The 144179-nt window shown below is 37.7% G+C and overlaps 8 protein-coding genes across 8 annotated transcripts; 2 read left to right on the plus strand and 6 right to left on the minus strand.

Moving 5' to 3' along the window:
- Nucleotides 1-6380: 6380 nt before the first annotated feature.
- LOC110168868 (focal adhesion kinase 1-like) lies at nucleotides 6381-67581 on the plus strand. Its single transcript, XM_055157201.1, is given in 31 exon segments — nucleotides 6381-6581; nucleotides 7844-8100; nucleotides 13350-13519; nucleotides 17345-17432; nucleotides 17698-17777; nucleotides 18094-18156; nucleotides 21777-21831; nucleotides 29290-29430; nucleotides 29571-29648; nucleotides 30169-30276; nucleotides 31741-31858; nucleotides 32786-32816; nucleotides 33300-33364; nucleotides 45236-45292; nucleotides 47458-47555; nucleotides 48665-48931; nucleotides 51483-51598; nucleotides 51693-51793; nucleotides 52065-52154; nucleotides 52351-52555; nucleotides 53688-53799; nucleotides 53880-53954; nucleotides 56396-56488; nucleotides 57274-57378; nucleotides 61360-61425; nucleotides 62394-62433; nucleotides 63324-63427; nucleotides 65204-65359; nucleotides 65903-65983; nucleotides 66939-67024; nucleotides 67104-67581. Coding segments are annotated over 31 exon segments (3357 nt in total). The 5' UTR covers nucleotides 6381-6457; the 3' UTR covers nucleotides 67231-67581.
- A 5702-nt stretch (nucleotides 67582-73283) lies between these two features.
- LOC129410104 (uncharacterized) lies at nucleotides 73284-74573 on the minus strand. The gene is made up of 2 exons (XM_055157463.1): nucleotides 74420-74573; nucleotides 73284-74324 (listed from the first exon to the last, which is right to left on the minus strand). The coding sequence occupies exon 2, from the start codon at nucleotides 74317-74319 to the stop codon at nucleotides 73435-73437; it is 885 nt and encodes a 294-aa protein (XP_055013438.1). The 5' UTR covers nucleotides 74320-74324; nucleotides 74420-74573; the 3' UTR covers nucleotides 73284-73434.
- A 3213-nt stretch (nucleotides 74574-77786) lies between these two features.
- Nucleotides 77787-78876, minus strand: LOC129410026 (uncharacterized). Its single transcript, XM_055157094.1, has 2 exons — nucleotides 78772-78876; nucleotides 77787-78676 (listed from the first exon to the last, which is right to left on the minus strand). The coding sequence occupies exon 2, from the start codon at nucleotides 78669-78671 to the stop codon at nucleotides 77787-77789; it is 885 nt and encodes a 294-aa protein (XP_055013069.1). The 5' UTR covers nucleotides 78672-78676; nucleotides 78772-78876.
- A 2058-nt stretch (nucleotides 78877-80934) lies between these two features.
- LOC129410096 (focal adhesion kinase 1-like) lies at nucleotides 80935-82979 on the plus strand. Its single transcript, XM_055157397.1, has 3 exons — nucleotides 80935-81002; nucleotides 81923-82008; nucleotides 82088-82979. The coding sequence occupies exons 1-3, from the start codon at nucleotides 80958-80960 to the stop codon at nucleotides 82212-82214; spliced, it is 258 nt and encodes an 85-aa protein (XP_055013372.1). The 5' UTR covers nucleotides 80935-80957; the 3' UTR covers nucleotides 82215-82979.
- Nucleotides 82980-83176: 197 nt separating this feature from the next.
- Nucleotides 83177-84425, minus strand: LOC129410095 (uncharacterized). The gene is made up of 2 exons (XM_055157396.1): nucleotides 84313-84425; nucleotides 83177-84217 (listed from the first exon to the last, which is right to left on the minus strand). Exon 2 carries the CDS (start codon nucleotides 84210-84212, stop codon nucleotides 83328-83330), a length of 885 nt encoding a protein of 294 aa, XP_055013371.1. The 5' UTR covers nucleotides 84213-84217; nucleotides 84313-84425; the 3' UTR covers nucleotides 83177-83327.
- Nucleotides 84426-90076: 5651 nt separating this feature from the next.
- LOC129410027 (WD repeat-containing protein 88-like) lies at nucleotides 90077-95532 on the minus strand. The gene is made up of 6 exons (XM_055157095.1): nucleotides 94879-95532; nucleotides 94609-94719; nucleotides 94424-94512; nucleotides 94189-94252; nucleotides 93169-93219; nucleotides 90077-90274 (listed from the first exon to the last, which is right to left on the minus strand). The coding sequence occupies exons 1-6, from the start codon at nucleotides 94888-94890 to the stop codon at nucleotides 90077-90079; spliced, it is 525 nt and encodes a 174-aa protein (XP_055013070.1). The 5' UTR covers nucleotides 94891-95532.
- Nucleotides 95533-95680: 148 nt separating this feature from the next.
- Nucleotides 95681-97334, minus strand: rplp1 (ribosomal protein, large, P1). Its single transcript, XM_020934411.2, has 4 exons — nucleotides 97118-97334; nucleotides 96462-96536; nucleotides 95983-96094; nucleotides 95681-95807 (listed from the first exon to the last, which is right to left on the minus strand). The coding sequence occupies exons 1-4, from the start codon at nucleotides 97187-97189 to the stop codon at nucleotides 95725-95727; spliced, it is 342 nt and encodes a 113-aa protein (XP_020790070.1). The 5' UTR covers nucleotides 97190-97334; the 3' UTR covers nucleotides 95681-95724.
- Nucleotides 97335-97512: 178 nt separating this feature from the next.
- clptm1l (CLPTM1 like) lies at nucleotides 97513-104490 on the minus strand. Its single transcript, XM_020934401.2, has 18 exons — nucleotides 104236-104490; nucleotides 103506-103726; nucleotides 103328-103422; nucleotides 102945-103134; nucleotides 102674-102861; nucleotides 102512-102590; nucleotides 102287-102404; nucleotides 102110-102204; nucleotides 101812-101896; nucleotides 101529-101632; nucleotides 101391-101456; nucleotides 101158-101208; nucleotides 101006-101088; nucleotides 100893-100927; nucleotides 100756-100811; nucleotides 100620-100664; nucleotides 100401-100516; nucleotides 97513-98341 (listed from the first exon to the last, which is right to left on the minus strand). The coding sequence occupies exons 2-18, from the start codon at nucleotides 103668-103670 to the stop codon at nucleotides 98257-98259; spliced, it is 1656 nt and encodes a 551-aa protein (XP_020790060.1). The 5' UTR covers nucleotides 103671-103726; nucleotides 104236-104490; the 3' UTR covers nucleotides 97513-98256.
- Between the last annotated feature and the right edge of the window lie 39689 nt (nucleotides 104491-144179).

Raw genomic sequence — 144179 nt, forward strand, 5'->3', positions numbered from 1 at the left:
ATAGAAACCAGAAGGTGATGGACTCCCAACCACAAAGTTACAGAGTGCACCTTTAAGAAAACCACGCATGTATTTCCTTGCGATTGCCAGAACCACACATTTCAAATTATTCTTGAAAACATTGTCAAAATTCATTACACCTGGTGCGACTGTCAGTGCATGTACATAGGAAATGACTGCACTGTGATCCATAATGCAACGTTACGCCTGCTGTAATTGACCACAGATTTTATTAAGATATGGATTCATGAATTTCAAAAGCTCCACGCGCTACGAATTTCAAAAGATCCGCGCTTCACGTTTTCGCATCCCTCATCACCAGCCTGGTTCTCTGCACTGCCCGTAATAAATGAGCCCTTTAAACAGCACAGATGTGTAATGTGCTGAAAGAAAGCTATTGACCTTTGAATCAATACTCTGTCATTCTTGTAGATATTGATCTGTTTTGAAATGAGTTAATTAATCACACGCTGAGTCGACACTGGTACCCCTTAATGAGCTCACTATTAACACGCCGCTAATTTGTTTTTGATGAACTGCATGATCATTTGTTTCTATTAACGGTGCTTTCTCTGTTTGTCTTTCAGATATTTCCAGGATTGCGTACTACACGGGTGAGTCAGTGAACACTGTCTAAAACGTGCATGCTTCTTATTTACTTTCCCACACACAAAAACACACACAAAAGTTAAACATTTACAGAGGTTTGATCAATAGTTGTCGCAAATGTGAATGTGATAGCACATGGATAGATCCAAGGATACTTTAAAGGTGCTCGTTTAGGTTAGGTTGCTTTAGTCGTACCCGTAGGTAAATTTGTTTTGCAGATTTGAGAGGCTGGTCCCACATTTCACATTTCATTCATCCACATTTCATACAATTAACAAGTATGAAAACACAATTACAAATAAAGTGTTACAGTGCTCCAGTGCTGAATGACTTTGTGCCTTCAATAATTAAATTAAATTCATCCATCACGCTTGGCTAAGATCACAATAAATGTTAAATATATTAAAAAATACATGATTTTTCCAAGACAGGGTACTAAAATTGATAGATAAATAGATGACAATTTATTCATAAGTATGATAGAAGCTGGAACAAAGCTCCTCTTTAAACGATTCGTTCTAGATCTTGGGACTAAAAACCTCAAAGACCAGAGAGAAGCGGCTGAAACTCTGAATTTAAGAGGACAATTTAAAGGTGTACTGTGTAACTTGGGTGAGGGTTTTCTTGTTTCTATGGATATATCTCTGCTTGGCATGTTCCGCAGTTTGACATTAAACAGCTCTACCTTACGTTTATTCAATTACAGGTGGTTTTATGGCTCAAAAATACCTAGAAAAACAGACATTCTGACTGTGAGCAGGGTTGCCTCTCCACAGATCTGACCTGTAACTTGGTCTGATTTGGTCTCAGTGATAATAGAAAAGTTTATTACTGAACTGTCAAACATTCCAGACTAGGGGTTTGCAAAAATGTTGAGATACTGATATATATCATATTGTTTAATGTGATGATGCAGTCTTGATTTCGTGGGCTGCTGTATCGATATATTGCCAAGAGTATTTTTTGGTGTATTTTACAAAATTATTTTGTTTTTGTTGCTTGTTTTCGAGGAAGGAAACTCCACACATTTCATTTTGTTTTGATAAGTGAAATGTGTGTGTTTTATATGAATTTTGCACAAGAAGTGGTTTAACAAAGATTTTTAGTATCACAGCCATGATTTAGCCTTTATTTTTTATTGAACCGTATCGAATCAATTTGAAATATATCGAATCGAAAGTGCACTGTCTCGAGATGTGTATCGTATCGTGGCCTATGTATCGAGGTATCATCTGCAGCTATCTGTCTTAATAATACCCAGCCCTATTCCAGACAACGCTACAATATCTCCACAGAGAAAATCATTTGAAAAAAAAAAAAACAAAAAAACCCAACTACCCCGAGGCTGTGTAAATCTGACCTCAGGCTGTAGTTGCCCTCTGGTTTGGTTTAGCCTCGAGATGACACCTGTTCACAACATCTGTAGATTCTCGGTGGATCTCTATGACAACATTTGTATGCCCACTTGGCCGCCTCAAGACCACTACCACCTCATTACAAAGCTTTAGAGAAGGACTAGTTCATTTTGTTGATGAGTTTTTTTCTCTCTTGTAAACAGTTAAGTGCTCTCAGGAGCTTTGCGTACTCGTGATCAGCGTTTTCAGAAGGAGGAAGCTCTAATTGCCCTGTGTGGGTTGTATTGTGAGTGTGAAAGACAATTAAACTAACATGGTTTTGAATGAGTGGGCGCTGGGCTCATTAGACATTGGTGATTTGCTTGTCAAGATAATTACAATATCGACTTATTGTTCAATATATGAAAGCTGGAACATCGTATTTCGGGGCTCAATATTTATTGTAGGTACTCTTTCCTTGCAATAGTGGGGAGATTTGAGAATTTTTATATAATATCATAACATTTAAGCTGTAGAGGGTAGAATTAATAAATGTTGCAGCTTATTATTGATTCATTCTGTCATTTGTTTGTTGCAGCTCAGCTTTGTAATGACCCTGTCTCTTTAAAAATGGTCTTACTGGGATTATCCTGCTTCGCTCTATTGCTCTATTCCACCTTGTGATGTCATGTAGTGGTAGTTTTGAAATTAGACAGCTATCTTTTACCTTTTGGTCAGTAGAGATGGGCAATTCCAGGTCTGAAATGATCCCAAATGGTTCTAGTGAAGGTGTATGGTTAAAAACACAGTGGAGCACTTCCTGGTGGAACAGAGTGGCTTCTGATTGAGAGAACATCTAAGAAGCCTAAATATGCAGGATGTGTGTATTAAACGTGTGAATGAAGCTGAACTCAACTCCAGGTGAAGAGAACATTACAACACTGTAGGCGTCACCAAAACAACAGAACATCTGAAAGTTTCCTCAAAGAGTTGAGATAATTCACAATAGCTGAGTAATCAAATAAAGCATTTTGTTAAGTTTAAGATGTATGTCAAATATTCAGAGTGTTTTTCTTAGCTTCTGAAAGTGCCCTCATAGTGTGAACAGCACATTTTCAAAAATTCATTTTGCAAAAACAAGGCAGAACACCAACACAAATTTTGGATATTAAAATGTCGATGTTGATTTTATGTTGGTGGGTACTGTTATTTTTTTGGCAAAACCTGGTAAAGATGGCACCAAATAGATTTTTTTTTTCCATTTAATATCTTGTAGAGTGTTCATCACTGAGGGTCAGTTTTAAAAACAGTGTACACAGCGTGTGTGGGAAGATGTATTTTCAGTATCAAACCTCTGTCTTTGAAATTGCACTCTCCACAGTCCTTCAAAGATGCCCTCAGATTTGAAGAGTAGAATTTTCGAGCAAATTCAAGCCCCCAGAAATCTGTGATAAATCAAAAGCACATGTGTAAAAGTCCAGATTCTACAAGTACATTAGCCAAATTTTAACCCTTGAAAATTTGAAGGACCGAGCTTAAATAAGTTTTTAGATACAGCAATCTCAAAGTGGCTCCTTGGACAACTCTGCTCAAAACAGATCAGGGGGGTAGTTGACAAAATAATTTTTAATGACAAAACTATAAGGAGTTAGGAGCTAAAATTTGTGACTTTTTGTGTGAACCTCCTTGAATTTTTTTCAGTCAAATCTGAATTGGTTGAGCGGGAGCATTTAGAGATTTGACGTGGAATAACCCGTAGATCAGAAAATTTTCGTAATATGGGGAGGCCCTTTGACTGCGTTTCTCATTTTTCTCATACATTTTGCATTGTCATTGTAAACATATCCTTCAAGGTTACACTAGTTCTTGTCCCTGAGCCAAAAGGTAATAGGAGCCACATTGGAGCGGTCCCAAAAGATGTCCTCTCTTTCTCGACAGCATCCGGCCACAGACAAAAGCCTTTGAATAGTCCCCCCTACACACTCCCCCGTTTACCCCTGCCTACCCCCCGTTCACCCCTCCCCACCCCCCGTCCCGCCACATTTTCATAACAATGGCCGCCTCCTCAGATGGGACACAAATTATAGGAGCGTCGCACGTGCACGTCCCAAACACAAAGCACTGGGCAAGGTGACATCAAGGTTTGTGGGTTTTTGTGCAGAATAAGGAGACGGGGCCTCTTCAGTCTCTCAGAAAGGATATATTCAACCACATTTGATTTATTGCAGCTGATGTCTGGTTTGCGCTCGTACATACAGTAGTTGTCTCTGGGGGCTGGGGAAGGCTTCCTATCTGTGCCCCAGGGAGATGATGAAAATGCATAGAAGAAATAAGGAATAGGGGACTTAATGTTGGAGAAAATCAAATGCATTTTCAGTGTATAAAAATGGATCATCCAATCAAAAAAGATATTTAAGTGTTCAGTTCTGTCACACTGGATAAACCTTCTGATAAAATAATGTATACAAGTATTTCACAAAGGGTTCTGTACGAATCTGACTCAAACAAAAGCTCATAAGAAACACAAATACTGTAATGGGGTAATTTAAGAAGCTGTTTCTCAGTTTCAAGACAATTCAAGGACACATATTACAATATTTTCTGATCTATAATGTTGCTTCTTCATTACAAATACCTGAAAATGTGTTTTTTTTCATTCACACGTTTAAGGTATCCAGTAATATGAAAACTACTCCTTCATAACATCACAAAGACAGAGCGTTTTGAGCTTTGGAGATGTAGACAGACTAATAATAAAGGATTACTCAAACATGTGTGAATGAAACAAAACTCCAAGTATGTTTTTGATGTGGAAATAGGGCTTTTCAACTAAATCTTTTTATTACCTTTTTGCATTCTAATATTTAAAGTGATTTTTCAAATTTATTTCCCAGGTGGCATAATAAAAATGGAATCCGATATCAAAACATATCTTCGAATCTCTTGTATTGTTGTCTTATTGCATGTATGGATCTATGTCCATACATGTAACATATTTCCATACACACTTTATTTTTAAATGCCAGATTGATTGACATTTGAGTGTTTATCTCCTATGGTTTCCTACTTTGCTTATCTATGAAATAAGGCACAAAATGTAACGCACAACATTTTGATAAAAGTCAAGAATGTTATCATCTGTGGTGGAAGGAAACGAAATACTAGTAGTAAAAAGGACCGTATTTAAGTAGAATTTTTAGGTATCTGTACTTTACTTAAGTACTTTTTACAGTGATACTTTTTACTTTTACTTCACTACATTTGAAAGCAGGTATCTCTACTTTCTACTCCAATACATTTCTGAACAGGACTAAGAAGTAAAAAGTTTTCATATGATATTAGGAGGGATTATTTTACCATTTGTGGTACTATCCTGACAACATTTTTTAATTCAAGCTTCGGCTTTGAGCAAATAAAAATAAATACACAAAATATATTAATATATAATATAATATAAGAAATATGTTTTTTTTTTTTTTTTATGAGTATCACTGCATTGAAAAAATAAACACTTAACTTGTGTGAAAAACTTTAGCTTTTTACTCTTAAAGTACTTTTTTAAACGGGTACTTTAATACTTTTATGTAAGTACATTCTTTCATGTGATACTTCTTACCTTTGTATCTGTACTTTTACTTAAGAGTACTTCCTTCCCCCACTTATCAGATGACTTTTGAAGAATTAGCTTTGTTACACCTGTCTGGTTCGTGGCTGCATATTTATTCACATTACCCTGAGGTCCTGATAAACAGCAGAGGGTGGGAGGGGTGAGTGATTGAAACGCCTGGGACAGGATTAGCATATTAATAGGACCTGGCTCCTCCTCCTCCTCCAGCAGCCTCTCCACTACCCTCTTGTCCCTCACTCACTTTTTGTAGCGCTCCTCTGTCCTTTCACTTCCCTTCAAACTCAAACAATTGTTGCTTCTTTCTCTCTCCACTCTGTTACTTGTTTTTCACTTTAACTTCTTGCCGAGTTTGCTAAGATGACAGCTTCGTAGCAAGCTTTATATGTTTTGGAAATCAGTGTATTTTCTTTTATACACTGGCTGACTGACTCAACTCTGGAGCTTGTTGGCAAAGGGACTCTCCTCTCTGCCTCTTTGAAATAGCTTGAACTCTCACCTAAGCGACCATCGAGATTTACTTTAACTTCCAAGGCAACTGGGTAACTACGGGGCGCTGGCATGGGGCAAAAATCAGACGCTTAGCCAATAGAGGGACATCCCAGGCAAGAAGGAGCGAAGAATTCGACCAAAAAGTTGGCAAGAAGTTGGTTGAGTTTTCGTATTTTACTGGATCTACGTTGAGCTATGGACCACGGCAAAAACTGAAGAAACTCTCGCTGTCTTTTAAGCTTTGTGTTGGATAACTTTTGCAAGAGACGGACAAAGCTGTTGACAAAATCTGCAGACGACAATTTATGCTTTGGAGACAGCGGTAGTTATTTTGGTTATGGGACAATTGCGCGAGGATCCCAGCTTTTGTTTGTTGACTTAACCTTTTTGGACAGCGATGAGGGTCTGTGAAACCACCGGTTGCCTGTCCGTTTTGGAAAGTGACAGATCCAGAGGAGGGAGGATGTGCGTTTCCATGGCGTCGGGTGGTTGTGGACAGTTCCTCATGTGCTGGGACAGAGGTATGAATGAAATCTTTATGGAGAAAAATGCTGGTTAGCGCTGGAGACGGGGACACCTGACTCCATGGCAACAGGGTAGACGTGTCTGACTGGTAAAAGTATGTGGTCGCTAAAGATTTGCACCACGTGATACTGGACGTTTCTCTCTCACTGTTTTTTTATTTTATTTTTGTGTGCAAATTACCTGTTGAACATACCCATACCCAGACTTTTAGAATGCTTTTTCTGACCTTAATTGCATAGTTATTTGCGTAATAACTATAGTATATTGCTTTGTCAGCTCTTCATGTTACCTGATGTGACTATGAATGTCATTGCAATACACATTTTGGGCTCCTCTTTGTATGGATAATTTCAGTATTTTACCCCTTCTTGGTTTTAATGGGAAATTTAGAAGAAGCTTAGAAGAAATACATTCTAAAAAGGGCCAAATTTACAACTTTCAGATCAGTACATTTTTTACAGGGAATTATTTGTGTGAAAATAGTTTTTTGATGAAGTGGTTCTAGTGCATTTATTGAGGTCTGTGCTTCAAGTGGTTCATTTCATAGCTATTGTTTCTGTTATGATCTTGTTAAAACATGAAGTTATGAAAGCAGAAACCAGATTACTTTATAATAATTATTTAAACGGCTTTTTTTTTTAAGAATTCTGATTATTTTCCCCTGATAAGACTAAAGACTTTACAGTTTCGCTTTTTAGTAGCAGTGTTACAGTAAACCAGCCCTCTCCAAGCATAATAAAAACACAATGAACTCAGGAAATGTGTCAGTGTCCGTGTTGTTTCACAGGAGAGCCACTTGTGTGCGTCTCATTGTCTCTGAACACATCGTGCTCTGAGCCTTGACCTGTCACACACTTCGCGTTCACTATCACATTGTTTGCTCCATTTCATCTTTGCCGATTCACGTCATACGAGCTCAAGAGATCTTTCCTTTGAAACCGGCCGTCATTAAATTATATTGTTTTGGAAAAATGAAGAGGATCTGAGTAAAACCAATTTGACTGGATGCATTCTTGTCATACCAGTTTTGTGTTATTCATATTCAGCCATTTAACTTAGACCAGAAAGCCGAGGTCATGTTTTGATTTGGAACTAATATCTGAAGTGACTAGAGTGCATAACATTTAATTGATCCATTTTATTTTAAAGGCATTATGTATCTTTTCCGGTGGAGAGGTTCCACCTTCATGTCACAGGGACCTTTTTATTCTGCTGTTTATTTCTGTTGAGTTCATTTCTGTGTTCTGTGTGTTTTCAGAATATGACCGACACCTAGCAGCAGCAGTGGCAGCAGGGAAGACCATGGCCACAGCTTACATGGAGCCCAACCTGAACCACACTTTCCTGGGGGGAGCCAAGTCACGTCTGAGCACGGGCGCGTCAGACCGGACTGCAGCTGGGTCTGTGTCTGGATCTGTGGACCGGGTCCTCAAAGTCTTCCACTTCCACGAGACCAACACGGAGCACAGCTGCTGGTACTCCAACATCCGCTATGGAGACGCCACAGATGTCAGGGTGAGGAACCACATCGATCTAGTAGAGACAAAATACAAAAAAAACATGCTAGGGTTGTCAAAACTAAGATGTGATACTAATCAACAGGGATGGAACAACAGAATCAACAACAAAGTCACTCGATACAATATTCTCATGATACGCATCTCACAGTTTGATTACTTTTTCCTATTATTATTATTATATTGTTATAATACGAAGAATTTAGATTTAAAACTGCTTAATAACAGATATTTCGTCATGTAGTCTGCACTGACAACACCAAAGGATCATGGTCTATGTAGTTCACTCTGTTTTTTAGTTACTGCTGCATCATAGCAAGGCAAGGTAAGTTTATTTGTATTGCATAATTTATACACGAAGTAATTCAAAGTACTTTACAGAATAAGAAAAACATTAAAATCACAGAGTAAGACATTACAATTACCATAACTATTAACTTAAGCAAAGAGACTTGTAATTCGATAAATTGTCATGGCCTCTGATATTATTTTGAGACTTCTGACGATACGATATCATGATATTTCGGTTATTGTTACATCCCTACTAATCAAAAGTAAAACTAGTATCAGAACCATAAAACTCATAAGCCAATACTTAAGTTTGTTCACACAAAGATAAAACACCATTATAGTTTAAATCGTCAATACTTATTCAATTATCATGAATAGTCTGACCTTCTTAAAACCAAAATGGGCAAGGGCCGAGATGAAAAACCACTCCAACAAAATGCCCCAGACTCCAGAAGAATGGCCATCAGTCGCGACCATCTGGGGCTAGTCGACAGCAGAGACAAAAGAGAAATAAAAATTAAATTATGTCAAATAACCGATTCTCTGCTTTGACCTGCTTTGGAAGGCTCTCTCATCCTCTCTTTCCTCACAGCTGCCAGTTCTTACAAAGGAACTAAACAAAAGACATTCGGGACAATTGAATCATACAATTTCTCTACATTATTTTCTTTCCTGCTTATCCAAACCAGCAAGAAAATATTTGGCTTTCCGAGTAACATAATATATAAACTGAATCCAATAGTGGAAAGAGTGCTGAAAAGTAGTACAAAAATGTATTACACTACAAGTACAAGTACGGTCTTTAAAGGTGCATTGTGTAACTTTTCTGGTGGAGGGTCCATCAAATGCTTTTCTCCATGGAGATGTCATTCCACAATATGGCATTAAAATGTTCTACCTTACATTTATTCAATTACAGGTGGTTTTATAGCTCAAAAAGACGGGGAACAGGGTTGTTTCTCCACAAGTCTGACCTGTCACTTGGTCTGGTTTGGTCTCCATGGAGATAGAAAGGTTTAATACCATACTGTGAAATATTCCAGACAAGCAATAACATAATGAAGAAAAGCATTTGACTGACCCTCTGTCAGAAAAGTTACACAATGCACCTTTAAACGTCCACTGCAACAGAACTGGAAACACTGTCTCACCATTGTTTGCTTATTAGCTCTTCATATCGACATTCAAAATCCATACAACATTTCAGGAAGTCGAGGATGTTTATTATGCTGTATAATAGACATGGCTTTTCCTGTACAGTCTGTTAGGCAGCACTCAATGTTGAAAGGAGCTTTATCCCTTACACAAGATTATTATTATTATTATTAAATTATTATTATTACATTCCTATATTATTGTTATCAAATTATTCGTATATAAAATTGACTCTTGTGAGCTTTAAGCCATGTTATAAAGCTGTTACCTCCTCAAAAACATACTTGGAGCTGTCAGATGAAGAAAAGAGGTAGAGCACTTCACTGAGTCATAAAAGAGATTAAAAAATAGCAGTACAGGTGCACTACGAGGGTTAAAACAGTAGTTTTTAAACAGAAAGTTGCCCTTACTGGAAAATGTTAAAGTGGGCAAGGCATAAAACTGAGGCACTCCAACTGATTATATTAAAAGTACTTTATTGCATGAAGGGACACCAACCCGTTTTGACCAGCAAGATGGTCTTCATCAGGGCAAAGTGGTGATTATAATATACCTGGAGTTGTGTTTTGTTTCATTCACAAACATTTGAATAACCATTTATTATTAGTTTGTTTATTATGATGATGATGATGATTGTTATTATTATTATTATTATTATTTCTACAATGCTCTGTTCCTCCGTGTGATGTCACGATGTGGTACTTTTAACGTTAAGCATTGACCTTTTATCTTTTGTTCAGTAGATTGGCAAGTCCAGTGCTACTGATGGTGTATGGTGCTTAAAAACACAGTGGAGCACTGTATTACCACATGACATCACAAGGTGGAACAGAGTGTTTTCTGTTTGAGAGAAGAACTCAGCCTAAATATGCAGAGTTTCAGTGTTAAAACATGTGTGAATGAAACAAAACATGACTCATGAAAACAAGTTTGTGATGAGGAAACAACTTTCTAACTTTATAAGAATTTAAAAGGAACCTACATGTTTAAAAAAAAAACTGATTCAGAACCAAGGTTATGGAGCGAAGCATCGCTGTGAAAGGAGTTAATTTATGGAGTAGTGTTGACAAAGATATAAAAGAATCATGCACAATAATGGCACTTAAAAAAAACATAAAATCAAGTGCAATGTGTATGTACGAAAACAGAAATCAAGTTGTTGTGCATAAAAGTGAAGATTTCTGTTTGAAATTGATTAATAATGAACTGAAATGTACTGATTTGAAATATTTAGTAACTATCAGTGTTGATGTGTTGTCTGAAAAAGGGAAAAGGGGGCAGATAACATAACATTACTCTTCTTTCTGCTCCTTTTCAATCATTTCTTGTATGTTTGATGTTGTGACACGGTTCATATCTTTTTATACTATATGAAATAAATACATAAAGAATAATAATAGAAAATAGATAGGAAAATAATGTAATATGGGCCCTTTGATACCACTGAATAAAACTACATTACAGTATATCAGCTTTTAGTATTCAAATCCCTAACCACATCGCTTCAAAGCTGGACCTCTATAAGTAATTCAAAAGGTGTGTATGTTTTTCTGCATGTCCTTTACTCAAGGTCCTAATGCCTTCTCCCATAAAGGACACTGGGTAAATTGAAAATGTTTTTCTAGTAAATGCATATATCCTTGAGCCATTCTGTCTGCACTGGTTTACTTAGCAGCATGATGCTTTTAGATGAAGTCCCAAGACTCGGATCTGTTCAAACTTTCAAAGGTCAAAAAGGAGAAGCTTATGTGCATTTGGCTCATATTCCTCTCTCCCTCTGCATCCCCTCTTTTTCATCCTTCGCCCTCTCTCTCCCTTGCCTCTTTTCATCCTTCATCTTCTCTCTCTCATTTCTACCTCTCCATAGATCAGAAAGTAGCTGAATATGGGCGCTTTAATACCAGTGAATGACTAAAATCCTCATAATAAAACTGCATTATAACATTCTATCTGCTTTTAGTGTTCAAATCCCTAACCACATTTCTTCAAAGCACTCTCTCCCTCTTCCTCTTCCTTTCTTCTTCAACCTTCATCCTCTCTCTCTCTCTCTTTCTCTCTCACTCTCTTATTTATTTTTCTCCCACTCTCTCTTTCTCTCTCTCCCTCTCCTTTTTCATCCTTTGTCCTCTCCCGTTCTCTTCTGATTTCTTCCTCTCTCTTTCCCTCTCCTCTTTTTATCCTTCGTCCTCTCTCTCTCCCTCTCTTTCTCTCTCTCTCTGTCTCTTCTTTTCATCCTTCGCCCTCTCTCCTCTCTCTCTGATTTCTTCCTCTCCCTCTCTTTCTCTCTTTCCCCCTCCTCTTTTTATTCTTCATCCTCTTTCTCTCTCTCTTTCTCACTCTCTTATTTATTTTTCTCAAACTCTCTCTTTCTCTCTCTCCCTCTCCTTTTTTCATCCTTTGTCCTCTCCCGTTCTCTTCTGATTTCTTCCTCTTCCTCTCTCTTTCCCTCTCCTCTTTTTATCCTTCGTCCTCTCTCTCTCCCTCTCTTTCTCTCTCTCTCTCTCTCTCTTTTCTCTCTCTTCTTTTCATCCTTCACCCTCTCTCCTCTGATTTCTTCCTCTCCCTCTCTTTCTCTCTTTCCCCCTCCTCTTTTTATTCCTCATCCTCTATCTCTCCCTCGCTTTTTCTCTCTCTCTCTCTGATTTCTTCCTTTCCCTCTCTCTCTTTCCCTCTCCTCTTTTTGTCCTTCATCCTCGCTCCCTCTCCTTTTTTTTCCTTCGTCCTCTCTCTCTTTCTCTCGCTCTCTCACTCTCTCACTCACCGATTTCTTCCTCTCCCTCTCTATCTCTTTCCCTCTCTTCTTTTCATCCTTCGCCCTCTGTATATAGGTCAGAGCCTCCAGTGCTTCTACCAGGGCACTGGGCGTATGTGTGTTTGTGTGTGTTTGTGTGTGTGATTTGTGTGTTTTGTGTATTTGATGTGTGTCAGGTTGTTTGGGTTGAGCGTCATTCGCTGGAGGTCACACACATCGTTTCTTCTGACCAAATGCAAACCGTCACCACAGTTTGCTAAAACGATACACACAGTTTCTATGTGTCGATGGTTAAAATATAGAGAAACATTGATTTATGCATGAGTTTGTTTGGATGTCCTTCTTTCTGGTGTTCTTACAAAATACCAGCTATATTTGTTGAAATGGAGTAGTAGTAACTCCAACTCCAGTTTCTCAATTTTCACACAATATTGACATGCCAGGAATATATTTTGATAATAATAATTTTAAAAATCTTTAAAAAAAAAAGTAACTACTGCAGTTTTTCAAGTTGGAATAAATAACAAAATAATAGGGCTGTGCAAAATTATTGAAATATTATGATGCTAAATTTGGTGATACAGTACCGATTTCCTGGACTGCTTTATCGCTATATCACCAAGAGTATTTTTTGGAATTTTTTTAGTAAATTATTTTGTAACAGTGCTACAGTTTTGTTGTTTGTTTAGTGTTAGGAAACTTTTTTATGCAATACACTTGATATATTCACTGTTTTGATGATTAAATTACATGTATTTCATATTAACTTAACAGAGTATTATATGCAGTATATCGATTATCACTTGTATTGCCATATTCTAATAATATGGTATTGTGAGCCATGTATCAGGTATCGTATGGAATCAAGAGGGACCCTATGATTCCCAGCTCTTCTAAATAAATAAACATTTACTTTGGTGGGAAAAAATTCATCTCTCATTTTAACTCATCTTTTCTGAGTTGAATTTAGAATTAAACCAAAGATGTAGACGCAAGAATGAAATCATCAAATTAAATTAAACAAAATTGTGTGCACTTTGTGTCTTCAGGGAATCATCCAGAAGATCCTGGACATCTACAAAGTGCGGTGGACGGCGTGTTTCGGGCTGCGCCTCAGTAACTCCTCCTGCAGGGACCAGGTGCACTGGCTGCACCCGGACCTGGGCGTGTCCCATGTGAGGGAGAAGTACGAGCAGGCCCGCCAGAACGAGGAGTGGAGGTGCACAACCGATCCGCCATTATTATTATACATGTTTCCAATTTATGTTTAGCTATTTTTAGTGAATTGTGCAACTTTGGAGTCCACTACCTGCTTGTCTTCATGGAGATGTTATTGCTTTCCTTGAAATGTTCCATGGTATGACATTAAACATTTCCATCTAGAATATTATATCACTCAAAAATACAGTAATTTCTTCTTTGAATAGGCGCGATTCTCCACAGATCTGAATTGTAATGTAGCGTAATACTGTAACCTGCTCGTCTCCCTCGTGATAGATCAGTTTAATCTTGTGGTTCAATCTACCATGGAACATTCGAGACAAAGCAATAACATTTCCAAAAGTTGGACTTCATTCATGTTGGAACATAAGGCACCTGCTTATGTCTCCATAGAGATGTTATTGGCTTCCCTGCCTGGAATGGCCATTACAGTTTTCTATCTTGCATTTATTCATCTACAGCTGTTTTAACTGCTTAAAGAACGACATCCGGCCAGTGACTTTGTTGGAGCTGCTTCTTTTCTCCATGGACATAGAGAGAAGTAAAAGTTTAAAGTTCTTGTAAAATACAGTTTATTAGATTATTATACAAGATTAATATATTTAAGATTTTACACAAAACTTTACATTCTCCACCTAATTTGGCAATATTTTATTTGCAAAATTTGACTTCCTCGTTGTAAATCATGACATGGCACTAGGGAATTGCATAACTGTTACCTAGCAACCATAGTGTACACTGGGCCAGAAAACACAAAATACACAAAAATTATTATTTGACATATAAAATGATAAGAAAACATGTTTAGTTTGTTGAGATAATGTTTAAAGTATCAGTAAAATGTGTTTCTTGTGTAAACTGTGCTGAACTTTTGGATAGAATTAATAATGTAATATCATCAGTGTGGGAGTCTCTAAAACAGAACTCTCTACTTCCTGTAGATTTCAACATATTTTTTCTTTTACCTCACAAACTGCTTCTTGATTGGTGTAAAACTATAATTTATATTTACAACAGGTATTATCTCACCAAAGTAAGTAAGAAATTAGAGAATCGTCAAAACTGGTCCTACACACTTTAATGCCATATTGAGGAACAGGCAAAGCGATAATATATCTGTGGAGACAAGCAACTGATCCTACATCAGAAAAGTTATACTGCACTTTTTTTTAAGTTTTTCTTTCATTTTATTTTCTGTAACTTGTTCAGATGCAGAATTTTCAAACCATTGCTTGTGCTGTCCTATTCAGCAAGTGCTCATTACCCATGGTGGAAGGTAACAAAGTACAAAAGTAAAAGTACAATACTTAAATAGACATTTTAGGTATATGTATTTTACCCAAGTACATTTTACAGTGGATACTTTTTACTTTTACTTCACTACATTTGAGAGCAGGTATCTGTACTTTCTACACCACTACATTTTAGATCTGGACTGAAAAGTAAAAGTACTTTTTTATGGTTTGAGACCTGCTTATTTTTTTTATAGTACATTTGATTTGAATTTCCATGCCAACTTTGAGCAAGTGAAAGCGCAAAAACACAAAAACAGCTTGAAAAAATCAGATGAATCACTTAAAGTCAGCTAAATTCTTTATCAAAATCATTACATTTCTTTAATTGTTCTAAAAATCTCTGCAAAACACTTTTACTTTTTACCCTTTAAATACATTTTTAAAGTGGTACTTTAATATTTTTACTAAAGTAGATTTTTCATGACATACTTTTGCTTGTACTTGAGTAGCATTTTACCTTTGTATTTGTACTTCTACTTTAGTAACATAATTGAGTACTTCATCCACCGCTGCTCTTTACTTATTTGGTAACTTTTTTAGACACTGTCTCTCTTTCCCTCTCGTCTTTTTCATCCTTCATCCTCTTTCTCTCTCATTTCTTCTTGTCCTTGTGTCTGTACTGTTACTTAAGTAAGAAAAATTGAGCACTTCATCCACCACTGGTCATTACTTATTTGGTAAATTTTGGAGACACTTCTTTTACATCTTGTGCAGTCTGCCCGTTGTCTGTGTAAGTATCTGAAGTGTTCATCTGTTGAAGGCTTCATGAGAAACGTCCCCAGTGTTTATCATATGTAGATGGGCTCAGTGTGTGTGTGGCTGGTGAGCAGTGCAGTTAATATGCAAATTAAGTGTTGTATATTACATTTATTGTTTTGGTTTGGCACTAATGCTATTCAAGGGTCGAGATCTTTAGCTTTGTGAACATAACGGCAGAGACAACCAGATGCCTGCTTTGTCTGATAATGTCAACACCGCCTGTCCCTTTAGTCTAGAGCTTTTTGAGTTTTCCATCTGTGTTTGTATCACTGACAAGAAAAGACTAATATGCCATTCTAGGAAAAGACAGTAATAGCTATAGTAGGAGCAGTAGTAGTAGTAGTAGTTGTAGTAGTAGTAGTAACGATATCCAAATCTCTCAGCACAATATTTTCACGACATACATCTCACAGTACGATATTTATTAAGATATTTTGTGGAGGTAAACAAAACTGCAAATATGCTACTTTTTCCTTTTAAATGCCTTGACAAGACTTAATCCAAAGAACTAAGATTTAAAAGTTAAAACGGTTATTTCTTCATGTACTCTGCGTTGAATCAGAGCAAAGGATCATTGTCGATGTAGTTCCCTCTGTTTCTTTTAGCTATTGCTGCGTCATAACTCTTTAATTTAAGCAAAGAGACTTGTAATTCAATATATTGTGATGACCTACGATATTATTATGAGACTTTTTGACGTTATGATTTTAGTAGTAGCAGTAGTAGTTGTAGTAGTAGCAGTAGTTGCAGTTGTAGTGGTTGTTGTAGCAGGATTGCGCAATTAATAAAATGTTATTTTTAGAGATTGTGATTCCTTTATTTCTAACCTTCACTGACCTGATTGGTTCTTTATTACTGAAAGCTCTACTGCCAATTCTCGGTCATAAATCCATGTTGTTTTGAGCCATTTGAAAGGCATAGTCAGTAGGAATGCAGAAATGCGTTCAGTCAATGTCTGTTCAATCAATATCCTATTTTGGTCTATAAACTTGGAGATAAAATAAGGCGATTTACTGGACAGTGTTGGCATCTAGTAATATTTTTCAAAGTTGTTTGGTACTTGTACTGTTATTTAAAATGACAAATAACAGTTACAAAACACATTTGGATATTTTTTGTCATGTGTGCCGTGTGTTTAAAAGAAGTAAATTATAGTGTTACTTTATTTAGTCTCTGACCTACTACTGGCTTATATCAGGTATCAGCAGATATGTTAAATTTTTGGTTCAGGGTCTGTCACCTGTCTTTGGATATGTCCCCTCTCAAAAATATAGCTCAAAAATATCTTGAAAAACAGGCATTCTGACTGTGCGAGGGGGTCGCCTCTCCACAAATCTGAGCTGTAATGTGGTCCAGTTTGGTCTCCATGAAGATAGAAAGGTTTAATACTATACTGTGAAACATCCCAGACAAAGCAATAACATCTCCATGAAGAAAAGCATTTGACGAACCCTCCAAAAGCAGAGTTACACAAGGCACCTTTAACGCCCCAGTATCGTCATTAGTAGCGGGAAAAAAAAGTTGGATCAGTGCAACCATAATAGTCCGTCAAGTTTGTTTTGTTATAGTTGTCGTAGTTATTGTACTTAGGATTGGTTGGGTGACAATGATTGGTGATAAGGATCATGTGAATCAACGTGTACCAGAATTAAAACCTGTTTAAAATCCTTGTAGCCTTCTCAGACTGTCGCTTTTGCTCTGTGTCCCCACTCTGACTCGCTCTTACTATGCTAATAATTCTTCTTGTTTGATTTTTTTCTCCTTTCTAGGTATGAACTGAGGATCCGATATCTTCCAAAGGGTTTTATCCAGCAGTTTACAGAAGACAAACCCACACTGAACTACTTCTATCATCAGGTTTGTACACATACACACTCATACACACACAACACTTACTCACACTTGCACAAAGAGACCAGACGCTCGGACCACTTCTCCATATTTCATCTTGAGCCTGGAGCCAGTGCTAAACATATGTCATTGCTCAAAGACTGGGTTGTTTTCAAGGTATTCTGGGTCATAGAGGGTCTGTCTGTGTCTGTGTATTTACAGTGTATTTCTGACTCACAGGATTAACGATTGTTCAAGTCGATGTTTTATAATTATGTTCCTGTGTTTGTAGGTGAAATACGACTACATGACAGAGATCGGAGATAAAGTGGAGCAGGATGTAGCTCTCAAACTCGGCTGCTTAGAAATCAGGTGACGACTTTGATTCTAATTGATTATAATTATAACATTCATTTTGAAGTGAAGGGAGTAGTGCTTCTTCTTTTTCCTTAAAGTCCTTGATCAGTTTGATTTCGCAGTTACATTTTTGAGTGATATGACTAACCTGCACTGGAAGAAAACTTTTAATCTAGCTGTCAAAGACATATTTATAAAAGCTTACAAATTGTCTGTTTTGTAAATAAAATTAATCATATTTTTGTATCTATATATTGGAGGTAGATTCAAGTATAATTATTTAGTATGAAGTAGGCTGAACTAAATATGTTGTATGTATTGTGCATTTCAGGAGGTTCTACAAAGAAATGAGAGGCAACGCTTTGGACAAGAAATCCAACTATGAACTACTAGAGTAAGTACCACAGTATTTCCCAATTGTTGCCTGTTTACCATTAGTTTTTATTTATTTTGGACAAAACATTCATCTACAGATAGTCCCAAACAATCTTTGTGCACTCATAAACTTACATAAAAAGATGAAGAGGAAATAAAGAAGTGTATAAAGAAGTGGACTATAAAGGGAGTGTGACATCACTCACAACATTCAGCTCCAGTCAAATGAAGCTCATTGACACTTGCAGTTATGGGACAAATTTGGAGCCAAGTCCTGTATTTTTAATTCAGACTGCGAGTATTATAGCAACCAAAGAGCCAATCCGGGGCTAGGCTGTTGAAGATAATTCCTCTTCCCACCTGCACCGCTGGTTTAGCAGTCAGCAGGCATGGATCTATAATAAAAACTCGATAAGACCTCTGTCCCGGGTTGAGACAGACTAGTGACCGCTTCAGGTACTGCAGCTCCCATGAGCTTGGACCCACAAATAATTCTCTCATAGAAGCCCAATGCATTTTTTGGGAATTCAGACTGCCTGTGTTCGGCTGAGAGGGCACTGACAAATTTCACAAAGGTCGGATTTTGTAGGGATTCTTTTCTATTTTCACAACATAAACTTTAAAAAGTGTTTAAATCCTCAAAGCACCTAAAATTTAGCTTTGTAAGAGTTAGCCTAGCACCGCTCTGAGCTCACACTAGCTCTGCTCTGGCAGCTCTCGCTCTCATTGGTCCAAACGCTCCACGCCATGCATGTTACAGACGTCACACAGTTATTTTTTTGGGCCCATGCGCCACTGAGCACACGCCACTGAAAACAATACAGCACCATCTTGGATTCATTTTCCAGATTTTATTATAGTTCTATGTCAGCAGGTGGTTAGTAACGCTGTCAATCAAACCTGTTACTAATCCTAGCCACCTCTGGGAAAGCATGCACCTGATTGGTCTGTTATCAATGTTCATATCTAAATAAAAACATCTGGATCATGTGGAGCGGGTTTATATGAACACTTTAAGAGCAAAATGACGAGGCTCACTGCAGCAGTTACAGAGAGAGGGCGACAATTGTTCAATGTAAAGTCAATTGGAGCCAGAGTCGATGGAGCCGATAGCTGTGTCCATTTATAGCCAGTCAAAACTAATCTGAGAAAGAAACTGAAAAGAAGTATAATTTGTAAATATATAATTATTTTTTCTACAGAACAAGAATTTGAAAAAAGCACTTACCCCAACCAGGGCCAAAAAGAGCTGGTTGAGGCTCATGATTCACTTGGCGTTTGAAATCTGTTCTCACTCTGAAGATGTTTGGAAAGCGTTTACTCAGGTCACTCATGTATTGGCAGCTCAGCCTGGGTTATCTCCTCATTAGCTTTGATTTGATCCTCTATCGGCTTCCTGCTTGTCACGGCGCAAGTCTTAACAAGGCTTTTCTCTGACACTGTTGGTTTTTAATGAGTGTCCTGAATTTGAAGACCTGTATCCATCAGCCTAACGAGTTTTCCAATTAACTGAAAGTACACTCTGATGTCTCCATTGTTCCCCTTGTCCCAGTCCGTTTCTCCTGTTTTTTCCTGTCTTTGTCTCCCCGGCCTCTTTCCTCTGTTGATTGGAAACGCTGTTGTGTCATGCATATTTTACGCAGACAAGAGGACGGTTCGGAGAGAGCCTTTGGGAGTGTGAAATGCTGGGCCAACCGGAACAAATGGGACGTGTTGCTTTCATGGCAGAGATGTAGGCATGGGACGACAATAAAATTTGGTGTCAGGATTATCAACGATTAACGATAATATCACGATAATTATCAAAGTTGCTGACAGTTTAAAAACGTCATGGATATGAATAATTAGAATTTTAATGTTATGAATAAGTTCCATGTTTAAACAACTTATATAATTGTACTTATAAGTAGGGATGTAACGATATCCAAATCTCTCGGTACGATATTATCACGATATGCATCTCACGGTACGATATTTATTACGATATTTTGGAGAGGCTGATATGATTGTAGATAGGACACTTTTTTGCTTTTTTTTTTTGGTGTGAATTATTTCCATCGTAATCCCAAGAATTCAAGTAAAAACATATTTCTTCATATTTTCTGCACTGAAATGAATCATGGGATATGTAGTTCTTTATATTCACAAGCTGTTGCTACTATAAAACAATACGTTTAAGTAAAGGAACAATACATTTAAGCAAAGGAACTTTAATTCGATATACTGTGACAGCCCACGATATTATTGTGAGACTTTTGACGATACGATATCACGATATTTCGGTTACTGTTACATCCCTACTTTTAAGTGAAAACAACTACGATCTCGCAGAGGTCATGATGGAAAACGAGCTTTTCTCTACACATTTTCATGATACAATGGCAATTATATTTGTTGGAGATTATCACAATTATATAAAATGTTCCACAATTAATTATTGTCTGCCCTTTTTATCATGATACACGATATTATTGTTTATTGCCCCATCCCTACAGAGATGTCCAGTACCCTTTTACTCCTCGCCAAAAATGACAAAAGTGAAGAAGGCTGTTGACTTGTTAGCAAAATTATCTGAAATATAAAGTCTGTCTACGCCAAAGCTAAATTCTTTCTTCCTGTCCATCATGGTGTAATATAGAGATGCACCGTTCCAGCTTTTTCAATTCCTATGACGATATTTTGACTTTCAGTACCCGATATTAACCAATAAGAGTGTAGAGATGGAAACTGGCACTGATTTTCTTAAAACACAGTTAACTTATTAACATTTTACACATGAGATCAATCAGTTTATCCTTCAAATAATTACTGGACAACTCTGTAAGAATAAAAGTTCAAACATTATGAAACATTGTAGGCCAAAATGAGCCTGTAAATAGTCGTATTATTACATACAATTGAAGGCCCAACCAGGATCTGTGCTTAACCAATCGGTACTGGTGCATCCTTACTGTTAAAGATATTATTTTATTGACTTTATTCACTAGAACTTGTGCACTATAAACATTTGATACAAGTTGAAACATTAAACCTAACACTGTGCCAATGCAAATGCAAATGCCATGGACATTTTTAATACTGTATTTTAGACACCAAATGTATCTGAAATATATGCTGTGTTTTTATGTTTCTCTCACAAACCTTTGATAGAAACATTCGCTTTGGCAGTGGTGAGATGACGTAACTGCTTTCTTGTTACTATTTCTCGGGCTCCCTGAACTTTTCCTCTGAGGATTTTGAGTCATTAGAGCACTTCCTGTTTTAGCCTACTCCTCTCTGTGTCTGTGCTCTCCCTTTTGAACCCACCCCTCTGTCTCTGTCTCACTCTCTCCCTCTCTTTCTGTGTCTCTCTCACTCCCTCGCTCTCTTGCGCTCTTTTATTTAGCCTCTTCTCTTCAGCTGAGTCTTTGGGGAAAACATGACTTGCGCTTTACTCAGTATTAGGTCATAGCTTTTTCGTTATAACTCTTTCTCATAAACAGACTTTATATCTGCCTGACTGCACTGTCGAAATGCCCGTGCTTTGTACATGAAGAGGAAAATGAAATGAGATAAAACATAATTACTTGTGAATTAACATTCCTCTGTGTAATTACAGCAATAAACACACCGCCTTCTCTCCTCTGTTTCTCTTTGCAGAAAAGATGTGGGTTTGAGACGATTTTTCCCCAAAGAGCTTCTGGATTCAGTCAAGGTGAGGACAGTGCACTTCTGACGAAACTTGTGAAATATAAAAAGTTACTGTGGTCCAATAAAAGCTCTTTGTTGGAGACGTTATTAATTACAAATATATAGAAACTTCTGATGTTGGTTCATGAACATTCATTACATACAATACACGTTTCTACTGACAACAAGAGGCTTTTTACCCAGTGGTCGGCATAAGGTGTTTCCAACCTGATTTAGCTTGTTATTGATTAAGCAATATGGTGTGTTTGTTTGCAATTTAAAGGTGCACTATGTAACTTTTCAGGGTCCGATATGTCATTGCTCTGCCTGTAATGTTCCACAGTATGACATTAAACAGCTCTACCATGCATTTATTAAATTACAGATGGTTTTAAAGCTCAAAAATTGCTAGAAAAATAGGCATTCTGGCTGTGAGTGGGATTGCCTCTCCATAGATCTGACCTCTAACTTGGTCTGAATTGGTCTCCATGAAGATAGAAATGTTTAATACCATACAAAGCATAACATGTCACAACATTATATTCATCAAAATTATTTATTTGAAGTCTTTGTAGTGGATCTAACTAGGATTTTTATTGTCAGTGTCTTGCCATAAGCTTTGTGGTTAAAGTGACGCCACGTAACTTTCAGGTTTTATACCTTACTGTGGAATATTATTGTAAAAATAACAACATTTTCATGCAGGCAAGCGAGATGAGGCCCAAGTAAGAGTCAGCCTAATCAGAAAAAGTGTTTATATGTTTTTTTATATATTTTAAGTGGGATTTTAATTTGAACTACTTTTTAATTACACAAAGAGAGTTTAAGGTCCTGTTATACTGTTGTTCCCTAATCAAAAGCATACCCAGAGTTGTGTTTTGTTCCATTCACACATTTGAGTAATCCTGCATTATTAGTCTGTCTACATCTCCAAAGCTCAAAATGTTCTGTTCGTGAAGTGGTAGTTTTCAAGTTAACAGCTCCTTTTACCTTTTTTTAAGTGGAAATCGGCAGTATCCAGCTTGAAATCATCAAAATTATTCTAGTGAAGGTGTATGGAGTTTAAAAACACAGTCGAGCACTTCCTATATCATCACAGTTTGAGAGAAGAACTCAACCCCAGGTCTGTTTTTGATGAGGAAACAACATTATAACATGAATCAGAAATCTTTAATCTTTGGTATCTAAAATAGTTTGACTCCTAGTTTAGGACTATCATTAGCTGTTGGGGTCTGCTGCCTGGGGCCCTTGCATAATGAGCGGAGTGTGTGTCAGTGATAAATTTATGGCACGTGTTTCTGGGGCCGGTTTGTTTGGAGCAGGTTTGATGAAGAGAAAGACCCACTGACCCCCAGAGTTGTGCGTGTCAGCGGGCGGGCGACAGCTGCTCTGCACAGGGAGATGAGCGTGAATATGGGTGAAACCTCGGGGTCATGTCTAAACCCACTTTCTTTACCGGCACAATGAGGAGGGAGGGGGAGGATGGAGGAGGAGGAGGAGGTGCACACGAGCCCCTCTCTGTCTGTCATGTTCGACTGACGGGATATATGTCAACTGCCCATCGGTCTTATTGCGGTTGGTCCTTTGGCAAATATTCAGCTGTGTTTTTTTATTACATGAGGCTATATAATATAAAAGGGGGGACGACTGCAAATACTAGGAAGTGGTGGAAGAAGTACTCCATTTTGTTACTTGAGTAAAAGCCCAGATACCGGAGCAAAAAAATATTCAAGTTAAAGTATCACTTGAAAAAAACGACTAAAAGTATTAAAGTACCCATTTAAGAATTTACTTAAAGAGTAAAAAGTATTTTGCACAGATTCTGAGATCGAATAAAGCTTCAAATGTAGGGATTTTGATACAGATTTGTGTTGAATTTTGTTCAGCAGAAACAACTGAATCAAGTTTTTTCTAGCTGTTTTAAATTTTTTGTGTATTTTTGTTTGCTCAGACTACAAATGTGTTAAAAATAAAGCCCTCAGCCTTTTCATTAGCTCTCAAACGATAATAATAATACTTTTCTTTCAGTCTAGTTAAAAAAATATAGTGGACTAGAAAGTACCATCTCTCAAATGTAGAAAAGCAAGTATGTACTTTACTACTTTTAGTACAGTACTTTACTACATAAGCGCTTTGTGTTGCATTTTTGTATGAAAAGCGCTCTATAAATTAAGTTTGGTTAGATTTTTTTGATTTGATACTTCATTACGTTCACCACTGTTAATATGTTGTAGCCTATGTGATAAATGACAAAAAAGATTCAGCGTATTATATACCAAATTGATATTATTCATAATACACTTGTATAACACTATAAAATAATATAATATTGTGTGTAAGATGACTGAAAATAAAAGAGAAAAGAAAAGATCCTCCATCCAGCTGTAGTATTCCTGACCAAACCTGGCTCAAGATCTGCTCATCTGTTTAAATAATTTAAGAAGTCAAGTTTCTAGTGTCTATATTTATTAAAAAGTTAATAAATTTCTAGTAATAGATGTTTTTTTTGACCTCCTTTTGTTACGATTAAGTCCTAACACAGACGAGGTTCTGTTACTGTTCAGGGTCGTGTCCTGAGTGAACATAATATTGGTTTAAAGCTGTTCGGTGTCCAGCGCTGAGAGGAGCACATCTGGTGTTTCTGTGGCACTGAAGCGATGGAGGGAGGAATAGAGAGGGAGGAGGAGAGAGACATAGGGTGAATGACAAAAAGAGAAAGGCGAGATTGAGAAAGAAAGAGAGGAAATCAGAGGGGGTGGGGAGAGAGACGGAGTAGATGGGGAGGGAAAAAAAGAGAGAAGAAAGACTGTAGGAATAGTGTAGGTGGAGAGAGAAATAAGGACAGAAAAAGATGTAAGAGGAGAGTGAGAGAGAGAACCAGAAGGGAGCAAAGAGAAAGAGAGGAAAGGAGCGGGGACGGTGAGAAAGACAGAGTAGGTCTAGAGAGAAAAAGAGAGAAGGAAAGACTAAGAAAAGGAGGAGAGGGAGAGAGATAGGAAGGACCAAAAAGATGTGAGAGAGGAGAGTGAGGGAGAAAAAAGCGAGAGAGGAGAAGGGAGCAAAGAGAAAGAGAGGAAAGGAGAGGGGATGAGGAGAGAGACAGTAGGTTGAGAGAGAAAAAGAGAAGAATGACTGAAAAAAGGAGGTGAGGGAGAGAAAAAAGAGAGAGAATGAGAGAGTACGGGGGGGCAAAGAGGAAAGGAGAGGGGATGGGATTGGGAGAGACAGTAGGTTGAGAGAGAAAGAGAAAGAAGGACTGAAAAAAAGGTGAGGAAGAGAGATAGGAAGGACAGAAAAGATGCAAGAGGCAAGAGTGAGGGAGAGAAAAAAAGAACAAGAGCATACGAGGCGGCAAAGAGAAAGAGAGGAAAGGAGAGAGGATGGGAGAGAGACAGTAGGTCGAGAGGGGAAAACAGAGAGAGATAATGATAAAGGAGGCGAGGGATAGGAAGGACTGAAAAGATATGAGAGAGGAGAGTGAGGGAAAGAAAAGAAAGAGAGAGCGAGAGAGGAAGAAGGGGCAAAGAGAAAGAGAGGAAAGGAGAGGGGATGAGGAGAAAGACAGTAGGTTGAGAGAGAAAAAGAAAGACTGAAAAAGGAGGTGAGGAAGAGGAGAGTAAGAGAGTGTAAAAAGAGAAGAAGCAAGAGAGGAAGGATGGGGCAAAGTGAAAGAGAGGAAAGGAGAGGGGATTGGGAAAGGCAGAGTAGGTCAAGGGAGGGAAAAAAAGAGTAAAAAGGAGGTGAGGGAGAGAAAAAAGAGAAGAAGCAAGAGAGGAGAAGGGGGCAAAGTGAACGAGAGGAAAGGAGAGGGGATGAGGAGAGAGACAGACTGAAAAAGACTGTAATGGAGTGGGATAGAAAGGACAGAAAAGAGAGAGAGTGAGAGTAAGAGAGGAGTGAGGGAGAGAAAAAAGAGAGCGAGAGAGGAAGAAGGGGGTAAAGAGAAAGAAAGGAAAGGAGAGGGAATGAGGAGAGAGACACTGAAAAAAGAAAGCGGTTGAAAGGGATAGGAAGGACGGAAAAGATGTGAGAGAGGAAAATGAGAGAGAGAAAAGAGAGAAAGAGAGAGAGGAGGAGGGGGCAAAGAGAAAAAGAGAAATAGAGAGAGAGAGAGAGAGAGGGAGAGATGGAGGGCACAGCTGTCATCTACGTGGTGTGGCCCGGGCTGTTTTAAGTGAGGGGTAGTCCTTTAATGGGATTATTCTCTCTCAATGGACTGACACATGTGCTCACAGTGGACACAGGGACCCAGGAGCAGATGGCTGGGGTAGTAAACTGTGACTGATGTTAGAGCGAGGCCAGTTTAATAAAGAAAACCAGAATATGTTCGTTTATATTGACGAGCTGGTCCCCAGGTTTGGGTTAATCGACCTTTGACCTCTCAGTAATCATAGTTTGATCAATCATATGTCCTGCCACAGTGTTTTCCGTTAATAGAAGAGACGACAGTGGCCCCCACATATTCTAAAACCTTCCCCCATAGTGTAAAAAGAATGAACTAAACACTGGCATCTTTAAATCCAGGGTTCCCACAGTCATGGAAATCCTGGAAAAGTCATGGAAATTGAAAATGTCAGTGTAAATTCAATGAAAGTTCTGGAAAAGTCATGGAATTTTAGTATCTCTTCCACACAACTACAGCGTTCTGTAGTGCAATACGTAACTTCTAAGCTTGCTTGTCTCCATGGAGATGTTATTTCTTTGCATGGAATGTTCCACATTAAGGCATTAACCAAATCTCCCCTGCATTTGTTCAATTACAGGTGTTTTATAGCTTAAAAACACCTTAAAAAGTATACATTTTTGCTTCTCCATAGATCTGACCATTCACCTGTCTCCACTGTGATTATCAAGTTTATTTCCATACTGTGGAAGGTTTTAGACAAAGCAGTAACATTTCCATGGAGATCAGGTGGCGGACCCTCCACTAGAAATGAAATTGTCTGAAAATGTTTCACAGAGTGGTATCAAACCTTTCTGTCTTCATGGACACTAAACCAGACCAAGTTATAAGTCAGATCTGTGGAGAGGCAACCCCACTCACAGTCAAAATTTTACAATGTGTTTTTTAATTACAAATGTGAACCAAATTACAAAATAAATAAGGGGTAAAAATCATTGAATGAGATGGTGTATCCACACCTTCGACTGGTAGTGTATGTGTAACTGTTTGAGTATAAATAACAAACAAAAAAAAGCCCCAGTGAAGTGACATAACTGCCTGGCTTGTCTCCATAGCAACGGCCTGTGCACTTCCTGTCCTTCAGGATGGGTGGGCATCTCCTTGTTTCCATAGAGCTTTGGGAGAGTGTTTGTTTGTGTGTGTATGGATGTGGAGGAATTTCAAAACTGCAGGAATGGCCTTAGATGAGAGCACATTTTTGGTGTAATTATCTGGAATCAGGAAGTGACGATCAAACTCAGATACCAGACAAAGAGGGGCATTGTCCATCTCCTGACTCCTTATAAGTCAGTTTTATTACTCCCAATTTTGTACTTACTCTAGCATATTATTCATTTTCAGTATTTATAGTTGCATTTACTGGCAGTGATATTAAAATTATCTTGACTTTTTTTTTTCTTTACTACATAATTCCATATATCTTACTTCATATATTTGATGTCTTTTGTTTGTATATAAAATGTAGAAAGTAGGAAAAAACATTACAGCTTCGTTAGACTTTCAGTTATCAGTAATGAAATCAGGGAGGTTAGTTATAACAATTATTTGAGGTTGTAAAAATGTCCCTACAAACATATAGCTTGATTCATCAGCCGGTTTCACTTTGTGGAAACCATCTGACCTCGCAGCGTTAGGATTTGTTCACTCGACGGTAGGTTGGTACTTTTTTATTTAACCAATCGCTGCTATTTGGTCGTGACGTATGTAATGCGCTGCAAAGGGGGCCAAATGGTATATTAAGCTTTTCCCAAATCCCGTAGGAAGAAGTTCAATAACGTCTTTCCCCTTGATAAAATTCACCAAACATTCTCTTTAAATTCGCTTTAAATCCTCGATCTCGGGAATCTTTGCCAACACAGAATATCTGGCTCTTTGCTGATTGGCTGGTGCCCAAACTCGCACTTCCAGGGTTTTTGCAAACTGTCTAGTGTATTCTGATTCCTGACCTACTCGCTAGAGAGAAATTAAATTGAGCGGAGGCATTAGGTGGAACCAGCCAGGCTAACAAACATACTCTCAGAGAAATACTCACTATACCTACTATATATTACAGTTTTGTATAGCTGCTGTACTCTTTGTGTGTGAGTGAGCCAGGGCATCTGACTTAAAAGGAATGCATGCTATGAGGCAGGTCCTACTCATGTCAACCAAGACTTGAAAGTAGATTTGCCTACCAGAGAAATATATATAAGAACAGCTATAACTTTGTGCTGTCTAAAATTGTGAATATGAAGAGCCCTTTTTAGACCATGCAGTGACTAATTAGGACTTTTTTTTTGTCCATGAATCCATTGGAGAACTCTGAACTCTGCACTGTGAACTGTGAAAAGGCTCATTTACTTTGGTCACATGCCCTTAATACACTGTACAACTGTAAATCTGTGTTTTTAAACCCGCTCTGCTCTTAATCTGCGCTAATCTTAATCTATATGAAGAACTATTTATAGTGAGGGGCATCTGTAGAATGCACCAGTGACCTGTATGTCTGGATTAAACTCAGAAACTTTTAATATATCATGTATGTAGTGGAAATATGTTTGTAATATTTATTTACAAGTAACATAGACATATACTTTACTTTCACTTATCTAAACAGTAATTAAAATACAGTAGACTATTGATTTGAGTTGTCCTAAAGGTCCTATATTACTCAAAATTGATTATTGTGAGTGTTTAGCCATCTTGAAATGCTGGTATCATCAGAAACGTACCTGGAGTTATGTTTTGTTTCATTCACACGTGTTTGATTACTAGGCTGTCTGAATCCCCAAAGCTCAAAACGCTCTGTTCCACCAGCTACATTTGACCTTTAGTTCAGTACAGATTTGAAATTCCAGGGCTGAATTTATCCAAATGCTTCTAGTGAAAGTGTTTGGAGTTTAAAACCACACTGGAGCACTTCCTGTATTAACACTTGACATCACAAGGTGGAACATACTACTCCTTTAATTGTTTTTGCCTTAGTATGTGTATCGTAACAGGTCGAAAAACTTAGTCAGGTTGTAAAATTTTATTGCTGCTTGAATGAAAGTGCTGTTATATAGTTACAAATGGACCCAGAGTTGTTTAATTGAGTAGTGAATGAGGCTTTGTTAAGTATTGATCTGAACTCTCGGCACCTCTGGAATTAAGTGGTCCATTTGATTGTAACCGGGTGGACTATTAGTCAGTCAATGCCTGCGTGGTCCTGCGCCCTGGCCCCCAAGCAAAATATTAACACTTTTTTGTCCATTATTTCTTTTAAAGCATGTTTGAATATATCTCTAACTGTTATTATCTTTTATTTTTTAATTTCTCCAGGCTAAAACACTTCGAAAGTTAATTCAGCAGACGTTCAAACAGGTGGCCAATCTCAATGACGAGCAGTGCATCATGCGGTTTCTGGAGATCCTGGCTCCAGTTCACCGCTTTGACAAGGAGTGCTTCAAATGTGCCCTCGGGGTAAGATTTTGTCCCATGTGTGAAATGAAACCGCTGAACTAGAGTGACGCTGCCCTCTTTTGGGCCCTGCGTGTTACTACAATTCTGTTAAACTTCAAACTGTGGTACATGTTTTTGAATATGAATGTTTTCTTCTACAGTCCAGCTGGGTGATCCAGGTGGAGTTGGCTATTGGGCCAGAGGAGGGGATCAGCTACCTCACTGATAAAGGATCCACGGTGAGGACATTGTTTTTTAATATCCTGATTTACATATTGGTGGCAGTAGGAACTATTTTGGAAATTAGAGTTGCACCAATTACACTTTTCCAGTTTTGATATTTACTCCGATACTTTGGGTTCAAGTATCTGCTGGTATCAATAGATCCAAGTGCAGAGACTGAAAAATGTATGTATTTCCTGTCAACAAAAACAAAATAAATCAAATCTGTTCTGTAGTTGTTACAGCTCAAGTTATAGAACAGCTTTGCGTAAATATAAGTTCAAACATTCTGAGACTTTCTGGACAAACTATGACAATAAATGTTCTTATTACATAAATCCATACGTCCAACCAGGCAATATTTGGACGTCAATATCGAATACAGCACATTTTTCAGTATCAGCACAGGTATATACAGTATGAGATCCCAGTATGCATCCCTATTTGAAATGATCACAATATAGAAATTGAATAGAGGATTTTTACAGAAGAATGAGACCTTAAACACATTTCTAATCCTTCTGTTCCCCCCTCCAGCCCACACATCTCGCCAACTTTAACCAGGTGCAGTCCATCCAGTACTCGAGTATGGAGGAGAAAGAGCGCAAAGGCATGATCCAGCTCAATGTGGCCGGAGCTGCAGAGGTATTGTTGTTTTCACTTTTAATTTGTTTGAAGGTCCTATATTAGGCAAAATGGATTAATGTGAGCTTTAAGCCATGTTATAATATTCTTACTTCATCAGAAACAAACCTATAGCTGTGTTTTGTCTTGTATTTCATTAGACATTTAAAAGATTTAGTGTAGTATAGATGGCATTATATGAGAAAAAAAAAATCACTTTTTTTTTCTTTGTACTGATCAATCCTGAGTTCAGATTTGATTCTGTTTGATCTCACTATAATACATCAATTCCTTGAACTCTGCTGACTTTCTTTGAATGCCCATAAAACACTCAGTCTTTCTCAGAAGTCTGAACTGTAAACCACGTTTTTACTGACAAAACAGACTTTAGACCTCTCAAAAATGACTGAAGCTTGATGACTGATGACTAGAAATGACTGAATTTGATTATTTGAACTTCACATTCACATCTTCGCACATTCTTCATACATTGTCAGTGTATTTTAAAGGTTCTATATTAAGCAAACTGGATTCTTGTGATCTTTAGGCCATGTTCCAGCATTGTTACCTCATTAAAAACATACCTGGAATTGTGTTTTGTTTCATTCACACGTTTGAGTAAACCTTTAATTTTAGTGTGTCTAAATCTCCAAAGCTTAAAATGTTCTCTTCCACCTTATGATATCATGAAGCGGTAGTTTTTCAAGTTAGCAGCCTCCTTTTATCTTTAGTTCAGTTGAGATCGGCAATTCCAGGGCTGAAATTATCCAAATAATTTTTGTAAATATGTCTCCAACCTGTAGCTCACCCATTTCTAAAGCTTGCCAAAGGATTTCAGAATTACATGTATTGTGCTGAATAAGTGGATTTATTAAATACCTTTTACCATTGTACATGTATTATTTTGATGCCTATCTTTGTGCACTAATAAATGGATGATGGTTCATGTTTATAGGCATCTAACTCTACCTCATCTAAGTCTTGCAGTGGCTCTTATATATACTCAATTTCTTGTGACCGCAAAAAACTAGTAGTGTTCTGACACTCGTTTTGTAAAAGTAGCTCACCGGAGGAAAAAGATTGGAGATCCCTGGTATAGAGTGTTTTAGCAAAGAACTCAACCAAAAATATGCAGGATTTGTGTGTTAAAAATGTGTGAATGAAACAAAACACAACTCCAGGTCTGTTTGTGATGAGGAAACATTATAGCATAGATTAGAAAACAGCGTAATATGGGCCTTGTAAGATATTGTTTTAATCATAGCATAAATACCTCAGCTCCTCCTTGCGGTGCGTAGGTAAACATACGTGCATTCCTCATATTAGTGAGAGTTTTCGTCACCTCTTTGCCAGCCTCTACAATTCATTAAAGCTTTGGTCTGACTTTGAAGCACACATGCTACACAATCATTTCCCTCTGTTTTTGGGTTAGAGTTTGAGAGTTCTTTTACTTACTTATCTTTTGCATTTTGTGGATGTCCGCAGCCTCTCACGGTGACGACAGCTTCTCTCACCACGGCCGAAAACCTGGCGGATTTGATCGATGGTTACTGCCGGCTCATATCCATGGAAACGCATTCCTTTATTGTCCGTGTTCAGAAAGGTACGACATCTATAGTGCTGGATAATATTAAAACGTCCCTTATTAAAGTGAGAACATTGAAACTAGCTAAACTTGTATGCATAATTTTTTTTTTTTTTTTTTGTCTGTTTGAGCAAGGTAAAACAAAATCAACAACACTAACAAAAAAGTAAACTAAAACAAAGATATGGACATGTACATATTTGGGACCTGGTGCTCAAAAGGAGTAGGATGAAGTTTGAAAAACAACTTATAATGTCCTACCCCAATTGTTTTATATAATCAAATGGTTTACACATTCTTTTTTTTATGCAAAATGATTATTTACCCTATAATGAAAAAAAGTTATCTGTAATAATTATAGTTTTTAATTGTTCTTATTAGATAATGCATATGGATTTAAAGGTCCTATATTACACAAAATTGACCTTGTGAGCTTTAAGCCATGTTATAATGTTGTAGCCTCCTAAAAAACATACCTATAGTTGTGTTTTGTTTCATTCACACATGTTTGAGCAACACTTTATTATTGTCTTTATCTCCAAAGTAGTTTTCAAGTTAACACATACAGTACCTTTTACCTTTAATTCAATAGAGATTGGAAATTCCAGGGCTGAAATTATCCAAATTATTCTAGTGAAGATGTATGGGATTTAAAAACACAGTGGAGCACTTCCTGTATTACCACATGACATCACAAGGTGGAACAGTTTTTATTGCACATTAACATTATAGCATACATAGTGTAATATGGACCCTTTAAAGAAAATGTGCCAGGGAAGAAATGTTAGTTTTAGGCATTTTACAGTTTGAAAAATAAGTATGTTTCAGTTTCATGGGATCAGATATCCTCCTATATGTTCATTTAGTTAAGCATTTGTTTTTCCTTGATTTGTGTTGACTTATTTTCATATTGATTTCCATTGTGTTTATCTTTTTGTCCTCTAGAGGGAGAGAGAGCTCTGCCATCGATTCCGAAGTAAGTACACCACATAAACTCCACATAGTAGTACTTATTTTTGAAATCCGCCCACGTTGTACGGGTAAAATTCCCAAACATTCTGATCCAAACTCATCTTTAGTTCACATGTTGTATTTTAAAGAAGTATCCTAGCGTTACTTCTGCTGTATTTTCAACATAAATGCCTCACACTGTCTCTGCTTGTGGTCAAATAAGGAGATAAGTTTAGGAGCCAAATATTTTCCACTTTGGGTTGGTTTAAACACTCACAGTCTCCTCCTCCTCCTCCTGTCTGTGCTGTTTTCTCTCTCTCTCTTTCTGTCCACTGTGAATGTAAAGAAACAGTGGAGCAACCCTGACACGAGCAGATACTACGGCAACAGCAGAAGGACAAATAACTTAACTTTTCCCTTACTGACTTTTCCTTTGGGATTCATTGAAAAGTGTGGGATTTTTTTTTAGCTTTTTGAATGAGCGTTTTACTAGTTGTTTCTATTATAGGTTGTCCAATAATGAGAAAAAGTTAGAAGCAGTCAGAAGTGGAGTACGAGCGATTTCAGTTTCCGGTGAGTTGCGTTTCAAATATTATCTCTTTAGTTTGTTTTTCCAGGCCACAAAATCTGCTTGCCTGTCTTCTGTCCTCTTGCTCTGACATGTGTTTCCTCTCACTGTCCCATCTGCTATTGTTGTTTACTTCCTTACCTCATCTGTCCATCCATTCACCCTCTTCTCTCTCTCTGTCGTCCGATTTGCTGAAGATTTTGTGACGTCACCGCCTCCTAAACCAACCAGGGCGCGGCGTTTCCTCCTCCCCTTTGTCTTCTGTTCAGACTCTCCTCCCAATGGTATCGTCAGGGGTTCAGCGGAGGAGCACGTGCATGGGGTTGTGATGTGGCAGATTCAAAACACTTCAAAACAAGAATGGAAAAAACAAAATGGCTCACATCGTTGAAAATATGAAATACTCTTAGTGTTTCTTTCATCAGAGTGCATAGAGATGAATTTGTAGGCAATGAAGTGTTCTAATATCATCTGCACTTCACGTTTTACAACTATTATATCAAGTTATCAACATGTCAACAAGGAGGTTGGCATTTCTTTCTTTTAGTTTTCACATGTAGGTTTAGTTATAGATTGGGATGCACCAACACAAAACTGGTATCAGACATCGGTGTGATGTCTGATACTGGATCCAGTATCGGCTTCCAAATATCGGTTAAATTGATATCCTAGTTGGACACTTAAAGGTGCGTTGTTTAACTTTTCTAGTGGAGTGTCCGTCAAATGCTTTTCTCCATGGAGATGTTATGTTTCACAGTATGGTATTTAACCTTTCTGTCTTCATGGAGACCAAACCAAACCAAGTTACAGGTCAGATCACAGACCACAGTCAGAATGCTTGTTTTTCTAAGCATTTTTGACCTATAAAACCACCTGTAATTGAATAAATGTAAGGTAGAGCTGTTTAATATTATACTATGGAACATTCCAAGAAGAGCAATGACCTATCCATAGAAACAAGCTGATGACGGACCAGAGAAGTTACACAATGAACCTTTAATGTAATGAGAATATTCACTGGACCTAGTTGGCCCAGAAAGTCTCATTATGTTTCCATTTTTATTTAATACAGAGCTGTTCTGTATTTACTTTAAGGATAAATAACAGCTCTATAGCCCATTTGGATCTTATTTTATTTTTGTTTCAATGATATAAATGCTGTTTTCATAGCATTAGGATTGTTCGCTCGACGGTAGGCGGGTACTTTTTTTATTTAACCAATCGGTGCTATTTGGTCGTGACATATGTAATGCGCCAAATCCTGTAGGAAGAAGGGCAATAATGTCTTTCCCCTTGATCAAATTCACCAAACATTCTCTTTGTTCCAGCTCTAAATCCTCGATCTCGGGAATCGTTGCCAACTCAGAATGTATGGCTTCGTCTTCATCCATCTCGACCGCTTTGTTTACTGTACAACTCTTTGCTGACTGGCCGATGCACGGTCTACAACTTCCGGGGTTCTTACGTCTAGTGAACTTCAATTACTGACTTAGTTGCTGGAGATAAATGAAATTGAGCGGAGGCACTAGGTGGTGCCAGCATCTGCACTGGAATTACTTGATATCAGTACAGCAGTAGACAAGGGGACAAACGGGTCTGTTGTTCCGGGTCCTCGGGTTTTAGAATCCCAGAATTGGACCCTCTTCCTATATAGAGTGGGGCCCATGTGAAGCTTCTTGCCCTAGGCCCCCAAATTTCTGTCGACATGCCTTGATATCAGAAATGGACAGACACTTAAAGCTATAGTATCGTAATCAGTACCAGCACTGAAAAAGCTGGACTGGAGCATCTGTTGTCATAGATGCATTTTTCTAGTGGCAAAATAAATAAAACAGCTGTGGTTGCATTTTGATTAAATCTGTGAAACTGAAATGCTTTGTTACCCAGCTGATCCCTGGTTTTGAGTTCCTTTTTAAGCACTATATTATTAATACTGAAAAAGGAAAAAAGAAAAGACTTCTCAGTATTGTACAGCTCTATTAAGACAAAGAAAAAAAATTAAGCTTAATCTGCCACATCACAACAAAGCTTAATTTAAAGTGCACTGTGTAATTTTTCTGGTGGAAGGTCAGAAGCCTTTCTGTCTGATGGGTAATGTTTCGCCTGTAATGTTCAAATAACATTAAACCAGGCCAGCTCTGTGGAGAGGTTCTATTCTATGAGTTTTTTCATAGATTTTTACTATCATTAAACATTTATACCATACTCTGCTTGTCATATATACAGTATCAGAGGTGGGGACTTGCAAGTCGTGACTTGGGTCACTATTTTTAGGACTTGAGACTTGACTTGATAAAATGGTCTAAGACTTGGGACTCGACTTGGACTTATAGGTCATTGACTTGGGACTTGATTCAGACTTGAGGCCTGTGACTTGAGAATCTGAATTATTTCTATTCTGACTGTAATGATTCACACTAAGATCTTGTCAAGACATTTAAAAAAGAAAAAATTCCATTTCGACACCTCTTATATACTCTATAAACACTCATATTTAAATATACTATGACTTTATAAGTACAATTTATCTTAAAAGTCATATAAATTGTAAAAAATCTTGATACTTTGGTTTAAAGACTTGAAATGACTTGAAGCTCAAACCAGACGACTTGGACTTGACTTGGACTTATGGGCCAGTGACTCGAGACTCGACTTGGACTTGCCTGTATTTGACTTGGGACTTGTCTCATGCTTGAGACATGCAAAGCGACAACTTGGTCCCACCTCTGCAGTATTTGCCTGGAATGTTGCAGATAGTGGACCTTCCAGCAGAAAAAGGTACATAGTGCCCCTTTAAACTGTGCTCTCAGCTACTGATAGGTTCTGTGTGTTAACTTAAACCTAACTGGATGGTTTGGCTGCAGTTAACCCTAAAAATATTATTGGAACATTAACTCGGTCGACTAAACAACAAGAAAAAGAACTGTTTATGTAATTTAAAATGTTTGCAGTACACTTACAAACAGGATGTTGATTATATTGGTCATTACCGTACACAGCTTCATTTAAAACACTAAAATGACGATGATATTTGAGACAGTGAAAAGCTTCTCACATTCACAGGTGAGACATTTCAGTTTGTGGTCATGGTATCAAACTGCATAACGCACGGCTCATCGTTGTTTAATCCTCACATACTCATCACGCAGAACACAATGCCGGATCTGTTGGACAGCTGTGATGTTGTTATGAAACCTTCACAAAGCGTTCCACACATTTTTTGTTCCCAAATGTGACACGCAGCAAACGGCTAACATAAAATTACCAAACACTTTGTGGGATTAAATAAGAAGACTTGGTTTAAAATATGGATATAACAAAGGTCGAAACTGGAGACCAATCAATAAAAGATGAAAGAAAACAAAACAATGCAATGAAAGGTTCCATGTATTTTGTGGGGATGGTCTGTTATGGGTTTCTGAGCCAATATCAGTATGAAGTCTTTCTGTTGCTGCTGAGATGATCCTGATGTAAAGGTTTGAAAATCCACAGCAAGGGTCCTATATTACACAAAATTGACTCTTATAAACTTTAAACCACATTATAATGCTGTTACCTCATAAAAACATACCTGGAGTCGTGTTTTGTTTCATTCATGTTTGGCTGTTTGTGATGAGGAAACAACATTATAACATCGATCAGAAAATGGCGTAAAGTAGTAAAGATTACAGTTGAGCTTTTAACTTAAATAAATAAATAAAATAAAAGGAAATTATCTAGGATGTAAACCACTGTGTACACATAGAGGCATATTTTATCTAATCAGTCTGTGTATCATTTGTTTTTCAAGATAAAACCAAAAAGAAGAAAATGAAAAAAACAACTATTTTCTTCATTATTTGTCTCCAAAACCAAAATGAAAAAAACGGATAATGATTTCCCGTTACTGTGACTTAAAATGCGATGCCGGACTGAACCAGGACTGAACCAGGACTAAACTAGGTTCAGGACCAGACCGGAACCAGATCGGGACTGAGATCGGGACTTAGACTGGGACCAGACAAGGACTAAAAACAGTTTAGTCCTGGTTCAGTCCTGGTTCAGTCCAGCATTGCAGTTTAAGTCACGGAAACAGGAAACGTCCGTTATCAGTTTTTTCCATTATTCATTGAAATACAAAATTGAAAACTGAAAACATGAATCATTATCAGTTTTTTCATTTTGGTTTTGGAGACCAATAATGAAGAAAATAGTTGTTTTTTCGTTTTCTTACTTTTTGGTTTTATATTGAAAAACGAATGAACGAATGATACACAGATCTTAATCATTCTTCTATTTCCATTTTCTTTTCCTGTTCAGAAACACAAATCAGATGCACTATGAGGACAGGCTGGAGCACACAGAGACTCCAGCACCTTAGAAAATAAAACCCCTGTTATTTTCATATTATTGTGGACGGATTTCTCATTTAGACCCAGAATGTCTAAAAACAATAGGGCTGTGGTTGTATTGGGACCGTGCACTGCCCAGACTGTTGTGAGGTTAAAAGGAGTCCGGAGGCACAAATATCCGAGGAGCTGTGTTTAATAATATAGGAAAAAGGAAATGGAAAGAGCAGAACTATTCAGGCCACTTTAGGGAAGCCCCACAGTCTCTCAGCGTATTTCTCATCCCAACTTGAATCATGTTCATAGTGACTGTAGTGACTCATCCTCTCTTGTGTTTTCCGTAGACATAATAATAAGAAGAACTTGTGGTATTATTTTTATCATATTTATATTTATAGCTTTAATGTGTAATAATGTATAATGTATGTCTTTATTATGACTTGAGAAGTTGTCAAGTTTTTATTATCGAATGCAAAAGGTAGATACACAATTTATTTAATTCTTTTAATGTTGTATGAATTTATGGCTGCAAAGGGGCTGTTCCATATATATTTAAATTTAGACAAGCTTTATTGATCCACAAGAAAATGTATTTGGACACAGTAGCTCACACATCACAATAATATAATAACAAAGACAGAAAATATAAACAGTAATTATACATTCTAAATAAGTAGCAAGAGACTGGTGTCAAATAAGAGACAATTATATAAATGTAATACACAAGCAAAAATAAAATAAAATGGTATAAGTAATATAATATCTGAGCAATATAAAAGCGGTTGTAAGGAAAAAACAGAGCAAAGATAATATGGTGCAGAGGTGGGACCAAGTCATCATTTTGCAAGTCTCAAGTAAGTCCCAAGTCTTTGACCTCAATTCCGAGTCAAGTCCCAAGTCAAATACAGGCAAGTCCAAGTCGAGTCTCGAGTTACTGGCCCATAAGTCCAAGTGATGTCCAAGTCGTCTGCTCTGAGCTTCAAGTCATTTCAAGTCTTTACACCAAAGTATCAAATATAAGATAAATTGAACTTAAAAATCATAGTATATTTATATGTGAGTATATAAGAGTTGTAGGAATGCAAATTTTTCCTTTTTAAATATTTTGACAAGCTCTTAGAGTGAATCATTACAGTCAGAATAGAAAGAGTTCAGATTTAAAAGTGCTTCTCAAGTCTTCTCAAGTCACAGGCCTCAAGTCCGAGTCAAGTCCCAAGTCATTGACTTTCAAGTCCAAGTCGAGTCCCAAGTCTTAGACCATTTTATCAAGTCAAGTCTCAAGTCCTAAAAATAGTGACTCAAGTCTGACTCGAGTCCAAGTCACGACGTGCAAGTCCCCACCTCTGATACGTTGATTGACCCGAATCGATATTGGTTTTAAAATCATGTGTCCTTTGGGTATAGAAGGACTTAACCTTTACTTCTAATTTATTTGAAAAACAATTTCATTTTCTCAGTTTTCTCACTTTGTAGTATCACTTTGCCAAGTAATAATACATTGTTTACAAAAAATTCACTAACCCTGGGCTTTTACGTACATGGTTTATGGGCTGTATATTTGTTTATTTATCTTTATTTTGCACTTATATAACATATAATAATAAAAAAAGGCACACTAGATAAAAACATAGGCGCAGGAAAAGGCAAAATCCCAAAATAACTTCTTCCACTTTATGAATGCATTAAAAATTAAACATTATAACTGTGCTTTACGTATAGGTCTTACCATCTTTATTCCTGTACATTCTTAATCACTGTACAGTTTAATAGTCTGTCCATGTCCCAGCAAATTTTGTAATACCCCAAACACGTCCAAACTTTGCTGTATTTTGCTGTATTTTCTTGAGGTCTGTAACATTGCCTTCAAAGCTATTTGCATGTTCTCCACTGGTTTAACTCTGTGGCAGATATAATGAAATATCCCTATTCTGTTACGAAGTTTTGACAAGTAAATTAAATTAAAGTGTTTTACGTGTGAAGCTTATGTTTTGTTTATTTTGTAATGACCCTCTGCTGTCAAAACAAAACTTAAAATATGAAACTATTTTTTTCTGTGGTCTACCATGACAGTTGAATGTCTTTCACAAACGTATGAATTGTGTTTTTGTTTATTAACTACGCTTTCATGCAGCACTTGTAACTAATGTGTTTTAAATTCCTTAACTAACTGCTTGGTGAATTTTTTGGCTCTGCAGACTTTTTGCCCCAAACTGCTTCATGCTCTAACCACTTCTCTTTCTCTCTTGCCCATGTTACGTCTCTTCCTCTCTCGCTCTCTGTCTCTCTCTTTCCTCTGCTCCTCTCTCTGTCTCTCCCCCCTCTTCCTCTCCCTCTTCCTCTCTCTCTCTCCTCTTCCTCGTGCATGCTCTGCTGGACTCTGCTGCAGAAGACCTCAGTGGGGATGGTAAAGTTCAACTATTGTTTATCAATGCTCTGTTTTTTCTGCATGCTTGTATTTTTTTTTCCATCTAAAGCTTGTGTTTTGGTGTGTGGGTGGATGTTTGGACAAGAGGGCTCCTCCTGTTTGTAGCTGCTTACTAAAATGTAGTAGTTTTTACATGTGCTACTAACAGTCAAAGTTTTACATTGTCTAACACTTTGACGTATTGTGTATCAGTGACTCTTGAGTTATGGTTCAGGTACTGTTGATTGTGAGCATTTTGTAGTGACTGTAGTGACCCACTTTGCTTCTGTAGAGCTTGTTTAGTTTGAGTTTGTAGCACTTTTTTTTAAATCTTGGTTCAGTCCTAGTTTGTAGTTCTGATTTAGTCCTGCTATAGTCCCTGGTTTAGATCTGAGATAGCCAGTGGTGGAAGGTAATGAAGTACAAAAGTGAAAATACAATATTTAATTAAAATGTGTAAGTATCTTTTCTTAAGTACATTTTACAGTGGATACTTTTTACTTTTACTTCACTGAATTTGAGAGAAAGTATCTGTACTTTCTGCTCCAAAAAGTAGAGTGTACTTTTTATGGTTTGAGACCTGCTGAAAAGGCTGAGACTTATTTTTAGAACATTTAATTTGAGTTAACGTCTCATCTTTGAGCAAACCAAACACACAAATAAACAAAAACAGCTAGACTTTAAATTGAATCACTTAAAATCAACCAAACTCATTAACAAAATCACAATATTTCATCCTTTATTTGTTCTAAAACTCTCTGCAAAATACTTTTATTTTTTACTCTCTAAGTACATTTTTAAAGAGGTACTTTAATAGTTTTACTTATTTTTTTCATGTGATACTTTTACTCGAGTAACATCTTGCCTCTGTATCTGTACTTTTACTTAAGTAACAAAATTGAGTACTTCTTCCACCACTGGAAATACCTGTACTTTGGAAACCTGTATTTTGGGCTGAAAAGGTTTGATTTATACCATGAAATGCATTTTATATACAATCAGAAGCTCTAGATTAGGCCAAATTTGTGATGTATCCTTCCAGTGTTTTCTTTTAAGCACACGTGTATTATGTGCACACTCAGAGCTTGGTGTGGAGCCTTGCTGAATTTGAAAGCCGTGCATTCCTGGCTATAACGGGCTAACTAGATCACAACACACAAACGTGATTTCTTGGCTAAAACCAGAAAAGACAGACCACTCACATTATTGTATGATTATACTGTTTGTCCAAATGAGTTACAAACACAGTCTATAGTTTGTGTCAGTCCCAATCATGTAAATTGACTTTTCTGTGCAGGGAAAACATTTTACCTTTATAGCACTGGCATGGATATAACATTAAGGTTGATTAAAGGTCCTATATTATGCACACTGGACTCTTTAAGCCAGAGAACTATACCCGCCTATAAACACTGTACATGTATCATTTTGAAGCCCAACTTTGTGCACTAATAAATGGATAATTGTTTATGTTTTAAAGACATCTAACCGTCCACCAAGGCTTGCCCTCTTTCTTATAATTGTCTCAAGTTTTTGCGACCCTCTAAAATGAGTTGCTCTCTGGCATTTCTGTTTTGTAAAGATTGCTCTCTGGAGGAAAAAGGTCAGCTGCTTTATGTTAGAATGTTGTTACCTCCTCAAAAACATACCTGGAGTTGTGTTTTGTTTCATTCACACATTATTAGTTAGCATTATTAGTCTGTCTACATCTCAAAATGCTCTCTTCCACGTTGTGATGTCAGGAAGCACCACGACAGTTTTCACGTTAACTTTATTTCAGTAGAGGTTGGCAATTCCAGGTCTGAAATCACTGAAATAAGTCTCGAGATGGTGAATTTAGTTTAAACACACAGCGGAGCACTTCTTACATGACATCACAAGGTGGAACAGAGTGTTTTCTGTTTTTTAGAGAAGAACTCAGCCTAAATATGCCGTGTGTGTGTGCGTGTTAAAATGTGTGAATGAAACAAAACACAACTCCAGGTATGTTTTTAATGAGGAAACAACATTATAACACAGATTAGAGAATAATGTAACATGGGGCCTTAAATTTAATCACATTCGACCCAATATAATCGTTTTAAAAGATCACAAATAGCAAATTGTGTCAGCTTCAATTCAATTAGAAGATACATTTTCTTTTAGAGACTAAACATCATGTCTTCATGGGGTGTAAAGTTGGTCAACACTTACAAACATGCTTGAAATAAATTTTTTTTGTGTCTATTCCCAAAATCAATGCTTCTTTATGCGTGTTTTGAAAGTAAACTGAATCTTCATTTAGGAAACAAAAATTCAATTGTAAAATCTCTTCAGAATACTTCAGAAAAATCCCCAAAACTATTCTCAAAATTCTGCCTCCGACTTCCTTTGACTACTCAGATTAGTACTGCAAGAACTCAAAACTAAGAACTGTTTTATCCAGGCCTGTCAACAGAAATTAGGGGGCCTGGGGCAAAAAGCTTCACATGGGACCCCCTCTAATATTAATAAATAGGAAGAGTCCAATTCTGGGCCCCTAAGACGGACAACAGACCAATTTATCCCCCCCGTCAGCTTCCCCGGTTCTGTCTGTATTCAGTGCGATAGCGTCCTGTTTCTCATCATCATTTACCATACAATTACTTCTCAATCTCCGCAACGCTAACTACTATAATCCGCTCTCATAATCGCTCTATAATAAGCACCAAGTGTCTGTGTTCACATGACGGCAGAGGCAGGAGGCTCTTGTGAGAAAATGTGTGTTGCTAACATCAGCAGCTTTAGATTCCCTGATCGATTTGGCCATGCGTTCCACGGAGCCCAATAAATCCCATGTGAAACACTTTTCTGGGGGGCTGCGTTCGGGAAGACAGCTGTTCAGGTCTCCTCTCCAACAGCTGATTCTGCAACACTTTATTTAAATACTCACATCTGGACAGACTTCTTCCACCTAAGTGTCTGTTTATGCACAGATTGGATCCAAAATGCTGCCATCTGCTTCTTTCATAATTCTACCAATAGGAGCTTTGTATTGGCAAGAACACGGGCATATAAAAACTAAACATGTATTTTTACAATTATTTGTGTCATTGAGAGTATTTGCAGTGGGGCTACGAATTTTGGAAAATTATTAAGTATTATAATAGTGATTCATTGTGCAAAATATGTTTAATTTCCTAAAACTAAACAGCACAAAGAGATGTAAACGTTAGAAAAGACTGAAATATGAACTAATAAACAAATACAAGAATTCCACACATTTCAGTTTGTAGAGGTCTAAACTACAGGTATAACAACATATTTTCTATTTATAAAAAGGTTTTAAAAATAGTTCTTTGCAGAGGTTTTCCTACTATAAATAATTACGGTGGTTGTTATTTGATAATTGCGCCAACTTGATTTGATTGTGCTGTACTAGGGGTCTCCAACTTTTTTCCTCCGGTGAGCTGCTTTTACAAAATGAAAATGTCAGAGAGCTACTAGTTTTAGCATTCACAAGAAATTGAGTAAATATAAGAGCCACAGCGAGCCATAGATGAGGTGCAGGTAGATGCCTATAAAAAATAAACCATTATTAATTTCTTAGTGCACAGAGTTAGGCATCAAAATGATACATGTACAATAGTAATGGTATTTAAATAATCAAATTTTACTTATTCAGCACAAGACATGTAATTCAGAAATCCCACGGTGAGCTACTTGGAAGGGGTTGGTGAGTTACTGGTAGCTCCCGAGTTACAGGTTGGCGACCCCTGCGCTATACAGTGCAGCTCTAGATAAAGTAAATGTGTATATATTTTTATAATGCAAGGCCCTACACATATTTAAGCCTTGAACTGGCACAAAGAGTCTATTATCAAATCACTATTACTTTTTACTCCTGCATAAACCGTATTAAAGTGCATATGACATGTATAATGTTTACTTAATTAGGTGTTCTAATACCTATTGTATATATAAATTATAGCTTTCCACCAATGAAGAAGCAATTTGTGAAGAAAAGTGGCAATTTTTTTGGAAAATTACAGGAAGTAGTGAGTTCTGTTTAAAGAGTCCCACACTGAAGATGTCACTCTGGGGACTAGGTCTGGGTATCATTAAGAAGTTGCAGATATAGTGTAATTTTGTTTCAGTACGATATATTTTAAATTGATTCAATATGGTTTAATAAAAAAATAATAATGTCTAAATGATGGCTGTGATACTAAAAGTCTTTGTTAAACCACTTCTTGTGCAAAATTCATATGAAACACAAACATTTTATTCCTCAAAACGAGTTTCCTTTCTCTGAACAAGCAACAAAATTGTAGCGCTGTAAAATAAGTGAGTAAAATGAGTGTGGAGTGACTGAATAATGAACTGTAAAGTGCTTTGGGTATCTTGAAAGGCGCTATATAAATGCAATCAATCAATCAAAATATACCAAAAAACACTCTTGCCAGTATATCGACACAGCAGTCCCTGATATTGATCCTGTATCATCACATTAAACAATACAATATATTGATATTTCGATATTTTTGCACACCTTTACTGGGGAGAATTCTGTCCAAAAATTTGTCACCATTTTCACAAGAGAAACACATTTTTCTGATACTCTGAACATTATTTCATCAAAACAAAGGTGTTTGTTTTTTGTATTTTAATTTGTCAAATGAAAATGTCTGTGTTTTGGCCTAGACTACATCCTGGTTATTAGGTAACACCTATCATGATGTGACAATTTACAACTAGGATTCAATTTGAAACCTACAAATTGGACAAACTGGAAAAAAATAGTAACATTTCATTTTAAATCTTAAATGATCTTAACTGTGTTTTGGTCAAATGAGTAGCCCAACATGTCATGGCACTTTAATCTCCTAGTTTCTTTCTCTCACTTGTAAAGCCTTTTTCCTTCTGTCCTGGCGCGGCTCCAGACTCTGCTCTCTCACAACACAAGCACAGCTGACACGCCGAGCCAAATGTGTGCTACAAAACTGGGGAAAAACCAAGAGGCTACGCTAGTGTGGACTTTGTTAGCTTAGGAAGAACACATTTTTACATCAGTGTACTTCAGTGTAGCTTTGTTTGACTAGTGTGGGTTGCAGTAGAGATGTTTTGTTTTCTTTCTTTGCAGTTATAAAGTTATTTTGATTGTAAACTTGATCTTTTTGTTGCAGAAACTGACGACTATGCAGAGATAGTTGATGAAGAGGATACATACACCATGCCCTCAAGTAAGTCATACAAATATTGAAGTATATACTGTAGAAACTTATTTTAAAGAGCTCCATTGAATTTAAGAACAGCTAATCGATTCCAGGCCAATTGGACAGACTTAAAGCAACATTTTTGATGGTCACATTTAAAAACACTACATCTGTCAAGCTCGTTACCCAAACCATTCATTTTCTCCAACTTGATTTCATAATTTTGTCTTCAAAGTTTGGTCAAAGCCTGTAAGTAAGTAATGGTGGCTTTGTCCCACTGAACCACAATTTAAATTTGGATGTTTTTGGGTTGTTTGATTGTGTGGCCAAGTCTGAAACTGGACTCTGCTCTCTTCTTCCTCTCTTCTCCTGAAATATGCAGCTTCTAGCCTGTCACATTTTGCTTGCTTCAGATGTGTAATATAAAGTCTGTAGGTAAAATATACAGTTGTGGTTTATGTGAGCACACACATGGTAACACACTCAAAATGCCTCGTGTCTTTAATGTGTCTCTGAGATATTTCCTACAGTTGCTTCTTCCTCTTCTTCTTTTCAACCTCCTCTTCCTCTTTTTCCCATTGCCTACACAGTCAGCTATGGAGTTGTCGAAGGTAAAAGTCTCAGTGTAATGCCTTGTGCTTATTAGCTGCTTTCTAGACATCGAAAAACTTGTTAAAAAATGTATGTGAAAAATGCATGCAATTTTAAACAAAACAGTAATTTAAAGGTGCACTGTGTAACTTTTTGGTTGGGGGTCCATCACCTGCTTATTTCCATGGATATGTCATTGCTCTGCCTGGAATATTCCACAGTATGACATTAATTAAACAGCTCTACTTTACATTTATTAAATTACAGGTGGTTCTATTGCTCAAAAATACCCAGAAAACCAGGCATTCTGACTGTGAGCAGGGTTGCCTCTCCGCAGATCTGACTTGTAACTTGGTCTGGTTTGGTCTAGAGCAGGGGTGCAAAACTCAAATTCACAAAGGGCCAAAGTGAGCCTAAGTTGTGGGCCAAACTAAATATTTACAGAAAAATTTCAACAGCATCTGCATGTTTTCTCTTCTTTCGAGATATGTAATGTTAAACCGTTTCTTATTAAAATAAATGTGTAATAATAGTGTTGCTTAAACATTGAATCCAGAACAAGGATAATAAAAAAAATTTAAATAATGTCTCTAAAGCCTATCTGTACTCAGCGGACCAGCTCTAATACATATTTGATATTGTCTCGCGGGCCAAATATAATTATATCATGGGCCAAATTTGACCTCCGGGCCTGAGTTTGACATGTCTGGTCATAGATAGATGAAGTTAGAAAGGTTTAATGCCATGCTGTGAAACATTCCAGACAAAGCAATAACATCTCTAACATCTCTATCCACCAGAAAAGTTGCACAATGCACCTTTAAATCAAACATATTAAAATGTGTTATAAATCAGGTAAATTTGTCTGTACTTCATTTCAAAACATTTCATTATAGCGCACTGTTAAAGGTGCACTGTGTAACTTTTGCGGTGGAGGGTCCGCCACTTGCTTGTATTGTCTTGGAGATGATATCGCTTTGTCTTGAATCTTCCACAGTATGGCATTAAACTTGAATCTTTTAATAAAATTACAGGTGTTTTCATAGCTCGTAAGGTCAATGACAAACATGATGCATTCAAACTGTGAGCAGGGCAACAGATCTGAACTGTAACTTGGCCTGGCGGTGTTACTTGCCCGTTACCATGGAAATACGCTTAATGTCATACTGTGGCAAAACAATAACATTTCTACGTAGACCCTCTACCACAAAAGTTACACAGTGCATGTTTAAGCTGGATCATATGTTTAGGCTTCATTGTATTTAAAATATGTATCAGTAGTTACGCAAAAGTAAATGTTGTACTTCGTGTTCTGGGCATGGTACTTTTTAATTTGTTATTGGCTTTTGAAGAAAAACAAAATGATTATGACTTACTACTGTACTTATTTTTCTGTTATGTGGGCAAACTGCTACGTACTTTCCCAGATGCCAGAATGTGTTGTGTTAATGAATATTGATTTCTAAATTGCCAAGTTGAAACATTTAAAATTGAACAGAGCAGCTTTTGGTTTATACTCTATAATTATGTTGAGAAAAGACATGATCACAAGTAATACTGTCATATTTTCACAATGATGGAGTTGTCTTTTGTTTTGTCAGCGCGGGACTATGAAATCCAGAGGGAAAGGATAGAGCTCGGACGCTGCATCGGGGAGGGACAGTTCGGAGACGTGCATCAAGGAGTCTACAGCCCCCCGGTATGTGCTGTTAAAGCTGCACTATGTAGCATTTTATTTAGCGGTCCGTCACCTGCTTGTTTGTATGGATATGTCATTGTTCTGCCTGAAATGTTCCACAGTATGACATTAAACAGCTTCACCTTACTTAGTTCTGTTGCTCAAAAATACCTAGAAAACCAAACATTCTGACTGTGAGTGGTTTGGTCTCCATGAAGATACAAAGGTTTAATGCCATAGTGTTAAACATTCCAGACAAAGCAATAACATCGCCAAGGAGAAAAGCATTTGACAAGCCCTCCCCAAAAAAAGTTAAAAAAAAAGAAAAAAAAAGAAAAAATATCTAGAGAAAGGGTTGTTGTAGGCGTAATATTGTAAAATAAACTATTGAATATTGTCCTGCACTATGTCTTTTAGGTCCTTTACTGGTCTCAAAAATTGTGACAAAGTGTCACTCCCTACTCAACCCTGTTCAGTGACAACGACAGGTCAAAAAAATAAAGTTGCCTGTTGTTTTGATAGGTTTTTTGTTGTTGTTATTGTTTTTTTTTAACTCAGTGGTTTGCCAAAGGTCCTATATTGCGCAAAACTGACTCTTGTGAGCTTTAAGCCATTACAGAATGCTGCTACCTCATGAAAAACATGCCTGGAGTTGTGTTTTGTTTCATTCACACATGTTTGAGTAAACCCTTTATTATTAATCTGTCAACATCGCTAAAGCTCAAAATGCTTCGTTCCAACTTGTGATGTCACGAAGCGGTAGATTTCGAAAAAGTTAACAGCTTTTTTTACATTTTTGTTCAGTCGATATTGGCAATTCCAGGGCTGAAATTATCCAAATGATACTAGTGAAGGTGCATGGAGTTTAAAAACGCAGTGGAACATTTTCTGTATTACCACATAACATCACAAGGTAGAACAGAATGATAGAAAAATACAACCTAAATACTATTTGTGTGTGTTAAACATGTGTGAATGAACACACACAACTCCAGGTATGTTTGTGATGAGGAAACATTATAAATTAAATCAGAAAATAATTTTAAATAAATTACACATTACCTACATTGTCTTATAGTTAGTAATACATATAATTATTTGTATTATTTACCATCGTTTCTGTGTTTCAGGACAAGCCATCTCTACCTGTTGCCATCAAAACCTGTAAAAATTGCACTTCAGACAGTGTCCGAGAGAAGTTCCTCCAAGAAGCGCGTAAATTAAATTATCTCTTTTTTGTTTTTTTGCCTATGATGTAATGTTACTCTATGGTGATGAATGTGTTTGTTCTGGCAGTGACCATGCGGCAGTTTGACCACCCACACATCGTGAAACTCATCGGAGTGATCACGGAAAACCCGGTCTGGATCATCATGGAGCTGTGCACTTTGGGAGAGGTACATTTAAATTACTCTCTGTGGCCTGGCATGGATTTAAATACTTTTGTGATAACTAAATATCTTTATAGAGTGTTAAAGGCAGTTTAAAGGTCCAAAGGTTACACAAAATTGACTCTTGTGAGCTTTTAGTCATGTTAGAACATTGTTAGCTCCACAAAAACATACCTGGAGTTGTGTTTTGTTTCATTCACACACGCTTTATTATTAGTCTGTCTACATCTCCAAAATTCATAATGTTCTGTTCTACCTTGTGGTGTCGTGAAGCAGTAGTTTTCAAGTTAACAGCTACATTTTACCTTTTGTTCAATAGACATTGGGAACTCCAGGGCTGAGCTCATCCAAATGATTCTAGTGAAGGTGTATGGAGGTTAAAACTTCACCTAAACATGCAGGTGTTTGTGTTAAACATATGTGAATGAAACAAAACACAACTCCAGGTATGTGTTTGTAGCGGTAACAACCAGGGGAGTAGTGGGCGTGGTACGCAGGGGTACTCCGTCCACCCACTTCTCCTGACGTGAGATACAAAAAATAACAAATATAAAATAACCTACAACTTAAATGTCAAACCGGAGCTACTGGCTATGGTGAAAACAACCTGCATAGGCTCATGACATCTGCAGTACTGTCCTATAGTGACCTGGACTGATCCCAGCACTGATCCCAGCACTGATCCCAGGACTGATCCCAGGACTGAACCAGGACTAAAACAGGTCTGAGTGTTGGGACGGGCCTGAAGGTGCACCCGTGTAGACCGTCACGTGACTGCAGGAGAAAGGACCGGTGTCGAGCTCCGCGCCACACAGGGCTAAGCGCAGCCGTCGGCCAGTCATGTTTTGTGGACACCCTGCTCCACGGGCTCGGGGTTCTCCCTCTCTCTCTCTCGCTCTCAAGTCCAAGATTAGTCCTGGTTTAGTCCTTGTTTAATCCTGGCTTAGTCTGTTTTAGTCCTGGTTCAGTCCTGTTTCAATCCTCATTCAGTCCTCATTCAGTCCTGGTTTAGTCCTGGTTCAGTCCTGATTCAGTCCTGGTTCAGTCCTGATTCAGTCCTGGTTCAGTCCTGATTCAGTCCTGGTTCAATCCTGATTCAGTCCTGGTTTAGTCCTGGTTTAGTCCTGGTTCAGTCCTGTTTCAGTCCTGGTTCAGTCCTGGTTTAGTCCTGTTTTAGTTAGATCATAGATTAGGAAATAGCGTAATATGGACCCTTTAATACACATTTCCTTTGGGTTGGTCCAGCTGTAACTAGTTTAGCAATTGCATAGTCCTGTTTTAGACCTGGTTTAGCTCTTGTGTTACGTGGAAAACCAAATATTTTCTGAGGTAGCATTGGTTTGAGAGCCACTGGTATATGCATGCTATTTTAGTGTGTTTAAAGAGCAGAGCCTGCATTCAAAAGTGTGATGCCATAAGCAAAACAGACCACAATGCATTTTCTATGGTTGACTTCATAATAACCAACAAATTACAACATATGATAAATCAAGATGTTACACAACTGAAAAGTCATTAAGTGTATACCATAACACAGTGTTTCCCAAACTTTTTTCTGAGGACTCATATTTTTAAAATCGCAAACCTTCACAATCCAAGTCAACAGAAATTATTCATAAATCACAAAATAAAGGTGGATTGACCATTATTGAACATTTTATTGTTGACTGAGTGATCGTGTCTCTCTGAACAATTAGTATTACTCAAATTTTAAACAATGAAAAACAATAATTGAACCAGCAATAAAAGGATCCATAAATCGCCTATTTGGACATTAAATGTAGCCCATTTCTTTTTCTTTTCACTCAATTGAACCAGCAATCCTGGAACAAAATAGTCAATAAAATAATTACCAGTACAAAAAGATTAGAAATGAGAAAAACATGTCTTAACATTTCAACATTTCTAAAGAGATAGATTGGCCTGTCTTCATTTTTGTGGCATGTTCCAGTCTGTGGTGCAGGAGGAGAGCGCAACATGCGTATCAAGCGTCTAGGCAGAACTGTATATTACTGTATATTGTATTATTGTCTACATGCAGATCGTGACAAGGCAACCCAATATAAATCTCTTGTGACCCAGTCTTTGGGAAACAATGCCATAACAGACCTTGGATAAAATATTGTCTGAAGTTGTGTTATCGCAATATAAAGCGCAATACTTGATACTGATTTCAATACTACAATGAAAAAAACAAACTGCAAACTGTAATCTTCAAAACAAAATAGTAGTAGTTTAGTTTCTTTAAATGTACCTTCTTGTTGTACTAGCTTTGATATAGATTATGGTCATTCAAAAACTGTGCATCACTCTCTTCCGTTTTATAAAGAAGTTTAAGTGTTTAGCTCTGGGCAGATATATAATTGCGCTATAAATGCAATGTCGACACCTGTTTACCTGCTCATCTTCTAGTTTTGATAATAGAGGAGTGTCTGCTATGTCTACATATCAAATTCTGACAACTCTAATATGAATACCGTGTGTGATAGTTTTGTCTGGTTGCAGAAATGAAATGTTTTCTCATAAATGTATTGTGTTCTTCTTATTATTATTATAGTTAAGGTCCTTCCTTCAGGTGAGGAAGTACAGCCTAGACTTGGCCACTCTCATTCTGTTTGCGTACCAGCTCAGCACAGCACTCGCCTATCTGGAGAGCAAACGCTTCGTGCACAGGTATCTATGACTTACCAATGGTTTTAATGTTCTTTTAGAGGGTTTTGTGTTTGAAAACGTCTGACGTGCCCCATTACCTTTCATTGACTCTCAGAGACATTGCAGCGCGTAATGTACTGGTGTCTTCCATTGACTGTGTGATGCTTGGAGACTTTGGTCTGTCAAGATACATGGAGGATAGTTCTTATTACAAAGGTATGATTTTATCATTTTAAGTTTTACTAATTCTGCAAAAACAGTAGAGTATCTAGTGACAGAAATCCTCAGTGTTCAGATACTCTACTGCCCTCTGTTGACAACATTATAAACTACTTATAAACTTGCTAGAGCAGATCTCTCTCAAATACTTTCCATTGGCAACTAAAACTATCTTGAAATTTAATCTGTTATATTAATTTGATGTTTCATAGTTTATTTCACACAAGTTTTATTTATTTTTTTCTAATGATGTAATTTCTTTACTTAGCTTCTAAAGGCAAACTCCCCATAAAGTGGATGGCTCCTGAATCGATAAACTTCAGAAGATTTACCTCTGCCAGCGATGTGTGGATGTTTGGTAAGATCACAGATTTTATTATTTTTTAATTACAGTAGCAATATGTAACTTTTTAAGGGTAGAAAGCCACCTGCATTGGAGTCAGGTTTGTGGAGATTCAAGACACATGCTTTTCAGAGCAATAAAAACATCCATAATGAAAAAAGGGTTTTATTTCTAGTGATTACATGTTTTATTTTTTTTATCAATTCTGCAGGTGTGTGTATGTGGGAGATCTTGATGTACGGCATCAAGCCTTTCCAGGGCGTGAAGAACAATGATGTGATTGGCAGGATCGAGAATGGCGAGCGGTTGGCAATGCCCCATCAGTGCCCGCCCACTCTCTACAGTCTGATGACCAAATGCTGGTCATACGATCCCAGCAAACGGCCCCGCTTCACTGAACTCAAAACACAACTCAGGTAATCGCAGGTTCATATTTAATTAGAAAATGTTTATTCTGTACCCATAGACTGTATACAGGCCGGTCAACAGAAATTTAAATCATATACAAATATAAATTAATAAGAAGAGGGTCTAGTTCTGGGCAGGAAGTGAGCATGGGGGTGCTTCCGACTCCATCGACTCTACCTCCTTTTGACTTTGCATAAAAAAATTGTCATTGTGGTCTTAAGATGTTCATATTCACACTCTCTACATGATTTTGGTTCATAAAATAAATTCCTATTCCTGATATGGAATTTGACTCCAAATTCGCCCCTATAAATGCCAGCCCCCAGTGAGCTTCATTTCAAGTGAAGAGTGAGGAACATGTTTTAGTTTGAACGTTTTATTCTCTTCTCCCGCTGTGAAATTACACCATGGTTCAGAAACAACTTTGCCTGCAGTTGTTTCCTTAAATGTTTTAAATTTCTGACTGATTGGTTTTTCTGTCACTCTTGAAAATGCACCATGACAGAGAATCAAGTGTCTGAGATTGCATTGAGAGTGCATTTTGGCAGTTTATTTCACATACTTTTTAGCCACCTTTTTCATCCAATCATGCACAGTGTTACATCTCAGTTGTTTATGTAATAGTTATGTGAGGAAAAATGAATAGATTATGGTTTACAGTCTCAATTTATGTTTCTTATTTAGCAGCTTTTTCTGTAAAATGTATGACGTAAAGAGCATTTATCTTGACAAGAATAAATTAAAATCAGGCCTTTAAGTCTGTGTACTGTTGGAAGTATCATGGCAACCTAAAAATCATAGTTTACATCGTTACACAGTGTCACAACTATATTTACAGGTATTATTATGGGACAGCTGTGAATCTCAAAAGTATATTTCATTGGAGCTTTTGCCTAAATTTTCTGGTACATAGATGTTTACCTGTGTAGCCCAATGGAATTTTAAAAGCTTGTATCTATACATGTATTATCCCAAAGGATGACATTCAAATATGCCTGATTATAAGTTAAGATACGTGTTATTTATAGATGTTTTGACAGTTTTCAACATAATTTCTCATATAGAATTTTTAAGTAAATTGTAAAGACAGGTATTTACTTAGATGGTTATATACAAGTCATAAATTGTGTGTCTATGCAGCACTATCTTAGAGGAGGAGAAGCTACAGCAGGAGGAGCGTCTGCGAATGGAGCAGAGGAGACAGGTCACAGTGTCCTGGGACTCGGGAGGTCCTGATGAAGCTCCGCCCAAAGTAAAACTAACTCTGTCAAACTCTCTTTGATATAAATGCGTAACATGAGCTTTAACACTCTGCTGTCTCTGACCTTTCAGCCCAGCAGGCCCGGGTACCCCAGTCCTAGATCCAGTGAAGGCTACTTCTCCAGCCCTCAGCACAACCACTTTCAAGTAAGAATACAGCTTCTGTTTTATTGAATAGTGTTGCCCAAATGCTGAGTAGAGTAAAAAAAAAAGTTCTTAAAATTAAATTCACTTGGCCAAACCTCCTTGTCAAAGCATGATATCGCCAGATTTCAGAAGTAGAGGAGAGCTGGGCTGGTTTAGTACTTGGATGGGAGACTGCTGGGAACACCAGGTGCCACACTGCAAAGTTCTCTGATCTGGCCAAGAATTTAAAACTTATATCAGGTTATTCATCTTGTTTTCAGATTTATTATCTACTTACTTATCCTGATTCATCAGCCGGTTTCACTTAGTGGAAACCGTCTGACCTCACAATTTGTTTGCTCGTCAGCAGGCAGGTACTTTTTTTATTTAACCAATCGCTGCTATTTGGTCGTGACGTATGTAATGCGCCGCAAATGGGGCTAACTGGTATATTAAGCTTTTCCCCAAGTCCCTTAGGAAGAAGTGCAATAATGTTTTTTCCCTTGACAAAATTCACCAATTATTCTCTTTGTTCTGGCTTTAAATCCTTGATCTCAGGAATTGTTGCCAACATAGAATATATGCCTCTTCTCTGATTGGCTGGTGCCTGAACTCGCACTTTCGGGGTTCTTGCAAACCATCTAATGTATTGTGATTCCTGACCTAGTCACTGGAGAGAGATGAAATTGAGTGGAGGCACTAGGTGGCGCCAGCCTGACTACTACTTACTAGTTCTGAATGGGATTAATTCTAGTCTAGATGCAGTTTATTTTAAGATAACTTGTCAAAATTATCTTGCTTTCACTACTTTTATGTCATTTTCTAATTAAATTTTGGCCAAGCTTGTTTGCAGTGCACAGTGGGGTGCCTGGTCGTTGTGTCTTTAGGCAAGACACTTCACCCACATTGCCTAGTATAGAAGTGGTGTGTGTGTGAATGTTGGTGGTGGTCTCAGGGGTCGATGGCACAGACTGGCAGATGCTCTTATGTTTTGTTCACAATAACATCACTGAATCCAAATTAAGAAGTGATTCCACAATCAGACAGATGTAGTATTTACTCCTAACATTAACTATATTTCTGTGCAAAATAACCATCAGAATCTAATTTATTTAAGGTTCACTGTGTAACTTTTCCAGGTGGTAAAGCATCTTGATAAAGACAATCAGATGGCAGACCCTCCAGCAGAAAAGTTACTCATTGCAGTATTTATACATTTCTGCTCACCCCGATGAAGTTGCAGTGACCCAAAGCTGCACGTCAATGTGCCACTGGAGAGAGAAGTCTGAAGCATAAGAAAATGACTTCTTCCACCACAGTTATTCTTCTCTCTCCTCATAAACCAGGCAGACAGACGGCATTTCCTGTAGCGCTTAAAGCCACTCGCACAGCCACGCTCTCCTGTTAACCTTATAAGGGCCTGATCCTATTGGAACTTACAATAACATCTATGTATTTTCAGAGCCCCTATTTCAACCTAGTCAGTGTTCTGTCATTCAAGGTGGAAATAATGGTTTACACTTCAGACCAAATGATTCAGATTTATAAGATTAAAAGCACACAAATAGGTGATTTTTTTGCATAGAAAAACTGATTTTGACATGCTGATGTATGATTATATTATGTTTTGTGGAGGACATGACGGTTTAAATCCTAAAGGTGGACTTTATAACTTTTCTGGTGGAGGGGTCCATCTCTTGCTTGACTCTAAGGAAACATTATTGTTTTGTTTTAAATTCTCCACAGTACAGCCTGAGACTTATTACTAACTTTTTAGCGTTTAATCAATTACAGATGTATTTCTTGCTCAAAGTGTAACTGCTGTAACTTGGTTAAATTGTGGCAACCGTAACTCAGGCACAGTAATAACATGTAGTGTAACCTCAACCTGACAAGTTACACAGTTTTACACCTTTAAGAAACTAAATCTATGATCTTTGCTGTTTCAATTTTGATGATTTGTTTGGAGGTTAATTTGTTAGTTTTGTCTTGTCAGTGTATATATACAAGAATGTCATGTATAAAGGTACATTTACTCCAAAACATTTGAATGTGTAAATGTTGTTTTGTACACTTGTAATTTTTTTTTTACTCTTACAAATTTCGTTTTACTCTTATAGCAGGTCCCTAGTGGCACAAACTGTTCAGGTAAAGAGAGTAATTGTACAATACAATATATGGTGTAGTTTTTGAAAGAAATCTGCTGTTTTCAGTTTCAAATCAGTCGTTGCGCTTTCAAATAATTTTGAGACAAACTCGACGCAACAAATGTCTCAAAACTTGTGAAAGAGTAATTTTCAGAATTGTACTTGTAAAATTACTAAGTTGCATCTGTAAAATGAAATTTCTAAGTGTTAAAGAGAAATATTTTCCTTTACCAGTGTACAAATCAACATTTACACATTCAAACATTCTGAAGCAATTGTGACCAGATAAGAAATACCAACGTTGTTCTTGTTTAGGCTCCTGGTCTCGGGGGAGGCAGCTTCCCTCAGTCTGAAACCTGGAATCAGCACAGACCTGAACACACAGCGCTTTGGAGCAACAATATCGAGGTACTTCTGCTACTAGGGCTGGATATCATTAAGAAGTTGTATCTCGATATAGTGCACTTTTCGATTCAATTTCGGTGGCTAAATCATGACTGTGATACTAAAAGTCTTTGTTAAACCACTTCTTGAGCAAAGTTCATATGAAACACGCCCATTTTACTCATCAAAACTGTGAATATGTCAAATGTGTCACATAAATTAGTTTTTTTTTCTCTAAACAAGCAATAAAACTGTAGCGCTGTAACAAAAGAATTGAGTAAAATATACCAAAAAGCCCACAATATCAATACTGTATCATCACATTAAGCAATATTATATATCGATATTTTTATATTTTTGCCCACCACTATCTGCTACTGTTACTACAGTTAAATAGGCCAACATATTTACTTTGTTAATTTGAGCAAAGGAATCCACAGGCTCATCTTTGTTTGTCACACTGCTATTGTGGCAATAATAAATATAACAATAATCTTACGTCACTAAATTATTATTACATATTTTTATCCCCTAAATAATGTAAGTTACACTCACATGCAATGTTAGATCAAACTATACCGTAATGGGACTTTATTTATTTATTTAAAGGTTTTTTATTACACAAAATTGACTCTTGTGAGCTTTAAATCATTACAAATATACCTGGAATTGGGTTTTGTTTCATCCACACATGTTTAAGTAATCCGTTATTATTCATCTGTCTACATGTTTAAAACTCAGTTCAGTTGAGGGAGACAATTCCAGGGCTGAAATCCTGGAAAATTGACCGTCCATGTGTTTTCTGACAGGACAATGGGTGTGTGGGACAGGCTCTTATGGAGGAGAGGCTGATGATGCAACAACAGCAGATGGAGGATGACCAGCGATGGCTCGAGCAGGAGGAGAGCTTCATGGTGAGTTGAATTTCAGTAAAAACACCTTTATGTGTCTGGTTTTATACTTAAACAGTTCAGGCAAAAGAGTCAAAATGTTGGGAAAGTGTGAGTGGTAGTTTATGGAGGACTCAACCACCTAAAACAAGCTGAATGATGAACAGAGGAGGGTAGAGTAGACATAATTTGCACTCAAGTGAAAGTAACATTCAAAATAATATTACTCAAGTAGAAATACAAAGTAGTGGTCTATGAAATTACTGCACCCTAACCCCTAATAGTACTGGTTTGAAAGTAAGATCCGATTTGTCATTTGAGGTTAGTTAGAATTTTTGGGGGGATTTTCAAAGATAGACAAGAAAAATAGAGAGAAAAACTAAATAATATCTGAGGAAGCATTGCAAGCAACACAAATGTTCAAATAATTAAACGCTGTCTAGTCCATGCAAACATAACATACCATATATTATCTAAACCTTGATTTTTTTTATTATGGTTTCCTTTAGCTTTTGTCACTTCAAACTTGCACACAGTGAGAAGAGTAATGGGAGTAAAATGCGAAAATGAGAAAACTACTCCCAAAACGACAATTTCCTTAAAAAAGTACTCAAATAAACATAACTACTACCCACTTCTGATCATGAATTAGTAGGGTAACAATAACCAAAATATCGTGATTTCGTCTCATCGAAATTCTCACAATGATATCGTGGACCATCACAATATATCGAATTACAAGCCTTTTTGCTTAAATTAAGACTTATGGTGCAGCAGTAGCTAAAAAAAAAAAAAAAAAAGACAGAGGGAACTACATAGACCATGATCCTTTGCTCCGTTTCAGTGTAGACTACAAGAAGAAATAACAGTTCTCAGCACTTTTAAGTCTTAGTTCTTTGGATTAAGTCTTGTCAAGGCATTTTAAGAGGAAAAGTAGCATATTAACAGTTTTCTAAGCACACAAAATATTGCAATAAATAGAGACAGAGATTTGGATATTGTTACATCTCTAATCGTGAGCCTCCCCACCATATCGTGAGCTTTCCCACAATATCGCAATAAATATCGTACTGTGACGTTCGTGAGACTTGGGTATCGTTACAAACCTACGAATTAGTATAAATACAAGAATTTCTGCATCTTTATATTTTACGAAACATATACAAATATTCAGAATAGTTCATACAATTCTATAGAAGTCTTGTAAAAAGGGAACTCCCCAGAAGCTGAAGTTATAATCTTGTATTAAACCAAACATAAGTTCTCCCTATTATTCGAAAGTTTATATTTCTTTACCTCCTTGTCTAAAAGCAACTTATGTACACTATTGCACAACAGTATCAAAACAGTTTCTAATTCACAGCCCACCACCATGCAACAATATTTTGATTTTGAAATATAAAATTGATTTGTTGTGTTTTCCACTTTACCTGAAACCCGAACCTGAAACATTCCTAAAAGGCCACAGAGCTCCCAAACAAGACTGTTTTTCTTATCTGCGCCACAACCTGTTTTGGTCTTTGCCTTGATTTGCGTGCTGCTTGTTTTCATTTAGGTGAACAGAAGCTAAAGGAGGACACAGATCAGGAGAAAATCTCATTTATTATTGGGAATTATTTGATCCACTTCCTTTGAAAGAACCATATTTAAAGCTCTGGCCTAAAGTTAAACAAGGACAGATGATTTTGTTTTCTGTTAAGTTTTACTCAGATCTTCTTGACAATTTATGGCAGTTGAATACCTCAGCTGTTATTTTTCCACGTTTGAGCACATTTCTAAGGGATTGCAAACATGTGAGAGATATTTTGGTAACATTTTGTAATTCGTCAAAAGAAAGTTTTAAAGGTGGACTATAGGGGTGTAACGATATCCAAGTCTCATGATATGATATAGTCACGGTATGAACCTCACAGTACGATATTTATTGCGATATCATGGGAAAGCTCACTATACGGTGGGGAGGCTCACGATTAGGAATGTAACAATATCCAAATCTCTCTGTATGATATTTTCACAATATACATCTCATGGTATGATATTTGTTGCGATATTTAGTGGATGTTAACAAAACTTTTAATATGCTGCTTTTTCCTCTTAAAATGCCTTGACAAGACTTAACCCAAAGAACTAAGACTTAAAAGTGCCTAGAACTGTTATTTCTTCATGTAGTCTACATTGAAATGGAGCAAAGGATCATGGTCTATGTAGTTCCTTCTGCTTAAATTAAGAGTTATGGTGCAGCAATAGCTAAAAAAAGACTTGTAATTCGATATTTTGTGATGGTCCACGATATTATTGTGAGAATTTTGACGATACTATATCACGATATTTCGGTTATTGTTACATCCCTAGTGCACTATGCACTGTGACCTGCTTATCACAGAGATGTTATTGCTTTTGTGGAATATTATTATTAATAACAATAGTGACAAGAAAGCCCAGTTATAGGTCAGATCTCTGGAAAGGTGGGTGCACTCATTGTAAGAATGCGTGTTCATCAGCAATTTTTGAGTAATAAAAACAGATGGAATTGATAAATAAAAGACATACAAGTTTAATGCTATACCGTGGAACATTTCAGGCAAATCAGTAACATATCAAGACAAGCTGGTGGCTGAACACCTCCAGAAAAGTGACATAGTGTACTTTTAGAGGGTCTAAACTGGGTAAAATTGGTTCTTGTGAGCTTTAAGACACATTAGAAAGCTGTTATTTCCTCAAAAACATACCTGGGGTTGTGTTTTGTTTCATTCACACATGTTTGAGTAATCCTTTATTATTAGTCATCTACATCTCCAAAGCTCAAAATGCTCAGTTCCACCTTGTGATGTCATGTTGTGGTAGTTTTCTTTGAACAGCTCCTTTTAATTTTTGTTCAGTAGAGATTGGCAATTCCAGGACTGAGTTCACCCAAATGATTCTAGTGAAGGTTAATGAAGTTTAAAAATACAGTGGAGCACTTTCTGTATTACCACATGACATCACAATGTGGATGCTTGAGAGAAGAACTCAGCCTAAATATGTGTGAATGAAACAAAACACAACTCAAGCATGTTTCTGATGAGGAAACAACATAACATAGATCAGAAAATAGCATAGTACAAACCCTTAAAGCAACTTTATACCAGGCTTAGATACACTAAGCAGACTTCATACAAAACCTGCTCTATTCTGGCTCCAGACATTTCTTGTGCGTCTGTGGCCATGCCTGACCTCTTATATAAAAGCCAACTTTCCTTCAGTATAAATAATCACTTCTTCCATCAAAGGAAAATCATCCACATTCCTGGACACTTGATACCTGCCTCCACACAGGGATTTACATGTGCCTCAAGCTACCTCTGCTCTAAGCACTTTAAGCACCGATTTGGATTTTTACAGCTGAATTTGACGCTCACGATAAACGAAAAGCAGCATAGTCTGGTGGTGAAAACAGTCTAGAAGAGAGGAAGTGGGATTGGCAAAGGGAGGATAGAGGGAGGAGAGAGGAGAGGAGAGATGCGATGGAAACAGTGGGAGAGAGACAGACCAAGAGACTGCTGCATGTGTTTTGCACTGTGGCTTCTTTGGAAAACTTCATGCCATGGTTTCTCTCTCTTTCCTGACTCAACTTTTCTTAGCTTTTCTTTCTATTTCTACTTTCTCTGTTGCTCAGTCTGGGCGAGTCCTCTCCCTCTATCATAATGTCTTTTTCAATCTTTCTCTCATAACCTCCTCTAATTTTCTCCGCCCTTATTTCGATGGCCTCCAGTAGCTCCTTTCCACTTCCTGTCATCCGTATATGTTTTCCCAGGATGCATCTCTTCAAGGCTTGCTTCACCCAAACGGTACCTGGATTGAAACTGAAGATTTTGGCTTTGTTGCCATTTTGAAGGAATTTACTTTTAACATTTCGGATACAACTTTTTGCAAACTGGAATTTTCGTGTGCTGCTTCTGATAAAGTTAATGTCTTGGAGAATTCTTTTTTAAAACTGCTTGTCTTTTTTTGTTTTTGTTTTTTTAGCAGAAGACAGAGTCGAGAAACAGCAGAGGAAGCATTGACAGAGAAGACGGCATTTTACAAGCTCCGGTATGTCATGCTGTGAGAGGAACGCATTTTCATTACAACTTTACGATAACATACACTTTGTAGCAGGAGACATTTTCGCAGTAATTAAATGACTCTTGTGAGCTTTAAGCCATGTTATAATGTTGTTATTTCCTCAAAAACATACTTGGAGTTGTGTTTTGTTCCATTCCCACATGTTTGAGTAACCCTTTAATATCACTCTGTCTACATCTCCAAAGCTGAAAATGCTCCGGTGGAATAGAGTGTTTTTAGTTTGAGAGAAGAACTCAGCCTAAATATGCAGCGTTTGTGTTTTAAACATGTGTGAATGAAACAAAACGCCACCCCGGGTATGTTTTTGATGTGGAAACAACAAAGCATAGATCAGAAAATAGTGTAATATGAGCTCTTTAAAGTTTACAAAAGACTGATTTTGACATGACAGTTTAAATCTTGATGGTGGACTATGTAACTTTTCTGTGGAAGGAATTCGTCTTTTGCTTGACTCTAAGGAGATGTTATTGCTTTGCCTTAAATTTTCCACTGTATAGCATTAAACTTATTTTTTTTACATTTAACCAATTACAGGTGTATTTGTTGCTCAAAATACCTTGTAAAACGTGCATTCGAGCTCCAAATCTGATCTGTAACTTGGTCAAAGCAATAACATCTCCATGGAAACAAGAAGGTGGCGGACCCTTCAACAGAAAAGTTACATCGTGCAGTTTTAATGTCTGATTGGGAGATAGAGGAAGCATTCTGGTTGGGTGAAGCAGTCAAAGTATTTGTGCCAGGGAGGATACTGCCTATGGGCCAACCACATGACCACAAAGGCTCATGGGAAATTCAAATTCAGAACAGTGCGGGTGTTATTATACTGTGAACATGTATATTTAACCCAAGGCTGCATTTAGACAGCTCTCTGTACGATACTGCTGCTGTAACTACTCTTGTGTTTTTCATGCATTTGTCTGTTTGTTTTTGTACAGGGTGGAAGTCAACATATCTATCAGCCTATTGGGAAACCCGGTAAGAACTAAGAGGCCATTTTCATTAATAATATTACATTACAATGGTGTGTTAAATACAATATAAATTAAAAAATACATATATACTTTTTTTCTCAAAGTGGTTTTCTTCTACACATGCATTTGCAGATTTGTGTCTCTGGATAGTTTATATAAGTCAGTTGCTAGTTTTGTAGTCAGAACATTACAATGTGTGAATGTTAGGGGTGTAACGATATCCAAGTTTCACGATACAATATTGTCACGGTATGAACCTCACCGTACGATATTTATTGCGATATCATAGGAAAGCTTACGGTATGGTGGGGAGGCTCACGATTAGGGATGTAACAATATCCAAATCTCTCTGTAAGATATTTTCACCATATACATCTCATGATACGATATTTATTGTGATATTTTGTGGAGGCTAACGAAACGAACGATATGCCTTGACAAGACTTAATCCAAAGAACTAAGACTTAAAAGTGCTTAGAACTGTTATTTCGTCTTGTAGTCTACACAGAAAGGGAGTGAAGGATCATGGTCTATGGTTCCCTCTGTCTTTTTTTTTAGCTATTGCTGCATCATAACACTTAATTTAAGCAAAGAGACTTCTAATTCGCTATTTTGTGATGGTTCATGATATTATTGTGAGAACTTTTAACAATATGATATCACGATATTTCAGTTATTGTTACATCCCTAGTGAATGTGAATAATTATGTTCCACAGTAGGGCAGGTTAGATCTGTTTAGAGGCAAGCCCTTTCAGTAACCATTTATTATTTTTTATTTGACAAAAATGCATTTGAAAGCCATAAAAATGAACAGGTTTTTGACACCACTAGAAAACTTTTAATATGTTTTGTAGTATTTGATTGTAAATGGATATATTGGCGTGACGTTTCAGAACCTGCAGCTCCTCCAAAAAAGCCTCCCCGTCCTGGAGCTCCGGGTCACCTGACCAACCTGACCAGCCTGGCACCTGTCGAGAGTTACAACGAAGGGGTGAAGGTATGTGCTTATATAAAGATCATTTACATTTAGATCTGTGCACTAGTTGCCATGGTTTGCAACAACCATCTATCTATATCTCTATTGATACTTGTTAAAATGAGTAGCTATTTTCAATACTGGTTTTAGTATTGATTAGAGTCTGATTTTCAATACTTGTGACAATCCCTGTGGTTTTTGTAATCCCCTCGTCAAAAATGGTTAATGGGAGTCTATGTGGTCTTTCACTTGCTCTGCTACAGCTCAAGATCATTCTAAAGCTACTCAGGAAAGGTTCATTTATGCCCTGTTAATGCGACTTTTTAATGTTGATACTAGCTCAAATTAATTTCCGGTTTCAACACTAGTTTTAGTATAGATTAGTATCTGAGTTTCGATACTTTTGAAAGTCCTACAATTCACAAGGATTTATTTAGTGACACTGACTGGAAGCATGTTTTTTGTTTTTTTTCTTTTGTCCATTTTTCTCTGTGCTGATGCTGCATGTTTTGGTGGTTTGCTTTGGCCTAATGTGTTCTTCTTCTTCTCCTCCCTGCACTTCCTCCCCCTGCTGTAAACATTAACACCCCTCTATTCTTTTTACATCCAATTTTGCTTCCACCTTCTTAAAAAAAAAACTCTCCCCAAACCCCCCACTCCCGACCTCTCTCACCCCCTAAAGCCATGGAGGGTAAGCACATGTCTGTGTGTGAGTGTTGTTATATTAATAGACAGCGTAACTAAGTACCTTGTAGCTGATAGCAATTTTCTTTACCAGTGAGAGCCCCAAAGCCTGTCCTTGTTATTAATAAAAAAATAAAGTAAATGCATAAATAAACAAAGGTGGTGTTATGGTTTACTTTCTTTGGTAAAGAAAATAAGATGTTATAATGTACCAAAATATCCAGCATGCTGTTTCATGTAGGGCTCTGCTTTAATTAGTGGTAATTTTGTTAGCTAAATGTTTTTTGTTTTGCTTTTATTTTTGTCAGTGTCATATTTTAGCTGACAAAGACTAAATTAATTAAATAACACCGTTTTTAATAATTTAATAACAATTGTAATGCAGATGCTCCTACCAGATCAGCACATGGGATTGTACTTAAAGGGCCTATATTATGCAACGTTGAAACTTGTGTTTTAAGCCATGCTAGAATGTTGTTATGTCCTAAAAAGTATACCTGGAGTTGTGTTTTGTTTCATTCATACATTTGAGTAATCCTTTATTATTAGTCTGACTATATCTCCAAAGCTCAAAATGTTTTGTTCCACCTTGCCATGTCATGTAGTGGTAGATTTCAGGTTAACAGCTACATTTTGCCTTTTGATCAGTAGAGATTGAGAGAGTTTAAAAACCCAATGGAGCACTTGTTGTATCACCATATGACATCACAAGGCTGGTTTTCAGTTTGAGCAAAGAAAACAGCCTAAATATGCAGGATTTCTGTGTTAAAGAATCGTGAATAAAACAAAACATAACTCTAGGTAGGTTTGCGATGAGAAAACAACATAATATAACATAGATCAGACAGTAGTCGTAATATGGGGCCTTTGTTAGTTAGATTTTTCTATGATCACTAACATCTTAACAAAGTAGCAAAATAGTAATACTGATATAGACTAGTTTTGTGTTACGACTATATAGTTGTTAGAGAGCGGCTGACCTCTAGTGTTGTGCTGATTTAACTACAATGGTGTCTTTAAAAAAAAAACTAAATAGTGCTGAATTCAACAATAAATTTCGTTCACAAACTAAATTTAAAGTAAAATCAATATTTTTGTTTTCTGTGGGTCTAGTTACAACCTCAGGAGATCAGTCCACCTCCCACAGCCAACCTGGACCGGTCCAATGATAAAGTGTACGAGAATGTAACCGGTTTGGTAAAAGCTGTGATCGAAATGTCCAACAGGATCCAGCCGGCCGCCCCAGAGGAGTACGTGCCCATGGTCAAGGTAAAGCACAAGTTTATGTTACATTTGTGAGGCTATAGTAATCAGGCATAACTATTTGTCTATTGATAATGACTTATTTCCACCAATCACAATAAACAAAGAAAATGATTTTTTCCCCTGTGTAAAAGCAACTGTAATTTAATAAATGTAAGGTAAAGCTGTTTAATGTCATACTGTGGAACATACCAGACAGAGCAATGACATACCAAGAAGTTACATAGTACACCTTTAATGGACAGTACAATTAAATAAGGACGTTTAGAAATATCACCTTAACAACTGTTGGTAGATTACACTGAAAATCATCAAGACAATATATTTTCCCACTTCAAGTCATAATCACTCAAATCACTGCTGATTAGTGATTCCTCTTAAAAGGACAAAATGCTGTGTTGTTAATACAATCCAGCCACCAGCAGGTGCCATGATGAATATTTATATGATGACAGTGAGTTCATCGGGCAGTGGTTGTAATGTTGATGGATGCCTAATGTTTTAATGTTTTAATGTTTTAATGTGTTTTCATATGTTTGTGTTTTATAGGAAGTGGGTTTGGCCCTGAGGACGCTGTTAGCAACGGTGGATGAAACGATGCCTGTGCTACCAGCCAGCACACACAGAGAGGTGAATGTTAAGTACAGAACATAGTGCACCAGGACTAAACCAGGACTAAACCAGGACTAAACCAGGACTAAACCAGGACTAAACCAGGACTAAACCAGGACTAAACCAATAGTTTTTTAACCTTGCACTGGATCAGGATTAAACCAGGACTAAAACAAGAGTCAAGGGGTCTCACCCTGAACTAGGACCCAACCAGGACAAGTGTTGGGCAGTTACTAGGTACAAATTAAGGGATTACTGTAATCAGATTACTTTGTTGTAACACAGTAATGTGACTAGTTACATTTGAAAATTGAGTAATTAGATTACAGTTAGTTGGCCTAGTAACTTCTAGTTACTATTTCCCTTCCAAAATGTGTATTATCCATTAGAACTGTGCCGGAAAACAGTGAAACAGATCAACAGGAGCACGGCATGTCCCCTTCTGGTGTTTGGTGAGGCAGATGATCTGTGACACAAAAACCACACAAATATTGGTTTGTGGAGGACTGTACATGTGGCCTCTGCTCGAAATGAGGCTCTATAACAGAAAGTGTCATTAGTGTGAAGAATTCTTGCTTTTTTCCCCAAAGTAATTTATAGTGATCAGTAATCTAATTAATTTTGAAATAAAGTATTCAGAGTAGATTAAAATCTGATCAAAACTGGACTGAACTGTTCCAAGTGTGAGTAAAGAGAAGCAGCAGACAGACAAACTTCCACAGAAGTGAAGTAATTTAATTTGTTAGACAAAAGACTCAAAATGTGACACATTTGACTCCTCTGAACCTAAACATGAATGAAAACAGCACAAACATGTAGAAACTTCTAAAAAAATGGGAGTGTGAACAATCTGTGATTAACTGCACAAAATGCATGTGATTGAGAACAATTAATGAATGAATTTGTTACTTAGCAGCGTAAAAGTTTGTTTATAGTTTAGGAATGCTGCTAATGATGTTCTGTCATTTTGTAGATTGAGATGGCTCAGAAGTTGTTGAACTCTGACTTGGCAGAGTTGATATCAAAGATGAAGCTGGCCCAGCAGTACGTTATGACGAGGTTGGTCAAAACCACCTAAATCGTCTTTGTCTTGGTGATGTTCTTCTTTTCATTCATAATTATTTCATTTTCTTTCCAGTTTACAAAAGGACTATAAGAAGCAGATGTTGATGGCAGCTCATGCTCTCGCAGTTGATGCCAAGAACTTACTGGATGTGATCGACCAATCACGACTCAAGATGATTTCTCAGCCACGCCCACATTAAAAGGATCAGACATTTGAACTTTTATTTTGTGAAATCCAAAAAGACAAAGGGAAAAGTCAAGTGAAACAATGGATGAACAATGACACAAAATACTTTGCCTCTTCAAAACATTTAATACTTCCTATGTTTCAGTTGTATGTTTGTACTTTATTTTAACTAAGCTTCTCTCCACAACAATGGACTATTGAATTGAATTAATCACCAATTGTTCTTTTTTTTATCCATTTTAAAAGTTCTGCAGACTTCAATGGCTCAGAAAAAGACTAAAAGAGACACTGACATTGAAACACTTTCCAAATATGCAAGAACTGGATGCCCGAAGAAGACAATGAAGTGTTGTTTAAATGTGTTTTTTATATCATTATTAATTATTATGATTATTTGCAGCCTTAAGTTCCAAGGTTTGTGTGTCTGTCTTTCATGTGAATAGTATATAATTTACTGTACAGTCTCATATGTCATATTTTTGATGTTAACTTTGCTTCTTTGCATTCAGATATGGACAAACTGAAGAAAACTAAATTTAAGTTATCAAGAATATGCAGATAAAATATATTTTTGACATGATAAGGAAGATGAGATTTAAAGGCCTGAAACAGTATTCGGGATGAAATGGGCATAATCTTTATTCTTTTATATTCAAATTAATTGTTTTAAAGCAGTGGGTGTAAAAAAGCAAATCATTGTTTTATACTATTTGCATTTTCAAGGATAATCAAATACTCTGGTCAGCTCACAAAAGTCAATAAAACACTGTGAAAACTGAACTCTCTACTGCCCCTAGTGACTGAATGAGTGTCTGTGGACTGACCATTCTGCAGTCTGGTGGCTGAGGGGTCTGTTGTAAATGTTCTCATTTCAGTCTCCTCTGATGTGAGCTGGTTTAGGAGTAAAGAGAATAAGCAATGAGTGAAGGTGTTGGAGTCACTGTACAAGAAAAGAAACATCACAACCAAGACACTGCCATGTTTGTTACACTGCAACAGCCTTTACTCAGGAATCATCTCAAAATACTGTGATCACCTTCAGTTAATCCAAAATACAGCTGCTAGAATAAACAAGCACAAGACTTCAATCCATTTCTCCTGTGCTTTCCTCCCTCCATTGGCGACTGATACGTTATCATTGATTTTAAAAGTATTTTAACCACCTTTGAAGCTCTTTAACTATCAAGCTCCTTTATAAAAGAGCTCTTTATCACTCTCTGGTAGTTTCAAATGTTTATATTATCTTGTAAACACTTTGTAATGATCTTTTTGTAAAGTACTATTATGTATTATCATTATTTATTATTCCTGTGAACAAGCGGGAGGGACAGTTTCACAGGATTTTTACAGCAGGACACAGTACCACTATGCTATTCTGAAAATACTCTTGAACATTGGTCTCAGATATTACTCCACTTACAGTTAAATACATCATTCAATTTCATAGCACACATTCCTTTGTAGTTCAGAGGAAGTACTACAGGGGGTTAATAATTAAATGTGTTCCTGTATTTTAAAAATCAGCTCAAAACTTTTCACATGATCTTACTTCTGTATCAGGCATAATTCACTGTGTAAGCACTTTTGGATAACGAATCTTGGATAGAGTAGCCAAAAATTGTACTTAAGTATTCGTATTGCTACTTAAAAACAAAACAAAACAATAAAAAAAACAACAAAAAACTATTACTCAAGCAGAAGTACAAAGTAAATGTCCAGAAATTACTCAAGAAATATTAAACTACAAGGAGTAAGTACAAAAGCTACTGTAAATTGAAGGATGAAACATTAAATGATGCATCAAAGGTATGTTCAAAAATAGATGAGAAAATCATATCTGAAGTCCTGCAGAACTCCATACACCTTCACTAGAATCATTTGGATAATTTCAGCCCTAGAATTGACTACTAAACAAAAGGTAAATGGTATCTCTTAATTTGAAAACCACAGCTTGTGCGGTGCCCCAGAGGTCAATCCTGGGACCCCTTTTGTTCAGTCTCTACATGCTGCTGTTAGGTCGGTTAATACGCAGCAAACTCCTTGTCAAAGCCTGATCTCGTCAGATCTCAGAATCTAAGCAGGGCTGGGCGTGAGTACTTGGATGGGAGACTGCTGGGAAAATCAGATTCCACAGGGGGGCTCCAGTGTTAACAAACTGTTGTTGTGTCGTCAGGCAAGACACTTCATCTACATTGCCCTGTATGAAAGTGGTGTGAGCGTGAGTGGTGGTGATGGTCGGAGATCAGTGTGTGGATGCAAAACAACTTTTTCCAGCTAAACTCAGATAAGACTAAAGTCATCGTCTTGGGCTCACAGAAACAAAGAGGAGGTGTCAACAGTCACCTCCAGTCTCTCTCTCTAAAACCTTCAAATCAGGTTAGAAATGTAGGGTTAATAATGGACTCAGACTTGAAGTTAACAGCCACATCAAATCAATAACATCTGAAGATTTTTACAATCTAAAAAACATAGCAAAAATCAAAGGCATACTGTCCCGACCCAACACACAACATGTAATAGCAGAAAGACAAAAAAAGCATGCCATAGTGTCACAGTGACACACATTGCTCATGACTCAAGTTTACAATAAATTATATATTTTTAGGTTTAGATGTCTACTCATCTGAATCTATAAATAAACTTGATTCATGAGCAAGAGCCGTGCCCCAACAATATATGTAATGAAGATATTTATTTATAGACAATATGATGATAAGATGAAGTAGAGGTGGCTGGCTCAAGATGGGGGCTCTGTCTCAGGTGATCAACTCAGCTGATATAGGACCCCCCTCTGTTAATGTCTCATGGCTGAAAGACAAACAAGAGAGCAGGAATAGTTGAGACAAACTGTGGTGATGGGATAGGTTGGTACAAAGAGGCTTTTGATTAATCAGACGTGTTGTTCACTAAAGAGAAGTTGGTCCTGCTCCTTAATCTCAGTTAATCATTAACAATCATATCTTGATCTCAGAGATGATACCATTTATTTATGTATTTATTTATTTATTTATTGGATTCCCATTAGTCTTCACTGGAGTAAAGACTTCTTCCTGGGGCCCAAGCTGGCATAATTTACCATAAAATGTTCCATTATAAAAAAAAAAAAAAAAAAAAAAAAGCTGACACATAAGTTCATACAGTCCTGTTCTATAGTATTACATCATAAACATGAACTATAATATATCCAATAAATTACAATGAATAACTAGTGACTAAATAAAATTAAGTACAATTTTCATTATATTTCTTTAAATTTTCTTAAAAGTTGGTTCATTCTTGTGAACAATTAAAGTTTGGGGGAGTGTGTTCCAGAGCACTATCACTCTGTACATAACAGTTCTTTTAAGGACATTAGTCCTGGGCAGTGGAAGTATAAAATGGCCCTGTGAAGCTTGTCTTGTGTTAAAACCATGCTGACCACTAGAGGGCAGTAGTTGTGCAAACAGGCTCAACGGCCTTTGTAAAGTACACGTATTTTTACAAAGCAAAGTTTTGTTTAGTTATAAAAGCATTTATAATTGAATAAATGTAAGGTAGAGCTGTTTAATGTGGAACATTCCAGACAGAGCAATGACATATCCATAGAAACAAGTAGGTGACTGAGCCCCAAGCAAAAAGTTACATAGTACACCTTTAATGGACAGTACAATTAAATAAGAAAGTCTAGAAATATCACCTTAACAACTTGTAACAAACAGGCTGGTTTGTTACCCCAGAACCACACTTAGCACCTTCACCCTTCACTAAAGCACTTTAAAACACTACAATTTCCTAGCACACAGCACTTTTAACATATTTGCACATCACAAAATAAATTGCACACAATTGGTTTTGAAAAATATTTATTGCTTTCCTTTAACCATTTTTTATTCCTGAGGCACAGCACTTTAATTGGAAGTTGCTTGTCCCTGGAGGAAAAGGGAGACAATAATAAATTACATTTTAAATTGACTTTGTGCAATAAATATGGTGCAATATCTGTTTTAGAATGTTTTAAGTGTTGATGTGTTTAGTGTATTTTATTGTGTTTTAATGAATGGTGGATCTGCTTTTACTTACCTCCCCTTTTTATCTTCTGTCCAGGTGTGAAAAGAGTCCCCGGAAACGAGCTCCCTCTTTTATGGTTCCGGGCTGGACCACGTGTAACATTTTGTACAGGGGTTTTAGGTTAGGTATTTTATTGGTTTATGGGTTTTAACATTTAATTGGTGTAATGGTTTTAGGGTTTTATGTATATAGTTGGTGGTTTTAATAGTTATCTGGGTTTTGGGTTGTTTTATGGAGGTTTAGGTTTTAATTTTACGCTAATGATAATTTTAACCATCCCTGTTTTAGCATAGTGGTTTTATCCAATCAGTAGGACCGGCATAAAAGGCGCCTTCAAGATCAGTCTGTGTTCTGCTGCTGGAGAGGAAACTGCTGCCTGCCTCCGTTTTGCACCCTGCACTTTTTGCACTTGCACTTTTGTAATCATTGAAAAAACAAAAGTAAACTGTGGACCACTTGTACCGGTCTGTGTCTGGATTTGTTTTTTTACCTTGCCCACTGAACCCCAAGCCGCTCACGGTCAACCTACGTTACACAACTGTTGGTAGATTACACTGAAAATCATCAAGACAATATATTTTCCCACTTCAAGTCATAATCACTCAAATCACTGCTGATTAGTGATTCCTCTTAAAAGGACAAAATGCTGTGTTGTTAATACAATCCAGCCACCAGCAGGTGCCATGATGAATATTTATATGATGACAGTGAGTTCATCAGGCAGTGGTTGTAATGTTGATGGATGCCTAATGTTTTAATGTTTTAATGTGTTTTCATATGTTTGTGTTTTATAGGAAGTGGGTTTGGCCCTGAGGACGCTGTTAGCAACAATGGATGAAACGATGCCTGTGCTACCAGCCAGAACACACAGAGAGGTGAATGTTAAGTACAGAACATAGTGCACCAGGACTAAACCAGGACTAAACCAGGACTAAACCAGGACTAAACCAGGACTAAACCAGGACTAAACCAGGACTAAACCAATAGTTTTTTAACCTTGCACTGGATCAGGATTAAACCAGGACTAAAACAAGAGTCAAGGGGTCTCACCCTGAACTAGGACCCAACCAGGACAAGTGTTGGGCAGTTATTAGTTACAAAGTAAGGGATTACTGTAATCAGATTACTTTGTTGTAACAGAGTAATGTGACTAGTTACATTTGAAAATTTGAGTAACTAGACTACAGTTAGTTGACCTAGTAACTTCTAGTTACTATTTCCCTTCCAAAATGTGTATTATCCATTAGAACTGTGCCGGAAAACAGTGAAACAGATCAACAGGAGCACAGCATGTCCCCTTCTGGTGTTTGGTGAGGCAGATGATCTGTGACACAAAACCACACAAATATATCAAAATATGCAAGAACTGGATGCCCGAAGAAGAGAATGAAGTGTTGTTTAAATGTGTTTTTATATCATTATTAATTATTATGATTATTTGCAGCCTTAAGTTCCAAGGTTTGTGTGTCTGTCTTTCATGTGAATAGTATATAATTTACTGTACAGTCTCATATGTCATATTTTGATGTTAACTTTGCTTCAGTTTGTCCATATCTGAATGCAAAGAAGCAAACATAATTCAAGTTATCAAGAATATGCAGATAAAATATATTTTTGACATGATAAGGAAGATGAGATTTAAAGGCCTGAAACAGTATTCAGGATGAAATGGGCATAATCTTTATTCTTTTATATTCAAATTAATTGTTTTAAAGCAGTGGGTGTAAAAAGCAAATCATTGTTTTATACTATTTGCATTTTCAAGGATAATCAAATACTCTGGTCAGCTCACAAAAGTCAATAAAACACTGTGAAAACTGAACTCTCTACTGCCCCTAGTGACTGAATGAGTGTCTGTGGACTGACCATTCTGCAGTCTGGTGGCTGAGGGGTCTGTTGTAAATGTTCTCATTTCAGTCTCCTCTGATGTGAGCTGGTTTAGGAGTAAAGAGAATAAGCAATGAGTGAAGGTGTTGGAGTCACTGTACAAGAAAAGAAACATCACAACCAAGACACTGCCATGTTTGTTTTTGATTTATTTCAAAGCAGGTGACAATACAATACTTCAGAGGAACAGTGGAGACATTCATTTTGGTTTCCAACTGTGTCCAGTATGAGCAGATTCTCACACATTGATGAGACGCTGCTTTTCCTGCTTAAATGATGCACTTTAAACATGACACATGTAAATAGTGGCACCACGGTTCCCTGAGTTCAGACTTCTCTCTATGACATTGATTCCAGCTGCTTTGTATGAATCTACAGCATTCATGTTGAGCAGGAGGACCAGGCCTCGGACTTTATCTAGGTCTGCCTCTGTCTTATGCCACAGGTACACAGGATCTCCACTAGTGTTTTCATTCAGGTTGACGTCCACCAACTTAAAACCAGCCTTCTGCATATCTTCATACTGCTTGTAGTTGGTGGAGATGTTGAGGGCAGACAGGCTGCTCTCTTCGTCTGTGGTCTTACGGTACCAGATGAAGACCTCAGTCCCTCCCTCTGCTCTCAGGTTGGTGTTCACATCCACTCGGGTGTAGCCGTTGTTGAACAAAGTCACGTCACGGTCGTAGGTGTTAGTGGCAGTGACGTTACAGATGTAGATGGGCTTCTGTCTTTTCAACCAGGCGTACACGTAGTTTCCTCCAGCTTCAAGATTCAGATTACAGGTCACCTGCTCCCACACACCCCTGGCGGTCAGGTAGTTAGCCTCAGAGCTGGCTTGAGCGGTAACGGTCACATCTACAATGGGGACATCATACGTTCCAGCGGCCCTAGAGTACCACATGTAGATGGGAACTCCAGTGGTACCAGAGTTTAGATTCTTCTCGATCTTGACGTAATCCTTGAGCCCGACCTCCATTTCCTTGTTGAATGTGACCTGAACCCTGGTGACCGCAGGCTGGTCTCCTTTTTGGTACCACAGGTAGATGTTGTCTGCACCTGGTATGCCTTCATTCAGATTTGTAGGGATTTTATGGAAGCCTTTAGCCTGGAGCTCCTTCTCTTCTTCAGTGTTGGTGGAAACATCCAGGGCAGTGATGACAGGGGCCATGCTGTCTACAATATGTAATAAATAAAAAAGGCAAAAGAAAAGCAAACCATTAGTTATGAGTTTCATCAAAATGTATGTAATAAATGTTACAAAAATGTACCTTGTTGTTGAGTCCAAATGTGGAGGCGTGAAGAACTGAATTCAAGTTCAAGATTGAAGATGAGTTCTGCTGTGGTCCAACCCCGAGGATCTGCTCTTTATATACTAGTCCATACACCAGTCACACCTATAGGTGTGTACTTCACTGGAAATATCATGATTGATGAAAGTGTTACTTTCTTACTTTACATGCCTCTGTTTCATGGAAATGTGGAGAGTAAAAAGTTGAAATGTCTCAATTGTATGACAATGCCCAACGCTTGCATGACACTATAGTCATTCATTTCCTGTTGGCGTGTACTTTGCTGGAAATATCATATGATTGCTCAAAAGGTTACTTTCTTACTTTATCAGCCTGTTTCCATGGAAATGTGGAGAATAAACAATTGAATTGTCTCAATTACATGACCATACCCAACACATAACATGCTATAGCAAAACACGTTTTTTCAATGTTGTATGTGAGACTGGTCCATTTACTGAAGAGCCCCAAAAGGACAATTTTGCACATTCTCTACACATACAATAGTCTGATCTCATCAGATCTCAGAAGCTAAGCAGGGCTGGGCTTGGGTACTTGGATGGGTTGGAGGCCGCTGGGAAAATCAGGTGCCACAGCAGGACTCCAGTGTTAAAAAAACTGTTGTTGTGTCTTTAGGCAAGACACTTCACCTACATTGCCATGTATGAATGTGAAAATGTGCCCCAACAATATATGTAATGAAGATATTTATTGATAGACAATATGATGATAAGATGAAGTAGAGGTGGCTGGCTCAAGATGGGGGCTCTGTCTCAGGTGATCAACTCAGCTGATATAGGACCCCCCTCTGTTAATGTCTCATGGCTGAAAGACAAACAAGAGAGCAGGAATAGTTGAGACAAACTGTGGTGATGGGATAGGTTGGTACAAAGAGGCTTTTGATTAATCAGACGTGTTGTTCACTAAAGAGAAGTTGGTCCTGCTCCTTAATCTCAGTTAATCATTAACAATCATATCTTGATCTCAGAGATGATACCATTTATTTATTTATTTATTTATTTATTGGATTCCCATTAGTCTTCACTGGAGTAAAGACTTCTTCCTGGGGCCCAAGTTGGCATAATTTACCATAAAATGTTCCATTATTTAAAAAAAAGAAAAAAAAAAAGAAAAGGAAGCTGACACATAAGTTCATACAGTCCTGTTCTATAGTATTACATCATAAACATGAACTATAATATATCCAATAAATTACAATGAATAACTAGTGACTAAATAAAATTAATTACAATTTTCATTATATTTCTTTAACATTTTCTTAAAAGTTGGTTCATTCTTGTGAACAATTAAAGTTTGGGGGAGTGTGTTCCAGAGCACTATCACTCTGTACATAACAGTTCTTTTAAGGACATTAGTCCTGGGCAGTGGAAGTATAAAATGGCCCTGTGAAGCTTGTCTTGTGTTAAAACCATGCTGACCACTAGAGGGCAGTAGTTGTGCAAACAGGCTCAACGGCCTTTGTAAAGTACACCTATTTTTACAAAGCAAAGTTTTGTTTAGTTATAAAAGCATTTATAATTGAATAAATGTAAGGTAGAGCTGTTTAATGTGGAACATTCCAGACAGAGCAATGACATATCCATAGAAACAAGTAGGTGACTGAGCCCCAAGCAAAAAGTTACATAGTACACCTTTAATGGACAGTACAATTAAATAAGAAAGTCTAGAAATATCACCTTAACAACTGTTGGTAGATTACACTGAAAATCATCAAGACAATATATTTTCCCACTTCAAGTCATAATCACTCAAATCACTGCTGATTAGTGATTCCTCTTAAAAGGACAAAATGCTGTGTTGTTAATACAATCCAGCCACCAGCAGGTGCCATGATGAATATTTATATGATGACAGTGAGTTCATCGGGCAGTGGTTGTAATGTTGATGGATGCCTAATGTTTTAATGTTTTAATGTTTTAATGTGTTTTCATATGTTTGTGTTTTATAGGAAGTGGGTTTGGCCCTGAGGACGCTGTTAGCAACGATGGATGAAACGATGCCTGTGCTACCAGCCAGCACACACAGAGAGGTGAATGTTAAGTACAGAACATAGTGCACCAGGACTAAACCAGGACTAAACCAGGACTAAACCAGGACTAAACCAGGACTAAACCAGGACTAAACCAGGACTAAACCAATAGTTTTTTAACCTTGCACTGGATCAGGATTAAACCAGGACTAAAACAAGAGTCAAGGGGTCTCACCCTGAACTAGGACCCAACCAGGACAAGTGTTGGGCAGTTACTAGTTACAAATTAAGGGATTACTGTAATCAGATTACTTTGTTGTAACAGAGTAATGTGACTAGTTACATTTGAAAATTTGAGTAACTAGACTACAGTTAGTTGGCCTAGTAACTTCTAGTTACTATTTCCCTTCCAAAATGTGTATTATCCATTAGAACTGTGCCGGAAAACAGTGAAACAGATCAACAGGAGCACAGCATGTCCCCTTCTGGTGTTTGGTGAGGCAGATGATCTGTGACACAAAACCACACAAATATATCCAAATATGCAAGAACTGGATGCCCGAAGAAGAGAATGAAGTGTTGTTTAAATGTGTTTTTATATCATTATTAATTATTATGATTATTTGCAGCCTTAAGTTCCAAGGTTTGTGTCTGTCTTTCATGTGAATAGTATATAATTTACTGTACAGTCTCATATGTCATATTTTGATGTTAACTTTGCTTCAGTTTGTCCATATCTGAATGCAAAGAAGCAAACATAATTCAAGTTATCAAGAATATGCAGATAAAATATATTTTTGACATGATAAGGAAGAAGAGATTTAAAGGCCTGAAACAGTATTCGGGATGAAATGGGCATAATCTTTATTCTTTTATATTCAAATTAATTGTTTTAAAGCAGTGGGTGTAAAAAAGCAAATCATTGTTTTATACTATTTGCATTTTCAAGGATAATCAAATACTCTGGTCAGCTCACAAAAGTCAATAAAACACTGTGAAAACTGAACTCTCTACTGCCCCTAGTGACTGAATGAGTGTCTGTGGACTGACCATTCTGCAGTCTGGTGGCTGAGGGGTCTGTTGTAAATGTTCTCATTTCAGTCTCCTCTGATGTGAGCTGGTTTAGGAGTAAAGAGAATAAGCAATGAGTGAAGGTGTTGGAGTCACTGTACAAGAAAAGAAACATCACAACCAAGACACTGCCATGTTTGTTTTTGATTTATTTCAAAGCAGGTGACAATACAATACTTCAGAGGAACAGTGGAGACATTCATTTTGGTTTCCAACTGTGTCCAGTATGAGCAGATTCTCACACATTGATGATATACGCTGCGTTTCCTGCTTAAATGATGCACTTTAAACATGACACATGTAAATAGTGGCACCACGGTTCCCTGTGTTCAGACTTCTCTCTATGACATTGATTCCAGCTGCTTTGTATGGATCTACAGCATTCATGTTGAGCAGGAGGACCAGGCCTCGGACTTTATATATGTCTGGCTCTGTCTTTCGCCACAGGTACACAGGATCTCCACTAGTGTTTTCATTCAGGTTGACGTCCACCAACTTAAAACCAGCCTTCTGCATATCTTCATACTCCTTGTAGTTGGTGGAGATGTTGAGGGCAGACAGGCTGCTCTCTTCGTCTGTGGTCTTACGGTACCAGATGAAGACCTCAGTCCCTCCCTCTGCTCTCAGGTTGGTGTTCACATCCACTCGGGTGTAGCCGTTGTTGAACAAAGTCACGTCACGGTCGTAGGTGTTAGTGGCAGTGACGTTACAGATGTAGATGGGCTTCTGTCTTTTCAACCAGGCGTACACGTAGTTTCCTCCAGCTTCAAGATTCAGATTACAGGTCACCTGCTCCCACACACCCCTGGCGGTCAGGTAGTTAGCCTCAGAGCTGGCTTGAGCGGTAACGGTCACATCTACAATGGGGACATCATACGTTCCAGCGGCCCTAGAGTACCACATGTAGATGGGAACTCCAGTGGTACCAGAGTTTAGATTCTTCTCGATCTTGACGTAATCCTTGAGCCCGACCTCCATTTCCTTGTTGAATGTGACCTGAACCCTGGTGACCGCAGGCTGGTCTCCTTTTTGGTACCACAGGTAGATGTTGTCTGCACCTGGTATGCCTTCATTCAGATTTGTAGGGATTTTATGGAAGCCTTTAGCCTGGAGCTCCTTCTCTTCTTCAGTGTTGGTGGAAACATCCAGGGCAGTGATGACAGGGGCCATGCTGTCTACAATATGTAATAAATAAAAAAGGCAAAAGAAAAGCAAACCATTAGTTATGAGTTTCATTAAAATGTATGTAATAAATGTTACAAAAATGTACCTTATTGTTGAGTCCAAATGTGGAGGCGTGAAGAACTGAATTCAAGTTCAAGATTGAAGATGAGTTCTGCTGTGGTCCAACCCCGAGGATCTGCTCTTTATATACTAGTCCATACACCAGTCACACCTATAGGTGTGTACTTCACTGGAAATATCATGATTGATGAAAGTGTTACTTTCTTACTTTACATGCCTCTGTTTCATGGAAATGTGGAGAGTAAAAAGTTGAAATGTCTCAATTGTATGACAATGCCCAACGCTTGCATGACACTATAGTCATTCATTTCCTGTTGGCGTGTACTTTGCTGGAAATATCATATGATTGCTCAAAAGGTTACTTTCTTACTTTATCAGCCTGTTTCCATGGAAATGTGGAGAATAAACAATTGAATTGTCTCAATTACATGACCATACCCAACACATAACATGCTATAGCAAAACACGTTTTTTCAATGTTGTATGTGAGACTGGTCCATTTACTGAAGAGCCCCAAAAGGACAATTTTGCACATTCTCTACACATACAATAGTCTGATCTCATCAGATCTCAGAAGCTAAGCAGGGCTGGGCTTGGGTACTTGGATGGGTTGGAGGCCGCTGGGAAAATCAGGTGCCACAGCAGGACTCCAGTGTTAAAAAACTGTTGTTGTGTCTTTAGGCAAGACACTTCACCTACATTGCCATGTATGAAAGTGGTTTGACAAAAGACAAAAAAAACCCCAAAAAAACATAAGACATAGTGTCACAGTGACACACATTGCTCATGGCTCAAGTTTAAAGTGAATAAAATATTTTAGGTTTAGATATCTGCCCATCTGAATCTGTAAATAAACTTGATTCATGAGCAAGAGCTGTGCCCCAACAATATATGTAATGAAGATATTTATTGATGGACAATATGATGATAAGATGAAGTAGAGGTGGCTGGCTCAAGATGGGGGCTCTGTCTCAGGTGTTCAACTCAGCTGATATAGGACCCCCCTCTGTTAATGTCTCATGGCTGAAAGACAAACAAGAGAGCAGGAATAGTTGAGACAAACTGTGGTGATGGGATAGGTTGGTACAAAGAGGCTTTTGATTAATCAGACGTGTTGTTCACTAAAGAGAAGTTGGTCCTGCTCCTTAATCTCAGTTAATCATTAACAATCATATCTTGATCTCAGAGATGATACCATTTATTTATGTTATTTATTTATTTATTGGATTCCCATTAGTCTTCACTGGAGTAAAGACTTCTTCCTGGGGCCCAAGCTGGCATAATTTACCATAAAATGTTCCATTATTTAAAAAAAAAAAAAAAAAAGAAAAGAAAAGCTGACACATAAGTTCATACAGTCCTGTTCTATAGTATTACATCATAAACATGAACTATAATATATCCAATAAATTACAATGAATAACTAGTGACTAAATAAAATTAATTACAATTTTCATTATATTTCTTTAACATTTTCTTAAAAGTTGGTTCATTCTTGTGAACAATTAAAGTTTGGGGGAGTGTGTTCCAGAGCACTATCACTCTGTACATAACAGTTCTTTTAAGGACATTAGTCCTGGGCAGTGGAAGTATAAAATGGCCCTGTGAAGCTTGTCTTGTGTTAAAACCATGCTGACCACTAGAGGGCAGTAGTTGTGCAAACAGGCTCAACGGCCTTTGTAAAGTACACCTATTTTTACAAAGCAAAGTTTTGTTTAGTTATAAAAGCATTTATAATTGAATAAATGTAAGGTAGAGCTGTTTAATGTGGAACATTCCAGACAGAGCAATGACATATCCATAGAAACAAGTAGGTGACTGAGCCCCAAGCAAAATGTTACATAGTACACCTTTAATGGACAGTACAATTAAATAAGAAAGTCTAGAAATATCACCTTAACAACTGTTGGTAGATTACACTGAAAATCATCAAGACAATATATTTTCCCACTTCAAGTCATAATCACTCAAATCACTGCTGATTAGTGATTCCTCTTAAAAGGACAAAATGCTGTGTTGTTAATACAATCCAGCCACCAGCAGGTGCCATGATGAATATTTATATGATGACAGTGAGTTCATCAGGCAGTGGTTGTAATGTTGATGGATGCCTAATGTTTTAATGTTTTAATGTTTTAATGTTTTAATGTGTTTTCATATGTTTGTGTTTTATAGGAAGTGGGTTTGGCCCTGAGGACGCTGTTAGCAACGATGGATGAAACGATGCCTGTGCTACCAGCCAGCACACACAGAGAGGTGAATGTTAAGTACAGAACATAGTGCACCAGGACTAAACCAGGACTAAACCAGGACTAAACCAGGACTAAACCAATAGTTTTTTAACCTTGCACTGGATCAGGATTAAACCAGGACTAAAACAAGAGTCAAGGGGTCTCACCCTGAACTAGGACCCAACCAGGACAAGTGTTGGGCAGTTACTAGTTACAAATTAAGGGATTACTGTAATCAGATTACTTTGTTGTAACACAGTAATGTGACTAGTTACATTTGAAAATTGAGTAATTAGATTACAGTTAGTTGGCCTAGTAACTTCTAGTTACTATTTCCCTTCCAAAATGTGTATTATCCATTAGAACTGTGCCGGAAAACAGTGAAACAGATCAACAGGAGCACGGCATGTCCCCTTCTGGTGTTTGGTGAGGCAGATGATCTGTGACACAAAACCACACAAATATTGGTTTGTGGAGGACTGTACATGTGGCCTCTGCTCGAAATGAGGCTCTATAACAGAAAGTGTCATTAGTGTGAAGAATTCTTGCTTTTTTCCCCAAAGTAATTTATAGTGATCAGTAATCTAATTAATTTTGAAATAAAGTATTCAGAGTAGATTAAAATCTGATCAAAACTGGACTGAACTGTTCCAAGTGTGAGTAAAGAGAAGCAGCAGACAGACAAACTTCCACAGAAGTGAAGTAATTTAATTTGTTAGACAAAAGACTCAAAATGTGACACATTTGACTCCTCTGAACCTAAACATGAATGAAAACAGCACAAACATGTAGAAACTTCTAAAAAATGGGAGTGTGAACAATCTGTGATTAACTGCACAAAATGCATGTGATTGAGAACAATTAATGAATGAATTTGTTACTTAGCAGCGTAAAAGTTTGTTTATAGTTTAGGAATGCTGCTAATGATGTTCTGTCATTTTGTAGATTGAGATGGCTCAGAAGTTGTTGAACTCTGACTTGGCAGAGTTGATATCAAAGATGAAGCTGGCCCAGCAGTACGTTATGACGAGGTTGGTCAAAACCACCTAAATCGTCTTTGTCTTGGTGATGTTCTTCTTTTCATTCATAATTATTTCATTTTCTTTCCAGTTTACAAAAGGACTATAAGAAGCAGATGTTGATGGCAGCTCATGCTCTCGCAGTTGATGCCAAGAACTTACTGGATGTGATCGACCAATCACGACTCAAGATGATTTCTCAGCCACGCCCACATTAAAAGGATCAGACATTTGAACTTTTATTTTGTGAAATCCAAAAAGACAAAGGGAAAAGTCAAGTGAAACAATGGATGAACAATGACACAAAATACTTTGCCTCTTCAAAACATTTAATACTTCCTATGTTTCAGTTGTATGTTTGTACTTTATTTTAACTAAGCTTCTCTCCACAACAATGGACTATTGAATTGAATTAATCACCAATTGTTCTTTTTTTTATCCATTTTAAAAGTTCTGCAGACTTCAATGGCTCAGAAAAAGACTAAAAGAGACACTGACATTGAAACACTTTCCAAATATGCAAGAACTGGATGCCCGAAGAAGACAATGAAGTGTTGTTTAAATGTGTTTTTATATCATTATTAATTATTATGATTATTTGCAGCCTTAAGTTCCAAGGTTTGTGTGTCTGTCTTTCATGTGAATAGTATATAATTTACTGTACAGTCTCATATGTCATATTTTGATGTTAACTTTGCTTCTTTGCATTCAGATATGGACAAACTGAAGAAAACTAAATTTAAGTTATCAAGAATATGCAGATAAAATATATTTTTGACATGATAAGGAAGATGAGATTTAAAGGCCTGAAACAGTATTCGGGATGAAATGGGCATAATCTTTATTCTTTTATATTCAAATTAATTGTTTTAAAGCAGTGGGTGTAAAAAAGCAAATCATTGTTTTATACTATTTGCATTTTCAAGGATAATCAAATACTCTGGTCAGCTCACAAAAGTCAATAAAACACTGTGAAAACTGAACTCTCTACTGCCCCTAGTGACTGAATGAGTGTCTGTGGACTGACCATTCTGCAGTCTGGTGGCTGAGGGGTCTGTTGTAAATGTTCTCATTTCAGTCTCCTCTGATGTGAGCTGGTTTAGGAGTAAAGAGAATAAGCAATGAGTGAAGGTGTTGGAGTCACTGTACAAGAAAAGAAACATCACAACCAAGACACTGCCATGTTTGTTTTTGATTTATTTCAAAGCAGGTGACAATACAATACTTCAGAGGAACAGTGGAGACATTCATTTTGGTTTCCAACTGTGTCCAGTATGAGCAGATTCTCACACATTGATGATACGCTGCTTTTCCTGCTTAAATGATGCACTTTAAACATGACACATGTAAATAGTGGCACCACGGTTCCCTGTGTTCAGACTTCTCTCTATGACATTGATTCCAGCTGCTTTGTATGAATCTACAGCATTCATGTTGAGCAGGAGGACCAGGCCTCGGACTTTATCTAGGTCTGGCTCTGTCTTTCGCCACAGGTACACACGATCTCCACTGGTGTTTTCATTCAGGTTGACGTCCACCAACTTAAAACCAGCCTTCTGCATATCTTCATACTCCTTGTCGTTGGTGGAGATGTTGAGGGCAGACAGGCTGCTCTCTTCGTCTGTGGTCTTACGGTACCAGATGAAGACCTCAGTCCCTCCCTCTGCTCTCAGGTTGGTGTTCACATCCACTCGGGTGTAGCCGTTGTTGAACAAAGTCACGTCACGGTCGTAGGTGTTAGTGGCAGTGACGTTACAGATGTAGATGGGCTTCTGTCTTTTCAACCAGGCGTACACGTAGTTTCCTCCAGCTTCAAGATTCAGATTACAGGTCACCTGCTCCCACACACCCCTGGCGGTCAGGTAGTTAGCCTCAGAGCTGGCTTGAGCGGTAACGGTCACATCTACAATGGGGACATCATACGTTCCAGCGGCCCTAGAGTACCACATGTAGATGGGAACTCCAGTGGTACCAGAGTTTAGATTCTTCTCGATCTTGACGTAATCCTTGAGCCCGACCTCCATTTCCTTGTTGAATGTGACCTGAACCCTGGTGACCGCAGGCTGGTCTCCTTTTTGGTACCACAGGTAGATGTTGTCTGCACCTGGTATGCCTTCATTCAGATTTGTAGGGATTTTATGGAAGCCTTTAGCCTGGAGCTCCTTCTCTTCTTCAGTGTTGGTGGAAACATCCAGGGCAGTGATGACAGGGGCCATGCTGTCTACAATATGTAATAAATAAAAAAGGCAAAAGAAAAGCAAACCATTAGTTATGAGTTTCATTAAAATGTATGTAATAAATGTTACAAAAATGTACCTTATTGTTGAGTCCAAATGTGGAGGCGTGAAGAACTGAATTCAAGTTCAAGATTGAAGATGAGTTCTGCTGTGGTCCAACCCCGAGGATCTGCTCTTTATATACTAGTCCATACACCAGTCACACCTATAGGTGTGTACTTCACTGGAAATATCATGATTGATGAAAGTGTTACTTTCTTGTTTTACATGCCTCTGTTTCATGGAAATGTGGAGAGTAAAAAATGGAAATGTCTCAATTGTATGACAATGCCCAACGCTTGCATGACACTATAGTCATTCATTTCCTGTTGGCGTGTACTTTGCTGGAAATATCATATGATTGCTCAAAAGGTTACTTTCTTACTTTATCAGCCTGTTTCCATGGAAATGTGGAGAATAAACAATTGAATTGTCTCAATTACATGACCATACCCAACACATAACATGCTATAGCAAAACACGTTTTTTCAATGTTGTATGTGAGACTGGTCCATTTACTGAAGAGCCCCAAAAGGACAATTCTGCACATTCTCTACACATACAATAGTCTGATCTCATCAGATCTCAGAAGCTAAGCAGGGCTGGGCTTGGGTACTTGGATGGGTTGGAGGCCGCTGGGAAAATCAGGTGCCACAGCAGGACTCCAGTGTTAAAAAACTGTTGTTGTGTCTTTAGGCAAGACACTTCACCTACATTGCCATGTATGAATGTGGTTTCACAAAAGACAAAAAAAAAAAAAAAAAAAAAAAAAACCACAAGACATAGTGTCACAGTGACACACATTGCTCATGGCTCAAGTTTAAAGTGAATAAAATATTTTAGGTTTAGATATCTGCCCATCTGAATCTGTAAATAAACTTGATTCATGAGCAAGAGCTGTGCCCCAACAATATATGTAATGAAGATATTTATTGATGGACAATATGATGATAAGATGAAGTAGAGGTGGCTGGCTCAAGATGGGGGCTCTGTCTCAGGTGTTCAACTCAGCTGATATAGGACCCCCCTCTGTTAATGTCTCATGGCTGAAAGACAAACAAGAGAGCAGGAATAGTTGAGACAAACTGTGGTGATGGGATAGGTTGGTACAAAGAGGCTTTTGATTAATCAGACGTGTTGTTCACTAAAGAGAAGTTGGTCCTGCTCCTTAATCTCAGTTAATCATTAACAATCATATCTTGATCTCAGAGATGATACCATTTATTTATTTATTTATTTATTTATTGGATTCCCATTAGTCTTCACTGGAGTAAAGACTTCTTCCTGGGGCCCAAGCTGGCATAATTTACCATAAAATGTTCCATTATTTAAAAAAAAAAAAAAAAAAAAAAAAAAAGAAGCTGACACATAAGTTCATACAGTCCTGTTCTATAGTATTACATCATAAACATGAACTATAATATATCCAATAAATTACAATGAATAACTAGTGACTAAATAAAATTAAGTACAATTTTCATTATATTTCTTTAACATTTTCTTAAAACTTGGTTCATTCTTGTGAACAATTAAAGTTTGGGGGAGTGTGTTCCAGAGCACTATCACTCTGTACATAACAGTTCTTTTAAGGACATTAGTCCTGGGCAGTGGAAGTATAAAATGGCCCTGTGAAGCTTGTCTTGTGTTAAAACCATGCTGACCACTAGAGGGCAGTAGTTGTGCAAACAGGCTCAACGGCCTTTGTAAAGTACACCTATTTTTACAAAGCAAAGTTTTGTTTAGTTATAAAAGCATTTATAATTGAATAAATGTAAGGTAGAGCTGTTTAATGTGGAACATTCCAGACAGAGCAATGACATATCCATAGAAACAAGTAGGTGACTGAGCCCCAAGCAAAATGTTACATAGTACACCTTTAATGGACAGTACAATTAAATAAGAAAGTCTAGAAATATCACCTTAACAACTGTTGGTAGATTACACTGAAAATAATCAAGACAATATATTTTCCCACTTCAAGTCATAATCACTCAAATCACTGCTGATTAGTGATTCCTCTTAAAAGGACAAAATGCTGTGTTGTTAATACAATCCAGCCACCAGCAGGTGCCATGATGAATATTTATATGATGACAGTGAGTTCATCGGGCAGTGGTTGTAATGTTGATGGATGCCTAATGTTTTAATGTTTTAATGTTTTAATGTTCTAATGTGTTTTCATATATTTGTGTTTTATAGGAAGTGGGTTTGGCCCTGAGGACGCTGTTAGCAATGGTGGATGAAACGATGCCTGTGCTACCAGCCAGAACACACAGAGAGGTGAATGTTAAGTACAGAACATAGTGCACCAGGACTAAACCAGGACTAAACCAGGACTAAACCAGGACTAAACCAGGACTAAACCAGGACTAAACCAGGACTAAACCAATAGTTTTTTAACCTTGCACTGGATCAGGATTAAACCAGGACTAAAACAAGAGTCAAGGGGTCTCACCCTGAACTAGGACCCAACCAGGACAAGTGTTGGGCAGTTACTAGTTACAAATTAAGGGATTACTGTAATCAGATTACTTTGTTGTAACACAGTAATGTGACTAGTTACATTTGAAAATTGAGTAATTAGATTACAGTTAGTTGACCTAGTAACTTCTAGTTACTATTTCCCTTCCAAAATGTGTATTATCCATTAGAACTGTGCCGTAAAACAGTGAAACAGATCAACAGGAGCACGGCATGTCCCCTTCTGGTGTTTGGTATACTAATCCATACACCAGTCACACCTATAGGTGTGTACTTCACTGGAAATATCATGATTGATGAAAGTGTTACTTTCTTCCTTTATCTGCCCCTGGTCCATGGAAAGGTGGAGAATAAACATTTGAAATGTCTCAATTGTATGACCGTACCCTAAGCCTGCATGACATACACTATAGTCATTCATTTCGTGGAGGCATGTACTTCACTGAAAATATCGCATAATTTCTAAAAAGGTTACTTTCTTAATTTATCTGCCTCTGTCCCACAGAAATGTGCACATTTGCACATTCTCTACACATTCAAGTAGCACTCCTGTCCCTTAAAGTTTTGGGAATATAAACGTTCCACCTCCTCATTACAATATCTAGTCCAGAGGTGGGCAAACTTTTTGGCTCGGGGGCCACATAGGGTTCTAAAATTTGACTGAAGGGCCAAACAGAAGACGGAACATGACGTGTTCAGAGCCCGGCTCCACTGCACTCGTATTTACTCTTATGTAGGACGTATTCTGCACCACACACTGCAACTTTTAGACATGTAAGTTCCAAAACTCATGAAAAGTGAAATGAGGCCTGCCCCACTGCACATCAAAGGCAAACATGTGTCCCGAGCACTTAGACGTCACAGAGCCCATGCTAACGCGCAATCTAACAAACCTTTATGACTTTCTAATAGTGAGAATATTAAACATATGACTTTGTTTTACTCAAGCTTTAAGCGGAAACAGTGCAGTCTTATGTCTTGAACACTTCTACCTCTTTCATGGTCCGAATACACCGCCCGAAATGACTCCTGTCAATACTTTCCCATAAAGCATTGCGGCCAACAGAAGCCGCCGCACCTCAATGTATATATATTGCGCCGTCTACTGGGAAACGCCGGAAATGCAGGAAAAATAAAACATTAACAAGGTTTATTATGATTATTTATTCAAGTTCGGCAGGCCGGATTAAAAGGTTTAAAGGGTCACATATGGCCCCCGGGCCGTAGTATGCCCATCCCTGATCTAGTCCCTAGCATCACATACCTTTTGGTACATCACTAATTTTACATGTAAGAATTATTTGCGACTCACATGGCTCATTGTTTAAATACATTTCCACATTTTCAGTGTATATTTGATGACTTTGATGATTTTGTTTATGGTTTCTACAGGTACCTTACCACTGGGTATTCCTTTTGGAAAATTGCATACAGTTTTCAAGTGGGTGTCTCAACTATAAGCAACATTGGCCCTCAGGTGTTGACTTCCATTTGGGACTGCCTTGTGAAGGAGTTTATGGCTGTCCCTACCACTGAAGACTGGAGGTCTATGGCTGAGGAGTTTCAACAGAGGTGGAACTTCCCCCTCTGCTGTAGGGCACTCGACAGCAAGCAGGTTAACATCATGGCACCTGCACACTCCGGGTCCCAGTTCTTTAACTATCATGGAGATTTTTCTCTTGTTCTCCTGGCAGTTGTAGTCACCTGGACCTGGTTCAGGAACCTGGAGTACTTACACTTTCTCTTGATGCCTCCTGCTGAACCACTCCTCTTTTGTGTCTCTTTCCTCCTCTCCTTTAGGTACGTGTCGCTCAGGCCCTTCCATTTTTTTAAATAGTTTACAATATTTTAATTATCTAATGTAATTAAAGGTTCATTCAACAGCACTTCTGCAATAGAATAATTGCACAGAAATTTGGGTGCAATTTAGTGCACATTCATTATTAACATTAAAATGGAGAGCAACTCCTGATCAATAGTAATTGCTTAACTTTTCATTTGAAACAAAATAAAAGCTGTATGCCAAGCCAGAGAAGTCCATTCAATAGTAACTAATTTCCTTGCGGGAATAGCCTTTGTGTAGCTTTAAAGGGGGGAAATTCTGGCGCAATTTAGTACATTTCATCATTTACATGAGAATAGGCAATGTGTCATTCAAAGGAATAGCAACTACCCAGTTGGGTAAACAGTGCAGAGCTGCAAAGAATGGATTCAGATAAAGGTCAAGGTGGTGCTACTTCCTCTTTGTGCAGCATAACCTTCACAACTTTCTCTCGTATGTAACAGACATTGCGGCCTGGGTGAAAGGTGAAAAGATGGTGTGAGGAGAAGACAACTCTGCGAATCTCTTGGAAATTTACAATGAGGACTGTGTGGAGCAATAACAAGAAGACAGCTACTGGATGCAACCAAAAAAGGACTAGAAACCCTCAACGTTTGACTAGGAAGTGAAACAATACAGACAGGGGTTCAGAAAGGGGAGACGAGAGCGACACACCTGTCCAGATCCCAGGTTTTGTATTAGATCAGGGACAGGTAGTTGAACCTTATTGCTTTGTTATTCAATATTTTGAAGTGTATTCAATAAACAGAAGTGAATTGAACTCTTCCTGTCTGTGAAGCCTTCTCCATCAACAAGCACTCGGAAGAAAGAGGTTAAGGTAATAGAGAACATTTAAAGTACTCCTATTGGGAAAAGTGGAAAGGTATCGTACTGTCTTTAAGTAGAGGTGGAACTTGAGTATTGCTCTTGAAGAAGGTGGAAAATACTAAAGTACTGTCCTAATTAGAGGTGGAAAACAAATTAAAGGAATCAGATAAGGGAAGAAAAGTTATTTCTCCAAACAGGGCATATGACTTTCTTTGCTTGTGTGCTGATCGGAACCTATTACCTTCTCTGGCTAGGGCACGGAGCTCAGCTTGAAGCGCTCTCAAACTTAGAAGTCGGGGCTTGAGAGGGGCAATTGTGGTGTACACATTTTCATCGACAAGCCCCCTCAGAAACTGACATGCTTACTGTTTCTGTCAAGGAAGGGACGGCTACTACGTTGGCTCTCTTCAACAGTGCGCAGTATGGCCTTTAACGCTACAGCGAAGGAGCAGGCAGGCTCACCAGGCTTTTGATTGCACTCAAAGAAGTTCAATGGCATCAAGGAGGTACTGCATGTCCCTTATCCAATCTTCCACCAGTATCTCACTGTCCATGTTACCAGTGTTGCACATTTTTTACCTGGTATGTTTGCATGAAGGCTCCAAAGGCAGGTACAGGGGAGCTTTGGTGGGCTGAGGCTCTGACAGGTATGGCCTAAGGGGGCATTGGCTTGTCATGGTACATTGGAGTAGGTGTCAGCAGGTCCAGCAGAGATGGCACAGGGCTTGAGGCAGGAGGTGGCCCTACTGCTGAGCCCCATGAGAGGCATGAAGGCTGCAACACTTTCAACAGGTTGCCATTGCTCTAACCTGTTGACTGGGTGGTTGGGTCTGGCGGCCGGGCTGTGCTCCAAGGTGGGGGAGGGCAGTAGCTTGGAGACATTGGGAATGGCAGTAGAGTGAGCGGGAGTCGGGTAATGGTCAGTGTAGGGGACCGGTGTGGCTACAGTCTATCTGGTGCGTAAAAGGTCCTACTTGGGGCACTTGCTGATCTACTGGCATGTCAGTGTTGATTTGGTGCAGCATTTTAAGTTACTAATGTGCAAAAGTGACTTGACAGCTTTGGCTTTAACAGTGTCAAAAGTACACCATAAAATGCACAACCAGAACAGGTATTACTCAGAATGAACAACCTCAATACTTTCAGGTGAAAACTCAAAACTGTTAACACACTTTGGATTCAAGAGGAAATACCTCACGCCGATAATACTGTTATGCAAAATAATACATTTATTACACACAGAACCCTCTGTGTATACCACTGCACCCAACTTTACCATCGTCAGGAGCTGACTTGGTTTTATGGCTCAGCTTGTTTTGCAGTTGGAGGTGCACGATCAACAGGAGGCGCTCACCCAGTCTCAGTGTCTGTAGCTAGAGCAGGCCAGTGAATCCAATGCAGAACAGCCAGATGGAGGAGCAGGTGCAGCCGGTTCCAGGCCAGACACACGGTCCACACGTCCATGGTCACTCAACTCCACAGTGATTATAGCAGCCAGGACACCATCCAGGGAGAGCCAAGCAACAACACCTCTCTTCACTCCTCTCTCTGTCTTCCTTTGGTATGAAGCACCACAATCCGGGTCACAGGACCAAAAAGATGTAACCCTCACGGACTGACCGTCTATATGTGCTCCCAGTTGTCTCAGCACATCCAGCTTCAGGACCCTGCGTTGCGTTTAGTGATGTATGAGAGACTAGGTGTGGTGTGGAGAGAAGGATCACAGCAGACACAGCGGTTCTTTTTGACTGTGGAATGAGCGGAAGTCAGTACATTTATTCAGTCAGTATATTTATTCGATGAATTCAAAAACACCTCATCTGTATTGGAACTCAAGAGCTAAGAAAACAAACAATCCAACATGCTGGTCGCTCAGAATCAACTAAGATGTTGATAAATTAGATTAACGGCGATTGGCAGTGCTAAGGGCAAAGGGCAAAGAGAAGAGGCCAGGAGGCGTACTGTAGAGACTCTTCACTCTGCCGCTGTGGTGGCACTTGGACATGAAGGGCCAAAAAAATAAATAAAAGCGGTCTCATCCATAGACTGTCTATGGTCTCATCATGTAAACAAAGTACAAGAGCACCACCTAGTGATCACTCCCTTACATATACATATAGATCATTGATTTTCTCCCAGGTGATGGTTGGTGGTTCTATTACATCTATTGTGCAGCATTGTATACTGTCATTGTAAATTGTGCTGTTGGGCAAGACACATCACCTTCTTTGCCTGTATGGAAAGGCTTTTGGTTTACTTTTCCCAATAAGTTTTTATTTATTTAGTTAATTTATTTTTAAATATTTGTATTAACATTTTTATACATACAGTGAGAATGGGATAACATCAGCTATAAACCAGATTTATTCATTTTTTCCACATGGCATTGGAAATTGAGAATACATTTTCTTCTTTATAACCTGTGTGCTAATTTGTTTAACATTATTTTCCAAAAAATAAAAAATAAAAATGTGAGCAGCACTCGACTCCATATGCAGAAATGTTGGTCCTAGAGATGTTAATAATCTGGGAAAGTTTCACGCTTGTACCACAAAAGTGAACAACTGGGCACCGTTTTTGGTCCTTAACAGCTCCACTATAAGCTCATGTGCATTTTGTCTTGTCTTTACAACATGTAACGTAGGATATGAAGCAGCAGGGTTATTGTAATAGATCCATAAGCTAGTGATCTTGGGTACTATCAGTGGCGGCTTTTTTTGGAGAAGCGCATAGGCCATAATTATAAATATATATTATATTTGTCTTTTTGGCCCTTATTGTCTGAACTATATCTATTAGAGCACAACGCACAACCTGATTCACTGCTCACAACCAGCTCCAACAACATCAGCAAAACTACAAGAAAAGACTGTATAAAACATATGTACGGTCTATGAATGTAAAGTAATAGGCAGGAGCAACATAATGATGTCAAGTTTTCTGCAAACTTCAGGCTCTCCCATAGACCTCAATTAAGTTGCTCTGACCCAGCGCACTCAAATGCCAAGATATGACTCAAATGAACTGATATGAGCACATATAGTCTAATACAAAATCTATATCTATCTATCTATCTATCTATCTATCTATCTATCTATCTATCTATCTATCTATCTATCTATCTAGTATCTCTAAATAATAATAATAGAAACTACAAAACATTGGGTAGCTGAGTATGAGTCTAATAATCTGATAAACATTATGGAGGCATGGATCTGTAATAAGATCTTACACTTCCATAGATGGAGGACAGTGCTCCGGTCGTGTTTGTACCTGTGTATTTGTACCTGTGTCTTGTAGCTCCTTATAAATTTCATAGGTTTAATTTTCCTTCTCACAGACATGAGAATAAAGTCTGTGCTTCACACACAACAGAAAAGAACAATATTTATGTATACAGTCTATGAACAGCACAAACACTTCAGGCTCTAAGCCTTTATCAGGACACAGGCTGTTTTATAATCTTAGGATCCCATATTTGGATGCAGCACCTTCATTTTCAGTGAAAAATACCTAAGCTCTCTGTTAAACATAAGGTTATTGCAGCAGTTCTTTTATTGTGCAAATAAAAAAATACTTAAATGCTGCTCGTCAGCCTTAGTTATCTGCACATAAGGGTGTGAGTCTCTTATAGACTTGAGATGATTTTGGCCAATATGATATTTGACATATTTTGAGAGAGCAAACTGTATGTAATGTGAAATAAGGCAACAGCACCAACAGTTAATTGTACAATATTTACAATTTATTGTTTAAAACAGCAACTGTAGAGTTTTGAGTCCTCACAGAGGACACTGAGCACGAACCATCTTCAGCCTGAAACAACAGAAAGAAAAAAATATTTCACATCAGACTGAGCAGAGGAGTGTGCACTGACCCTTAAAGATTAGAGACATTAACATCTCTGCATGTGCATTTACAGTTTGAAGTACATACTTATTGTTCATGGGTGAAGGGTGTAAATGTAAAAAATATGTAAAAAAGAATGGACCTTGAAACTAGTACAAGCTCATTCAACATTTGTTTCTTCCTGTCCCCATCAGAGAGTGGGAAATTCAGCATATTAAAGAAGACATATTGAGTTGTTTCTGGTAATTAGTTGCATTATGTCTGCAGTGTAAACCAAAGTATTGATCTAAAACAGCTTCATAATAGAAACCGCTCCATTCGATCAATCTTGTCATGATGGTCTCTTCCTGGTTTGTTTTAGTTACTGACAACTATGACTTCATTTACCATTAAAGGTATAATGGATAAAAGAATAGCAATATTCTGGCATTCATCCATTTTCTTCTGGGATAAAGTTAATATGGTAACTCACCAGGTAGCTAACATTCATTAGTCACCACATAGCTGATAAAAGACTGATTTCATTTATGGTCATTCACAAAAATGGTTTTCTGTATTTTGGCAGAACAAATGACAATTTATGCTCCTCTTTACTGTTGGCGGGAATCCGATTAGTTAGATTAATATTATGATAGTCCTGTTTTAGTCCTGGTTTAGACCTGATGTAGTCCTGGTTTAATTTTAGTTTAGTTCTGGTGTAGACCTGGTTTAGATCAAATTGGTCAAAAATAGGGACACCTGGGACATTTCTTGTATAAAAGTGGGATAAATCACTGGTTTTGTATAAATCTGCAGGGACAGGGGACACAGGGCTCAAAACTGGGACTGTCCCAGATAAATAGGGACATCTGGTTACCCTAGTCTATGAAGAAAATGGTAAATTTCCGGAACCAGTGGTGTGGGTGGTCACTGTTGAACTCTGTAAGAGGTAGTTACCAGCATCTGTCCTGTCTCCATGTCCCAGGCCACCATCTTCTTATCCCAGGAGACTGTGACCATCCTGAGAAGACAAGAACACAAAAACACATGAGGGTTGCCAGAATGCATCACAACTGGAGGAAAGATCCGAATTTGATTCCAGACTCTTCTGCATTCAAACAAGATGTAACACTGCCTGGTCATGCAATAGTTTTTTATGTAAACATGATTCATTCAGTTGAAATTCACAAACCTGTTGGTGTCTGGGATCATGGCACACTCTGTTATAGTTCTTTCATGGTCTTCAGGGAAATCTCTGACAGGACGACAGCTCTCTACCTCCTGTAAAAACACTTAATTATAAAAGACATCATCAATGTGCTATAATTACTATTTTATTCATATTTTGGTAAAAATCTGGGATTCTGAGTTCAGTACCCAGAGGCGAGCGGTGCAGCTGGAGGAGCAGTTCACGAAGTGCGTGTCACTGAGGCAGAAGCGAGCGGCTGTGGCTGAGTCTGTGTGAGCTCTGAGTGTCTTTATTGGGACCTGAATGACAAAAACAAATAGGCAATATGTTACAGAGGAGTCAAAGAACATCTGATTTTGAAGAAGTTGCATAAGGTGTGTTAACTTTCCTGGACTGGAGTCCGCCACCTGCTGGATAGAGAAATAATTGCATTGCATTTTTGGTGGCATACTAAATACCTTTAAAAGCATCCATTCTAACTGAGCGGGCTCACTTCTCCACAGATATGACTTGTAACTTGGCCTAGTGATGCCACCTTAATTTCTCCATGGAGACTGATGCTTATAAAAGTACAGTGGAATTTTCCCGACAAAGGAACAACATCCATGGAGACAAGGATACGGGGATCCTCTGCCAGAAAAAGTTACATAGTGTGCCTTTAAGGGACTTTTCTTTTTCCCCCCAATTTTACTAAACTAAAAAACAAAAGATACACTACCACAAGTTTATTATGTAAAAAATGCATTTTTTTTTTTTTATAATTGAAACCAGTTTTATTATTACGGTCCAGTAGCAAAACTGCAATCAGATATATCCCAATTGAATGTCTAAAGGCGTAACATCAAACATACATTCACTCTAGACATCTTTAGCAGCGCCCTCTTGTGGCACTGAGACTTTAACTTTAAAGGCTACATACTGCCAGAAAGTGTAATAATGAGACCATAGACTTGAGAGGAACACATGACAGTACTGTTAACATTTCTTGGCTTAAGTCGCACAATCGTGATTGGAAGTTGTAACAGCTCTGGTCCTCATTACCTGTCCTTCGAGTCAAGGATCTCAGCCACTAGTAAAATGTACTTTAATTAAAAATCTGCACCATGTTACTGGTGGACAGTTTAGTCACCATCTTTCCATCATTGAGACATTGAACAGTATGACATTATACTAATCTTGCTGTTATTATACATTAGTTTAGAGCCAACAAGTGCCTTAACAAAATGTTCAAGCAGACAGCTGTATGAAAAGACAAGTATATTTGGGGCATTTCTTTTATTTGTGTTTTTACAAAAACATCAGATTTAATCAAAGAGACCAAAGCCCATGTCATCATCAGACTCCTCAGACTCTTCCTTCTTTTCTTCTTTCTTCTCCTCCTCTTTAGCTGTAGACACAAGTGGTAAGAATTAAGAGCAAGAAAAAAAACTTTAAAAGGAATCACACACACATTAGATGTATACCATGTAAATGCTCAACTGTAAATGTTAATTTGACTCAATAGTTTTATAACAAGTATACATAATTTACAATTACGCATAGTTTAATCTGACAGCTCTCACCTGGTGCGTCTCCACCTGAAGGAGCAGCTCCACCAGCTGGGGCCCCAGCAGGAGCACCACCTCCGGCGCCAACATTGCAGATCAGACTGCCGATGTCCACACTGGACAGGGCCTGAAAACACATTCCAGCCATAAAAAGTGCATCCCAATAAAGTACTACTCAATATCACAATTTACTGTTTATTACAACTACAACCAACCACAACAATCCACAACTGTAAATGAAAGCATTATGCTCTATGCATCATGTCCATGTGCAAGTGGCACTGAACATGACCACAGTCCAAGCCACTTATTGTACAAACGTTTTGACCCTTGTACCTTTGCTCTACTGGCAGTGTTGTGCTAGTTTTTATGTCTGTCAATTCTTTTAATAGTAATTTATCTTGGACATTGGAATAAGAGCATGCAATCATGTACACCATTGAAGATAATCATCCAAGGTCCAGTTGCATTAAAGGATAGAGCACCCAACTCACCTTGGCGAAAAGACTGGGCCAGAAGGGCTCCACAGTGACACCGGCAGCCTTGATCAGAGCATTCAGCTTGTCCTCCTGCAGCACAAAAACAAAACACTGTTAACATCTCTATTCTGTAATGCATTAACTACAACAGCGACATGGTGACGCTTTAACTCAATTCAACCTTTAGTTTGAACGTGTAACTGTACTCAAACCACATTTTACTACACACTACACATATTACTGCAGTGAATAAGTGTCCATTTGAAAAAGATATCGTGTAAGCACAACAGTAAACACATGTTAACACAGAAACATCTACTGGTCGCACTTAATTTTCTAGACGTGTAGAGAAAAGGGGTTACTTTAAAATTGTACTTTAACATAATTTTTTCACATTTGTAACCTGTGAAACTACCGCGCTGAGCCTGTTCTTTAACCTAGTAGTAAAAACGTGGGTAAGCTCAAAGCTGTTGTCATCCACAGACTTACCGCCATTTTGGCTCGAATGACTCTTTTTACCCATTAATGCTCATTTAACCACACACTCAAATCTGGTTTACAAGATTATGAAGAACATTAGCTGCCACCTCTGATGAAACTACAATTTAACAGCTGTACATTAGAAATACCCGGGGTAAACGGTGTCATATGAGCCGGTATGGGGCACTTACGGTCACGGTGACTTCATCGTCGTGGAGGATGAGGGCAGAGTAAATGCAGGCGAGCTCAGACACGGAGGCCATTGTAGAAGTTAGTTTTTATGGTAGTAGTGGCAGATGCCTAAATTTGACGGTGCTAGTCGCCGGATTGCGGGCCTTAGCTTCGGATGAAGAACCAAGCACCTTCAGGCACGTTTACTTCCTACACCGGAAAGGGAAATACGAGGGCGGGTGTTTAGTATTTATAGTGTACGTATGTCTGGCGTGCTATAACGTCACGACGCAAACATTAGACGTCAAACGTACACGAGCGCATATCAGCCACGGAGCTGTAGTTTCTGATATCAGCAAGAATGATGGCTCTGCATGGTACATACTAGAACACTAATTTGATAAATTATACCATATTTAGTTGTGTATTTTTATTAATATTTATCCTCCAAAGATTCACAATTAGAAAAACAAAATCTGACAAAAAACAAAACAAAAAAAACAACAAAAACATTTACAGTAAAATATTGTTTTGTGTATTGTATTTTATGGTGTCCTACCATACACAGGTTTAAATTAAAGAAATAACACTTCAAGTAAATGCATTTTTCCCTTTAACGTGGTCTACTGAAAAATATCAGGAGGAAAGTTTATGATGAACTAAACATGGTTACATTTTCAAACTTGTCTTTCATTTGGCACAAACTTCTGCCCTGATATGTGACAATACTTGAGTTGGTACAACTAGAAAACCTTCTATAGTGGAATTACATGTAACTTCAAGAAATCCATATTTTGGAATGTTTTATATCAAAATCACCCATTGTACCACCCAGCCCACTGTAGTATGTGTGGATTAATAAGTGCAAAAGCAGTTAAGTTTGAACTAATAGATAGACTGGCTGAAATAATGGTCTGAAATAAGGAAAAACAAAACCATATTATCACAATCTGAATTACTTTTTTTTGCAATGGATAATAAGTCATTAAGACCATTAATCTTTTGTGTAAGTAAGCACTTTTGAATGAATCATTCTTGATATAACTATTGTGACTCAAAACAACATAAAGGCTCTATAAGTATCTGGCCATTAACATATGATTTCACTTATTATTTTCACAGTCCACTACACAGTCAACCAATTATTTCAACAGTCTTCTCAGTCCTTGTGAGATTTTCCTTTAGCGTCTTCATCATAGGAAACTCCATATTCATTTACTCTGGTCTTGTCCACTGGATAGAGCCTATAAGAGAATGGAGAATGGAAAGGTTACAAAAAAGATCCTAAAAACCACCAGGACAATCCACCTTCATAATGTCACAGTGATGGGAAGAATACTTTGAAAATGTGTTTAGTTACAGAATACAGAATAAAAATGTATTTTGTAGCGTATTCTGATACACACCAAATTCTGAATACTCTGAATACTTTTATGATGAACTGCATTATATCAGACAGCTTTATTTTTGTTGCACTGTTTGTTATGCATACGTTTATGTCCAATTAGAGATTAATTTGATTTGATAAACAAATAGATTCTGTGGTTGGAGCAAGCTTCTTCAGCTCCGCCTCCTAGCAAAAGTTAAGCCCTTCTTAAGCTGTGGTGACCTGGAGAAAGCTATCCATGCCTTTGTTAGTTCCCGCATAGACTACTGTAATGCACTCTATGTGGGGATTAATCAAGCTGGTCTTCACCGTTTGCAGCTCGTGCAAAATGCTGCTGCTCGCCTGCTCAATAACAACTGGAAACATGACCACATCACCCCTGTCCTGTACTCCTTGCACTGGCTCCTTGTCCAGTGCAGAATTCATTTTAAAATGTAGATGTTTGTTTTTAATGCACTCAGTGGTCTTGCACTTTCCTATTTGTGTGAGATTTTGACCCCTCACCAACCCAGCAGAGCTCTACAATCTGCTGGGCAACATCTGCTGGAGGTCCCCCGGTCCCGGTGCAAACAGTGGGGTGACCGTTCTTTTGCAGTGGCCGGTCCAAAACTCTGGAAATCTTTGCAGATTGAGTTACGGTCCATCCCTCACCTGCCTCTTAAAACGTACTTATATAGAATGGCTTTTAACACTTAGTGGCCCTGTGACACTTTCTTTATATTAATGGTGTAATGTGCTTTGTTGCTTTGTTTGTATGATGTTTATTGTTTTTTATCCTGTTTTAATGTTGTACAGCACTTTGGTCGGCTTTGGTTGTTGGAAGGTGCTATAGAAATACAGTTTGAGATGAAAAATGAAAAAAAAAACACACGCATGCACCAAAAGATCTGTTTTCTGTTTTTCAAGACAATGCAGTTCAAAGCCAAAACTGAATGAAGTATAGCCACATATTCCTTATTCCTTTCAATTTAGGAAAGTAACCATACCACTGACTGAAAAAGTAATTGTACTGGAATTAGGGATGTGAAAATAAACAATAATATAATTTATTGTGAGAAAAAGGGTCGAAAATAATCGTTTGTGGGACATTTTATATAATCGTGATAATCGGCAACAAAAATCATCGCCATTTTATCACCAGTGCCGAAAAAAGATATTTATCCATCATGGCCTCTTCTAGATCATTATTGTTTTCACTTATAACAATTGTATAGTATTGGATATATTATTCATAACATTAAAATTATAATTATTCATATCTATAACATTTTAAACTGTCAGCACCTTTAATAATTATCGTGATATAATCGTTAATTGCAATTATTTTGACCATGATAATCGTCACACCAGACTTCAATATCGTGCCATGCCTAACTGGAATATACTTACTCAAAATTAGTACTCAGAATACTTATTTTAGGTACATGTACTCAGCTACAGCCCAACAATTACTATGGGAATTCCCACAACGTCATTAGCTGTGAGTAATAGTGGAGTTGACAAGTTAAAGCTACATTGTGTAACTTTTCTGGTGGCGGATCCATCAAATGCTTTTCTCTTTAGTCTGGAATATTTCACAATATGGTATTAAACCTTTCTATCTTCATGGAGATCAAACCAGACCAATTTACAGATCAGATCCGTGGAGAGGCAACCCCACTCTGTCATAATGTCTGTTTTTCTAGCTATTTTTAAGCTTGTAATTGAATAAATATATGGTAGAGCTGTCTAATGTCATACTGTGGAACATTATAAGCAGAGTAATGACATATTGTATGCACAGAAACAGGTGCAGAAGCAGGCGACGGACCTTCCACCAGAAAAGTTACACACCGCAGCTTTAACTTTGAGGATAAAATATGCACATATGCCTAATCCTAATACTACATGCCAGCTTTATATACTGTATACTGTACCATCTCTGGTAAAGGTAGATGAGAAACACAACGTCGTCCCGGAAACAGGCCAGTCTGTGAGATGTTGGCATGGTGATGATGAAGGCGAAGACGTCATCAATGAAAGTATTAAACGCCTGTAAAAAACAAACAAAACAACAACAAAAAAACAACAATGCATTAAAATATAAAACAATAACATTTGGAGTATTTTAACAAAATGATTAAATTGTACCTCACCTTATACATGAAGGCTTTCCAGGGCAAATGGGCTACTGATTTGAGCTAATAAAATAAGGAAACAAAATTATAAACATATTTTAAAATTGCATGATTATATTTTGTTGTTTAAATAGGTTATGAGTAATGTACCAACCTTATAATTAACAAATAGTTGAGGAAGCATGAAGAGGAATCCAAAAGCATACACACCTGTAAAAATGTATGAAAAAAGTGTTATTCTCAGAAAGATTCAAAATTCATCATAACATTTATGTGCGTCACCATTCTTACCATTAACCAAACTATTAATTACCCATGAGTACCAACTAGAACAAAGAGAAAGAGTTTAGCATTCAATAAAATTACAAAAATGCAAAAGAATAATTTCTAGTGTAGTAACTTACCTCTTATATCGAAGGAAAACAAGTGCATATATAGCTCCTCCAATGCATAGTGGATAAAGGAGATAGGAAAGATACTTCATTGCCTGTTTAACATAGGATTAAGGATTAATTGACACACAATTTACAACCATTACTTAATTGATGTAGCTTACCAGTGTATCGTATTCTTCTGTTCTTTTTTCAGATTCATCAAGCTTCCCAAACTGTTCCAAAATAAGACAAAATACATTATGTTGAATTGTATTAAAGATGTATTTTAATGTTGTTTCCTCATCAAAAACATATCTGGAGTTGTGTTTTCTTTCATTCACACAAGAGTAAATTTTGTGTAATATAAGACCTTTAAATGGGTCTAAAAATCCTAATAGCAATTACTGACTCTTACCAGGAACGTTGGCTTGCCTCCTTTCCAGCAAACTTGAATCTTAAAGGCCTTTTTCACCTTCCACACCTTTAATACAGATATTTTACATAATTATAAGACATCACTAAAAATAAAAAAATCACAAAATGTCATGCTTACTTCAATGATTGAGCCAATGCCTGCAGGTATGAGCACAAGCAGGCTGGTCTGCTCATCAAACAAATATAGGAAAATGACTATCGTGCTAAAACAACGCCACAGAACTGAAAGAGAGAAAGTGAGTACAAGTTATGACAATTTGTGTGTAAATGAAATAATAAGTAGAAATAAGGCACATTTTATCTTTCTATAAAAAAGCAAAACCTGCCTTTTAATATTAATACCACATACCACATTTACCACATTTATGTCTCAAACATATGAAAATAATACAATTAATTACCTGCTTTGCTTGACATCCCCACCATGCTCTTCTTTTGTTTCCAAAAGCTTATGTCATTTTTAAAGGCAAGGAAATCAAACAAGAGCTAAAACAAAGCAACATAACTGTTTTAATGCCACATGTATTAGTGATGATTATACCCTGTGTCAATAACAGAAAAACACTCATTTGAAAAAGGTACAGTGTTGTTTTTACAAGTCAATAAGTGACCTGTAATATAATTATATAGTAATCCATCAGAGTAACCCAATTAAAACCTTTTCCAATTTTAAATGTGTTTAAAGTCAACTGTACTCACATGAAAAGCAGCTACAAAAAAGGTCAAAGCCAAGAAATACAGGTTTGTGTCCACAAAGATGCCTTTGATCTCATCAGCATCTTTCTCTGTGAAGCCTACAATACAAATGTGAAGTGTTAGGATTTTGGGCTAAGTTCATTCAAATTTCTGATGTAGAGGTTTTAAATCACAACACACCAAACTGCTGCAGCGAGTAGACTGCGTCCTGCATGTGGATCCAGAACCTCAGTCTGCCCAGTGAGATGGAGTCATACGTGAGGGTGAGAGGCAGCTCTGCAGATGTACTATTAATCTCCTACACAGAAACAAGGCAAAAAAATTTACATTTTAGAAGTGTGCCCAAAATATTTGATATTGTTAAGAACTAGCAGAAATGTTAACACATTAGTTACAGAGGCTCACCATAAGGTCCTTGACTCGGTTACTGAGCTCATCAACAAACAGCAGAGGTAGATACACCATTTTCTTGCCATTTTGAAATCTGCTCATAAATAAACAGAATAATTTATGCACAGATGAATTTATAATTTATTGAGTATGTAGATACTGTTTTTCACAACTTACACTCTGAGGTATTTGTGGACATCACTTGGTAGGTACTCTCTGTCAAATATAAAGTGATCTCCAACAATGTTGAAAGTCAGTCGTGATCGCCAATGAGCCACTGGGTGATCTGAAGAGGCAGAGGGTCCTTTGGCGTCCCCTGCTGGTTTTGCATTGGCTCTTTTCTTTTGCTGGGACTCTTTTACGTCCTATGAGACCATACAACATCAGCTGAATTTTCTGATACAAAGTTAAAAAATAATCAAAAAAAGAATAAAACATCTTAATCTACCGCTGTTTGATCTTCTCCAGCTATAAGAGAGATCTCCGGAGGTTTGGGGACCATGTAAGTGGTGAGCTGCGCTATCAGGTGCACCTGTCTGTGGTCCTGCCAGGGGTCAACACCAGCTTGATGGACGAATATTAGGGCATATAATGTCCCATTGTTACGTGTTTTTTTCGGAAGGGAGACATTGATCATCCTGAGGATTAATAATGGGGAAAAGAGATTAAGAACCAATTCACAGGGAGGAAATAAGGAAGTGAAAGAAATAACATACAGATGTAAAACAAGTTACAGCAGGGATGTCTTTATAACTGTTATGTATGAAATTGGAATTGGAGTTTACCTAATAAAGTTTATCTAATATAATAAAAAGGTGAAAAATTCTTAACCTTTCAAACTTTTTGTCAATGTCAAAGTCCTCTTCTTTGTGAATCAAAGTATGTCCACCCTCAGCGTTGGGTCGCAGTGACGTGTAGATGCTCAACTAACAGACAGAAATGTTAATACACATGTTATTACTAAGCAGTAAAACAGCATTTGATAAACAATATACTAATTTAAACAAACCTGCAGTTTGGGGTTAGAGGCCAGGAATGGTGTGATACAGTTGGTACTTTTGGGGTTGTCACAGGGTTTGGTGTACACTATCCCGTACATGACCCAACAGGTGTGCAGCACATAGACCACAAACACCCCGACAATCAGCGTTGTGAAGGACGATTTCAGAAACATGATGCTGCCGTCTTCACTGTGTGTTGTCTCCTAAGATTAGCTGAACAGCCATAAGTCTGAAAGACATTTCATGTAACTGTAATTCTAACAGCAATACAGCATGAAATCATTATTTGATTGTATTTTGATCCATAAATTTGGAGTTTAGCCTCAATCAGCAAGCCTGAAAAATACAAACTTTTCTTACAGCAGCAGCATAAAGGGCATTGCAGCTCGTTGTCAAGGCAATAAAAAAAGACATTGCCCATTTCTTGTTTTTCTAGTTTTGAAAGTGGTACTCCTGCACATTGTATGACATAGGACAAAGCCTCAAGCACTATTCATCTGCTTCCTTTGGTCTATTTGTGTTTATTCTGATAACAATCTCTTGGTGCATTAAACACAACAGAAGTCCATGATTTGATATGAACATATGGGATGTTTGGTTTACTATTAGACTGATACCGCACATAGATTTTAGAGTAAATACACGCATACACAAGTAATTCCGTGGCATTAAACATTTCGCAAACACTGTAATGAACTGTGTAGCTAAAAGTCTGTTTGAAAGTGCAGGGTCACGTACCGGAGCGGGCTGAGGAGGCGCTGACAGGACACTCGCCGCTGGATCATTGGCCGCTGCCTCCCCCATTCACTCCCAAGCGTTCAAACACGACGGCATCGTTTATTTGTATCCACGCACAACGAATAAAATAAAGGCATTTTACTGTACTTAACTGACGGATATAATGGGCAATAGAAACGTAAAGCTGGACGATCAAAGCGTGAGTAGCATCAGTGAATTTCTCTCCACAATTCGTTTCCTGGTTATGAACGGGAGTTGTGGAAGTCTCGCGAGATTTTACGTAACTACTCAAAAATTCAATAATTGAAAACAAAACAAAACATAGGGTTGTGAAATGGTCATGAGAGAGTGAAGGCTTATATTATATCTATATTATTTATTACAAATGAGACGCTATACCCTCAAAATAATAATAAGCCTAAAGGTGTTTAAACCCATGCTCGTTCTTAATTTGTTGCATCAACCTCTTTCGTTGTAAAGTACCTACTCAAGCAATTTGTCAACATCTTTAACTTAATGAGGGTCAATGTCATAGGCCTACTCTGAAATACATTTTCTTTTAATTATGATTGAACATAATTTCGTTCACATGCAAATATTTAACTTGTTTAGAAAAAATTAATAAATAAAAAAATCTGATTTTTTAAATTCTGCAGATTACACACAGCCCATTCTTTAAAGGAGAGAGAGAGAGAAAAATCATACATTATAGGCCTAAATTAATATTATACTTTAATGGCCATGGCTAACTAAAATGTATTTTATATTAATATTGAATATAGTCTACAACGTTTGGGTATACTCACCATGCCATTGCTCTCCTCCCTTGTCTGCAGGGAACATATGTGGAATACAGTGGCTGTGAAGTGAGTGTGATCATCCCACAGAGTGCTCTGTGGGCACATTTCCCAAGGGACCATTGCTTCATAAATCTGCAGTTTTTGTGTCAGCCGTGACCCTGCCCGTCTTTGAGTGCTGCTGTATCATTGAGAGATGCTTTTCTCTCCTCTTTACTACTGTCCACAGACCAGTGACTCAGTCTGCTTCATAAGCCTGCACCTCTTCATCTGTCCATTTTAAACCCCATAAGCGATGATGGCAAGGGCTTTTCCATGTCCAATAAAGTGAGAAAACTTCAATAAAGCACCAAGGCAAGGACACAGTCTCAAATGTGCAGAGAAATCACACAATTTATTTCCTATTGAATCGTCATTCAATTATTATAGAGTTTTATAACTGTAATCTAGGCATTCATTGAAAACTCATGTTCCTTTACTTAAATTAAACTGAACTATTCACACGCAGCAACACCTGGCTTATTTTCTCTTCTTTCTTCTTTCTGTTTATTTTCTATTGAAAAATGATCTAGTCTATGGATTTATATCATCTAGGGTGTTATCTATGGAGCTTGTAGTGAATGGACTTTGGTGGAGGTCATTGAGCAGTTACATGTTAATATTGAAAAAGACAATATTACCATTTACATCCTTGTCCTCATGGCAAAGGGACCACAGATACATTATCCATGTGGTTATGATGAAGCGTAACTATAATGCCAAAGGGATACAAAAAGAAAAATATAATACATTTTAGATAAATGAAAAGGGAGGGCAGATCTTTCTGTGATGCATTCAATTCCCATTCCATTGTCAGGAGTGATAAAATGGTTTCCGTGGAGATGTTCTCGTCTCTTCCCTGTGGTAACCCAGCAGTCACATACATTAGCCAAATTGCTGAATAGTCTGTCCCCATTGAATAGACCCCGGGGCTGCTCTCTCACTGCTCTTCTCCAGACTGAAGGTGAACACACTTGGGCTGCTCTAAGGCCCTCCTAAATCTCCAAATCCCCCAGTGCAAAAAATATGAGTGGATACTTCATCTTTTAATGCACCTTTCTCCCCACTTTTAATCTCGCTGATATTAAAGTTTGAAATTTACTGTCTTTGAGGAAGAGTCTAAATCAGGTTATGTGCCCACCGCTGTAATGACGTCATGTCAAAAGGAGCCATTTTCATTCCTACGATTTCAGTCAAAGTTTAGAAAAAAATGACATACAATAGACAGTAACATTCAAGGGTACATTAATATTACACAAAATGGACTCTTTTGAGCTTTAAGCCATTTCATAATGCTGTTACCTCCTCAGAAACTTAACTGGACTTGTGTTTTGTTTTATATACTATTATTAGTCTGTCTACATTTCCAAAGCTCAAAGTGCTCTGTTCCAAATCATGTCAAATAAATGCCTTTACAGTAATATGTACCTCATTCTCCACTGTATAACAAACAATATAATTCACAACATATTTTAGAACCACTTTTGTCACTCAGAGCATTGGAGGATACTTAGGATTAATTCAGTTTGTCTTAATCAAATATATAAACACTCATAACACTCACAAATACTTTCAACACATACAATGACATTTATATAAAACACTGCACTATGAAAAATAAAATCAGTGTTGGAACATAACAAATTAAAAGTAGTGAAAGTACTGTACTCAAGCATACATTTTAGATATCTGTACTTTACTTTTATTTTACTTTTAGATTTTAACATGGATACTTTTTATTTACATTTGAGAAAAGACATTGGTAGTTTATACTCCACTACATTTTTTAACTGGACTGAAAAGTAAATATGTTTTTACTATTGTCTGAGACCTGCTGAAAAGGCTGAAGGTTTATTTTGAACACATTTATAATTTGGGCAAACAAAAACCAATCAAATAAAACAGTTAGGAGAAAAAAATAATGCACAAAATGAATGACAAATCTTTATCAAAACCACTACATTTTAAGCGTTATAAGACATCAAAATATATACAAATTACTTTTACTTTTTAGTCTTTAAAGATGTACTATGTACCTTTTTGGTTGAGAACCTGCTTGTTTCTATGGATATGCCATTGCTCTGTCTGGAATGTTCCACAGTATGACTTTAAACAGCTCTACTTTACATTTATTCAATTGCAAGTGGGTTTATAACTCAAAAATACCTAGAAAAACACTAATTTTGACTGTGAGCGGGGTCACCTCTCCACAGATCTGACCTGTAACTTGGTCCGGTTTGATCTCCCTGAAGATAGAAAGGTTTAAGACCATACTGTGAACATTCCAGAGAAAGCAATAACATCTCCATGGAGAAAAGTGTTGGCAGACCCCCACCAGGAAATGTACACAATGCAGCTTTAAGTACATTTTTAAAAGGATACTTCAATACATTTACTTAAGTAGATTTTTTCAGGTGATATTTTTACGTGAATATTTTTTGCTTCAGTATTTGCACTTTTACTCATGCTTGACTGATAATTAGAAACGGGCCTATTCAAAAGTACCACTAGGGGGCATGGCAGTTCCATTAATCAGACATGTGTGGCGCTGTTAACCATTCTGATCCCATCTGTCTGTCTGTCTGTCTGTGTGTGTGCCCGTGCCCTTCCACAATGCGCTGCAAAGATCTATAATCACCACTCGGCATGTTTCCATCAACATCCATCATTCTTTATGGAGTTTCTCAGTTGGGGAGCGCCGCAGAAACCAGCGCAGAGGGGAGGAGGAAAAGACTGTCTTCATTCAGGACTATCATAGGATGTACTTGGCTCTGTTTCTGAATGACCTCCTGGATACAAAGATGTGTCCCTGTCCTCGCTACAGTCTCCTGCAGAGGTGGGCATACAGATATTGAGTCAAGAAATTGTAGGCTATTTTCGTCATTAAAGATTAATTGTCTAACTTTTCTGGTGGAGGGTTTGTCACCTGCTTTTTCTATGGATATGGCATTGCTCAGCCTAGAATATTCCACAGTATGACATTAATTAAACAGCTCTACCTTACATTTATTCTATTACAGAAGGTTTTATAGCTCAAAACTACAGAGGAAAACAAATATTGAGACTGTGAGGTTTCCTAACTTCTGGTTTAGTCTTCATGAAGATAGAAAGGTTTAATACAATACTGTGAAACATTCCAGATGAAGCAATAACACCTCCATGGAGAAAAACATTTGACAGGGAAAAGTTACCCAGTGCTAGCCTGATTCATCAGCCAATTTCACAAAACCATCTGACATAACAGCATTAGGATTCGTTCGCTCAGAGGTAGGCGAGTGCTTTTTTAATTTAACCAATTGCTGCTATTTGGTCGTGACGTATGTAATGCGCCAAATCTTGTAGGAAGAAGGGCAATAACATCCTTCCCCTTGATAAAATTCACCAAACATTCTCTTTGTTCTGGCTTTAAATCCTTTACCTCGGGAATCGTTGCCAACACAGAATGTATGCCTTCGTCTACGTCATAGACTGTATAAAAGAAGTGGACTAAGTGAGTGTGACGTCACTATGGGGAAGCTGGCCCATCGTGGTCAAAGTAGGAGGGAGACGACAACAAAAAATGTCTTTAACCAGACAAAATTAATTTTAAAACAGACTTCTGGAGGAGTATAAATAAAGTACAAAAACAGAAAATAAGTGACTCAAATCAAAAGCACCAAACATCTCTTCCCTAATTGCCAACACCTGCTTTGCTTTATATCCCGCCCAGCAGGAAGTGCCTCCCCCAGGTGACTTTCCAGGTAACCTTCAAAGCAAAGTGAGGATTTCTTTTCCTGGGCCTAAGTCCCCTTTCAAAGTCAAAATGTTTAACATAAACTAATGTGAATTTAAAATGGGATAAAGGCCCACTTTGTCACAGTCACCTATAGCGTTCAGGGCCACTCAAATGATGAATCATGTAGAGCGGGTTAATACAAACATTTTAAGACCAAAATGACAAGGCTCAATGCAGCAGTTACAGAGAGAGGGGCAACAAGATCTTAATGTAAGTCAAATGGAGCCAGTGTCAGCTAGTGTGTTAGCTATGTCCACTCATATATGCGGTCTATGGTCTACATCCATCTCCACTGCTGTTTACTGTCGTGTTGTTCCACAACCACAGCGACCCAGACAGGCTCTTGAGTTTGACGTCATGGCTTCACAGCTTTTCAATGACTGGCTGGTGCGCGGTCTACAACTTCCGGGGTTCTTGCAAACCGTCTAGTGTATTCTGATTCCTGACCTAGTCGCTGGAAAGGAATGAAATAGAGCGGAGGCAATATGTGGTGCCTTTAACATAAGAGAAACAGCAAGTCTTAACATTTAAAATAAGAAACAAAATCTAATGTTGCTTGAATTAAGAAAAACACACTTGTACAACTGATAGATACTTTTTCTTGCCAAGTTGAATCTACTCAAATAAAGTAAAATTTTATTCATTTAAGTCTTACCTGGCTTTAATGTTGTTTTTTGCAGAGCAATGTGCATCATAACTGCGGATGCTTATGAAAAATTATAACCTCTTCCTGGGTCAATAACACTAAAAAAGCCAGTGCTCTCAACTCAATCAAAGCAGATACATCACATAATTTAGCACTAGTATAAAGTGAAAGCAAAGCGTCTCATTTAAATGCTAATTCATCTTCAGTGGAGAAATCAGACAAAGGCAACAGGTCGGAAGAATATGGAGTATACAGAAACAGGCTGTATATCAAGACAGTGAGACAGTTCCCTCCGTAACGGCACTCCCATAAAAATCTTTTATTTCTTCATGCATCTTTTTTGGCTGGACGCGCCCGCATAAATACACAGGGAGCACTGTTCCGCACTGCTGACTGACTGAAAATCATTACCAATGCTGTTTTCTCCCCAATCACACCTGCTTTATACCAGTCCAGAGCTGTTTGTTTTGAACTGCACAAGACTGCTGTCTGTGTATCTCTTAAACCAATGATAAACACACAGAGAAATATGACGCAATGAATATGAATATGAATGAAATTTGTATTCTATCAGGCTACTTCTCTGTGTTCAGGGTTACCCAGTCAGCCTAAAACATGCATCAACACGGTAGGACTGTCTATACCAATATAATTAAAGGGCCTATATTATACAAAATTCACTCTTGTGAGCTTTAATCCATGTTACAGTGTTGTTACCGCCTCAAAAATATACCTAGAGTTGTGTTTTGTTTCATTCACACTTTTGAGTAATCCTGCATTATTAGTCAAGACTCATGATGCTCTGTTCCACCTTATGATGTCATGAGACAGTAGTTTTCAATTTTGAACAGAAACTATGAAAGATTGAGTTTTTTTCTCAGACTATATGACCATGTTAAAACAAACCCCTAAGGCTTTATACCAAGTCTCAAACAATAATAAAAAAAATTACTTTTAATTTTCAGCCCAGTTGAAAAATTTTGAGGAGTAGAAAGTACAGACACTCTCTCTCAAATATGGTGAAGTAAAAGTAAAAAGTATCCACTTAAAAATCTACTTAAAGGTGCATTATGTAACTTTTCTGGGAGAGGGTCACTCAAATGATTTTCTCCATGGAGATGTTATTGCTTTGTCTGGAATGTTTTACAGTGTGGCTTTAAATCTTTTTTATCTTCATAGAGACCAAACCAGACCAAGCAGAGGCGGAGCTACCATTAGGCAAAAGTAGGTGGCCTCTTAGGGCCCCCGGACCTGGAGAGGCCCCCAAAACAATTCCCCTTGCCATTTCCATTAATGGCCAAGGCCTCAGAGCAATTAGATTTTTTTCTCTCAATATGACATTAAATGAGAGCAGTTTTACTTAAAAAAAAAAAACAAAACAAAACATCAAAATAGTATATGATTTGTCAAATCTATTTTAACTGTCAAAGCAACCCCCCTTTGACATTAAAATGGACCAGTCAGCTTGACCCTGATTTGAACACAGTCATAATCATATATGATGGATGTAACCAAAAATGTAATTGTACTAGGAAAAAAATAAAACTGCTTTCAGCTCTGGTTATCTAGTTGGCTTCTGAATTAATAAAACAAGTTTCCAATCCACCATAATTCAAATAGAGATGTGCATGTTTCGAGAACAATGGGGAAAAAACAGACAATAAATATAAAAAAAACCCAAACAAACTCAACTTTGCCTAGGACCTCCAAATTTTTAACTTTGCTACTGAGACCAAGTTACAGGTCAGATCTGTGGAGAGGCAACCCAGCTCACAGTCAGACTGCCAGTTTTTCTAGGTATTTTTGAGTTATAATACCACCAGTAATTGAATAAATGTAAGGTAGAGCTGTTCAATGTCATATTGTGGAACATTCCAGGAAAAGTAATGACATATCCTTAGGATGAGGGACCACCAAAAAGTTACACAGTGCACCTTCAAGTAAAGTAAAGATACCTAAAATGTATACGTGAACGCAGTACTTTGCTACTTTTACTTCGTTACGTTCCACCTCTGATTCTGCCTTGTGGTCTGCCTCTATAGAGCTCTGTCACTCAGGGCTGTCCTATCTCAATCTTGAACCTTTTCTCATCCGTCTTTGAGGCTCTCTGTGCCATTCTTCTCAGCTCATGTCGTCTAGTGATGGAGTGAGAAGTTAGCCGGATTTGCCCTTGTCCCGCCCTCCAAGGTTAACTGTTCCCATTTGCACACACACTGACCTCCCTGTGTACGCCATTTCTGAGCCGTTTATAGCTTTTTGCAGGTGTTTGACATGCATGACTTGGAATGTATAGCCAACATACATTATTCAGGAATTACCCATGGTATGTGTGCGGGTGCATATTCAAAGGCATATTTCCCATTTAGACTTCACATGAATTTCTATTAAAGTTGACACCACAATGGCACACTCATGTATTTATTGTGCAGGAGAGAAGTGCAGTCGCAAGGTCATTGGGTGATCAGAGGTTGTGGCATTCCATATGATTCAATATGATTTTATATGATTGTATGTGATATAATCTCAGGTGGAGACAACGGCCTATCGAGAGTCCGTGGGTGATGATTTTAAAAGAAATCCTCAAACAGAAAACCACAAATGTTTAAAAATAGCTCCTCAGAAATATACCTTGAGTTGTGTTTTGCTTCATTCACACATATTTCAATAACCTTTTATTTATATATTTTTTATTTGCAATTTGTTCAGCACCTTTTTTCCCCACATAAGTCACAGTATATAAGTGTTTGTTTGTTTGTTTTCACATTGAGATCTTATGTAATATGATTCCATGGTATTTGATTCCACTTGTCATTACTCTTATTAGTCTAATACATTTTGGTTGAGTAGCGCCCTCTTGTGATGAGCATGTTGCCAGTTTCCGAGAGATGGGCATGAGGTGCACTACTGATTTTAGCGCTGTCAGTATTACTTGTGTATTGTGGAAGTTGTGCGTAATAAAAAGGAGCTGACAACTTCTCACATTTCAGTCGTGTGTCGCTTTATATAACTGAACTCACAATCACAACACAATGGCTAAAGGTAAACAGAACAGCGTGCCTCAAACGTCAACGGGTCTTAAAGGGACCGTGACTATACCGTAAATAAAGCACAAACCTGAAAACTGAACTCTGAACATAGGTAAGCATGTAACTAATGCCGGGCGTACACTGTGAGATATATTCGGTCATGTCACTCAGCCCCAACTTAAACTGTACGACCAAATCGCAGAGGTGACAAATATGGTCAAAGAAATGGCTGCGTAGATGTGGACAGTATGGGTTGTCAGTTCTTCAGAAGGAACTGGAGGTAAGTAGCATCAAGTTTTTCACCAAGCTTTTGTTCTGAGCTCGATTAGCTGCGCCTCCATGTCCTGTGTCCAAAACACTCGCCGGCGCCATCGTCCTTCACAACCTCATATCCTGTTTTCACTTATGTGTCCGCGCATGTACAGTCTGGCAGATTCTGGCAAATCAGCTCGTGGAACTACTTCAACAGAGCAAAACCCTCAGGAGATGGATTTCAAACGTTTATCAAAAGTTTGATATTCTTGCGACCTACGAATGCCGAACCAAGCTGGGATTTTGCACAGGCCAAGTTCAGTGCGGTTACACTTACATGTTAGAAACTCCAGGGAGGAAATGATTTAAATGGTTCTAGTGAAGCTGTATGGAGTTTAAAAACACAGTGGAGCATTTTCACATGACATCACAAGGTGCAACAGAGTGTTTTCTGTTTGAGAGAGGAACTCATCTGGTTTTTAAACTACATCAACTACACCTTCGTTACATTACAATATTACTGCATTTAAAATGGAAGGCATTGCATTACTATTGCAGCACTTTAAGTTACTCTCACCAAAATAACTGCGAAGATACTGAACTTTTTGCCGTATATGGACTGAGCAGGACTAAATCAGGACTCAACCGAGGACTGAACCAGGATTAAACCATGTCTAAACCAGGACTAAACCAAAACTGAACCAGAGATGAACCCGGACTGAACCAAGACTAAAACAGAAATGAACCAGGACTAAACCAGGACTGAATCAGGACTAAACCAAGACTAAATCAGGACTAAAACAGAAATGAACCAGGGCTAAACTAGGACTAAACTAGGTCTAAACCAGACCTGAACCAGGTCTAAACCAGAATTGAACCAGGACTGAACCAGGTCTAAACCAGGTCTAAACCAGAGCTGAACCAGGACTGAACCAGGGCTAAACTAGGTCTAAACCAGGACTGAACCAAGGAGTAAACCAGGACTAAACTAGGTCTAAACCAGACCTGAACCAGGTCTAAACCAGAATTGAACCAGGACTGAACCAGGTCTAAACCAGGACTAAACCAGGACCAAACCAGGACTAATCTTGGACTAGAACTTGGAAGCGCCTTGCAGATAGGGTGCTTGCAAATTGTGATCCGGTGTCAGCTGCAGTTAGCCCCGTGGAGCGTGGAGTTCTGCCCCGGTCCTTTCGTTCGCGGTCACCTGACGGTCTATGCGGGCGCATCTCTGGCGTTTCACCGCTGCTGATCTCGCTATGATTTTTGAGAATTTGTATGAAGAAAAACAAAAAACCCACCACTTCAATCCAGGTTAAAAATGCATTGTAATGCGCGTTACTGATATTTGTACCGAGTAAACATTAACATTTTTTTTCCCTATAATGCGTTACATTACTGCATTACAGCAAAAAAAATGCATTACAGTAATTTGTTATTTTTATAACACATTACTCCCAACACTGTTCCCAAAGTAAAGTAGCAATTAACACTGAAACTACCACTAGATGACATCACAAGGTGGAACAGAGCCATTTTGAGTTTGGAAGATGTAGACAGATTAATAAAGCTAGATTACTCAAACGTGTGAATGAAACAAAACAGAACTCCAGGTGTGTTTTTGAGGAGGTAACAGTATTTTAACATGGCTAAAATCTCAAGTTTGCGTAATTGACCTTTAAGTGTAGTACTTTACTTTTACTTTGTTACGTTCCACCACTGAAAAAGGGTGCCCGGGTGCTCACACTTCTTCACAGGTTCATCTCTCTAAAATTCTGCCATTGCGGTGCTTCGACCTGAAATAGTAAAAATACAGCACATATATTCATGATATGAAAATGGCGATGCACAATTGGCACATAAAGAATAAATCCATTTCCTGTTTATATAGTCAGTCTCGGTGTGCCCAGACCCCCTGCGCTCTGTGCCCGCTCGGTCTGTGTGGGTTTGTGAATGTGCTTACAGATTGTTACTGTACTCATGACTGCCCCCGCGAGCCAGCATCAGATGTCGCTCCATCTATGCATCTGTCCCTTCGGCCCACCCAAAACCTCCCGTCTCCAGGATCCCGACTATGTAAAATCCAAATCCCATGTGGAGATGGACAGATTGTAATAGGAGAGAGAGTAAAAATGGATGGAGCAGAGGCATGGCAGAGGAGACGTGGTGCTGGGGAGGGAGAAGCAATCAAAGTTTCACACATGCTTGGTGCCGTATAGAGCCCATTGGTCTGTGAAAGTGGTGGATCTGAGTGAGGCAGTCAAGCAAAAGAGCCGCGTCATCAAAAACAAAGCATTTTTTTCTCTTTAGAACCAACAGGCTGGACCAACTGTTAGCGTACATGAGGTGGTATTAAAATGTAGCCTATAGAGTTCATGTTCCTTTGAAGAGTCAATTAAAGGACAAGGAAAATATTAAAGGTCAATCAATCAATCAGACTTTATTTAAAGAGCGCTTTTCATACAAAAAATGCAACACAAAGGTCCTGTATTACAGTATATTGATTGTTGTGAGCAATAAGCCATGTTATAATGTTGTCACCTCCTCAAAAACATATCTTGAGTTGTGTTTCATTCGCCATAGCTCTAAATTAGGGTGACCAGATGTTTACCCAGGACCACCCCAGTTTGTAACCAGGCTGCCGCGACCTAGTGCCTCCACTCAATTTAATTTCTCTCCAGTGACTAGGTCAGGAATTGGAATACACTAGACGGTTTGCAAGAATCCCGGAAGTGCGAGTCTGGGCAATAGCCAATCAGCAAAGAGTAGGGATGTAACAATAACCAAAATATCATGAATCATATTGTCAGAATTCTCACAATAATATCATGAACCATCACAGTTTTCCAAATCACAAGTCTCTTTGCTTAAATTAAGAGTTATGATGCAGCAATAGCTAAAAAAAGACAGGGGAACTACATCAACCACGATCCTTTGATCCATTTCAGTGCAGACTACAAGAAAAAAATAACAGTTGTAAGCACTTTTAACCACAAAATATCACAATGCATATTGTACCATGAGATGTATATCGTGAAAACTGAGAGATTTGTATATTGTTAAATCCCTAATTGTGAGCCTCCCCACTATAGCATGAGCTTTCCCATGATATTGCAATAAATATCTTACTGTGAGGTTCATACAGTGATGATATCGCATCATGAGACTTTGACTTTAATATCATTACACCCTGACTGAAGAACCTTACATTCTGTGTTGGCAATTATTCTCAAGATCGAGGATTTAAAGCTGGAACAAAGAGAATGTTTGGTGAATTTTATCAAGGGGAAAGATGTTATCGCCCTTCTTCCTATGGGATTTGGGAAAAGCTTAATATACCAGTCAGCCCCGTTAGTGGTGCATTACATACGTCATGACCAAATTACCCACGTACCGTTGAGTGAACGAATCCTAATGTCAGACAGTTTCTACAAAGTGAAACCATCTGATGAATCAGGCTTCCAGGTTTGAGCCCTGCATCCCGTCCCAGCAGATTAATACAAAACCAGTGATTTGTCTCAGTTTGTTTTGATCCTCACCAAGAGTAAAGAGCAGAATATACTGTCATTTGTTTAGCTAAAATACAGACGAATATGGAAATTTCAAATTGCCCAATGTTCAAACTATATGTGGTGTAAAACTCTGGAACAGTCTGGATACACATCTCAAGGAAGGCCAAAATATCCGTAAATTCAAGTTATTATATAAACATATGGTCTGGTCACAGTATATAGAGAGCTGGTCTTAATATTAGAACAATACTGCCTTCTGTAGTGCTGGTTTATTCTTGTAGTTTCCTGTTTCTTGAATCCGTTACCATTGTTGCTCTGCTTATGTATTATTGCAATATGATGAAATATTGTTACCAAGCTGTAACAGTTACTCATTGTCCGCCTTTGTATGTAGTTGATATAGTTTAATGTATAATGTCTGAAAAATAAATTTAAAAAAGATCATGTTAAATTAGAGGAGGAGGGTGGGAATAAATAAGTTTTCTTCTTCCAACTCCTTTTTGGGCTTTTTTTGTGTGTGGTTATTTCTGTTATGATTTCACTGATGTTGCGTGTTCCATTGTGCAAGACTGTGGATGTCTTACTTGCCCAAAATAAATATATCAATCAAACCATGCTTGAAAATGACCATGAGACAAAGAAAAAATGCAACAACAGTCCCTCAGATTATGACTGACCCAAAAATGAGTCGAAAATGGACAATGTTACGTGCTCTTTTCACAATTTTATTTATATTAACCATCCCCACTCAGGTGTGTCCCAGTTTTTAACCCTGTAAATCTGGTCACTCTACTGTAAATGCTCTGTTCCAGTTTGCGATGTCACAAAGCGGTAGTTTTCAAGATAACAGCTATCTTTAGTTTGGTATAAATTGGCAATTCTAGGTCTGAAATTATCCAAATGATGGGTATGAGTATGAAGTTTAAAAACACAGAGGATCATGTCCTGTATTACACTGAAAGGTGGAACAAGTGTTTTCAGGTTCACTGCAAAAAATCTAGTCAAGTTAAAATGACGTGAATTAGGAAAGCTTTATGATTTCAGTATGAGAAAATTATCTGCCAGTGGAACAAGACTTTTTGTACTTAAATTATGAAAATACATCTTGCTACACTTAAAATAAGAAAAAGGAAAAAAAACCTTTTTGCACTTAAAATAAGAAACAAAATCGAATGTTGCTTGAATTAAGAAAAAAAAAAGTATTCCATTGATAGATAATTTTACTTCAAGTTGAATCTACTCCAGTAAAGTCAAATGTTCTTAATTTAGGCCATTTTAACTTACCTAGATATTGTTTTTTTTACAGCGCTGAAAGAAAAACTTAAATACGCAGGATTTGTGTGTTAAACATGTTTAAATGAAACAAAACACAACTCCAGGTAAGTTTGTGATCAGGAAACAACATTATAACAAAGCTAGAACATAGAAAATAGTGTAATATGGGCCCTTTCAGTGTGTCCTTTGTGTTTTTGTGCATGTTTTTGCAGTTCATTTCAGTGTGATTGGAATCCAATAGAGCGCCGCTTTCTGTGATCACCGTGGATACGCAGATACAAGCGAACACTTTGTAGTTAGCATGTGGCGTGTCCTGCGCTAGCGTGTCCGTGTGCTAGCCGCGGGGAGCTGTGAGCGAGCGAAATGCTAATGTCCATGTGCGGCTATCACCAGCGGAGTCTCCCCCCGGCTCGGCTCTGATGGACCACTACCTCGTGTTGTGGAGATGAAAGGAATGGCGGGAACTCATCTCACGCTATGAATCCTGGGTAAGAAGCGTGTGATGTGAGCACTGCCCCATCAGTACGTGGCTTTCATCCTGGTATCGATAGAATATCTGCCTGTCCCTCCTCATGGGGCATTCACTGGTTTTGCTGTAGCTTCTGTTTTCGAGCGGTTAACAGTGAGCAACAGCTGGGCCTACGTTTGGGCAATCAGCCATTTAGTTGGAAATTGATCAATAAACAACATGGCCGACAACTTTCATTTAACATTACAAAGATTAAATTGTAATTTTTAATATTATTATTTTTTATTCTTTATTTTTAGGGATGTAACAATAACCAAAATATCGTGATATTGTATTGCCAAAAGTCTCTCAATAATATCGTGGACCATCACAATATATTGAATCACAAGTTGTTGTTTTTTTGCTTAAATCAGGGGTCTCCAACCTTTTTCCTCCGGTAAGCTATCTTTACAAAACAATAATGCCAGCGAGCTACTAATTTTAGCGGACACAAGAAACTGAGATGATTTTAAGAAAGAGGGGGAGCCTTTAGGTAGAGTTAGATGCCTATAAAACATAAACCACTGTTCATTTATTTGTGCACTCAGTTGGGCTTCAAAATTACGCATTTACAATGGTAACAGGCATGTAATTGACCAAATTTTTGTTATTAAGCACAGTGGTGGGTCCCAGGCTACAAGTTGGAGACCCCTGGCTTAAATTCGTTGTTATGGTGCAGCAATAGCTAAAAAACAGATGGAACTACATTGACCATGATCCTTTGCTCCATTTTGGTGCAAACTACATGAAGAAATAGCAGTTCTAGGCACTTTTAAATCTCAGTTCTTTGGATTAAGTCTTGTCAACACATTTTAAGAGGGAAAAGTAACATATTCACAATTTGTTAGCTTCCACAAAATATCGTAATAAATATCGTACCGTGAGATGTATATTGTGAAAATATCGTTCTGTGAGATTTGGATATTGTTACATCCATATTTATTTGCCATATTTCATGTAAATGACAAAAATGGAAAAAATAGGACATTGCTTTGGAACTGAAATAGTAGCTAAACTTAAAGTGCTGATGACAGGCTGGACTGATCATTTGACTAAAGCACACTGAAGATCATTATATTTAAGGTTTTACTAAAAGTTTTACAATTTCATTCCTGGTTGGAAATCATGACATCCCACTAGAGAATTCCTTAAGTGTTACCTAGCAACCATATGGTACACTCGGTCAAAAGTCCTCTAATGTACACAGATAATATTATTTGACAAATAAGCATACAATAAAACAGCTTTATTTAGTTTTAATCAGAATTTAAAGTATCAGAAAAATGTGTTTTTTGCGTATTAATTGTGCTGAACATTTGGACAGTAATTTTCCCTAACTCTCCAGAACTCTCCACTTCCTGTAATTTTCAGCAATTCAGCAGAAATTGCTTCTTGTAAAAGTGTAAGTTATATATACAGCAGGTATTATCCCACCAAATTAAGTAGAAATTATTAGTGAACCATCAAAACCTGTCATATGCAATTTAAATATGAGGATAAAAAAGCTGAACAAAATGTCCACGAGGAACATCAGAAGTGCAGAAGGTTGTTAGATGAGTTTTGAAATGTGTTGCTCCAAACTTCTTTTGTTATAATTCTCTTCATTACATACACATTACCCATTCTATATACCTATACAAACAGGCACAATATTATAGTTTTCATCTATGCATTATTATTTTAAATTAAGAATTGATTCCTTCTTCACGGATTTGTAAATATGCAATACAAAGTCAAAAGCGTGATTTTTATTATTATTATTTTTTTTATTACATCAGTCAATTCTAAAGAAATCTTAACTTAAAGTTTTCCTCAATTTCACTTTCTTCTTATTTTGCCCTCGCTGGATCCTCTTCAGCCCCTCTTCAGCCCACCCCTCCCCATCTCAGAACATGAAATGATCAAAGTGTCCATTTTGGCCATGACAGTTCAATTTGACATGTCGACACACACGAACACGAACACACACACGAACACGAACACACACACACGAACACACGCGCGCGCAGTTTCAAGTGCACATGCAAGCGAGTATCTGGCCAGAATTTGAACAAGTTTGGCTTGAGCTCATCTGGGTAAAATACAACTTTCATTCCCAAACCTTCAGATTGTGCAATAAAGGTTTAGAAGGTTTATAAACAGCAGCAGTTGCAGGTCATGTTGTAATTTCCTCAGGCCAATATTCGAATAACTTTCTGAAAATATTTTTAGGAAATATATTACACCTCTGTATGTCATTTCAAAGCTGCTTTTTTCATCTGCCGACACTGACACTTAAATTCAAGTTTGAGTTGGCCAATGTTTTTGAATTATAGCTGCTATTCCATGTTGTGCTTTGGGTCACAGTTAAAAAGCATTTCAATATAATTTTGGATATTTAAAGGGGTCTGAGACCTGATTGGATATGTCTCTGTCTGAAATGTTCCACAGTATGACATTAAACAGCTCTACCTTACATTTATTAAATTACAGGTGGTTTTATAGCACAAAAATACGTCGAAAAACAGACATTCTGATTCTGAGTGGGGTCGCCTTTCCACAGATCTGACCTGTAACCTTGCTCTGGTTTGGTCTCCATGATTATAGAAAGATTTAATGCCATACTGCAAAACATTCCAGACAAAACAATAACATCTCCATGGAGAAAAGCGTTTGATGGACGCTCCACCAGAAGAGTTACACAATCCAGCTTTGAACGTAAAATTTGCACAAACATACTTGGTTCTTGTATTATAATCATCGACTGTATATGGTTTTAACGATGTGTGGGCTAACGAACCCAGTTGCCCACGGTAACATTAGCATTGGTTCCTATGTGGAAGGCACTAATTACTTTGTGTTGAAAGGATTAAAGGTTTAAGTATTAAAATGGCAGACATTCTTATCAGCTCACCGAGAGGCTCCTAACACCAGTTACATATTAGAAATGGCTCCTTTTATCCTCTTCTATTGTGGGCACGTCCAGGCTCACGTCAGGTCAGTCAACTATGGATTTATGCAATAATCTGTGTAGAAATAATAATTAAATCATATCATATATCAATTAAGTCAGAATACAATACAATATACAGTTATATTCATTTATGGTTGGGTTTCAGATGATACCACAATGTTCTAATAATAATCTGTTCTAATAATATTTAATACAGATGGGTGGCAAGTAAAATAAATATGGTTGAAATGGAGATTTTGGTCGTAGTACAAAGCGTTAAAGAGACAGTCCAGAATTTTGGACATAGGATCTCATTTCCTAGTGAACCAGCGTGTTGGAGACGTGTGGAGACACTTTTTTAAAATATTCCATCCAGTCCTTGTATTTGCAGATGTCGCTGGTGCTAGGCTAGTGCATGTCAATGGCCATAGTTATCCTGCCACTAAAAACAGTCTTACCCACTCCAAAAAAAACACAAAGCAAATTTATTGTAACACCACACTGTCGATGTAAATGTCTATGTTGCTAGAATAATTTTTGAAATAAAACCTTGCATGCCGCATGTTGAGGGACTATTTTCTCATATATCAGTCCACTGCTGCCAAGCTTTTTATCAGGAAGTACAACTCCCTGCTGCTGACATAAATCCTTCAAATGCAAGGTTGTGTAACTTATATCGAACTTACTTCCAACACATATCGGTGTATGCATTTGACATGTTCCAACAACCACAGAACTTACTGAACGTGTTTCTAACTTATAGCTACTGTATAATGGTGTATTGGCAGCACGTAAAGAAATGTATATTTAAAAATGGAGAAACAATCAGTACTCCTCCAAACTTCATGGTGAGCAGACCCTGTAGTATTGCCCGCTAGACATTTCATCCAAGAGATGGAGGGTCCGGCAAGGCTGAGACGAGAATACATACTAGCTGTCCTCCAACATCAGCATCATCTCGTCGATTTGTCTCTGTACCAGCTGCGTGCCAATAGAGCCAGGAGAAGAAGAAATCAGCGGCGGAGAAGGAACTGGGTGAGACCTTGGATCGGGGTGATGGCAACTTAGCACGTATGATCAGCTGTTGTAGTGCAGTTATGAATCGTCGAGTGGCAGCCTTTTAATAGGTGACGACATGTGATCATCTGTGATACGCTGCTGTGCACTTTACATAAGTCCGATTGTCGCTGGACATAAGTTGTGGACGGCGGCCACACGCTAAGCATTAGTTGGTATAAGTTATCTATAAGTTATCAAAACGTTCTATATAAGTTACTAATACATTATGTATATGTCCAAAATAAAAAAAAAACCAAAAAAACAAAACAAAAAACACTGATATTTCAGCGTATACCAGAGTTTTAAGGAAATTCTGGTACGTCGGCATGCGCTGACTAAATCATCAAGGTGTGACAGGGCCATTACAGCTGCCTTTTACCTCTTGTTTAGTAGAGGTTTGAAATTCCAGGGCTGAAATGATCCAAATGATTCTAGTGAAGGTGTGTGGAGTTCACAAACACACTGGAGCACTTCCTGTATTGCCACATGACATCACAAGGTGGAAGGAGAATTTTCAGCTTCGGAGATGTACACAGACTAATAATAAAGGGTTTTCTGTTTGCGAGAATAACTCATGCAAATATGTTTCTTGTGTTGAACATGTGTGAATTAAACAAAACACAACTCCAGATCTGTTTGTGATGACAAAACAAACATTAAGTTTCCTTTAAGATTGATCAGTGTTTAAAATGCCTTGTTCCCAGCGATGCCTCGTCTCACAGATGTTACTGCTACCTCCATCTTGGCGTCTTTACCTCTTGTTTTGAATCTAACGCTCTCACCCACATTAATATTCACAGGCAGTTCCCCCTCAGCCCTTTCAAATCAGCCGCTGCTCTGGCACACATATTTCTTTAGGAAAACATAGCTCCTTCTCTTGTTTTTCTCTCCTCTACCCAAAAACTAGTTTGAATCACTCCATCCCTCAAATTTTTCTGAATCGCTCACTTCAAAAGCAGATGACGCAAAAGTGAAACCCACCTTAAAGTTTTGTGAGTTTTAAGTTTATTTTACCTCATCATTCGGACGACTTTAAAGGGCACTTTGTACGTTTTTAGGTCGAGGATACAAAACTGTCTATTTTCCATGGAAATGTTTTGTCTGGAAAGTTCCACAAAATGGCAATTTCCAAGGAGACGAGCAGGTGACTCTACAAAACCAAATGACTGTAATTTAATAAATGAAAGAGTAATGTTTAATTACCTGACCAAGTAGTGTACTACTACGCTGTACTCAAACGTGAATTTTAGGTATCTGTACTTAATTTAAAGGTGCACTGAGTAACATTTCTTTTGGAGGGCTCGCTACCTGCTTGTCTCCATGGAAATGTTATTGCTCTGTCTGGAATGTTCCACAGTATACAGTAGATTGCACCTACAGTATCTGTCACTACATCACAAGATAGAGCTGTGGAGAGTCTCCCCTATTCACAGAAGGAATTACTGTATTTTTAAGCAATAGAAACATCTGTAATGAATAAATGATAAATGCTAGATGGAAATGTTTAATGTCATACCATGGAACATTACAGGGCAAAGCAATAATTTCTCTATAGTGACAAGCAGGTGGCAGACCCTCTACCAAAAAAATTTCACCTTTAAGTACATTTTAAAGTAGATACTTTTTCATTTTACTTCACTACATTTGAAAGAGGGTATATGTATTTTCTACTCCACTACACTTTTCAACAGAACAGAAAAGTGTTGTCCAAAATCAATACATTTTAAGCCTTCTAAGACTCTGCTTGAGATACTTTTACTTTAATTACGATTTTTAAATAGGTACTTAAATACTTTAATTTATCTGCTCTGGTACACATATTTTTACTTTTGTTGAGCTTTTCCTCCACCACTGCTTGTCATAACCTTTCCTGGTTTATTCAAATGCAGAGCATGCCTCAAACTTGAAATCATATGTAATAATTGGGAAGCTATCAGCATATTTATAAACAATTTTCCAAACACATCTGCACCAGAAACTGGTGGAAGTTGTAATCACGTTGCAATCACATTTTGTAATCAAAGTCTTCAGTCACATATGACAGTGGAGGAGGAATGATTCCCTCTGGAAGTTTTGGTCCATCCACTTTGAACTCAGATTGTGCTATTTTTGCCCCTGCACGACTGCACTATGAATTTGCCTTTTTCTTCTTTGGGGGTTTAACTGTGGCTTTTTTGTAAACAGCTTTATAAAACATGTCAAAAAACAGGGCGCTCATACTGTGAAGCAGCTTTTGGGTAGAAATTACATTAATAACATTTATTTAGAGGGATTTTATAGTTTCTGTTTTGTACTTGTACCATTGAGTTATTATTTTAATTTGGAATGTTTAACATTATGGATGTATTAATAACGGAAATATGGTGATATTGTATTGTCAAAAGTCTTACAATAATGCAATGGGTCATACATTCATTGCGATGACGCAGCAACAGCTAAAAATCAGGAGAACTACATATATCCATGATCCTTTGCTCTGTTTCAGTCCAATCTACGTGAAGAAATAACTATTATTACACACTTTTGAATCTTAATTATTTTTATTATGACAGACAAGTAGCATATTCATAATTTTGTTTGCCTACACAAAATATCACAATAAATATCATACCATGAGATGCATATTTTGAAAATATCGTTACATCCCTATTCAGCAGTTAGTAAACTTATCTTTGTTGTATATATTTTTCTAATGTATTCTGTTATAAGTGTGTTTATTGCTAAAAGATGCCTTGACTTGTTCTCTTACTGTGAGCATGGTCGCCTCTTCAAAGATCTGACTTGTAACTTTCACACTGAGTCACATTTAAATGATCAATTATCAAAGAGCTTCACATTGTTTTACTGTTTTTAAAGTATTTTCTGTCACCAATTGGAGACGAAAAAAAACACCAAAAAACACATGCACTCAGCCCAAGAGTCTATTTTTCTCATTGATTCTGTGCAGTTTAAAACATAAATTACATAATCAAATTTCATAATGTTTTCCTTTGATTTAAGAAACATAATTGTACTGGAAAACAAGTTCTCAAAAATATTTATTCTCGGTACATGTATTCAGTTATGAGACATTCAGTATTTACAAATCTGTACTGGGGAAACTTCACGGGTACCTGAGTAATCTCCTTAACATCATCTCAGGTAGTTACCGCCTTCGCTCCTCCTCACAGCTGCTCTTCACTGTGCCTCGGTGCCTCCCTGAGTTGGGAAAATCTGCCTTTTCCTACGCAGCTCCATGGAATCATTTAAGACCTTAAATTAGAATCTGTGTTGTCACAAGTTTATGAAAATGGTAAAAAGTGCGGTGACTGAGACACGAGTGTGTTTTTCTTGAGAGATGCAAATGGTTTTATAATGTGATATTTTGTGATTTTACTGTTTTGCAGAAGTGGGACCGAGTCATTGTTTTGCAAGTCGTAAGTAAGTCTCAAGTCTTTCATCTCAAGTCTGACTCAAGTCCCAAGTCAAATACATGTAAGACCAAGTCGAGTCTTGAGTTACTGGGTCATAAGTCCAAGTCAAGTCCAAGTCGTGTGATTTGAGCTTCAAGTCATTTCAAGTCTTTAAACCAAAGTACCAAATAGAGCTTAGATTTTTGCAATTTATATGAATTTTAAGATAAACTGTACTTATAAAATCATAGTATCTTTATATATGAGTATTTATAGAGTATATAAGAATTGTACAAATGCAATTTTTTCCCTTTTTATATTTCTAGACAAGATCTTAGTGTGAATCATTACAGTCAGAATACAGAGAATTCAGATTTAAAAGTGCTTCTCAAGTCACAAACTTCAAGTCCGAGTCAAGTCCCAATTCATTGACCTTCAAGTCCAAGTCGAGTCCCAAGTCTTAGTAAATTTTATCAAGTCAAGTCTCAAGTCCTAAAAATAATGACTCAAGTCTGACTCGAGTTCAAGTCACGACTCACAAGTCCACACCTCTGCTGTTTTGTATTGGTTGTTTTGGCTGCTACCTTTGCCAGGTTTCTTTTCTGAATCTCAGTGGGATGTCCTGTTTAAATAAAGATAAAATAAATAAAAAATTAATTTGTAATTACTATTTTTTGTCCTTTATTATGTTGGCAATCAAAGTCTTTTTTTTTTTTTTTTGGGGCCAAAACAGACAAGGCTTATAATTTCTCTGTAGTAAAAAAGACGAATCTGTTTTTGTAAAAAGATGTTAGCCTGTTATTAATAGTGAGCCTGTAGTGTTCAAATCAATGATAACGATTCCATGATATAAACTTACAGTGCGTTTTACTTTTCTAATTGAAGTAGAAGTAGTTCTTGTCGCGAGCATGTGGAGTGTTGTTACAGGTGTGTCCACTGGATGGCACTGTTGCCTCACCTCACGCGTGTCCATTACGCACACGCACAGTCACAGAGGAGCAGAGTTGGGCAAACACAACACTACGGAGACTTGGGAGATGAGCTTTCTATCACTCAGTTTGCACCAGTTTCATTTTTTCCCCCTTTCTCATAAAACATCTTTGTCGATTTTACAGCTAGTTACTAAAACAGGTGGGACATAATACTACAAAGAACTTGAAATGACATAGACTGATCCGGCATTCTTTACATTTTTAATAATTATTTGAACAAATCTCTCCAAATTAACAGTATTTGTCAAAAATTTTCTATATTATGAATTTTTTTGATCTATGTTATAATTTTGTTTTCTCATCATAAACATATTTGATGTTGTGTTTTGTTTCATTCACATCTTTAACAGACAAACACTGCAGATTTAGGTTAAGTCTTTCTCTTGACACTTGATTCCACCTTGTGATGTCATATGGTAATACAAGAAGTGCTCCACTGTGTTTTTAAATTCCATACACCTTCACTAGAATAATTTGGATGATTTCTGACCTGAATCTCTACTGCACTGAAGATAAAAGGTAGATGTTAACTTAAAAACTACTGCTTCATGACATCATAAGGTGGAACGGAGCATTTTGAGCCTTAGAGATGCAGACAAACTAATAATAAAGGATTATTCAGACATATGTGAATGAAACAAAACACATCTCCGGGAATGATTTTGAGAAGGTGACATTATAACATGGTTTAAAGCTCACAAGAGTCAAGTTTGTGCAACATAGGACCTTTAAATTTAAGTTACATAAGTCACATTGCATTACAAAGTCGCTCTTATAAGCAATGACATAATAAAACTCATCGCCTGTCAGCTCTACTGGAGAGTTCAGCTCAAGTGCTTTGCTCAAGGGCACTTCAGCAGAGTGTATTACCTCTCAGTCACACTTCCCAAGTTTCATATCGACTGAATTTCAAGTGATGTTGGCCTCTGTCACAAAATACACTTACCTATTGCTTTTTTTTTTTTTTTTCTTGAGGAGGCCGTTGTCTGAGGAAGGCTACACTAAAATGTTACGGTGAATTTAACTATTCAGGGGGCCACATAAAAACAGCTGAAATGAAAATCCCTAAACTCGAATATTCCAACAATATGTGACAATGAAAGAACTGTTTATTGATGCTTTGCAGTGACATGCATGTGTATTGGCAGAGCGTTAAGCAGTTACCGTGGTGACACAATACACACATTAGCAAACATACACAGCGGAAAACTAGAGGGTTAAAATTCAGGGTAAAATATTTCAGAGTTGTTTTTAACACAGAAGTTTTTATTTTAACCATTTGAAAGTTAAATGGGAGTTTGAGTTGGGGTTAGTTGCCAGAACTGATATGGTTGAACTTAGGCACCTCACACCAAACACTTCAAACTCCTGCAATAGAAGACCCATTTGAACCAGTTTTGTATACAATTTCATTTTAAATTAACTAAAATAAAGTGTAAAAGTGTGTTTTTTAGCTAAACCAGGATAACCCTCAAAGCATTATATGTTTACTCTCAAAACGTTAATATAACTCTTGATTTTGGGATTAAACAGGGGCTTTGCTCCCGTGTTACTTAATTAACATTTCCAAAAATGTTAAATTAACTCCAGAACAGATTGGACTCATATAAACCCAGAGAAAATGTTAAAATTGATTCTGTGAGAGTCAGTTTTAACACTCCACTTTCTGCTGTGTAGGCTAAAAAAGTACGAAAATAGTCTGAAACTCAAGAAAAGTTAGAAAGTGGATTTAAACAGTGACTTGTTTAAAAATAAAGATCAGATTAAAGTCTCATAGAGCTTCAGACAGCGTAGATCTTCTAGTTAGCGTCACATGCCCAGGTAAGGTTATTGACATCAGCTGCAAATTATTAATTCTCAAAGCTACAAAATGCACTTAACGATTTAAAATAATGTAATTTTTTACATTCACCTCATTCTTTTAATTATTCAGAACAACATCACAGGTCTTAATTGTAGTTCAGTGTTTGTTTTTATATTTTCATGCTGTGAAGAAGTCAGTCTAATGTATGTCAACAAAACAAGGAAATTACAGCAATAGAAACACACTAAATAGCGTCATTCACTTTGATTTGATCTACATATACTTGGTGGGTGGTGCATTTTTGTATAAATAAACCATTTCAGATTGTATCACTTTTCCTTCTTCACTGTCTAAATATTAAAATCCAGTATTACACAGAACTGACTCTTGTCTTGAACTTTGAGCCATGTAATAATGCTGTTACCTAATCAAAAACAAACAAAGTTGTGTTTAATTTCATTAACACATTTGAGTAATCCTGCATTATTAGTCCGTCTACATCTCCAAACCTGAAAATGCTCTGTCCCACCTTGTGATGTCATGAAGCTGTAGTTTTCAAGCTACATTTTACCTTTAGGCCCCGTCCACACTAGCACGTATTCAAATCGTTTTCATTGTGGATGCAGTGTTCGTCCACACTAATCCGATTGAAAACAGCTCCAGAGACGGAACGCTCTGGTGCTGCCAGCTCTGCCAGCATCTGAGTACGGATCTGATCTGGCACTGTGTGGACGCCTGAAAACGCTGATACGCTGATGTAGTTCTATGCGCCGTGAAGTAGCTAATTCAGCGCCAAAATGCTAAGAAGCTAGAATATATGTCCATTCATATAAACTGTCTATACGTGTGATCATACCCATAGACCGTATAATCTCTGAAAAGTTTAACATGAACCATCTCCAACGGAATAGAAGAACAGAACAGACTCACCATCAGCAGAACACCCATCACAGAAAGAACACATATAATCCACTGAGTTGTGTCCTTTAGTCCGACAGAAGCTGAACTGCATCAGTGCACAATAGCGAGCTGTTTTTTTAGCGCTTAGTTTATGCAAATTAGCCATGCGGTTTTAAGTTTTGTTTCTGTAAAATGTAAACAAATATGCTCAAAGGTGTGTAGATAGGGAAGCTTGTGGACACAGAAACGAGTCAGTCCTTACTTTCAGCCGCCATGTTCGCCTTAAAATCCAGTGTTACGCTAAGTAACAACTGGTCCACGAGAGTTTTTACACTTGCCATCTCCCTCGGCTCGGAATCAGCTGCTGCAACTTCAGACTTCCTTGTTTTTACTGCTCATGTGACGTCGGCACCTCGTGACACCAGCCTTTCACGTGACGATCGTTTCATGTTGTTTTGCGTTACTATGTGGCCATGGAACGCTTTGATTGCGGATGCAGAAATGACGTGTCTGGACGCAGATCGTTTCCGATATGCTGATATGCTGATACGGTGATACGTGGATTCGTTTTAGTGTAAACGGGGTCTTAGTTCAGTAGAGACTGGCAATTCCAGAGCTGAAATCATCATCCAAGTGATTAAAGTGAAGGTGTATGGAGTTTAAAAACACAGTGGAGCACTTCCTGTATTACCACATGGCATCACAAGGTGGAAGAGAGAGTGATGTAATTTGGGCCCTTTAGGTGATTCCCTCTACATCAAGTATGAGGTTCACGTTTGCTTATGTGAGCCAATGAAGTGTACTGTAAATAAAATCATGGAAAATTAGATGTCAGACAAACTTATTAAGTAGTCTCCTTGGGTTTCAGAATGATGCATTATTTGAACAGTTGCCATAGCGATAAACAAAAATAATATATCTTTTGAATGGGGACAAGTATACTGACAGGGCTGCAGTTTTGATTATGATTTTAATTATGACATTTTGGCAAGACTTAAACATCCTCAAATCCTCCATGTTTCCTTCCTGGCGATTCAAGTGAAGGTGGGCCAAACGCACCGCAACGTTTGGCCCACGTTGAGAAAACAGCTTCAAGTACAGAAACGATGCAAATTCACAAACTCAAACTCAAACAGAAGTTTAAACGAGGTACAAACAAAGACAAATGTATCATCATCAAATGCGCCGCAAATAGAGAAACGATGTAAAGCACAAAATAATGAAAACCAAGAAAACACCCCCAAAAGAAAAACCCTGCATACAGAGTCGCTACAACGTAAATGCTCCAAACCTGCATGGGGAGCACTCAGTGTAACAACTCATAGTTTGTTATGGTAATGTGGCTTTTATTTGATTATATTCATATAGTGTTTATATTGTATTTTTTGGATTATAAGTCACTCTGGAGTATAAGTTGCACCAGCCAAAAAATGCGTAACGAAGAAGAAAAGACATATATAAGTCGCACTTTTTGGGAAAAATTATTTTTAAAAAAAAATGAGAGAACAGGAACCGACATTGCATCTTAAAAGGCAAATAGTAAAAACAACAGAACAGAGAAAAACAAACTGTTAACATCACATATGAACAGTTCTTCAGATCACTATATCATAAACAACAGAACAGAACAAATTTACCAAACTCTCCATCTCACTCCAAATCACTAAATCTATTGAATTCTTCATCCTCAGTGTCACTTCTGAGCAACTCTGCGACCTCTGGAGGTAAACGGGCCGCCACTTCTTCTTCTTTGTAGCTGTTGTCAGACTCAGCATCAGTACCAGTTAAAAATATTCTGGCCTTTCTGAATCCCAACCACCCAAACCATGAAAAAAGTGCAACTTATAGTCCAAAAAATACATACAATAGTAAATTAAAAAAAAGAGTGCATTTGCAATGTTTCTCTATTTGTGCCACATTTAATGATGATACATTTGTCTTTTCTTTCTTCCAATGAGTTTTTTTTTTTTTTTTTTTTTTCATTTGCGCCACGTTCTTTGTTTGTACTTCATTTAAACTTGTGTATGAAATTTGCATCATTTCCATACTCGAAGCTGTTTTCTCTAACTGAGACACATTGGAACAGAGTGTTTTCTGTTTGAGAGAAGAACTCAGCTTAAATATGCAGGGTCTGTGTGTTAATTAAACATGTGTGAATGAAACAAAACACAACCCCAGGTCTGTTTTTGATGAGAAAACAACAAAATAACATAGATCAGAAAATCGCGTGATACGGGCTCTTTAAGGTGAATCACAGTTTGAATTTCATTTTCAGTGGCTCCCCAAAATGCACCAAACCTGCCAGACATTACATTACATTGGGTCACTGAGATCCACAACAACAAACAAGCTTTTTTACCGGTTCCATATTTTTTGCAGTGAGCTGAGGTGGAAAGAGGACACTCGGACTGTCCAAGCGCTTGTTTAGTTGGCGACAAAATGACCGTGAAGCTTCTGGCCCCGCTGGCTGAATTGTGGCAGTCCAACCATCACATCAAATTTAACAAAGGGCCGATATGAGCGGCGCAGCTGACAGCGCCCCCTCAGGAAATGCTGCTAACTGCGGAACATCCTGCACCCACCAGCAGCTGCGGAGGACCTGGCACACCTGCAGCGGATGAAGGCGCTGAAATGTTTTGACAGATATCACCGCCGTGGCCCACTTCTGTGCGAGATGGGGACAGCCAATCACAAGCAATGATGGTATTCAGGAAGTACAGGTTTAAGGGTACGCGATGCATTCAGGTCGGTGGGTTTGAGGTACAGTATCAGAGCTGATTAAATGACCATGCCTAAACTAGTATTCCTACAAAGTAGGAGTATTCCTACAAAATGTGACTGAATGAAAGAACTGTATAGAGATAATGTGTTTCAGCCAGAGGTGGGACCAAGTCGTTGTTTTGCAAATCTCAAATGAGTCTCAAGTGTTTGACCTCAAGTCCAAGTCAAGTCCCAAGTCAAATACAAGCAAGTCCAACTCGAGTCTCGTGTCACTAGACCATAAGTCCAAGTCAAGTCCAAGTCGTCTACTTTGAGCTTCAAGTAATTTCAAGTGTTTAAACCAAAGTACCAAATATAGCTTAGATCTTTGCAATTTATATGAATTTTAAGATAAATTGCATTTAAAAAGTCATAGTATATTTATATATGAGTATTTATAGAGTATATAAAAGTTGTAGAAATGCTATTTTTTCTTTTTTAAATGAAAAAAGATCATAGAGTGAATCATTATGGTCAGAATAGAAAGAATTCAGATTTAAAAGTGCTTCTCAAGTCACAGGCCTCAAGTCCGAGTCAAGTCCCAAGTCACTGACCTTCAAGTCCAAGTCGAGTCCCAAATCTTTGTCCATTTTATCAAGTCAAGTCTCAAGTCCTAAAAATAGTGACTTAAGTCTGACTCGAGTCCAAGTCACGGCTTGCAAGTCCACACCTCTGGTATTGGCAGAGTGTTTAGCAGTTACCATGGTGAGATAGTACACACATTAACAAACACAGGCCAAAAAATGTTGAAAATTGTCTGAAAATCAAGGAAAAATAGTGTTCATGTAACTGTTTAGGAGTTTGATTTCAAAACAAAAAGGTGAGAGTGCTGGCTGTTACCTTGTGACTTGTTATTTGGGACGGACTTGTATAAAAATAAAGGTCAGATTCAAGTCATAGAGCTTCAGACAGTGTCGAGCCTACAGTTAGCGTCACAAGTCCACATAAGGTTAATAACATCAGCTGCAAAGTATCAATACTCAGCCAATCACAACAAATGACAGTATACAGAGGAAGTACAGGTTTAAATATACGAGATGCAATCAAGTATCAGAGCTATTTTACATTACAAGTTATATAATTGAATATGGACGGGGACAAACGTACTAAAGGAACCTTGGACAGATCACACGCACAGTACATTATTATAGGTTCTATTCACGCTTACGTTACAAACCAGGAACACGTTTGGAAACATGAAATTACAACTTCCCAGGCCCAGTTTTCTTCATCTCCATGTCATTGTAGCATTCCGTTATGTTCGACTAATCAACAGTTGCAGTCATACCTCAGTTTTCATCAGTGACGCACAACTCCGAGCACACTGGGTACATGTGATTAGAAAAGACGAGGGCGTCATATTCAAGATCATTCTAAAGAGCACATACGTATGCAGACTTCATTTGACTGCTGATCACATTTACTTCAATGAGTTTTATCACTGTCGGTTTTAATAGATCAATGTTATGCGAGCCCATTGTCGGGAATTACGCTGGAAGTTGTAATTGCATCTTTCCAAACGTATTCCTGGTTTGTGACGTAAGCGTGAATAGTGCCTATTATCAATTTAAGCTACACGGCAAAAAACAATATCTAGGTAAGTTAAAAATTACTTAAATTTACTACACATGTTACTTTATTTGAGTAGATTCAGCTTAACAAATCAAATGATCTACCAATGGAATGGTTTCTCTTAATTACACCCCTGCACCGTCTGAGGTTCGAGGGCCAGCTCCAGCTCGTGGTGCCTAAAACCAGACTTAAAACCAGGGGGAATTGGGTCTTCTCTGTGGTCGGCTCTAAGCTCTGGGACGCTCTGCCCCCCCACGTCCAAACAGCCCCCACTGTGGAGTGTTTTAAATCTCATCTTAAGACCCACTTTTACTCTATGGCTTTTAACACCGCATGAGTTGTGTGGTCCTTTGTGTCTTTTATTAATTTTTTTTATGCATTTTATTGGCTTTATTTATTTATTGCTATTCTATGATTTTACTCTTATTTTATTTGACAGGTTTTATTATTTTAAGAGTAATATAATTAAATCTGAGTGTTTATTTTATCATTTTAATATTGCTGTTATTATTATTTATTTGTGCAGCACTTTGGAAACTGTTTGTGAAATGCGTTATATAAATAAAGTGGATTGGAAATAAAGTGGAATTCAAGCAACATTAGATTGGATTTCACCTACCGTCCAGCAATCCTAATGCTGCGACGTCAGACGGTTTACACGAAGTGAAACCGGCTGATGAATCAGGCTAATTCGAATTCTCCTTACGGTCAACAATATGATTCTGTCCAATGTTCCAGTCCACAAGCCGAAACACATGCCTGTTGTAATGTGATAGTGCTCTGAAGGGGGAGTGATTCAGGGGGGTAGTCAGAGCACTGAAAAAAAAAAAAAGTGAAACTTATTAGACATGTGAATACGGCATTTTCAAAACAATAAAAGGTAACATGGTAATCTAAAAAAAAAAAAAAAAAAAGATTGGATTTCTTGGTAGATGATTTGACTTGTTCACAAACTTGTACTCAAATCACGATAAAACTTTCCTAATTCAAGTCATTTTAACTTGACTAAAATTTCATTTTTGTAGTTTAGGGTGAGTAAGAAAGTGGTGCATGTGAGTATTAGTGTAGGTGGTGAGTGATGTTTTGAACCACTTAAAGGTGAACTGTGTAACTTTTTGGTTGAGGGTCCATCACCTGCTTGTTTCTACATGTCATCGCTCTGCCTGGAATGTTCCACAGTATGACATTAAACAGCTTTACCTTACAGTTATTCAATCACAGGTGGTTTTATAACTCAAAAATACCTAGAATAACAGGTATTCTGACTGTGAGCGGGGTCGCCTCTCCAGACAGATCTGAGCTGTAACTTGGCCTGGTTTCGTCTCCATGAAGATAGAAAAGTTTAATACCACACTGTGAAACATTCCAGACAAAGTAAAAACATCTCCATGGAGAAAAGTATTTGACGGACCCTCCACCAAAAAAATTACACGTTGCATCTTTAAGCAAAATTTCACAACAACAGAAAATTTTAGGCTTTGCAATTCATCATACATTATAGACAAAAGAAGGGACTTATAGGCTGATACTTGTTGAAAATCAGGTCTAAACCAGTAGGCTCAAAAAAGAAAGAAAAAAAAATGCTCACAAATTTTCACAGAACTAAACTGGGAGTAAAACAACTGGAGTGAAACTGATATTTAAGTAGGTAAACAGGAGATCCAAGCCAACATAAAGATGTAAGAGACCTATAATGGAACAATACCAAATCTTAAAATGATTTTCAACAATGATGCAAGCCAAAAAATTAAATGTAGATTTACTGAAACAGAAAACCAAAGTCTCTGGAGGACTATACAGGCAGAAGTCCGTGTAGTATCATGTACCAAAATTGTCTGTGTATCCGAAACTAAACCAAATACAAGGACTCCAGCAATCTGAAAGTTAGCTCTTCAGTTTTCGATATGTCAACAATAACAGTGCAAGAACCTGCTGTTTGGCCATCTGCAATAATGCTACAGTCAGGAGTTTTTCACTTTCTCAAGCAGGGAGCCAAATCAGAGAACTCCTTTAGGAATGACTCGAATCAGTAACAAACACACACTACGACACGGCTATTTCTATACTTGTACAAGATCTAAAAATACAGCGCTCAAGAGAAACTATAGATTTTTCACATGTTTGGGACATGTTTATGAATACACTGGTTGACTAATGTATATTTATGAGTTTGTTACTCATGTTTATAAATGTGGACAGTGGCATATGCGCTCAGTGGTGGAAGAAGTATTCAGTTTTGTTACTTAAAAGTTTGTTGTTTAACTTTTCCGGTTGGAGGGCCATCAAATAATTTTTCTTCGTGATGGTGTTATTGCTTTGTCTGGAATGTTTCACAGTATGGCATTAAGCTTTTCTGTCATTATGGAGACCAAACCAGACCATGTTACAGGTCAGATCTGTGGAGAGACAACCCCGCTCACAGACAGAATGTATGTTTTTTAAAGTATTTTTGAGCAATACAACTACCTGCAATTTAATAAATGTAAAGTAGTGCTGTTTAATGTCATACTGTGGAACATTCCAGGCTGAGGAATGATATACTGTATCCATAGAAACAAGCAGGTGGTAAATCCAAAACCAAGAAGTGTAGAAACTGGAGAAAAAAAAAAAGTATCACATCAAAAAAATATATTTAAGTAAAAGTATTAAAGTACCCATTTAAAAATGTACTTAAAGTGAAAAAATAAAAGTATTTCATACAGATTTTTAGGTCTTATAAAGCTTGTAGTGATTTTAATCAAGATTTGTAATTCATTTTAATCAACAGCAACAATTGAATTCATGTATTTTTTTTTTGCATATTTTTGTTTGCTCAAACTATGATCTTGATAAAAAATAAAATAAACCATCATCCTTTTCAGCAGATCTCAAACAATAATGAAAAAATACTTTTACTTGTTAGTCCAGAAAAAATGTAGTGAAGTATATGCTACTATAATGCAAAGAAGTAAAAGTACGAAGTATCAACATTAGTGTACTTAACTAAAGTACATATATATTTTATTTTTACTCAAAGTGATTGTGTAACTTTTCTTGTAGAGGGTCCGTCAAATGCTTTCCTTTACAGAGATGTTATTGATTTGTCTGGATTGTTTCACAGTATGGCATTAAACCTTTTTATCTTCATGGAGACCAAACCAGACCAAGTTACAGGTCAGATCTGTGGAGAGGCGACCCCGCTCACTGTCAGAATGCCTGTTTTTCTAGGTATTTTTGAACTATAAGACCGCCTGTAAGTGAATAAATGTAAGGTAAAGCTGTTTAATGTCACACTGTGGAACAATCCAGGCAAGGCAACAACATATCCATTTCGAAGTAGAGTTTGCATGTTCTCCTTGTGTCTGTGTGTGCTGTCTTGAGGTGCTCTGGTGGACCACACACTAAAACTTGAACAAATCTGCATGAAGTAAAGCCTACCCTGAAAATTGTAAGTTAAAATGTGACTTGAACTTGGACAAAAACTCACAAGAATCCATTTTGTGTAACCTAGGCCCTTTAAATAGAAAGTCCTGCTATAACTGAAGTAGTAAATAGCATTTTCTACTACAATTACTGCAGTTTTTTAGTACATAGAAGTTCCCTTTGCCCCATCTTATGTACATGAAACAAAACACAACTCCAGGTATGTTTTTGCTGACATAAAAGCTGTATAACACGGGTAAAAACTCACAAGAATCAATTCTGTGTAACGCAAGACCTTTAAATAGAAAGTCCTGCTATAACTGAAGTACTTCATTTTCTACTACTATCTTTGAGAACATAGGCGTTCTTTTATACTCTTTAGTTAGAGTTTGCCCCATCTTATACACAAAGATGAAATAGTAAAAGTTGCAGCAAAAATGACCTTGGATTATTAGACGTAAAGAGAATAAGAGGTGAGCTGGACCCGCGCTGAATCCAGATGAGGAGGTCCGGGCCCTGTGCCAGTGTTCACCTTCCTGTGAGGAGAACTCATGCATCAGCACAAATTCATTTTAATCTAGTGGATTAACTACACAAGACTACTCAAGAACAGATGGAAAAAGAGAGATTCATAAAACAACTTGAGAACTAACTATTTACAAACAAAAATAAGTTAAATTAGCAGCCACAACAATAATTTATGGAACAAAAACTGAAATTAATAGCTTACTTTTCCTGATTTAAAACTTAAAGGAGCTGTATTACACTATTTTCTGTTGTTTCCTCATCAAATCCTGTATATTGAAGCTGTTCTGTTATAAAGAAAACACTCTGTTCCACCTTGTGAAGTCATGTGGTAGTACAGGAAGTGCTCCACTGTGTTTTTACACAGTGGAGCACTTCCTGTACACATGGATCTAGGGTTAAGTTGCTACACTAGCTAGTGATACTGTCTGTGCACTCAAATAGATTATCGCCGTGTGATCAAGTAAGTTATGATGCTAAATGAACATTAGTGAGGGGGATACGTCTTACCAGTATGTGTAAATGAAGAGAAGAATCGTCTCAAACTTCAGTAGCTGGACATCCACTCATAGCTGATTGATAGAATTCGTCCTGCCCCCGAGAGAGTCTGAAATCTGTTGAAATCCTACGAGACATTGACATGATACAGACAGTGCAATGGCTCTTTCTGCAGGATACATGCACAGTAGAGTTGCTCGTTTGATTGTGTTTTGAACAGTTATTTTGCGCTTCATACACACACCCTCCTCACGGAAAACACGAAGAAATGCAGATGATGCAGCTTTTAAGTTAACGACAATTGCTGTGGCTGTGGAAGAAGGAAATCGAGCTGTTGCAAGTAAACTCGGCGTCAGTGAGTCAATGGTGAGATTTCGGTGTGACGAACTGACTCAATGCAAAAAGACAACAAAAGCTTTCAGAGGCGACAAAAGCAGATGGCCTGAACTTAAAAATGTTCTTGAAGATGTGAACATCTGCGGTTTATATGTACAATTTTAAAATTTTGTAAAAATTTTGTTCATGTGGCTTATGTTCAGCTACGCTCAATAGTCTGGGAAATACAGTAATGCTGGTTTATTAGTCTGTCTACATCTCCAAAACTCAAAAGACTCTTGTGGTGTCATGAAGCTGTAGTTTTGAAGTTAACAACCACCTTTTACGTGTTGTTCAGTAGAGATTGGCAAATCCAGGGCTGAAATTATCCAAATGACTCTAGTGAAGGTGTGTGAAGTTGAAAACACATTGTAGCACTTCTTGTATTGTGTTTTCTGTCTGAAAGAAAATCAAATATATGCAGCATTTGTGTGTTAAACATGTGTGAATGAAACAGAAAACAGCTCCAGGTATGTTTTTGATGAGGAAACAACATTCTAACGTTGCTTACTGGTCACAAGAGTAGATTTTGTGTAATATAGGACCCTTAAAAAGTGCACAATGTTGATTTGAAGTGAAGCTGGGACATAAGAAAGGGGTTTTTACCTACTGCAATGTTAAGATCTAGTAGACAAAATATTTCTGTTAACCACAAAATGATGTAAGATTATGTCTCCCCTCTCCACCCTGTTGTACAAGTGCCCAATACTTTCTCCAACACTCGTATCACGTTGATTTAAACAGTGCGTTCACATACTGAGATATACAGTGCTCTTGGCCCCACCCTTTTCAGAGGCATTACTGGAAATGGGCAGAGCTAAAAAAGAGGAATAGAAGAAGCCTGTCTCAGCTCATATCTCACCACAGTGTCAGAGAGGAGGAGGGAGAGACGGAGGGAGGGAAGGAGGGGATGGAGGGGGAAAGAGAGAGAAGAGGGACCACACACAAACCCAAACCACACCAAACTGGCATCAGGCTGCTCTGTGGGCCTGGTCACTGCCTATTTTTATAATCTATGTGGATCCACCTAAAGAAATAACTGCTGTTTTATGGACAGTTTCTCTAGAGCTTATTACAAATGTGTGATGTAAAGCAGCAAACAGTGATACATTATCCGACTATCCATAAATATTACTGAAAATTTAAAGGCCCTGTCTTACACAGATTTGACTCTTGAGAACTTTAAGTCATGTTTGAACTTTACCTCATCAATAACATAGTTGGACTTGTGATTTATTTCATTTACACATGTTTGAGTAATCCTGGTTTATGAGTCTTTCTACATCTCCTACGCTCAAAATGCTCAGTTCCACCTTGTGATGTCATGAAGCTGTAGATTTCAAGTCCACCTTTTAGCTTTAATTTTGTACAGATTGGAAATTCCATTACACAATTATAAACTGAGAATTGAATACTTACTAATTACAAAATATATTTCAATTGATTTGTGAATGGGCCTCGGGTGACCTTCTTCAAAACTCTTGGTGTCTCTGAGTTCTCAAACTAGACAGGACTATTCTGAGTAGAGTTTGCATGTTCTTTCTTTACCGTTTGTATCCATACTAATTCTTTGCAGCAACATGACTCGTGTGTGTGTATATGTGCACACATCAGCAAACACAACAAAAACGTTTTAAGGTTGTCTGAAAAATGACAAAACGGATTTGAACAACACATTTTCAGAATCCTGTGATCCATATGAGCGCTCATGGTCCTGTTCAGGTGTTTGATTTTCAACAAAGAAGTGAGCAGGCTTAGCCTGATTCACTTTGTGGAAACCGTCTGACCTTGCAGCATTAGGATTCGTTCACTTGATGGTAGGCGGGTACTTTTTTTATTTAACCAGTCCCTGCTATTTGGTCATGACATATGTGATGCCCCAAATCCCATAGGAAGAAGGGCAATAATGTCTTTCCCCTTGATAAATTTCAACCTTTGTTCCGGTTTTAAATCCTCGATCACATAATGTTTGGCTTCGTCTACATCTATCTCCACCACTTTTTTTACTGTTGTGCTGTGCCACAACAGGGACCTAGACAGGCACTTTAGTTTGATGTCATGGCTTCACAGCTCTTTGCTGATTGGCCGATGCGTGGCCTACAACTTCCGGGGATCTTGCAAACCGTCTAGTGTATTCTGATTCTTGACCTATTGGCTGGAGAGAAATGAAATTGAGCGGAGGCACTAGATGGCGCCAGCCTGACCAGAGCGGGCTAATTTGTCACTGTAATTTTATTATTTAGCACAAATCATTTCACCTGTTGTAGTGTGTTCAGTTCTTCATGACCAGATTGTGTTAAAACAAAGTTCAGATTAAAGTCTAACTTGAGTAGCAGAGCTTCAGAAAGAGCAGTGCTTCAATTGGCATCACATCCACAGTGAATGTTGAGGACATCTGCTGCAAAGCTGCAAAGAAAATGAACCTTTTTACACTCTACGTGAGATTCACTGGGTCCACAAAACTGCACCGAAAATGTGCACCTTTTGCAACTTTTCAACTTCATTCTCTCCATAAAATAAAACATACAACCTGCTACTTCTTGATTTACTTAAAACAGACAGCATAAAGAAATATTACGTCTGACTCTTGTGAAGTCCCCTCTTAGGAACCAGCTGTTGTTTGTGTAAAAACAGCTTGTAGCTTTTGAACAGGCTCACATGGACACAGGCATTATTCCACCAAAAACATTTGAGAGAAATCATTTGACTGGGGAGGCAAACAAGCAGACTCCAGAAGTCCCGGCCCAGCTTCAGACAGCACAGAGTCTTTGTAAGGGAAGTCCACTAACTGGAGCCTTTTGCGCTAATGTGTGCAGTATGTAGCGTTATCGGCCAAAGAGGGTGAGTTATGAGGCCTTTTACGCCAGGCATTAGTGGAGCCGGTGCCCTTCAGAGTGGCACCGGCTCCGTCAATGAGAGCCAGATTTATGAGTGGCATGGACACAACAACAGGGCCCATGGGTGGAGCTGAGACTCTAGAGAGAGAGGTTATGGATTGATGTAGGATTAAAGGTGCATTGTGTAACTTTTCTGGTGGAGAGTCCGTCACCTGCTTGTTTCTTTGGATATTTCTCTGCTTGGAATGTTCTACAGTATGACATTAAACAGTTGTACCTTACATTGATTAAATTACAAGTGGGATTTATAGCTGAGCAATACCTAGAAAAACAGGCATTCTGACTGTGAGCGGGGTCGCCTCTCCACAGATCTGACCTGTAACTTGGTCTGGTTTGGGTTTCATGAAGGCAGGAAGATTTAATACTATACTGTGAAACATTCTAGACAAATCAATAACATCTACATGGAGAAAAGCGTTTGACGGACTCTCCACCAGAAAAGTTACACAATGCACCTTTAAGTCAGTGCCCAGAAGGGGTTTACATCTGTATTTTGTAATTATTTATTCATTAAAGGGCTCATACGGCCCAAAATGTGTTAAATATGAACACTCAGTCTTTTCTGCAGGTCTCAAACATTTATAAAAAATACTTTTACTTTTAGTATATGGTAAAATGGTCACATTATTATACAGTGCTTTTCCACTTTCAGGGCCCTTAAAGTGCTTTACAACAAGGAACCACTCACCCATTCACACACACATACACCAGTGTATGCAGACACTGGGGGAAAGGTGGGTTAACTGTCTTGCCCAAGAACACAATGACAACATTTATCTGTGGGAGCTGGAATCATACTACCAACTCATGGTTCAATGTATGTGACCTCTCAACCAATGACGTTTATGTTGAGAGCAGGATTTGAACCACCAACCTTCTGATCAGTGGACTCTACCATCTGAGCTACTGCGACCATTTTCCGAAATTTAACTGGAGTAAAAGTACAGATACCTGCTCTCAAATGTAGTGACACGAAATAATATCCACTTTAAATTCTACTTAAAGGTGCATTGTGTAACTTTTCTGCTCCTTCAAACTCTTCTTCTTCTTCATGAAGATGTTATTGCTTCGAACGCTTCAAAACGTTTCACAGTATGGTATTAAACCTTTCTATCTTCATGGAGACCAACCAGACCAAGTTATGTCCAAGAATGTCTGTTTTTCGAGGTATTTTTGAGCTATAAAACCACCTGTAATTGAATAAATGTAAGGTCGAGCTGTTAAATGTCATACTGTGGAACATTCCAGGCACAGCAATGACATACCCATAGAAACAAGCAGGTGACGAACCCCAACCGAAAAATGACATAGTGCACCTTTAAGTACAGGACCGATACCTAAAAAGTACAGTACTTAACTACTTTTACTTCATTACCTTCCACAGCTGGAAATCTATTTGTGTACTTTCATAGAGAAGTTGTTTCCAGTGTATGAAACAAGAAATTTTACAGGGACTTATTTATTCATAAGTAATTAAAGTACAATAGCCACAAATCTATAATTTTTTGACATTTACCTTTTGTAGTTTTGTATAATTTCAGAAATCAAACTCAAACCAAACAAAGGAGGAGTTCCAGGGACCAGAGTTTTAGAATCAACATCAGAAAAGTTGTGTTGTGTAGAAACGAGTGTTAAAAGTCATGAATATTTTTTCTCCAGGGAAATAAACACACAACAATTGAGAAAACATAATTAGGCTTCTGTGACACAAAGAAGGCGCTCCTCCTCTGCAGTTTAATCCAAACAAACAAACGCACCTTCAGAAGGAAACGCTGAGGAGAGGAAAGGTCACACATCCGTCTGAAAACTGCTTTGTACACGAGACAATAGGCACTGACACGGTGCTTAGTCCTGCTTGTGATAATTCATATAATAAATACTACTTCCAGATATTATTATTCTAAATGTGTAAAATAGATGGACCGGTCAAAGCATCATGAAAGACCAGGAATTGATACTTTGCCGCTGATGTCGTCAATATTCCCTGGGGATGTCACTGCTAACTGGAGGCTCTACTCTGTCTTAAGATCTGGTACTCAAGTTAGACTTTAACATGAGCTTTGTTTTAACACAGTCTGACCAGAAAGAGCTGATTCTGCTGGAAGTGCAACAGGATAACTAAGTCACACATAACTTTACAGTCACAGGCAACAGTGGTTCATTTAGTCTCTCTCACCTTTTAGTGTAAAATCAAACTCCTGAACAGGACCATGAACGCTCGTATTGATCACAGGCTCCTGAACATGTGTTGTTTCAATCCATTTAGTATTTTATCTTGAGTTTCAGACAATTAAAGCCTCCTAGGTCCTGGCGTCCACATATGTCCAGCACATTTTGGGTTGTTCAGGCACTTAGAAAATAGTTTTTGCAAATCATTATTCAATTGTGACCATATTGTTTTCCATACAAATGAAACATAAAATGAATTCTGTTGTATATCATATGTGGACTTATAAATATAAAAATATAAATTTGTTTTTGCACTCATCAGGTCCCAATAAGCCCAAATGACAAAGAGAAATCAATAAAGCCATGCAAGAGTTCGGGTCTTAGGAGGTTAAATAAAGAGCTGCAGTCGTCATATACTAGTATTTGGCATTCACCAAAGTCGTAGCATTTTTTCTCAACAAATTTGATTCTAACACATTGAAATTTAGCATTAATAGATATATTTATAATATACAGTGACAAATCAATTTAAGGTGCACCATGTAACTTTTCAGAGGGTACCTGCTTGTCTCTATGGAGATGCTATTTCTTTACCTCCACTGTGGCACTGAGTATAGAAAGTTTGCTTTTATCCAATTACAGTTGTGTGGCTTAAAAGATACCTTTAAGAACATGTATTCTTACTGTGAGCAAGGTCTCGTCTCCACAGATCTGACCTGCTTTTTGCCTGGTGGGTCACCATGGAGATAGATATTTTAAGCTCCATACAGTGGAACACTCCAGGCAAATCAATAAAGTCTCTATGAAGACAAGCAGACCCTCCACCAGATAAATTAC

Source organism: Boleophthalmus pectinirostris, unplaced genomic scaffold (genome assembly GCF_026225935.1).
Source record: "Boleophthalmus pectinirostris isolate CB_2022bp ecotype Guang Dong unplaced genomic scaffold, ASM2622593v1 HiC_scaffold_21, whole genome shotgun sequence".
In the NCBI taxonomy this organism is placed as follows: Eukaryota; Metazoa; Chordata; class Actinopteri; order Gobiiformes; family Gobiidae; genus Boleophthalmus; species Boleophthalmus pectinirostris.

Excerpts from the sequence above, each read along its gene's own strand:
- LOC129410104 (XM_055157463.1), bottom strand. The coding sequence starts at position 74,319 with ATGGCCCCTGTCATCACTGCCCTGGATGTTTCCACCAACACTGAAGAA.
- LOC129410096 (XM_055157397.1), top strand. The coding sequence starts at position 80,958 with ATGGATGAAACGATGCCTGTGCTACCAGCCAGCACACACAGAGAG. Across the intron at positions 81,003-81,922 it reads CAGCCAGCACACACAGAGAG|ATTGAGATGGCTCAGAAGTT; the intron begins GTGAATGTTAAG and ends GTCATTTTGTAG. Across the intron at positions 82,009-82,087 it reads CAGCAGTACGTTATGACGAG|TTTACAAAAGGACTATAAGA; the intron begins GTTGGTCAAAAC and ends TTTTCTTTCCAG.
- LOC129410027 (XM_055157095.1), bottom strand. Across the intron at positions 93,220-94,188 it reads TGGAGACAGGACAGATGCTG|GCTGAAGATGGTTCGTGCTC; the intron begins GTAACTACCTCT and ends CTGTTGTTTCAG. Across the intron at positions 90,275-93,168 it reads TGAGGACTCAAAACTCTACA|CTACTGCCCTCCCCCACCTT; the intron begins GTTGCTGTTTTA and ends AATGTCTCCAAG.
- LOC129410095 (XM_055157396.1), bottom strand. The coding sequence starts at position 84,212 with ATGGCCCCTGTCATCACTGCCCTGGATGTTTCCACCAACACTGAAGAA.
- LOC129410026 (XM_055157094.1), bottom strand. The coding sequence starts at position 78,671 with ATGGCCCCTGTCATCACTGCCCTGGATGTTTCCACCAACACTGAAGAA.
- clptm1l (XM_020934401.2), bottom strand. The coding sequence starts at position 103,670 with ATGTTTCTGAAATCGTCCTTCACAACGCTGATTGTCGGGGTGTTTGTG. Across the intron at positions 101,633-101,811 it reads GGGGATGTCAAGCAAAGCAG|TTCTGTGGCGTTGTTTTAGC; the intron begins GTAATTAATTGT and ends TCTCTCTTTCAG. Across the intron at positions 98,342-100,400 it reads ATCTACCTTTACCAGAGATG|GCTCTATCCAGTGGACAAGA; the intron begins GTACAGTATACA and ends ATTCTCTTATAG.
- rplp1 (XM_020934411.2), bottom strand. The coding sequence starts at position 97,189 with ATGGCCTCCGTGTCTGAGCTCGCCTGCATTTACTCTGCCCTCATCCTC. Across the intron at positions 96,537-97,117 it reads ACGATGAAGTCACCGTGACC|GAGGACAAGCTGAATGCTCT; the intron begins GTAAGTGCCCCA and ends TTTGTGCTGCAG. Across the intron at positions 96,095-96,461 it reads GGCCCAGTCTTTTCGCCAAG|GCCCTGTCCAGTGTGGACAT; the intron begins GTGAGTTGGGTG and ends ATGTGTTTTCAG.